This window comes from Capricornis sumatraensis, chromosome 18 (assembly GCF_032405125.1).
Source record: "Capricornis sumatraensis isolate serow.1 chromosome 18, serow.2, whole genome shotgun sequence".
NCBI classification, from domain to species: domain Eukaryota; kingdom Metazoa; phylum Chordata; class Mammalia; order Artiodactyla; family Bovidae; genus Capricornis; species Capricornis sumatraensis.
This window is the reverse complement of record NC_091086.1, coordinates 67,020,975-67,165,153: the sequence shown is the minus strand read 5'-3', so window position 1 is coordinate 67,165,153 and position 144,179 is coordinate 67,020,975.

The window sequence follows — 144,179 nt, the reverse complement described above, 5'->3', positions numbered from 1 at the left end:
AAACATGTCAGATCATAAAACTTCTCCATCAATACCAATCACAAAGAAGAAAATACTTTAAGACACTCTCTGAATCACAATTAAATATCCTTAAATAAGAAATTACAGGTGTGATAAATCTCTTATTCAGAAATGTTTAAAAGGTTAAAAAAAAAAACTCAGAAAATAAAAGAACAAAATCAAGTTAAAGTTTGAAAGACATTAGATAAGCATTAAATGAAGAAAATAATTGAAGAAAAAACATTTAATAACTGAAGAGAAATTTAAAGAAAAATAAAAAATACTATTTTGAACTGATGTACTAAATGGCCAGAGGGAAATCAGATTTGGCTAAAGTGTAATAAAGACATTGAAAAAATGAATAAAATAAGTTTTTAAAAGTAATTTAAAATGGATCATAAAAGAAATGATCTATTTAGAAGATAGGAAAAAATCCATTATATTTTTAAAGTAATTATGAAGAAAAAAAATACTACATAAAATATACAGCACATGCATGCATGCTGTCACTTCAGTCATGCCCAGCTCTTTGCAACTTCATGGACTCAAGCCTGCCTGGCACCTCTGTCCATGGGATGTCCAGGTAAGAATACTGGAGTGGGTTGCCATGCCCTCCCCCAGGGGATCTTTCCAACCCAGGGACTGAGCCTGTGTCTCCTGCATCACAGGCAAATTATTTACCACTGAACCACTGGGGAAGCCCATGATGTATGATACTATAATCCGAAATATTTCTGAAAATAAAAGGAGACTTTAAATTATTTTTAAAGTGACCATCATATGCCATGAAAAATTAACCTGGAGTTTTCAAAATTAAGACATATTCTGATAAGATAATGATGTTAATAACAAATGAAAATAAATTCTCAATGCCTTAGACAAAAGGACCCAGTGAGCTACCCAAAAAGGAAAGTCAAGTTGGCATTGGATTCAAATAAATCTACAAATCATGAGAGACTTCAGCATTTTCAATAAAATAAAAGAAAGTGTGAAGAAAGACTTTATATCCAGCCAAGCTGTAATTCAAAATTCAAGGCTATAGAAACATTTTTAACATGCAAAAATTCAGAGAAAATGATATTCATGAAAAATACCAAAGAATACCAAAGAATCTTCTAGTAAATTGGTTCATTTAAGAAGCAAAGGGTGAAAATTTCCAAAAGAATGAATGGAGAGAAGTTAATGTATCTAACTGTATATCTCATACTAAAATGTGGATTCATGTATAGAAAAACTATATGTAACAACATAGAAATACTGTAATGTAAAGCCTGTGATCAGTAGGGTAAACAAAAGGAGAAAGTGATATAAGCTTATTCATTGTCCCATTGTTAATAAGTGAGAGTCAGGTAAATCGCTTAAAACTGAAACCCAATTAGTTGCCTAAATAAGGAAAAACAGGATTAAAGACATTTTAATCATTTTAGTATGAATATAGAAACCAGCAGAGCAGAATGCAAACATCCCTAAAGACTCAAAATAAAGCAATTAACTAAGTAAATTAGGGTCTGCAGGAAACACACACACACACACACACACACACACACACACACCTGGACACAACCTATTTTGATAAAGTAAGAATAATCAAACCATTTATATAAATAAATACTGATGAGATTCATTCGAGCATTAAAAAAACAGAAATTTCAAATTAGCCTATAAAATACAATTCCAACCATGGGGCTTCCCTGATAGCTCAGTTGGTAAAGAATCCGCCTGCAATGCAGGAGACCCCTGTTTAATTCCTGGGTTGGGAAGATCTGCTGGAGAAGCGACAGGCTACCCACTCCAGTATTCTTGGGCTTCTCTTGGGGCTCAGCTGATAAAGAGTCTGCCTGCAATGCAGGAGACCTGCATTTGATCCCTGGGTTGGGAAGATCCCCTGGAGAAGGGAAAGGCTACCCACTCCAGTATTCTGGCCTGGAGAACTCTATGGACTGCATAGTCCGTGGGGTTGCAAAGAGTTGGACACAACTGAGTGCCTTTCACTAGCATATATATACTAACCCTAAAATGAAGGAAACAGAAAGGTTAGAAATTAAGGGCATGGAAAAAGAAAAATATAGGCATAATAAGAAATAGGGGTTATAATTCTCATATGAGAAAAAATTCAGAACTCAGACTGACAACTATTAAACTTGACTATAGGCTATCTGTCTTCACTAATCAGCCTTACCCAAAGGAAAAGGAGACTGTCTCTTGAATCTTCTTGATAGAAGTTAGCTTTGCAGCTTGGAGAGGCTCTTACCTGTTCACACAGAGACTGGGAGATAGGAGCCAGGTATTCCTTGATTATTACATTTCAAAGGAATGGCTTCCAGGTCCTTGGGAAAGATAGAGCATTTATACCTCCACGGGGAAGAGTAAAACTTTTTACAATGGCAGCTTTTCTGAATTAGTACTAAAAAAAGGGAAATCTGGCCTAGAGAGGGAAAATACCTAAGTTTAGTCAAGGGAAGGAAAGTTAAGGGCTTCTCTAAAAGCTTAACAGTTAAAAAAACAGAAAAAGAAAAAAAACCTCCTGAAATGCAAGAGACACAAGACACAAGAGGCATAGCTTCAATCTCTGGGTCTGGGTCGGGAAGATCCCCTGGAAGAGGAAATAGCAATCCACTCCAGTATTCTTGCCTGGGAATTCCCACGTACAGAGGAGGCTGGACGGCTACAGTTCATGGGGTGGAAAAGAGTCAGACAGTGACTGAACAACAAAAGCAAAGTTAATGCCCTCTTCTTGGTTATCGTTTATATCAGCATCAAATTAACTAAGATAAAGAAGGTAAAACACGACCCAAGGAACTTGAAGACACTATTTTGTCTGCTCTCAGCGGGAAATATTCTAAGCACAAATATAAAAGTAATCTTGAATTATTCTTGGTTTGTTATTGGTACTGTTATTACTGAAAGGTATGCATGGGGGTTCTTTCTGGGTGCTCTCCCTCTCAAAAGCCAGTAAGCGAGCCAGGTTAGTGGAAAGGAAAGTTTGCTTTATTTCAGATGCTGGCAGCTGGAGGGGATTTATTATACTTGATGGCTGTATTTTGGTTATTTAAGAAGATGACCTTGTTTTTAGATATATATTGAAATGTTTATTTGTGAAACAACATGATTCTCAACATTTCAAATTCATTGTGAATGAGAAGTAAGAGAGCAAGAACACATATTTGGCTGTGTTAATGCTAACAATTAGGTAAACTAGATAAATGTTGTTTATTGTACTATACTTTCATTGTTCTGTAAGATTGAAATTTTCCAAAGCTATAAGTAGAGGAAATTAGTCCCACCCCAAAATAAGTCATAAAATGCATTCTTGACCAAGCTGATGAGATAATTATTTTTTAAAGTAAAATGACAAAAAAAAAAAAGTTCATGCAGAGGCCGGTATTCAAAGTCTGGCAAAACATAAAAATAACAAAGAATAAATTATAGTCTTTGAGTTGCAAAATAGGCTATTGAAATTCCAAGGTGAGACAGTAGTCTTAAATAAAAAGGATTTGTCTTGCTGGAGAGAATGTTTTGATTTTGGAAATCTTGGCCTTGAGTTTTCCTAAGACTTGATCCATAAATGCTGTATCCCAAAGCACAAGTGTCATATTTCAGATTACTCGATTTTATTAATGCTTAGATAAAAAATAGTAATATAGGTGTACCTTTATTTATAAATTGTATGCATATAGTTCTGTAGTAATATATTGTAAACCTTAGAAATTTCATACAAAAAATACAATAGGAAAGATGGTAAAAAAAAAAAAAAAAAGATACAGAAGTTCAAATGTGGATCAATTCAAGTGGCCCCTTGGGGATCTACCCTTCTGAGACCTGTAACAGGAATGTTAGCTTTTCGATACTATGCAACAGTGAAGGATTTTGGTTTACAGCTCCAAAGAAGAAAAAAATTAAATGACGTGTGAAAGATTAGAGAACTGGAAGAAGCAGCACTAGATTTAATTACAGATGGAAGTTTCTGAAAAGTGACTCATATTCCTCAAGACAGAACTTTAACATGTTGGAACTGAGGAAGAGATGCTGGATAATATTGGCAGAATCCAAGAATGCCTGGTCTTGTGCCTCTCTGCCAAAGGTGTAGCCAAATGGCATCAGTGGATCTTCCAGAAGCTGCAAGTCCCAACCTGAGCCAGAGGATAGAGTAAACATGACCAAGTAAACTGCATGGCAGCACCCACTTAGTGCTCCAAGTGCATGAATGAAACTAACGGCAGAATCATTGGGTCCAATGATTGTAGCCAACAGACTGAGATATGAGGACAGAGGCTCCCAGAGGAAGATAAAGATATGAGAGTAATGAGCTGACTGAATTATAATTTTCAATGGAAAGAGTTTAATCTTGAAATGAATTAGGAAAAAAATTTAGTTACCAAGTTTTCCTGGAATTATACAGACCATTTTTTTCTGTTAGCAGGCAGAATGGAATCCAAAGGCAAAATAAATTGTAAAAAAGTTACATTTTAGATGATTAAAATTGGGATGTAAAAATCCCCATCTGCTACCTCAAGAAAATTAAATTTTTCTTTACTCCTATCCCCAGAAATAATCAACAGTAATTTTATGAGAATGTTTTTCCACTGGTTTTAATAATAAAAACAAATGTCTATAAAGAGTTGAGGAAAACCAAAAAAAAAAATAAATAAAAAAAAAAAATAAAAAAATAAAAAAAAAAAAAAAAAAAAAAAAAACAAATGTCTAGAGTTTGATAAATATTTATTGAGTGCTTGTATGTTCTTGATCCTGTTCTAGGTGTTGTGAATGCTATATAACAGAATAAGGGGGGAAAATGCATGTTCTCTGTTTTAGCAGATAATTACGAATGCTTCAAGATTAGTACATTAATTCAGGTCAATGGTTAAATATGTTTTGGAAAATGAAGGGCAGTACAAACTTTAAAAATCATGTGACTTCATCCTAATCAGTTTCTTGTTACTACTGGGACTCTGCTGCTTTCCCTGAAATATTATAGGGAAATATAGGTACATCTCAACTCCATAGACAAAGGAGCCTGGAGGGCTACAGTCCATGGTGTTGCCAAGAGTCGGACATGACTGAGTGAATAAGCACATTAAAAACAAAACAAAACAAAAAAATTTCTGGGATGTTCATGTCCTGCTCCTATCAGCAGATAACAGTGATAGGCGGTAGTAGAGTTCTGGCCTGAAATAGGTAAGCCATTCCTAGGTTGAGTCCAGACAGTGACTTTTTCAATGAAATACCAAGGACATTATTGCCATGGTTAACTATAGACTTGGGATATCTGAGTTTGCTAAAGTTTCATTTTTATTTAAAAGTTTGAAAACTTAATTTTAAACATATTGCTTTAAATTTTCATTCTGATTTTCCTGATGGTTGAATATATTTAAAAAAATCACAGGATAAAATAATTAGATGTAAATAATTCTTCACATTCAGCATTAGCAAAAAATTTTAAATAGAGTATTTTTTGAGAATTCCATAAAATTTCTAATTTCTGCAAAATGAATTTGAAGAATTAAAATAAAATATATTTAAAAAAAGATTACCTTGATTATCCAAAGAAAGCAATTAATTTAAAACTGTATAAATGGTCCATCTTGAATATTTCATAAAAGCCTTCTGTAAAACAAGATACTATGAAAAAGGAGAAACAGGCCAGATGTAAATAAAATATCTGTATTTTCTAATGGAGGAATTATGTTCTCTAGTAACTATATCAAGTTTTAAATGTTGGTCAGGTTCAGTCAGAAGTTTCCCTCTGGCTATTAACAACCTTTGGAAACCTGTTAAATGAATTTAAAGAAATTTTAGTATTGTGTTGATTCAAGTTTCTCTCAAATTTGTATATCCTATTCTTTGTTGCTCCTAATTTATTTTAAGGCTTCCCTGGTGGCTCACACAGTAAAGAATCTGTCTGCAAAGCAAGAGACTTGGATGCAATCCATGGGTTGGGACGATCCACTGGAGAAGGAAAATGGCACCACACTCCAGTATTCTTGCCTGGAGAATTCTATGGGGTGTTAATGGTAATTTCTAATTGTTTTTCTTGGTAAACAATTCCTTTTTGTTCACAAAACACTGTTTGATCATAATTTGAAGCTCTCAACTTATTGATTTATTAATTCATATTTTTATTAAGTTATATTTAGCAAACACTCAAGGTGGTTTTCTCCTGTTTCTTGGGTTCACTTCTTTCACTTTGGGTTATATCAGCCATTTGCAATTTGTGTTCCCTTTAAAAATGTGTACACATGCATGTATGCATATTTGTTTGCAAGCATGTATTTATTGTAAGGTTATGTCCTTTATTACTATCATTTCTTTTTGTCTTGATCATGATTTACTTTGAGCAGCTCCTTAGACCTGCTTTTTTGTTCTGGTATATTCTGGTCTAGTATGAATGAATCTCACTTAATAACTTTCCACCTTATTTCTCTTTTATTAATTCACTCAGTTATTCATTAAAGAGCAAAAATTTGAGCACATACTGTGCTCTGTGTGCCAGGAACTGTGCTTAATTCCAGAGAATCAGCAGTGACAAAAGTAGACAAAGTCCTTGTAGTTGCAAAGCTTACCTTTACTGGAGAGACAAGTTAATATGGTTTTTCCAGTAGTCATGTATGCATGTGAGAGTTGGACCATGAAGAAGGGTGAGTGCTGAAGAATTAATGCTTTTGAATTGTGACACTGGAGAAGACTCTTGAGAGTCCCTTGGACTGCAAGGAGACCAAACCAATTCTAAAGGAAATCAATCCTGAATATTCATTGGAAGGACTGATGCTGAAGCTGAAGCTCCAATAATTTGGTTGCCTTATGTGAAGAGGCAACTTATTGGAAAAGAACCTGATGCTGGGAAAGACTGAAGGCAAAAGGAGAAGGGAGCAGAAGAGGAAGAGATAGTTAATAGCTTCACTGACTCAATGGTTATGAATCTGAGGAAACTCTGACAGTGGATGATAGAGGAGCCTGGAGTGCTGCAGTCCATGGGGTCACAAAAGGTGGGGCACAACTTAGCAAATGAACAATAAGAGTTTATATAGGTACTAGATAGTAAAAAGACCAGGGTGGGGGAAGTAAAGAAATAAAATGACTTTGAAAGTGGAATGAGTGTTGAAAGTTTAGAGAAGATAGATAAGGACACCATTATTGACATTATGACTTTTGAGTGATGCTTTTGTAGGGTTCATTTTTGGCTGTGCTCAGAAGTTCAGTTTGTAATTTTACCTCTGAGTTATAAGGATAGGCTGGAAATGACTTCCCAGTTGCAGTGAGAGGGCTTAGCTAGGTTAGGACTGTCCTTTCTGGGGCAGTGGGCCTGGGTTCTGTTTTGGGGGGGTCTTACTAATTACTCCGTCTAGTCAAGGCTATGGTTTTTCCAGTAGTCATGTATGGATGTTAGAGTTGTACTATAAAGAAAGCTGAGCACAGAAAAATTGATGCTTTTGGACTGTGGTGTTGGAGAAGACTCTTGAGAGTCCCTTGAAATGCAAGGAGATCCAACCAGTCCATCCTAAAGGAGATCAGTCCTGGGTGTTCATTGGAAGGACTCATGTTGAAGCTGAAACTCCAATACTTTGGGCACCTGATGTGAAGAACCAACTCATTTGAAAAGACCCTGATGCTGAAAAAGATTGAAAGCAGGAGGAGAAGGGGAAAACAGAGGATGAGATGGTTGGGTGGCATCACCAACTCAATGGACATGAGTTTGAGTAAACTCTGGGAGTTGGTGATGGACAGGGAAGCCTGGTGTAGTTCATGGGTTCGCAAACAGTCGAACACGACTGAGTGACTGAACTGAATAATTAATCTGCCTGAAGGCCAACCAGCCAGCAGTTTATCTCGGGTATGTAAATTGATCTAACTTTCTTATCTTATTTAGCATAGAATTCTTGAAAATGGTCTTGGTTTAGAAGCTCTATTCCTGGTCAATTATAAATTAACCCCCCACCTGCCTTCCCCATGGTGGTTTGTTTTTTGTTCTTGTTCTTTCTTAGTGATTTCTTTTATATTTAAATCTTTCATCCATCTGGGATTTAGTCTTGTATAAGTGTACAGAACTGAAAGTAAGTGATTTTCTCCACTATATTTAAATAAAGAAAATAAAAATTTCTGCATTGCAAAGAAAATCTAAAAACAAATGACCAAATAAAATACATGTTTTCAACAATATTAGAGACACATGGCTCTTTTAACTCAGGTAGATGATTTCTACATATTAACACAAAGAGAATACAAAAGAAATAAATTAACATATAGAGAAACAGGCATCCATCAATAGACAATACATAAACAGGGAGATATTTATTTCAATTAAATATGTAAAAAGATGCTTTGACTCACATGCTTGAAGAAAAATGCCAATTAAAACTACAATGAGAGAGCATTTGTTTTTATTAATCAGATAATTGTTGCTTTTTTTTTTTTTTTTTTAGTGGCTAAGTTGTGTGTGACTATTTTGTGACCCCATGGACTGTAGCCTGCCAGGCTCCTCTGTCCATGGGATTTCCCATACAAGAATACTGTAGTGGGTTGTGATTTCCTCCTCCAGGTGAGTCTTCCAGACCCCCTTCCAGACCTTCCAGGGATCGAACTCATGTATCCTGCATTGGGAGGTAGATTCTTTACCACTGAACCAGGGAAGCCCCCATTATCAGATTGGTCTGTTGGTGAGGGCATGGAGTAAAAGCACTCACATATTTGATAGAATTCTAAATTGTTCTATCAGTGATGGCAGAAGGACTCTGAAGTGCCCCTCAAGATGCTTGCCTATCTGGCCCAAGGGTAATCCCCTGGGATGTGGCTTTCTTCTAAGCAAATGAATACAACAGAGGATGCAAGATATGCATGACTGTATTATAGGATTGCATGATATAAGACGTAATACCCATCTTCCTGAGAAGACTCTGGCTTGCTTGTTTTGATGACACAAGTGGCCATGTTGGGGAAATCACAATGTAAAGAGCTGGGTTTGACTTCTGGGAGCTGAGATCAGTTGACAAGAAAGGGAGGTCCTCTATCGTAAGGTGCAAGATATTGAATTCTACCAACAACCTGAGTATCTCTGAAGAGGATTCTTCCTCAGCTGAGAATTCAGATGAGATCCTATCTCCAGCTGACATATATATTGTAGTCTTATATGTACTCAACTAGTTCAGTTCAGTCACTCACTTCGATCCGACTCTTTGCAACCTGATGGACTGCAGCACACCAGGCTTCCCTGTTCATCACTAACTTTCAGAGTTTACTCAAACTCATGTCCATTGAGTCAGTGATGCCATCCAATCATCTCATCCTGTCGTCTCCTTCTCATCCTGCTTTCAATCTTTCCTAGCATCAGGGTCTTTTCCAGTGAGTTAGTTCTTTGTATCAGGTGGCCAAAGTACTGGAGTTTCAGCTTCAGCATCAGTCCTTCCAATGAATACCCAGGACTGATCTCTTTAGGATGGACTGGTTGGGTCTCCTTGTAGTCCAAAGGACTCTCAAGAGTCTTCTCCAACACCACAGTTCAAAAGCACCGCTTCTTCAGTGCTCAGCTTTCTTTATTCTCACATCCATACATGACTACTGGAAAAACCATAGCCTTGTCTAGATGAACATTTGTTGGCAAAGTAATGTCTCTGCTTTTTAATATCTGTCTAGGTTGGTCACAGCTTTTCTTCCCGGGAGCAAGTGTATTTTAAATTCATGGCTGCTGTCACCATCTGCAGTGATTTTGAAGCCCAAGAAATAGTCTCTCACTGTTTCTATTGTTCCCCATCTATTTCCCATGAAGTGATGGGACCAGATGCCATGATCTTAGTTTTCAGAATGTGGAGTTTTAAGCCAAGTTTTTACTCCTCTCTTTCACTTTCATCAGGAAGCTCTTAAGTTTTTCTTCACTTTCTACCATAAGGGAGATGTCATCTGCATATCTAAGGTTATTATATTTCTCCTGGCAATCTTGATTCCAGCTTGTGCTTCATCCAGCCTGGCATTTCCCATGATGTAGTCTGCATATAAGTTAAATAAGCAAGGTGACAATATGCAGCCTTGATTCGTATTGTCAATACGCAGCCTCAACTAAGCCATACCTAAACTTCAGTTCAGATCAGTTCATTCACTCAGTCATGTCCGACTCTTTGCGGCCCCATGAATCACAGCATGCCAGGCCTCCCTGTTCATCACCAAGTCCTGGAGTTCACTCAGACTCACGTCCATCGAGTCTGTGATGCCATCCAGCCATCTCAACCTCGGTCGTCCCCTTCTCCTCCTGCCCCCAATCCCTCCCAGCATCAGAGTCTTTTCCAATGAGTCAACTCTTCTCATGAGGTGGCCAAAGTACTGGAGTTTCAGCTTTAGCATCATTCCTTCCAAAGAAATCCCAGGGTTGATCTCCTTCAGAATGGACTGGTTGGATCTTCTTGCAGTCCAAGGGACTCTCAAGAGTCTTCTCCAACACCACAGTTCAAAAGCATCAATTCTTCAGCGCTCAGCCTTCTTCACAGTCCAACTCTCACATCCATACATGACCACAGGAAAAACCATAGCCTTGACTAGACGGACCTTAGTCGGCAAAGTAATGTCTCTGCTTTTGAATATGCTATCTAGGTTGGTCATAACTTTTCTTCCAAGATGTAAGCGCCTTTTAATTCATGGATGCAATAAGCATCTGCAGTGATTTGGGAGCCCCCAAAAATAAAGTCTGACACTGTTTCCACTGTTTCACCATCTATGTCCCATGAACTGATGGGACTGGATGCCATGATCTTCGGTTTCTGGATTTTGAGCTTTAGGCCAACTTTTTTGCTCTCCTCTTTCACTTTCATCAAGAGGCTTTTTAGCCCCTCTTCACTTTTTGCCATAAGGGTGGTGTCATTTGCACAGCTGAGATTATTGATATTTCTCCCGGCAATCTTGATTCCAGCTTGTGTTTCTTCCAGTCCAGCGTTTCTCACGATGTACTCTGCATAAAACTTAAATAAGCAGGCTGACAATATACAGCCTTGACGTACTCCTTTTCCTATTTGGAACCAGTCTGTTGTTCCATGTCCAGTTCTAACTGTGCTTCCTGACCTGCATACAGGTTTCTCAAGAGGCAGGGCAGGTGGTCTGGTATTCCCATCTCTTTCAGAATTTTCCACAGTTTATTGTGATCCACACAGTCAAAGGCTTTGGCATAGTCAATAAAGCAGAAATAGATGTTTCTCTGGAACTCTCTTGCTTTTTCCATGATCCAGCGGATGTTGGCAATTCTGATCTCTGATTCCTCTGCCTTTTCTAAAACCAGCTTGAACATCAGGGAGTTTGCGGTTCATGTATTGCTGAAGTCTGGCTTGGAGAATTTTGAGCATTACTTTACTGGCATGTGAGATGAGTGCAATTATGCAGTAGTCTGAACATTCTTGGCATTGCCTTTCTTTGGGATTGGAATGAAAACTGACCTTTTCCAGTCCTGTGGCCACTGCTGAGTTTTCCAAATTTGCTGGCATATGGAGTGCAGCACTTTCACAGCATCATCTTTCAAGATTTGAAACAGCTCAATTGGAATTCCATCACCTCCACTAGCTTTGTTTGTAGTTATGCTTTCTAAGGCCCGCTTGACTTCACATTCCAAGATGTCTGGTTCTAGATTAGTGATCACATCATCATGACTATCTGGGTCATGAAGATCTTTTTTGTACAGTTCTTCTGTGTATTCTTGCCACCTCTTCTTAATATCTTCTGCTTCTGTTAGGTCCATACCATTTCTGTCCTTTATCGAGCCCATCTTTGCATGAAATGTTCCCTTGATATCTCTAATTTTCTTGAAGAGATCTCTAGTCTTTCCCAATCTGTTGTTTTCCTCTATTTCTTTACATTGATCACTGAAGAAGGCTTTCTTATCTCTTCTTGCTATTCTTTGGAACTCTGCATTCAGATGCCTATATCTTTCCTTTTCTCCTTTGCTTTTCACCTCTCTTATCTTCACAGCTATTTGTAAGGCCTCCCCAGACAGCCATTTTGCTTTTTTCCATTTCTTTTCCATGGGGATTGTCTTGATCCCTGTCTCCTGTACAATGTCACGAACCTCATTCCATAGTTCATCAGGCACTCTATGTATCAGATCTAGGCCCTTAAATCTATTTCTCACTTCCACTGTATAATCATAAGTGATTTGATTTAGGTAATACCTGAATGGTCTAGTGGTTTTCCCTACTTTCTTCAACTTGAGTCTGAATTTGGTAATAAGGAGTTCACGATCTGAGCCACAGTCAGCTCCTGGTCTTACTTTTGTTGACTGTATAGAGCTTCTCCATCTTTGGCTGCATAGAATATAATCAATCTGATTTTGGTGTTGACCATCTGGTGATGTCCATATGTAGAGTCTTCTCTTGTGTTGTTGGAAGAGGGTGTTTTCTATGACCAGTGCATTTTCTTGGCAAAACTCTATTAGTCTTTGCCCTTCTTCATTCTGCATTCCAAGGCCAAATTTGCCTGTTACTCCAGGTGTTTCTTGACTTCCTACTTTTGCATTCCAGTCCCCTATAATGAAAAGGACATCTTTTTTGGGTGTTAGTTCTACAAGGTCTTGTATGTCTTCATAAAGCCATTCAACTTCAGCTTCTTCTGCATTACTGGTTGGGGCATAGACTTGGATAACTCTGATGTTGAATGGTTTACCTTGGAGACGAACAGAGATCATTCTGTCATTTTTGAGGTTGCATCCAAGTACTGCATTTCAGACTCTTTTGTTGACCATGATGGCTACTCCATTTCTTCTGAGGGACTCCTGTCCATAGTAGTAGATATAATGGTCATCTGAGTTAAACTCACCCATTCCAGTCCATTTTAGTTCACTGATTCTTAGAATGTTGACGTTCACCCTTGCCATCTCCTGTTTGACCACTTCCAACTTGCCTTGATTCATGGACCTGACATTCCAGGTTCCTATGCAATATTGCTCTTTACAGAATTGGACCTTGCTTCTATCACCAGTCACATCCACAACTGCATATTGTTTTTGCTTTGACTCCATCCCTTTGTTCTTTCTGGAGTTATTTTTCCTCTGATCTCCAGTAGCACATTGGGCACCTAATGACCTGGGGAGTTCTTCTTTGGTATCCTATCATTTTGCCTTTTCATACTGTTCATGGGGTTCTCAAGGCAAGAAAAATGAAGTGGCTTGCCATTCCCTTCTCCAGTGGACCAAACTTCACTACGATAGATACTGTGAGAAAGTAAATGTAGTTTGTTAAGTCTATAAATTTGCACTTGTTATTCAGGTAGGCAGTGTTAGATAAATGATAGAGCATCTGTGCACGTGGGGCTGGAATGGCATCTCTTCCATGGGTTCAGTTAGTGGTCTACAATGGCAATTACCTCCCATTGAAGGAGAACTTGTGCTCCTGGACCGTGGCAGACACGGCGGCTCAGATCACGAAGTGCAAGTTTGAACAAGGTTGTGTGGCGGAGTTCCTCAAGAACTACCTGGAGGCAGGTGCATGGAGTGGCTCTGCAGATACCTGGAGAATGCGAAGGACACACAGCATCATGCAGACCCTCCAGTCCATGGGACTGCAAAGAGTCAGACACGCCTGAGCAACTAACACTACTACCATGCACTATTAATAAATCGTTTGATCCATTACTTAAATGATTTATGTCTCAGTTTTGACATATATATATATATATATATATACACAAAGGTACATATACAACAATAATCCATTATAGCAAGTTTTAATCACATCAGAGGAATGGAAAAAAATCTACAAGCCTGTCAATAAATGTCTAATCAAAAACTGGCAGATTATGGTATAATCACTAAAGAACATTTTAGCCAAGGGAGAGAGAATATATATATTAAAAAAAAAAAGCAAGATGATTCTTCAGTGGAAATCAGGCTTCAGAATATTGTATATAAGTATGCTAGCATTTGTAAATTGTCAAAAGAACATACCAAACTAAATTTGTAAATGTATAGATTATCTCTAGGGAATACATTGAGTTGGAAAAATTGGTTGCTGGTTCAGATTGACATAAAGACTGGAGGGGCCTGGGTCAGGAAGATCCCCTGGAGGGAGGCATGGCAATACTCCAGTATTCTTGTGGGGAGAATTCCATGAACAGAGGAACCTGGTGGGCTATAGTCCATAGGATTGCAAAGAGTTGTACAGGACTGAAGCACCTTAGGACAGCATAGCACCAAGACTGGAATAGAGGGTTGAGAAAATATTTTATTATCCATTTTATTTCATATCTTTTGGGTTTTTAATTATGTGTATGTATTCATGAAGCCAGACTCTATGATTACAGGAATAGTAAAATTCTCTGATGGTTAAAACATACTTGAGAGTTTTGATGTTGTTTTCTTCACTTTTTATGTTCTTGCTGCATTATTCATTTATTCAAAAAATAAATATTTGAGTGCTTGCAAGACATTCTGCTACTTACTAGAGCTTTAGGTTCTGAGAGGAATTCATAGATGAATAAGATAAGGTCCCTGGTCTCAATACTTTATAATCTAGCAAAGGAGATCAAAGAAGGAAAACTCCAGCTAACAAGGTACTATGTGGTCAGAAACATAAATGAAGCCCATGGGAAGGTTTGTATACTCTTACAGAAAGTTTTGTCCTTTGGGGGATGTTTAGGATAAAGGAGAATGCATTTAATCTGACGCTGAAATGTAGATAAAATTTTAGGTGCATCTAAATGAAACAGGAGGGAAGAGAGCAGGGTACAACCCTTAAAGGAATGACATAACCATAGGACATGATAAAGACTGGTTAGTGCCAACTGGGACTAAGATGGTGGAAGATTCAACTTCTAGTAGACCTTGAGCTTCATTATATGTTTACTATAATACATTAGCATGAGAAATGACACACTCACAAACCCCATGGCAGTTCTGAGGCTGACTAAAAAAGTAAAAGAGTGGGTGCTGCTCCAGTTCCTAGAAATCTCTGCCCCTTCTCCAAAATAATTGGAATAATCCTCCAACTCAATAGCTTATGAAAGTGCCCAGCCCATAAAAACTAACCACCCCATATTTCAAAGCTCTTGTCTTCTGATATAGCCTACACTCTGTCTGTGGATTGTGTTTCTTCCAAGTACTCTTGACTTCTGAGATGGCCAGGGTGTTTCTCTCTAAATAACATTTTCCAGCACCACATGTTAAACAGATTGTCTTTTCTCCATTGTATATTCTTGCCTCCTTTGTCAAAGATACGGTGTCCATGGGTGTGTGGATTTATTTCTGGGCTTTCTATTTTGTTCCATTGATCTATATTTCTGTCTTTGTGCCAGTACCATACTGTCTTGATGACTGTGGCATTGTAGTAGATAGAGCCTGAAGTCAGGCAGGTTGATTCCTCCAGTTTCATTCTTCTTTCTCAAGATTGCTTTGGCTATTCGAGGTTTTTTGTATTTCCATACAAATTGTGAAATTATTTGTTCTAGCTCTGTGAAAAATACTGTTGGTCGCTTGATAGGGATTGCATTGAATCTATAGATTGCTTTGAGTAGTATACTCATTTTCACTATATTAATTCTTCCAATCCCAGAATGTGGTATATTTCTCCATCTATTAGTGTTCTCTTTGATTTCTTTCACCAGTGTTTTATAGTTTTATATATATATAGGTTTTTAGTTTCTTTAGGTAGATATATTCCTAAGTATTTTATTCTTTTCATTGTAATGGTGAATGGAATTGTTTTCTTAATTTCTCTTTCTATTTTCTCATTATTAGTGCATAGGAATGCAAGGGATTTCTCTGTGTTGATTTTATATCCTGCAACTTTACTATATTCATTGATTAGCTCTAGTAATTTTCTGGTGGAGTCTTTAGGGTTTTCTATGTAGAGGATCATGTCATCTGCAAACCACTTGTAAAAGAATGAAACTAGAACACTATCTAACACCATACACAAAAATAAACTCAAAATGGATTAAAGATCTAAATGTAAGACCAGAAACTATAAAACTCCTAGAGGAGAACATAGGCAAAACACTCTCTGACATAAATCACAGCAGAATCTTCCATGACCCATCTCCCAGAATATTGGAAATAAAAGCAAAATTAAACAAATAGGACCTAATTAAAATTAAAAGCTTCTGCACAACAAAGGAAACTATAAGCAAGGTGAAAAGACAGCCTTCCGAATGGGAGAAAATAATAGCAAATGAAGCAACTGACAAAGAACTAATCTCAAAAATATTCAAGCAACTCCTGTAACTCAATTCCAGAAAAATAAATCACACAATCAAAAAATGGGCCAAAGAACTAAATAGACATTTCTCCAAAGAAGACATACGGATGGCTAACAAACACATGAAAAGATGTTCAACATCACTCATTATCAGAGAAATGCAAACCGAAACCACAATGAGGTACCATTTCACACCAGTCGGAATGGCTGTGATCCAAAAGTCTACAAGCAATAAATACTGGAGAGGGCATGGAGAAAAGGGAACCCTCTTACACTGTTGGTGGGATTGCAAACTAGTATAGCCACTATGGAGGACAGTATGGAGATTCCTTTAAAAATTGGAAATAGAACTGCCTTATGACCCAGCAATCCCACTGCTGGTCATACACGCCGAGGAAACCAGAATTGAAAGAGACACGTGTACCCCAATGTTCATCGCAGCACTGTTTATAATAGCCAGGACATGGAAGCAACCTAGATGTCCATCAGCAGATGAATGGACAAGAAAGCTGTGGTACATATGCACAATGGAGTATTACTCAGCCTTTAAAAAGAATACATTTGAATCAGTTCTCATGAGATAGATGAAACTGGAGCCTATTATAGAGAGTGAAGTAAGCCAGAAAGAAAAACACCAATACGATAAACTAACGCATACATATGGAATTTAGAAAGATGGTAACGATAACCCTGTATGCGAGACAGCAAAAGAGACACAGATGTATAAAACAGTCTTTTGGACTCTGAGGGAGAGGGAGAGGGTGGGATGATTTGCGAGAATGGCACTGAAACATGTATAATATCATATAAGAAACGAATCACCAGTCCAGGTTCAATGCAGGACACAGGATGCTTGGGGCTGGTGCACTGGGATGACCCAGAGGGATGGTATGGGGAGGGAGGTGGGAGGGGGGTTCAGGATGGGGAACATGTGTATACCCGTTGTGGATTCATGTTGATGTATGGCAAAACTAATACAATATTGTAAAGTAATTAGCCTCCAATTACAATAAATGAATTTAAATTTTTAAAAAAATGAGACCTAAAAAAATAAATAAAAATAAATAACATTTCTTACCTAATACTTTATCTCTGAATTCTTTCTCTATGAAGCAAGAACCTCAAATTCACCAGAAACATATGAAGGCATTTCAAACATATGGCACAGGTGAGTCAAACCATGGATCTGTGGAAAACTGTTAGATGTTTCCAGAAAGTAGGCACATATGCTTTCTGTTAGAAGGTAGCATTCCTGAAGGAATATAGTGAAAGAATAGTATAAGTACAAATAGGAGAGTTTTAGTAATGCATGTGGAGTTCCTTGAAAGAAAGAAACTTTATTTAATAATAAACTATGAGCATTGTAAAATTTCTGCAGAGTAATAGAACCATCAGCATTGTGATTCAGGGATATTATTCTGACAGTGATATAGAGATGGTTTAAGGGTGAGATCAATTTTGGTTGCCTTGAATTGAGGATTTTGCTGTTAAGTTTGAGTTACATTTGCAGCAGTTGTGCAGAAACATAAGTGAAAGTAAAAATCACTCAGTCATGTCCAACTCTTTTCAACCCCATGGACTATATAGTCCCTGGAATTCTCCAGGCCAGAATACTGGAGTGGGTGGCCTTTTCCTTCTCCAGGGGATCTTCCCAACCCAGGAATCAAACCCAGGTCTCCCACATTGCAGGCAGATTCTTTACCAGCTGAGCCACCGGGGAAGCCCAAGAATACTAGAGTGGGTAGCCTATCCCTTCTCCAGCTGCTGCTGCTTCTGCTAAGTTGCTTCAGTCGTGTTTGACTCTGTGTGACCCCATAGACGGAAGCCCACCACTCCTCTGTCCCTGGGATTCTCCAGGCAAGAACATTGGAGTGGGTTGCCATTTCCTTCTCCAATACATGAAAGTGAAAAGTGAAAGTGAATTCGCTCAGTCGTGTCCGACTCTTCACGACCCCACGGACTGCAGCCTACCAGGCTCCTCCATCCGCGGGATTTTCCAGGCAAGAGTACTGGAGTGGGGGCCATTGCCTTCAGTTCTTCCCAACCCAGGAATCGAACTGGGGTCTGTTGCATTGCAGGTGAATTCTTAACCATCTGAGCTATGAGGGAAACATCAAGGGGAAACTTAACAGAATATTAGATTACTACAGCTGAAGGTTTTGGCCCGAGGGGAAAAAAAAGGATTGAAAAAGAAAAAAAAGATGGAGGCATATTTGTGAAAACTCATTTGAGGAACAAAATGAGTCATAAAGTCATATTTCTTTGGGGAGAAATTCCCTGGTGGCTCAGGTGGTAAATAATCTGCTGGCAATGCAAGAACCCCATGTTCGATTCCTGGATCAGGAAGATCCCTTGAAGATAGACTTGGCAAAACACTCCATCATTCTTGCCTGGAGAATCCTATGGACAAGAGGAGCCTGGTTGGCTATAGTCCATAGGGTTACAAAGAGTTGGACATGGCTGAGCAACTTACACTACTATAGCATTAAAAGGGTATGAAAAATTCACAAAGAAACAAGCACATATCATAAAGAATTACTATTTTGTGGTCTGTTTAAATTTTAATTTAAAACTGAAATACATATGTGAACACATAAATAATTTCATGTATTTTTAATGAGTTATAATGAACTAGTAAGGTAATTACACTCATTTAATTTTTTAAAAAACAAACAATTTTTTCATAGAACAATGAAAATATCTAATATGGACCTCAAATTTTCTTATTTGAAAATTATTGTTTTGACACAAAGTTTACAATGTATAAATTGATTTCTCTTTAGGGGTCTGTAAACAAAATTAATTTTTAATTCAAATCTTAAGAATACATGGTGGCCCCACAGAAATTTTCTCACACCATTGATTTTTCTAATTTTTGCTTAAAACACAAGTATGATATAAATTACTTGAATATTTATTAATTATATAAGGGGAAAATGAACTAAAGGAATGTCAGTTGTTAGCAATTTTAGAGCTTCTTTTAATAGTGAAGATTAAAAAAAGAGACGATTAAAAAAAAATTCCTCAGCCATCTCGGTTAACATTCAAAAGAGATTAAGGTTGAACTTTCAATGAATTTGGTACATTCATTTGCATGTCAAGTTTTCACAGTATGCAGTGAGTTTCTTTTCAACAAAAGATAAGCTGTACTTCAACCTCTATTACTATTATCAGTGTGTCCTATCACACTTACCAAGGCTTTCTTTCAAGGGAAAATGCCACTGTACTTCAGTTTCTCTTTAGAAATTATTTCTGGCTTCCTTGTTAGCTCAGCTGGTAAAGAATCCACTTGCAATGCAGGAGACCCTGGTTTGACTCCTGGCATGGAAGATCTCCTGGAGGAGGGAAAGGCTACCCACTCCAGTATCCTGGCCTGAAGAATTTCATGGACCAAGTCCATGGGGTCACAAAGAGTCAGACACGACTGAGCAACTTTCACTTTCTGGTCCAGTCAGCTCTGCACACTGTATGAATTATTATTATGTGAAAGAAATTCTAGGAAGCTTTTATTTAGCAAAAGGGAGTATGCTGCTGCTGCTGCTGAGTCTCTTCAGTCATGTCCGACTCTGTGCGACCCCATGGACTGCAGCCCACCAGGCTCCTCCGTCCATGGGATTTGCCAGGCAAGAGAACTGGAGTAGGGTGCCATTGCCTTCTCCCAAAAGAGAGTATAGACAGCATCTATTAGTACCAGTACTCTAATGGATGTTAGAAATACAGTATTGGGAAGAAAGACAGTTCCTTCTTCAAATAATTCACTGTGTCCTTTGATGGTGGTGGTGGTTTCACTGCTAAGTTGTGGTCAACTCTTGTGACAACATTGACTGTAGGCCACCAGGCTCCTCTGTCTATGGGATTCTCCAGGCAAGAATACTGGAGTGGGTTGTCATTTCCTTCTCCATGTGTACTTTGGTAGACAGACTTTATTTTTTCAGATAGGTACTAATAAGTTAAGGGCTATGAGAATTAAAAAGCAATCTGTCTCAGTTAAGAATACCAGGAATGAATTGAGGAATGCTAAAGGAGGAGAAGGGGATGGATGACAGAGGATGAGATGGTTAGATGGCATCACTGACTCAATGGACATGAATTTGAGCAACCTCCAAGAGTTGGTGATGGACAAGGAAGCCTGGCATGCTGCAGTCCATGGGGTTGCAAAGAGTTGGACACAACTGAGCAACTGAACTGAACTGAATTGAAAGTAAGACAAACCCTGACCTCAACAATAACATCTACTGTTAGAAAGACTTCTGAAATGAGTTGTTTATATAAATGTTAGTGTCATTTAGGGAGATAGAAAATACATGAGACAAAATTTATTGGAAAGTGTTGCATGGAAAATTAGCTTAGTAGTCTCCCAAGTATGCTATTAAGCAAGCTGTTCTAGAGATCATGAAACAGCAATGTTAGTAGACTAGATTAAGATGCTAACATTACATGCTTTATTTAATTCCCAGGAAGAAAATATACAGAGATCAAATACCCCATAACAAATTTTTGATGAATGCCAAGTTTTACTGTCAAATGAAGAAAAAAAAAAAAGGGTTACAGAATCAATAGGAAAACAAGGTAACTTGTTGTACCAAGATTAAAAGAAAAAACAGAAGGCGGCCAACCTAAACACAAAGAAAGTGGGCAAAGAAAGTGGATGATGAAGAGGCTTGAACAGTGTGCACTGGTTTCATTGTCATGAGGCCCATGTTTATGTTTAGTTAGAACTAGTTTAGCAAAATGACAAGGCAGAGGAGACATAATTAATACATTTGATAAATAAATGGATGATGACAAAGTGGATCACCTCTCCGACTCAACGGACATGAGTTTGAGCAAACTCCAGCAGGTGGTGAAGGACAGGGAAGCCTGGCAGACTGAAGTTCATGGGGTTGCCAAAGTCAGACAAGACTTAGCTACTAAACAACAGCAGTACACAATAATGAAATATGTTCAAAACAGAAGTACCTAGAGGAGTGTGCAGGATTCATAAAGCTGTTTTCTGTGTGGGTGGTTTTTTGTTTTGTTTTTTGACATGAGACATGAGACACTAGGACAGATTTAAATTTCCTGTTGTTACTCAGTCGTGTCTGACACTTTGTAACTGCACAGACTGTGGCACACCAGGCTTCCTGGTCCTTCACTATTTCCCTGAGTGTGCTCAAACTCATGCCAACTGAGTTGGTGATGCCATCCAACCATCTCATCCTCTGTTGCCCCCTTCTCCTCTTGCCCTCAATCTTTCCCAGCACCAAGGACTTTTCAAAGGAGTCAGTTCTTTGCATCAGGTGGCCAAAGTATTGGAGTTTCAGCTTCAGCATCAGTCCTTCCAATGAATATTCAAGGTTGATTTCATTTGGGATTGACTGGTTTGATCTCCTTGGTGTCCAAGTGACTCTCAAGAGTCTTCTCCAGCAATACAATTCAAAAGCATTAATTCTTCAAAGATCAACTTTCTTCATGGTCCAACTCTCACATCCGTACCTGGCTACTGGGAAAAAAACAGTTTTGACTATGGACCTTTGTCAGCAAAGTGATATCTCTGCTTTTTAACATGTTGTTTGGGTTTGTCATAGTTTTCCTTCCAAGGAGCAAGCATCTTTTAATTTCATGACTGTAGTTACCATTTGCAGTGATTTTGGAGCGCAAGAAAATAAAATTTGTCATTTTCCACTTTTCCCCCTCCTATTTGCCATGCAGTTATGGGACCAGATGTTATGATCTTAATTTCTTCAATGTTGAGTTTTAGGCCACCTCTTTTACTCTACTCTTTCATCCTCATCATGAGGCTTCTTAGTCCTTCTTTGTTTTCTGCCATTAGAGTGGTATTATCTGTATATCTGAGGTTGTTGATATTTCTCTCAGCAATCTTGATTCCCTGATGGCTCAGCAGGTAAAGAATCTGCCTGCTCTACAGGAGACACAGCTTCAATCCCTGGGTCAGGAACATGCCCTGGAGAAGGAAATGGCAATCCACTCCAGTATTCTTGCCTGGGAAGTCTCATGGAAGGCTACAGTCCAAAGTATAGCAAGCAGTCAGACATGATTGAGCCACTGAGCACAATCACTCAGGGTATGGGCACAATCACTCAGGAAACATAGGGCACAGTTGTTGTCCTTTTAATATATGCACATAATCCTATTCCATTATCATAGGGAATGAGGAATGGAGTGAGGAAGAAATAGTGGAGGGCTAACGTATTTCAGGGTTTTTTATATTTAGTGATGGGAAGGTGGGAGAGTCTGGTGACATATGATTTTTTTGGGAGTAGAATACCAAAGGTTTTGTGTACTTGCCTATGAATGTGGGTATTGGTGGTGAGGGTCTCACTCAGGATAGTGATCACACATTTAGGTATTATTACTCATTCTGTGATTGCCTGTTTTTTTTTTTTTCATTTTCATAGACAAACTGGTTAGGTGTAAGCCCATACTAGATTTCTGGCTTTCCTATAATAGGAATATAGTCAGAAAACATGAATGAAGACATATGAGTGAAATTTAGATTATCCTCAACAGAATGATTAAAATGTCAGCTTTGGAATCTAAATTAGATAGAGGCTGAAATAAGATTCGGGTTGATAGATTTGGAAAAATTGAATTGATTAATTGGCTGGTGATCTTAAAAATTTCAAATCCAAAATAGCTTCAGACAATGACAAATTGCAGAAAGTAATTTTAAAATAGGCACTGAATTTTAAAGTAGAAAGTCTTTAGAGACTAGGATGACACAAAACTGAGAAGGCAGGGTGCTCATGGGTTATTCAGGATTGCACACAAGACATGGTAAGCTTTGTGGTAGAGACTGATATTTTGAAAGTGAAGAAAACAACGTTGATTTTTTTGGAATAGCTTATGAGGTCAGTATGTACTATACTTTTAATATGTCATTCTTTTTGATATACTGATATTGTGCTATTTCATAATTAGATGTTGGTTTGTAATTGGTCTATAATTTATTTTTTGTTTATTTTTGGAATTATTAGATTTATATTTTGCTTCACAAAATGTATTGAGGAGTTTCCCTCCTCTTTCTAATGATTTTGCGTAAATTCGTCTTATTCCTACTGCCAACTAAGGAATGTTGCTCTCCAGTTGGCTCTACAGGGGATGTGTCACCAATTACTGTCATTTTTGACCTTGATCACATCCTGAAAGGAGTTCAAGGTGGCGATCAGGAATGAGACACTCTGTTCTCTGGGAAAAGTGGCAAATAAGCCTTAGGATAATTAGATATTTTCAGTAGAAAATTTTATGAATCTGATTTCTTACATCTTTTCATACTTGGAAAAGCACTAAAAATCATTAACAGAGACATCTGTTTCTCATGACTGGCAGCAACCTTCTACAGAGAAGTGTGCTTGATTGCTTCAGTGAAATTTCACATATACTGACCCCACTCCAGCCTCTTTGGAACAGTTCCTCAGAGCTATCTGAGAGACTGTCTATGGCACTAAAGTCCTCAGGAAGCCCCAAATAAAACTGACAATGTTCTCATGTTGTGCATTTTTATTTTATTCTACATTTCCTTGAATGGCTGATAGAACTCACAACTGAAATTAATTACATGTGTCTGGAGTTTCATTTGTAAGAAGGTTTTAAAAAAATAAAATTCAGTTAAAAATGTAAAACTATTTTGATTTTCTGTTCCATCTTCTGTCCGTTGTAGTTTGCTGTATTTTTAAGCATCCTTATCCATTTCATCCAACTTGTTCAATTTATTATGATAAAGTCATTTATTGTTATCCTTTCCATGTCTATAGTGATAACCTTTTTTATTCCTAATAATTCTCTTTCTCTCTTGATTAGTCCAGCTAGAAATTTTACAGATTTTGATGGTTTTTTCAAAGGATCTGTTTTGTTTTTTAAAATTTCTCTAATTTTTATTTTCTATTTTGTTGATTCCTGACCTTATTATTATTATGTTCAATTTTGTTTTGTTTTGCTTTCCTTTTCTGCCTTCTTAAGATGAGAATTTAGGTCACTTATTCTAGACTTTCAATTCTAAGTACTTAAAGTGATCAATTTCCTAATAATAACAATAATTTTAGTTGAATTCAACAACTTCAACTATATGTTGTATTTGAATTTCTATTCAATTTGCAACTTTTCTAATCCTCCTTGTTATGTGTCCTCAGAATAATATATTATTTAGAAGTAGATTTTTGAATTTCCAAATATTTGAGACTTTTCTAAATTGTCTAAATTTCTAAATTGTCTAATTTGAGACCTTTCCAAATGTACATAAGAAAAGAAAGCATATTCTAATTTTGGAAGGTACAGTATTCCATAAATATTTCTCCCACATCCCTTTTTTAACATTCAAAAAGATTAACACATGCACAGTGATAACTCACAGTAAGGTTGTTTTTTTCCCCCTAGGAGTAGACATCAAGATTTTATCCAGAGATTGTGAAAGAAGTATCAGAGATTTTTTTGCTTAGCACATATGTATCTAAATTTTACCACTGAAACTGAACAATTATTTACCTTCAAACTCTCTTTTAATAGGTATAATTTATTCTTTTTTTTTTTTTTTGTCAGAAAAGTGTATAGTTAAAACTGCTATTAAAGTCCTAAAAATATCAAAGTTCAAGTTAACTCCCTTGGTCGTTCTTATCTTCCATTTGTCTTTCTTGTAACCACAACACATTCACCAAGGAGAACACACCAAGAATGAAAAAGGAGCAAATCATGAACAAAGTCTGCTAAACTCCATGAGATTGATATTCATGACATGTTCAAAGAGTTGTTTTCTTTATTTTATTGTCAAATCTCAGTTTTACAAACTATATTTTTATTTCCCATCATCATGAGATTGTGTGTATCCTGAAGCTTTCTAGACATTTTTTTCTGTTAAATAAAGGTAAAATATAATCTATTTTATATTCACACTGAGTCAAATAATATAATTCAAATCATACACTGAATTTAGATGATGAAAATAATTTAGTCATTCTAATCTCTATAAGATAGAAGTTTTCACTCTGAGTTGGGCTCTGTATGTATTATAGAGGAAAAAGGTTATCAGATAACCACAAATTAAAATCACATTCTGGCAGAGCATTCTAATCTTTGAATAGCATCATGTTTCTTCCTGAAATGGTTTTTAGTGTTGTCATTGAATTTGCATGTCTATACTATTGAAATAGCCTCCTTATGATTTAGAGGAATAATAGCTTGCTCTGGATAAAATTTTTACTTAATGTTTCATTTGAATCTTTTAGCTTATCATAACACTCAATAAAATGTATTTTTTTCTGATTTGCAACTGATAGAAAAATACAGTAAGCACAAGCATCTCACATACAGATATGGAAAAACTTGAATCTCACAGAGAATGTCCTATGCATACTGATAAGTAGGAAATTATGAAAACTCCTTGGAAATTTCAGCTCTAACTGTTCATGCAATCAGAAAATTCTAGATAAGAATGCCCTATGAGCAAATTATTTATATTTATTTTCAGGTGAAGTTAATTTAAAAATACATTTACAAAAGGAGTAACTATTTTAGCAGAATTTTTGTCTTGAAAAAGAGACACATTCAAACACACCAGTAAAATGTAGATTTAAAATCTGAATAATAAATAGTGTATCTAGATGGAAATCATGTATTTAAGCCCATAGATTAAATAGAAATCAAGTAAATGATGAAGCAAAAGCTAGAGCACATCCCAGTTGATATTTTCTAGAATTTTTGTTTTGGCTTAATTTAACCCCTGTCTTGGTTACCACTGGTCATGCAAGACATGGTTACCTTCATATCCTCAGTTTATGAGTCATCAGCAGACATACCGGGATCCATCCAGTCTGTCCTCAGAATTTAATTCACTTCAATCAAAATCTGTCCAAATTCACTTTAGTGGGATGACATTCTCTGATAACTCTTTCTAAAATATCAACCTGCCCCTCACTTATTTCACTTTATGTTTCACGAGAGCACTTGTCACCACCTTGGATGGTAGGTATGGGTTTGCCCATTTAGTCCTCCTTGTCTCCCCACACTGGAATGTAAGCACAGGTTTTTGCTTGGTTCTGTTCTGTCTCAGCACCTCAGGACCTGTCTAGATGCTCAATAAATATTGGTTTTATGAATGAATTCATTTGTGGTTGAGGGAAGGTTGCAATTCTATTCTCACCCAGAGTGTAGCTTCATTCAACTAGAGGGTGACCTACAATTCAACTTTTCCGAATTAGTAATGCATTCTTCACTTCCTGGCAGCGCTCTCAAGCTTCCATCCTCCCACCCCTCCTGCTCTAGCAGGATTCCTACATTCAGGTCTGGCTCTTAGCTGCCCTAGGCTCTTATTTCTGGTGATCCCATAAGGAGCAGCATCTTCTTTTTCTTGATAAGATTCTTCTGTTTCAAAGCCATTTCTACTGCAAATCCACTGGGATTTCACTGTGTCATCTAGTCGCATCTCTCCAGTGAATTCAGACTTCCTTCCTCCCAACTTTTCTGCAAGTTGTTACGAGGGCCTTGTGGCCTTGCCATTTTTCGACTTGGACTTTCTTGCCAGTGTCTCCTCCATGGTTCACTGTTTACTCTGCTCTTGTGTCAAATTTTTAGAGTACTTCTGGCTTGTGTCTATGCCTCTCCACTGAAGTAATTATCTGTAACTTATGCCTTACTGTGGGATAATGGGCCATAGTTTCAAAGTATTTGTATGTATGTTTTTCTATTTAGTTAAAAATAATACATTTCATTAACTGGAAAGTGACTCTTGTTATTTTTAATGACAATCCCCTTTGCAGTTATGTTCTCAGAAAATGCATCTATCGATGCTTTCAAATTGTGGTGCTGATGAAGACCCTTCAGAATCCCTGGACTGTGAGGAGATCAAATCAGTTAATTCTAATGGAAATCAATCCTAAATATTCATTGGAAGGCCTGATACTGAAGCTGAAGGTTCAATAATTTGGGTACCTAATGCCAAGAACAGACTCATTGGAAAGAGCCTGATGCTAGGAAAGATGGAAGGCAACAGGAGAAGGGTGCAGCAGAGAATGAGATGGTTAGATAGCATCACTGACTCAAGGGACATGAATTTGAGCAAATTCCAAGAGACAGCAGAGGACAGAGCAGACTGGCATGCTGCAGTCCATGGGGCTGCAAAGATTTGGACATGACTAAGCAACTGAACAACAATAATAATATAATCTATTTTTGAATCTAATAGAAAACATTTTTCCTCTTTCTGTGATCTCAGGGAAAAATCTCTTCTCAAAGGTGACAGATTCACTTTGCTTATATACATGTTCAGTCACTTCAGTTGTGTCTGACTCTTTGTGACACCATGGACTATAGTCTGCCAGGCTCCTCTGTTCATGGAATTCTCCAGGCAAGAATACTTGAATGGATTGTCATGCCCTCCTCCAGGGGATCTTCCTGATGCAGGGTTTGAACCTGAGTCTCCCATGTCTCCTGCACTGCAGTGGGATTCTTTGCCCCTGAGCCACCAGGGAAGACCTGATAAAATCACCTTAAATTCCCCCAAACCTCCCAAAGATTATCTTCTCAAATACCACATGCAAGTCTCCCCAGTTATGGTTCCTATAGCTCCTGAAATGGTCAATCATATTCTATCCCTAATTTAATTTAACCTACATCACTTATGCTGCATAATGAATGGGCAAATTCTAATAATTAGAATTAATGGAAAAAAAAAAAAATGTGGGCTTCCCTGGTGGATCAGAGGTTAAAGTGTCTGCCTGCAATGTGGGAGACCTGGGTTCGATCCCTGGGTCAGGAAGATCCCCTGGAGAAGGAAATGGCAACCCACTCTAGTATTCTTGCCTGGAGAATCCCATGGACAGAGGAGCTTGGTGGGCTGCAGTCAATGGGGTCAATTAAACACATACTGTATCCTCAATAAATTACGTGCTTTTTGTGTCTATAAAGAACTTTACAAAGGTTGTTTACTCTCATTAAAATATGTGAGCAATAATAATTTCATTGATGAGATAACTAGGTATAAAGGCATTAAGAAATTTCAAAGGGCAAGCAGTCCTTAAGTGGTTAATTGAATCTAATTGCTCTTCTCCACTATGCTAATGAAACTTCTTTGCCCTGCTCCTGAAGTTCATTTAATCAGAGCAGATCTGAATGCCTTGCCCTTGTGTGCTCACATTCTAATGAGTTGCCCTAAGAAAGTCAGAAGAGAGGATGTATGTAAACAGGCCTTTGATCTGCTTCTCCACTGGAAAAAGAAAAGGTGTTGAAACACTTGCTTAAGTTTACCTTGCCCTTTGTGAAAGATTTAGGTGGAGCAAAGTAGGTCTTCCCATGTGGTGCTGTTGGTAAAGAATCTCCCTGCCAATACAGAAGTTGCAAGAAACATGGGTGTGAGCCCTGGGTCAGGAAGATCCCCTAGAGAAGGCGATAGCAACCCACTCCAGTATTCTTGCCTGGGAAATCCCATGGGCAGAGAAGCCTGGTGGGCTACAGTCCATGGATTCCCAAAGAGACAGACACAACTAAGCACGTGCATGCACGTGCACACACACACACACACACACACACACATACACACGTGGGGAGTAAAGCTAGTCTAATCACTTTTCTTGTAAGTATTGGTTCCACTCATCTCCAAGTGTTCTAAATGGATACCCTTGTCGTCTAGATTCAGTTGGAACATCATTAAATGCTCTGCATAAATCTAAAGAACATGAAAACTTCAAACTGAACTTGTGAGAAAGGAAAGCACTCATTCTGAATATTTGCTACCCGAGAGCAGACTTTCTGCAAAATCTTGCTTTTCTTTTTTGTCTTGGCTAAACATCATTGTACCATAGCAAGAAAAGTATTAGCTAAGTCAATATTTTGAATGCTATTACAGGGAAAAGTTTATCAATAAATATATGTATTTTTTTTCTTTCTCAGATATCATAAATTTGGGTTCAGTTCAGTTCAGTCAATCAGTTGGGTCTGACTCTGCTATCCCATGGACTGCAGCATGCCAGGTTTGCCGGTCCATCACCAACTCGTGAAGCTTGTTCAAATTCATGTCCATAGAGACCATGATGCCATCCAGCCATCTCATCCTCTGTTGCCCCCTTCTCCTTCTGCCTTCAATCTTTCCCAGCATCAGGGTCTTTTCCAAGGAGTCAGTTCTTCGCCTCAGGTGGCCAAAATATTGGAGTTTCAGCTTGACCATCAGTCCTTTCAATGAATATTCAGGACTGATTCCCTTTAGGGTGGACTGGTTTGATCTACTTTCAGTCCAAGGGACTCTCAAACGTTTTCTCCAGCACCACAGTTCAAAAGCATCAATTCTTTGGCCCTCAGCTTTTTTTCTGGTCCAACTCTCCCATCCATATATGACTACTGGAAAACCATATCTTTGACTAGATGGACCCTTTTCAGCAAAGTGATTTCTCTGCTTTTTAGTATGCTGTATAGGTAGGTCATAGCTTTTCTTCCAAGGAGCAAGAATCCTCTAATTTCATGGCTGCAGTCACCATCTGCAGTGACTGTCTGTCATATTAGTCTCACTATTTCCATTGTTTCCCCATCTATTTGCCATGAAGTGATGGGACAGGAAGGCACTAAAATTGATCATTTATAAACAGAATCATCAATGAGACATTAATACAACAAAATATTTTAAATACAGTAAGGTCCAAAAATAAGGGCTGCTACCTTATGAATAGGTTAAACTAGTAGTTTGTTTAAAATGAAAGCGAAAAATCTCTACTTAAGATTTTGTTTGTTTGTTTACTCTACAGGTTTTAAGTTACTCTCCAACAACTCCAGCAATCATTTTTCAGGAGTCTGACTAATTTACTTCTTTATAACCTACATATTAATAATTATTTTATTAATGTAATCAATCTGTTAAATTAACTCATTTGTTCTGTTTTTAGACTATTTTATATAAGTTTACACAAGAATCATTTTACCTCATTTGATTTGTAATTAAAGAGTTTTCTCATAAATTCATCAGATAATTGTTAATTATTGCAATGTGCCCAGTTTTATATCTAATTCTTAGAATGCAAAGAATAGTAAGAAAATATGCATAAACTCAAAAGGCTTGAATTGTAGTGGGGGAGAGAGATGAAAATGAGCATGCACAATAAACTGTCAAGGGTGCATATTGGATTGATCATGAAGGGATAGGTTGCCCACTCCAGTATTCTTGGGCTTTCCTGGTGGCTCAGTTGGTAAAGAATTGGACACGATTCAGCAACTCAGCACGTGGTAAACTCTCTTTTAAGTTGAATGTATTTGACTTACATTTATTTGTGTCCTCATTAAATCAATCCATTAGAAAAGGAATACACTTGGGTCTTGCATAATTGTAACTGGAGGAACTGACTGTCTTTACTTGAGGGCTATTCTTCAGTATTTTATTGTAGAGTCTCAGCTTGTGTAACTATCCAGAAATTTGTTTCAGTTGTGTACCAGCTGTTTGCATATAACATGAAACAAACATGTCCCCCAAAGACTGAAGCACTCTGTATGGGAGGATAACGGGTTATTTCACCTTTATTTTACCTTTGTTTGTACGCATTTTCTCATGCTTTTACAATTAACATTTACGAGATAGACCAGAAGAAAAAAAATATGAGGACAATGAATTGAATCAGTTCTCTGTGCCGGTTTTTTTGTATTCTGATTTAGTGTCTTCCAGGAGATGGGCTACAGCCATTCTATTTATTTATTTATATTAATTTTTTGGCAATATTTTTAATTTAGGGGCTTCCTTGGTGACTCAGATAGTAAAAGAGTTTGCCTGCAATACAGCAGACCCAGTTTGATCCCTGGGTTGGGAAGATCCCCTGGAGATGGGAATGGCTACCCACTCCAGTATTCTTGCCTGAAGAAGTCCATGGACAGAGGATCCTGGTGGGCTACAGTTCACAGGATTGCAAACAGTTGGACACAACTAAGTGATTAACACGTTCACTTTCACTTTTATAATGGATTTAAAATGTTTCAGAGGTACAGTAAAGTGATTCAGTTATATACATATGTATATATTGTTATTATTCTTTTTCAGATTCTTTTCCATTATAAGTTGTTACAAGATAGTGAATATAGTTCCCTGAGCTATATAGTAGGTCTTTGTTGTTTTATCTCTTTTATGTGTAGTACTGTGTATCTGTTAATCATCCTCTTTTTAACACAAAGTGGTATTAAAATCAGTAGCCAAGCTAATGCATGGGAATAGCAGTCTTCCCCTCCACACTTATTCTCTTCGACCCCGGGGACTGCTCACATTCTCCTGGACCCTGCCGCCCCTCCCCCGCCCACACCCCCCAGCAACCTTATACCCAATCACATAAACCAATCCAGGATGTTAAGTGTCATCAGTAGCCACCACACTAGAGACGCTGAGGAAAAGCAATGATTAGGGAGCACTTTCCTACCCCTCCCTGGGTGCTGTCACATTCTGGACGAACGCTCATGCAGAGTAGTGATCTGACCTCTCTATGACTCTGGGTGTGCCATGCAGGCCCTGGCATATTAAAAAGGAATCAAGCATTTTAAATGATACTAAAGATAGAATATTTTAAGAGTTTGCTCATCTATAGAAATATTTAATTGCTCTTACAAGAAGGCAAGTGAAATTAGAAGCCAACTGAAAGTGAAATAAAAGTGAGAATCCCTGTGGGGTAAAAACTAATGTAGATGTGAAGTTAATGCATTTGGTTTTCCTTTTGGTTTTAATTATATTCATCTAGTCTTTATCCTCTATTAGGACCCAACATTTCTTTTCAAGTGAGGATAAAATCCCAGGTTTAAAAAGAAACATTGATTTTATTAGATATTAAAGTTTTGCATTTCGTTAGTGACACTGTGATTTTTTTTTTTTTTTTCTGAAAAATAGTAAGCCATTTTTTGGTAAGGCACATGGAATGCTTTTTAACTACATTCATTAGGAACCTCTTTCTAGAGAGACAAATTATGTCTTTTTTTCTAAGCCTAGTCTTATTTAAAGTTTTGCTTTCATCACTTTGTGCTCATGGATGGTTTTCTGGGAATAAAATTTCAACTAAGTGCTGATGTCATTTGAAGTATCTCAAGGATCCTATCTGAGATTTTAGTAAATGCTGAGCAGGAAGTTCCCAGATTGGGGGAAAATGGCAAGATCATTATCTGTAGCAAGCATTTGGTCCTCTGGTTCTTCCTATTTCATTATTAAATTAAATATGGGTTCATGGATGTCATGCTTTTACATTAAAGTGTTACATGCTTTCTCATCTCTTACCCATATGAGGTTCATATGTTCTTAATTCAAATTTTAGTTTCAAATTTATATCATTACTATATTAGCTAATGAAAGCATACAGATAATATGGAACAATGGATAATCCCCTTAATATAATCTTGGCTACCCCATGTGATAAATTTAAGTCTCTGGTATATTATTTCATTCTCTTTATGCCCATTTATGGGCTTTCCTGGTGGCTCGGATGAAACAGGATCTCCCTGCAGTGTGGGAGACCTGGGTTCTATCCCTGTGTTGGAAAGATCCTTTGGAGAAGGACATGGCAACCCACTCCAGTATTCTTGCTTGGAGAATCTCCATGGACAGTGGCGCCTAGAGGGCTACAGTCCATTGGGTCGCAAAGAATCAGACTGAGCGACTAAGAGAATAGCACATGCCCATGTATAGGTGAAAGAAGTGGTATCTAGTGAAATTAATTAATTTGCAATCTTGCATAGCTAGTTTATGGGAGAGATAAAAATACAGTTCACATAAGTCTGAATTTGAGCATATTTATTTCACTTTCACTCTGTAGGAGCTATTTAAATGATAAACCAAACTCAAATTTTTATCCACATAATATTCTTGAAATATAAAACATTTCAAAGACAACAATGAACTCTCAGTTAAAAAGGGAAAGAAATATTTTGGGATTTGAAATCAGTAATAGACATTAAAAGAAAAAGCATTTCCACATTTTAAATCTTTGTCTCCCTTTTTTTTATGCCCTGTATGGAGTGTTATTTGTTTTCTGTGTGAAAATGAACAACTCCCATAGCCCTTAATAAACGAAAAACTACATGCATACATATCTATATATATGTGTGTGTGTGTATGTGTGTGTGTGTGTGTGTGTGTGTGTGTGTGTATGGGTGTGTTTGCAAGCAGACACAGCATGAACACACATATAAGCATACACCACACAGAAATCCACATATTGTCTCTACAAACTTGGTGGGCCGGGCCTCTACTTCTGCCTAGCAAACCAATGATAGTGAGGATAGAGGGTTGAGTATAGTAGCTTTTTCTTAAACACAAAGTTTATTAATTTTGCTTATGAATCTTCCATCTGTCCAGGGCTCAGTAGAGCTGGCTTACTTCTGCTCTGTATGACATTGGTCGGGGTGGCTCTGCTGGGGATAGGTGGCTTTCTAGACAGCTGGTGATTCACTGTTGAACTGGGACAACCAGGTCAGTCATGGCTGGAGACTGAAGGGTGCAGCTTCTTTCCTTGTGGACCTCTCTGCGTGAGCATCTTCTTGGCTGCTTGTGCTTCTTTGCAGCCTAGTGACTTAGGTACAAGTTTGTACATCCTGGGCCTCACAGGTAGCCCTAGTGGTTAAGAACTCACCTGCCAATAAAGGAGACTTAGGAGACCTGGGTTCAATCTGTGGGTTGGGAAGATCCCCTGGAGAAGGGAATGGCAACCCATGCCATTATTCTTGCCTGGAGAATCCCATGGACAGAGGAGTCTGATGGGCTACAGTCCATGGGATCCCATAGTGTTGGGCATGACTGAAGTGTCTTAGCATGCATGCATGTGTACATCCCAGGAAAGTTAGACAGAAAACTTTTTATCAAGCTTAAGAACCATCCTCAGATGGGCTAGATTACACTGTAGATTTTGGAACACCCAGATTCTAAGGGAGAACATACAGGCCCCACTTCTCAATAGGATGCGGGACACTGGTTGGGTGGTAGCAGGCATATGCAAGTAAAATTAAATAAGAGCTTTCGCCACTCATTCTGACTGAGCTTTAAATAAGGAAATAAAAGCAGTCGTTGCCACAGACAATCTAAAAGTGACTTTACGTTCAACTCTAGCCCTCTGCTGTAAAATCATGCTCTCCCTGAATGCACATCTAGAGGGTATATATTTTAATGCATCTAGTTGTAAGTTGCAAGTCTTTATGTTCCCAACAGCACACATGTTTTAAAGGAATATGGATGGTGGATGGCAAGAATTTTATTTCTCCAAATGTTACTTAAAATTATCATTTTTTTCTCTTCAAGACAGCACTGAACTGATTTCATACTGATTTCATTATGTTCTCCTCAGCACCCGACACACTGCTTTGCACACCTGGACAGTTAATAATGTGATTTGATGATGAATTCTTATTGTAAACCCTTCATGGGATTCAAAACTTTCACTGTATGATTTAGGTTACGGCATTTGACCAAAGTCTTTTTTTCCCTTTTTATTCATTTAATAAATATTTATAGAGGATTCTCAAGGTCACAGTTTTTAATTATAGGCTTTGAGAATAGAATAGAAGGAATCTAATAAATACCTAATCTTTTTTTTTTTTTTTCCTTTTGGAAATTATATAAGGTCCAGGTCAGATGATACAATTTAAATCTATTTATTCAACCTAGGTATATACAAGGCTGTGCATAAAGGCCATACCCTTGTCCTTTGAGAGAAGGGGCAGTATTTTTAGGTCACTTTGGAATGTAAGACAATTACCCAAATGGTCAATTCAACAAGCACTCTGCACAAATAACCAGAGGCCTCCAATGAAGAGACTTTCCCTCCATCTCAGGGATTCTCTTGTATTTCTCTGATCATAGTTATGTTTTATGTCTGCATTTTAAAATTCTGAAATATTTATTAAGCAAATAAAGTTATTGTGATCCTCTGGACAATTTTAATTGTTCTTTCCTTTAAATTGCGTCTATTTAAAATGGATTTGGGCAGCAAACTGAAACTAAGATACTTATGAGAGAAGTTTATATGTATTTAAAAAAATGCTTTTGTCACTCTTTTAAATTTATGTTTCTAATACCACTTAGAGACCAGCCCTTATGAGGCCAGTAGTAGTGGTGTGACGGTTTAAATTATTCACTCTTTGGGGACTTCCCTGGGGGCCAGTGGTTAAGACTTTGTGCCTACACTGCAAGGGTGCATCAGTTCCATCCCTGGTCGGGGAACTAAAATCCCATATGCCACTCAGCCTAAATGAATAAATAAACTCTTTTAAATTATTCTTTTTTCAGTGAATGCGTTTCTAGGCCCCATCTTTGATTCTACATAAAGTGTGAACCTGAAAGCAATCAGGTTGCATTTCTTTGGCTATAAATTGAATATTTTCATTTCACGGTCTCACTCAAACACTCTCTTTTTCTCCTCCTGAAGTCAGTGATACATTTTAAATTCCTAATGAAACTGAAGTGTTGACCTTAGTCTTTCTCCTCATCTTCTTTCATTTCCAAGAAGAAGGGTTTGTCACAGGTCTACCCAAAGTTGTGGTCCCATCAGAGCTGGACACATACGCCCTCTCCTCCTTGTAGGCAGAGGCTTGTTCTCTAGGCCTCAGGTGGTTGCTATGGAAAGGGCTTTCAGACTCAGTGCTACTAAGTGGATGGCCATTTATTTTTACCTCAGCTGATATGCTAATATGTCTATTCTTCCTGTGTATGTGTGCCTTGTCACTCAGTCATAGCTGATTGTTTCCAACCCTGTGGACTGTAGCCGGCCAGGCTCCTCTGTCCGTGGGACTCTCCAGGCAAGAACGCTGGAGCAGATTGTCATTTCCTCCTCCAGGGGATCTTCCCCACCCAGGGGTCAAACCCACAGCTCCTGTGTCTCCTGCATCTGCAGGCAATTCTTTACCACTAGTACCACCAGGGAAGCCCATTCTTCTAGTAAGCCTATTCTTTTTCTTCAGCAACTAAAGAGTGTTACTAAACTATATTTTGTTGTTTGTTTTCATTTTGTATTCATGTATTGCTCTAAAAGGATTTTATTGTGTGTATCAGAGCAGAACAGGGGCTGTTTTGGTGCAATTCTGTATCCTCTGTTACATGTGCAATTGCTTTTTTATGGGCTCTATGTCTTTTCGTGGGAGAGCATTTATACAACTTGAGATTAATATTCCTTTTCCTGGGTTGAAATGAGTTTTTTCCTTAATTCAAATATACTTCTTTTTATTGCAACTCACTTGAATTGCTCTTCAGACACAAGAAAGTTTCAAATTTGTTTGATTTTGTAAAGATCCACTTCAACCTGAAATGATAGGATGAGAGCCTGGATTTTATAGTTTAATTAATTTGTTCATAAACTGTGTTAGTTACTGAAACTTGTGTTGCTGTTCTATGTTGAATTGTGTACTGCTATAGTAAACAACTTACACGGATTGACAATGTCTCCTGCCTTTGATGGAAACAAGGTCATTGGAGAAATCAACCAGGTTAGTGAAGTGAAGTTGCTCAGTCGTGCCCTACTCTTTGTGACCCCATGGATAGTAGCCTGCACCAAGCTCCTCCATCCGTGGGATTTTCAAGGCAAGAGTACTGGAGTGGGTTGCCATTTCCTTCTCCAGGGGATCTTCCCGACCCAGGGATCGAACCTGGGTCTCCCACATCGTAGACAGACGCTTAACCATCTGAGCCACCAGCTCAGACCTAGACGGTCAACCAGGTTAAAGTTATTAGAGTCATAATTAAATTTGGGGAAAATTGGTGTACTGACATTTAATACATGAATAATACAGCTCCTTGCAATGTTTATCCATTGTACTTAATAAATTATCATAATACTAAAAGTCACCTGTGGAGCAGAATTTGTTCATCTCTTTCTTTCTTTTCTGGGTCCATCTGTCCCTGTACTTTCCCTAACCATTACAATGGATTCCAGGTTTCAGCCTTTCTTACTGTCTGGCAGCAATCACACAGTGTGAACATCCACATGCATTTCTTACAGTCAACACTGCCTGGTTTGAAATAATTGGCAATAAATATACCAGACATCTAAATTACTTCTTAATGGTTTAGAATTGAAAAGGAAGCTCTATTGACTCATTGACCTTGTATAACTCCCGGAGATCTTCAGAATAAGATATTTGAAAACCATTAATTCACTGTTACCAGGTAACATCAGACAAAGCAAGCCATGTATCCCTTGAGGATCTGACCTAAAATTGAAGATTATATTTAGAATCCTATTCTTCAAAGAGTAATTAATGTGTCAGAGTGTAAACTGATATTTGTTTTCACACAAGCTGTTTTTCTTAAACTGTTTAATGCTTCCTTATAAATAGTTATAACGGAGATTATGCTAAGCAGTTTTTGTGCCTGTATAAACTCTGTGTAAATACTTACTGGATTAATTTTTCAATTTCTAACTTTTAAACAACATTACATTTTTTTACTACGTTTTTGAAGGTATACACTAGTGGATTGTATCAGGGTTATCATGAGGTGTGAATTTGGAGGAACTGTTCTAATTTGCTCTTAAAGAGTGATTAGTCAATCAAACAATGTTTTAGCATTTTATGGTTTCATCATTTATCTCTAACTTAAAATTAGAATAGAAACTGCAAAAACAGAAAAATTGTGTTTGATAGTTTTTTTTTTTTCTCATAACATGACATTTTTTAACATTGTAAGTTTTTCTAAGAACATTTATTTGGTAGAATAAGACCACATGTTAATGACTGAATAACAGATTTTATGCTTTCTATATTTTTTTTTTTGCATTAACATCTCAAATCACAGTATGAGACTACGTATTAAAATGAGTTGTAAAAAGAAGTGGCACTTGTTTTAGGGGAGATGTTGCAACATCTTAGAAGTCATGCCAGTCTTTATCCTGATTTGGGAGTTGTCTTTTCAATTGGGGTTGATTCATACTCAAAATGATGACAAATACTAGCATGATATATAATATTTGCCTTTTGACTAAGTAATTAAGTTATTTGCCTTAAAGTAATTAAGTTGGTTTTATTTAGAGTTGTAAACATTGGACATAATAATAATATATATTTCAATTTAATATTCTGAAGTAAATGCAAGGGATCTAAGTCAAAACAAATATTTCTGATAAGAGATTTTCTGGCTAGCAAAGCAGAAAACAAAAGAAATTGCTAGAATACTTCATTTCACTTCCCGAGACCACCCCCAGATCATTGTTTATTCCAATCAAAGTTGGATATGAGTCAAAAATGTCCTAACACTTACTCATTGCTTCTCAGAAAAATGCCCAAATTAAAGACAATGAAAAGTGAGAAAAAGGAGTGTAAACAAGGCAGACGAAATATTCCCAAGAGGAAGATTTTACTAAGACAGGCATAAGGAACTGAGAGAAATGTTTCTCCATCATCTTAGTGAAATGACAAACAACATATTTGTTCCTAAAACAAAAACACAAAAGATACGATTCAGATGTAAAAGTTTAAAAATATTATTACAGGAGATAGAAATTGGGAGATAAAAATTGGGCACCAATTTAAAAGGGAAGGGAGTAGTAAAATCTTGATGGAATGAAACAACTTTAGAAACAACAACATAACCAGGACAGAGGACAGAATCAGAGATATGGCAACAAAGGAGATCAAACTGTGTCTTCAGAGAGAGCCAGGCTATGACACAGTTGTGGAGAGCATCATGAATGAACCAATGGTAATACTAAACTCCAGAGCATTAAAAAGAGAAAAAAAAAGTTATCAAGTAGAAGTTGTTGTTTAGTTGCTAGGTCACTTCCGACCCTTCTGCAGCCCCATGGATTGCAGCCCACCAGGCTCCTCTGTCCATGGGATTCTCAAGGCAAAACTACTGGAGTGGGTTGTAATTTCCTTCTGTGGTATGTTTTCCTGACCCAAGGATCCAACCTGTATCTCCTGTATTGGCAGTTGGGTTCTTTACAGCTGAGCCCCCAGGGAAGCCCCATCAAGTAAATATTCAAACCAGTTATGGACAGAAACTTTCTTGAAGTAAAGAAAGACTGGCATCTGAAGATGAAAAGTCACATCATTGGGTGTGCGTGGGTGAGTAGGGGAAAGAAAGATGAAAATTCTGAAACAGACCTATCAACAAAAAGCCAGATACTGCTTAGATTAGAAGGAACCAAATATTGAGGAAAACATGAACATGGCTCAGAGTTTTCTGAAATAACTTTTAACTATAAAAGAGTAGAGAAGTTTCTACAAATGTCTGAGGAAAATATGTCCAAAGAGTTTTTTGCTTAACACAAGTATTCTTCAAATATAAAGTCAAAAGATTGAGTCTCTCAATTTTACAAGATTTCAGAGGACACTTGACAATGAATATTGAATCTAGAAATAAAATAATGTAAATGACTAGAAATATTTAAATATTTTAATGTAGAGAACTAAAATAAATAATTGTAAGATGCATTTTTATATAATAACAGGTAAATGCTATATGTAATGACAGTAAAATAAAAAGATAAAGTTTTGAAATTAGGAAACAGCAAAAGAAATATAAATGCAAACATTTCTCCATTTATCACAACAGGGGGATGATCACCAAATAGTGCTTAAAATTAAAGTCAGAAAAGATTGTGACCTCCATGTTTTTCATAATACTTTTTCTTAGCTCCAGAAAAATCTCCTGATAATTGATGTTAGATTTCATTTGCATTCAGTTCAGTTCAGTCACTCAATTGTATCTGACTCTTTGTGACCCCATGGACTGTAGCTCACCAGGCTTCCCTGACCATCACCAACACCTGGAACTTGCTCAAACTCATGTCCATTGAGTTGGTGATTCCATCCAACCATCGTATCCTCTGTTGTCCCCTTTTTCTTCTGTCTTCTGTTAGGTAAAGACAACCAGGACACCAAAAGAGTGTCTAACGGGCTTTTTAATGGCGAAGCGCTTCCGGGCGGGGTTCCAGACCCGAACGAGGCAGGTCGAGGAAGTCCGTGCCCAGACCGTGTTGGGGGTGGTTTTTATACATTCGTTGTAAAGGATGGTCAGGCTAGATGGACAGGGGTTCAGATAGGTCGCCAGGCCCAGGCGTCGTGGGCTGACAGGTCCTTCTACGTGGCTGGGGTGGGGTGACTTTAGCTGGTGAAGTGTGCTGTCATTGGTCCCCGGGATCTGGGAAGCTCCTACTGTTAGGGACTTCCCCTGCAGGCAGGAGAGAGAGGAGGGGCGGCCCATCATAGCCCCGGGGGTCTGGCCTTACACCTTCAATCTTTCCCAGCATCAGGGTCTTTTCCAATGAGTCAGTTCTTTGCACTAGGTGGCCAAAGTATTGGAGTTTCAGCTTCAGCGTCAGTTCTTCCAATGAATATTCAGGACTGATTTCCTTTGGGATGGACTGGTTGGATCTTCTTGCAGTCCAAAGGACTCTCAAGAGTCTTCGCCAACACCGCAGTTCAGAAACATCAATTCTTTGGTGCTAAGCTTTCTTTATAGTCCAACTCTCACATCCATACATGACTACTGGAAAAACCATATCTTTGACTAGATGGGCCTTCGTTGGCAAAGCAGTATCTCTGCTTTTTAATATGCTGTCTAGCTTGGTCATAGCTTTTCTTCCAAGGAGCAAGCATCTTTTAATTTCATGGCTGCAGTCACCATCTGCAATGATTTTGGAGCCTAAGAAAATAGAATCTGCTGCTGTTTCCATTGCTTTCCCATCTATCTGCCATAAAGTGATGGGACCAGATGTCATGATCTTAGTTTTTTGAATGTTGAGTTTTAAGCCAATTTTTTCACTATCTTCTTTCACTTTGATCAAGAGGCTCTTTAGTTCTTCTTCGGTTTCTGCCATAAGGGTAGTGTCATCTGCATATCTGAGATTCTTGATATTTCTCCTGGCAATCTTGATTGCAGCTTGTGCTTCATCCAGCCCAGCATTTCTCATGATGTACTCTACATATAAGTTAAATAATCAGTGTAACAATATACATCCTTGACATACACCTTTCCCAATTTGGAACCAGTCCATCGTTCCATGTCTGGTACAAACTGCTGCTTTTCTCAGGAGTCAGGTAATGTGGTCTGGTATTCTCATCTCTTGAAGTATTTTCCACAGTTTTTGTGATCCACACAGTCAAAGGTTTTGGCATAGTCAATAAAGCAGAAGCAGATTTTTTTTCTGGAACTTTCTTGCCTCTCTTATGATCCAATGGGTGTTGGCACTTAGATCTCTGTTTTCTCTGCCTTTTCTAAATCCATCTTGAACATCTGGAATTTCTCAGTTCACGTAGTGTTGAATCCTGGCTTGGAGAATTTTAAGCATTACTTTGCTAGTGTGTGAGATGGGTGCAATTGTGTGGTAGTTTGAACATTCATTGGTGTTACCTTTCTTTGGGATTGGAAAGAAAACTGACCTTTTCCAGTCCTGTTAACACTACCGAGTTTTTCAACTTTGCTGACATACCGAACGCAGCACTTTCACAGCATCATCTTTTAAGATTCGAGATAGCTCAGCTGGAATTCCATCACTTCTACTAGCTTTGTTCATAGTGATGCTTCTTAAGGCCCACTTGACTTCACATTCCAACATGTCTGGCTCTAAGTGATTGATCATACACACCATCATGGTTATCTGGGTCATGAATATCATTTTTGTATAATTCTTCTGTGTATTCTTGCCACCTCTTCTTAATATCTTCTGCTTCTGTTAGATTCATACAATTTCTGTTCTTTATTGTGTCCATATTTGCATGAAATGTTCCCCTGGTATCTCTAATTTTCCTGAGGAGATCTCTAGTCTTTCCTATTCTATTGTTCTCCTCTATTTCTTTGCGTTGATCACTAAGGAAGGCTTTCTTATCTCTCCTTGCTACTCTTTGGAACTCTGCATTCAGGTGGGTATATTTTTCCTTTTCTCCTTTATTAGCTTTTCTTCTTTTCTCAGCTATTTGTAAAGCCTTGTCAGACAACCACTTTGCATCTTTGCATTTGTTTTTCTTGGGGATGGTCTTGATTCCTGTACAACGTCATGAACCTCCTTCCATAGTTCTTCAGGTACTCTATCTATCAGATCTAGTCCGTTGAATCTATTTGTCATTTCCATTGTATAATTGTCATGGATTTGACTTAGGTTGCTGTCATGGGCTTCCCTGGTGGTTCAGACAGTAAAGCGTCTGTCTACAATGTGGGAGACCCGAGTTCGAGCCCTGGGTTGGGAAGATCCCCCAGAGAAGGAAATAGCAATCCACTCCAGTACTATTGCCTGGAAAATCCCATGGGCAGAGGAGCCTGGTAGGCTACAGTCCATGGGGTCACCGAGTCAGACACAACTGAGCAACTTCACTCACTGACTTAGGTCATACCTGAACAGTCTAGTGGTTTTCCCTACTTTCTTCAATTGAAGTCTGAATTTTGCAGTAAGGCATTCATGATCTGAGCCACAGTTAGCTCCTGGTCTTGTTTTTTTTTTTTTTGACTGTATAGAGCTTCTCCATCTTCAGCTGCAAGGAATATAATCAATCTGATTTCTCTGTTGACTATCTGGTGACTTCCATGTGTAGAGTTGTCTCTTCTGTTGAAAGTGTGCTTTTGCTGTGACCAGTGTTAATAGCAAATGACCAGTGTTATATACTAATGTTAATTGTAAGGTGTACCCCTGTTTTATGCAGTCCTAATGAAGAAAAATAAATGATACAAATACACTATGCATGCATGCTCAGTAACTCAGTTGTATCTAACTCTTTGCAACCCCATGGACTATAACCTTCCAGGTTCCTCTAGCAATGAGATTTTCCAGGAAAGAATATTGGAGTGGGTTGCCATTTCTTTTTCTATGGTATCTTTCTGACCCAGGGATCAAATCCCCGTCTCCAGTGCTTTCTGCATTGGCAGGTGGATTCTTTACCACTGAGTCACTGGGGAAGCCCCAGAGAAACTATGCATAGTATTAAAACTTCCTCAACTGTAAGAGTCATTGTGATTTCAGAGTTTAGAATGTGGAAACAAGTATCTTTAGCTGAAACAACATGGTGTGTCCTCTGGTGAAGAGGCATTTATCTGAACTTCAAAAATTCCTGTTAGTTTTAATATCTGCTTTTTATATTTCAGTAATTTTAAGTTTAAGATCTTTATTAAAAATAACTTTATATAATGCTATTTTGCATTTATTCATATATTCCTACATGTTAAAAGTGTGCATATATTCTCTCTCTCCTTCTCCTTCTATCTCTATATCTACCCAGACATTCATCCACTCATTTCCTTATATATATTTTCATCCATAGAATCACTTATCTAAATGTCTCCATCACATAGTAACTAAGGTTAATTCACGTGGTTGAATTTAATGCATATATATGTGTGCTTATGCGTATAAGAATTCATTTCTTGGTTAGTCTCTCCTTTGAAATTTTTGTAATAGACGTCTATCAAATTTTCAAAGAAATCATTATTCTTAGAAAACTTGCTTTCTGTCCAGGAATAACCATAAAAAAAGTGGCTTGCAATTTTTCTTAGGAGACCTTGTTGTATTACCAGCCAAAAGAAGAGATTTGTTCTGATTTGAGTAGGTGTGACTCTGCATATCTAGTTTGGTGTCTGGGCAATTGCCTTATGAGTTTTTTTGTTCTTGTTGTTTTTTGCCTCATGACATCTTTGAGAATTCAAATACATACATACATATATATACACACACAATTTTTTCTTTCACTGTCCTACATTTGGAAAATTACTGTGAAACAATTTTTGGAAAGCTGCAAAGAAGTAGCTGAATGTAAAGTATAGAGATTGGGGCTGCAAAGTGCTGGTGGATATTTTTTCTGGTTTATTTCTTGCTAATAGATTGCATTGCTCAGTCATATGGAAGATCATCAGGGTCTCTGTCTCAGGCTAATCAGTTTACTGCTGCAGAGGAATACTTGTCATATGATTGTTATCACTGATAGTTGACTTATGATGTATTTCTTCTACAAGTAATAATTAAATTTTGATTACACTTTAATATGCTAATGTGCTGACTTATTGGAAAAGACCCATGATGCTGGGAAAGATTGAGGGCATGAGGAGAAGTAGGTAACAGAGGATGAGATGGTTGAATGGCATCACAAATTCAATGGACATGAGTTTGTGAAAACTGGGAGATAGTGAAAGACAGGTAAGCCTGGAGTCCTGCAGTCCTTGGAGTCACAAAGAGTTGGACACAACTTAGTGACTGAAAGTGAAAAACAATATAAATAATCCTTTTTCCCATTTAATTGCCTTATAATTTGAGCCAAACCAAGAAAGTCATGAAGGAGAAGCATAAAATTCTAGTATTGCCCCTTATTCAAAGGGTGTTACTAGGGAATTTATTTAATATCTCAAGACCTTAATTATTTTCATCTACAAAGAATTATTTTTTGTGACAAATAAATGATAAAATGTATGAAAACATCACCAACATGTAACTTCAAATATATACATATTTAACAAGTACTATTTATATTATAGGGTTTCCCCTGGTGGCTCAGATGGTAATGAATATGCTTGCCATGCAGGAGAAACAGATTCGATCTCTGGGTCAGAAAGATCCCCTGGAGAAGGAAATGGCAATGCACTCCAGTATTCTTGCCTGGAGAATTCCAAGGGCAGAGGAGACTGTGGGGCTATAGTCCATGTGGTCACAAAGTCATGACTGAGTAACACATACACACACACACATACACACATATGTCATCTATATATTTATTATATATAATATATATATTTCTATCTAAATGTGTCAAGAGCAAGATAATATTCTTCATTAACCACAGTAGCTCTAGGGACAAGTAAAGAGGGAAGAACCATAAAATTACCCCAGGACCATTGATAGAAGCAATGGACTACAATGGAGTTCCCACCGTGAAAAAGATGGAGTTGTGGAAAGTGCAGGGATTGCCCCCAGCTGGGAACTAGACCACATACCCACTGTCTTTGGGACATAGTTCCATCAGCCCTGTGGTGTCTATAGCTTCCAAGTTGCCAATTTGGAACTTGCTCAGAACTGTGGGAATTTAGGTGATATGGGAAATGTAATTATAAAACAACCAGAGGATAAATAGCATCTTCAAAGTTATCTTCAAATACAAATGCAAAATTTCTCCTTCATATTTGTTGGTATACAGAAAACTAATAATATGTAACACAGACAATAAGCACAACAAATTTAATCCAGAAATGAATGTAAACAACTGAAAGGATAAGAGAAAATTGAAATTAGTATATTATCATTTACAAAGAGATAATGGAAAAATGTTATCTAAAACTAAACAATATCTATGCAGCTAAACCAGAGTAATTGCATAGTAAATCTAGGCAATAATAAATGGCAAGAAAAATGAAACAAAACCGATAAGTACAGCTCTGAAACATCATTTTTGTTCACAAATCTGCCCATGAGTAATAAAAACAAAGTTCTTTGCTCCTGTTGTTTAGTTACTGCTGTGTCCAATTCTTTTGTGTCCCCATGGACTGTAGTCCACCAGGCTCCTCTGGCTATGGGATTCCCCAGCCAAGAACACTGGAGCGGGTTGCCGTTTCCTTCTCCAACGCATGTATGCATGCTAAGTCGCTTCAGTCATGTCCGATTCTATGCAACCCCATGGACAGCAGCCCACCAGGCTCCTCTGTCCACAGGATTCTCCAGGCAAGAATACTAGAGAGGGTTGCCGTTTCCTTCTCCAGCGTACCTATTGACTATGGTATTATTGTATTAACATGGTAATCTCATGGCGGGTGATAGAGAGGAGATCTGGCAGCAAATTCTGGATCTTCATTTAAATAACATATGAGTTTGGGAAATTTAGTTAATCCCTACTACTTCAATTTCTTCATTTAAAAACTATTTAGAAATAGCAACTCAGTAGTGAACACTGAAGACTAATCAACTAATGAAGATAGTTTCATACTGAGTCCATAACGTTAATTTTAATTACTGATTACATGTTTAGCCTTGAAATAAGCTTCCTAAATTCATTATTTAGTGAGTATTAATTATTTTGATGAACAATGAACTCAATGTGCTGTGGCTTTGTTGGTTTGTTTTACTCATAACTAAGACATTCTTTTCCCTCATGAAAGAAAATAAAATAATTTAATGCCAGATTGAAGGTCCTTGACTCACTATTGCAGGTAAACTAGTATATCTCAAGGGTTTCACAGATCATTCTTGACTATCCAACAAAATTATGGAGGCTGAAGCTTCTGAAGCTTGTTTAAGCAATTGTACAGCGTTTTTTCTTTTTTAAAAAAATTTTTGTAGTTGTTGCTTTGTTTTCACATTGTACTCCTAACTCATAGCAGAGCTATTGATGAAAAAGTTGTGTAATCATGTTTATTTAATTAACAAATAAAACCCAAAGGAATTATTGTATCAAATCCTTTCATAATCTTTAAAATGCTGATTTCTTTTTATTATTTCCAGCTGCATTTGAATTTCACACATTTCTTGGGCATAAAAATAGATAGAATGCTGTTCTTGGAAACCTCTACTCTCCAGACCATTCTTGTGACATTCTAAAATTTGCAGAATATTTTTTTTCATTGTTAGCTGATTTGGCTAGTTCTTTATATGAAGTTTTTCAAAACTGAAATGAATATTTTTGTGGAATATTCAAGCCATGCATTTCTGGAGAATGTATCACTGTTTATTTGCTTCAAATATTTTTTTATATAAAATAATTTGCATCATTCATACTTTAAAGGACTGTTATACAGTGGTCATGTATGGATGTTAAGAGTTGGACTGTGAAGAAAGCTGAGCGCTGAAGAATTGATGCTTTTGAACTGTGGTGTTGGAGAAGACTCTTGAGAGTCCCTTGGACTACAAGGAGATCCAGCCAGTCCATTCTGAAGGTGATCAGCCCTGGGATTTCTTTGGAGGGAATGATGCTGAAGGTGAAACTCCAGTACTTTGGCCACCTCATGCGAAGAGTTGACTCATTGGAAAAGACTCTGAGGCTGGGAGGGGTTGGGGGCAGGAGGAGAAGGGGACGACCGAGGATCAGATGGATGGATGGTATCACTGACTCGATGGACGTGAGTCTAAGTGAACTCCGGGAGTTGGTGATGGACAGCGAGTCCTGGCGTGCTGCAATTCATGGGGTCGCAAAGAGTCGGACACGACTGAGTGACTGAACTAACTAACTAAATACTGTAGTTTTAGTTTTTTTCACATATAAATATTCAAGTTACTGAACCTATTAATACAAAGATATTTAAAACCAAGTGGGAAGCTTTAATTTTCATCTTTACAACATTTTTCTGTAACTGACTGCCAAAGGGCTGCTTTGGATTTATTTTGAATTGTGAATTACCATTTTGATCTCAATGGTCTTTAAAATCATGATTAGCAAGAAGATAAGTGTTAGAAATTTTACATGTATATATAAATATTACAATGTTAGAAGTATATATATACATACACGTATGTGGTTCATTTTTATTTTATGCTTATGTATGTACATTAATTTGGTAGAGCTGATGTAACAAAGTAAGGTACAGTTGGTAGCTTAAAACAATAGACATTTATTTTCTCATAGTTCTAAAGCCTAGACATCTGAAATCAAGGTGTCAGTAGAGCCATGCTTTCTCTATTAAGTTTCCAGGTGAGGAGCTTCCTTGCCTCTTCCAGCATTTGGTGTTTGCAAACTTTCCTTGACATTCCTTGGGTTGTAGATATTAGGTTGGCCACAAAATTTATTCATGGTTTTCTGTAATAGCTGAAAAATCCAGATGAACTTTATGGCCAGCCTAATACATCACTCCAGTCACATGTTCATCTTCTCCTTGTGTGTCTTCATATCATTTTCCCTCTGTGCCTCTCTATCTCTTTGTCTCAAACTTTCTTTTTTATTATATAAGGACACCATATTGGATTAGGGCCTGCAGTAAAGGCCTCCTAGTAACTAGATGACCTAGGCAAGGAGGCTAATTACAAATAATGTCACAGCTTGAAGTCCTGGAACTTTTCCCTTCAAGATAAGTTTGTGGGGTGACATAATTAAACCAAAATAGTGTGTTTATTGAATGAATTTACCTTTGAGTAGCTCTAGTTTTCTCCCTTTTCTAAATGAAATAAGGAATCAGGATAATTATCATCTTCTAAGCAAATTTAATGGTCAAGGAAATTTTCAAGTGGACTAAAATCTTGAAAACATGACTTCATTCACATTTCTTTTAAAGATAGGCCATAGTATTCCTCTCATGAGATTCCTCTTTAAAATACAAACTGAGCACAAAATTCATTCTAGATCACATTTTTGGTGATTGGTTCAGCAGATCAAATTATGCAGACTCCATAGAGAAGGAAAATTTTTATGCTTCAATTTTTATCACAAGTTGAAAAGAGTTGATTCCTTAGGGTGACATTGACATTATGTTAATGCAGGCAACTATAAACTTCTCAGAATAGTATATTCAAAGGACAACATCTGGCATCTAGAGGTCTGAATCCCAAGGGAGGAACAATGCTGCAGGGGGCACAGCATAGCACTATTTATATTAAAATGGAAAGAATGGAAAGACAAAATTGTCTTTGTCACAAAAACATATATCTTCAATCTAATCATGATAAAAGCATCAGACAAATGCATTTTGAGGAACATTCTACAAAACACCTGACCAGTCCTCATAAATATCTTTAAATGACTCCTTGACGTCATTGGAACAAAGACTTTGAGAAAACACTGTCTTCAAGAGGGGCTTGGGAGACATGAAAATCAATGCAATGTAGTATCTTGGATGGGATCCTAGGACAGAAAAAGAACATGAGGGAAAACACCAGGGACATTTTAAAACTTTGTTGATAATAACAGATCGATATTGTGACAAATACACCACAGTAGTGCAAGCTGCTAATACAGAGGAAACCAAGTGGTATGAACTCTCTGAATGATATATATAGCTTTTCCACAAGTGGAAAGAATTCCAAGATAAAAAGCTTATTTTACTAAAAACTGGAAGATGAAACTAACATTTGGCAAACTTGGTCTCCTGTTCAATAAGGGGTTACTGTATTGGGTGAAGGAATCAATACTGTCTTATCAAGAAAAAGTGGGGCTGCCTACTCTACAGTGAAAGGAGGGAGGCATATGTCCAGAACATAAACTATCCTTTGGGATAGCCCCATGTCTTAGATGACAATCAATGGGAAACTGCAGAAATATACAAGAGCCAGGACTGGACTGTTAATAGCTCAGAACCTTCAGAAAGCAAGATGATTTGGGATCACCCCATCAGACAAAGAACTACACCAAGATACTGGCAAATGGGGAAGAAAATAATGTGCAGATTGTGAAGGAGTTCATCTTCTGGCATCATGTATTTGTGCCTTTTCATACTGTCCATGGTGTTCTCCATGCACTGGTCCTTCTCCAGTGGACCACATTTGTGAGAACTCTTCACTATGACCCAGCTGTCTTGCGTGGCCCTGCATGGTATGGGTCATAGGTTCCTTGAGTTATGCAAGCCCTTCGCTATGACAAGACTGATCCCATGATGCTGGGAAAGATTGAAGGCAAAATGAGAAGGGGGCAGCAGAGAATAAGATGGTTAGATAGCATCACCAACTCAATGGACATGAATTTGAACAAACTCCAGGAGAGAGCAGAGGACAGAAGAGGCTGGCATGGTACAGTCCTCGGGGTCTCAAAGAGTCGGACACAACTTAGTGACTGAACAACAGCAACAATAACAACAATGAATGAGTAAAGTTGTAAAAGTATGACCATAAGATCAACTGTGGAAAAGAGGATTGTAATGAATGAAATGAAGTTGCTCAGTCGTGTCTGACACTTTGCAACCCCGTGGACTGTAGCCTACCAGGCTCCTCCGTCCATGGGATTCTCCAGGCAAGAATACTGAAATGGGTTGCCATTTCCTTCTCCAGGGGGGATCTTCCTGATCCAGTGATCCAGGGATCGAACCCGGGTCTCCCGCATTTCAGGCAGACGCTTTAACCTCTCAGCCACCAAGGAAGCTGTAATAGTTAGGAGTATTTCTTTCCTATTTTGGTATTTATGTAGTACTGTATAATTACAGCACTACTGTACAATTTTGCCCCTTCTTCCATTTTTTTAATGTCATCTCACCTAGAAGTATTAGTAGCTATTCTTATATTTTAGTATTTAGGCTGAAGTATATTAAGGAGGGCTCTGACTCAGCTAAAAGAGGAGTGAACTTCACCCAAATGTGGATAATGTAACTGTGTATCCTCTTGGGGAGCAATTAGAATGTTCTCAGTGTATGAGAAAAAGCAGAAACATTACGGGTGAAATGAGATATTTACTTTAAAATTTAGGATGGTTAAAAGAGACATGCATGCAAGCTAAGTCTCTTCAGTCATGTCTGACTCTGTGCCACCCCATGGACTATAACCCTCTAGGTTCCTCTGTCCGTGGGATTCTCCAGGAAAGAATACTGGAGTGGGGTGCTATGCCTTTCTCCAAAACAGATATAGATGCCAAGGTAAATATAAGTGGCAAGATAAAAGGTGGACTGGTGGCACTGGACTGTGTGACTTAGCTATGAGATGCACTGGGTTAGAGAAAGGTATGCAGGATATTGAAGGCAAGATCCGAACGTGTGCCTTTAGACCTTACAGACCTTCTGGCCTTTTTGGCCCCATTTTGCCTTCAGACAGTTAAGTCCTCATGTGTTAAGATCGCCATGGGAGGTGGAAGCACTGTCCCTCCCAGGCTTCCTCTCTGATCTTCTGGCTCAGGAGCTCAGCCAGCTTTTTTCCTTCAGGTTCTCCCCACCCTGGGCCAGATACCCTTGGGAAGGTCATCGGAATCTTCTATAGGTCATTTCACAGTCAAGATGGGAGGCAGTGAGATTGACACTGTTTCTCATTTGCTCTTGAGGGTTTTAGTTTGTCCTCATGGGTTTAAATTTGTTTCTGTGCATATGTCTGCTGCATTTCCAGCTCTTTTTCTGGATTCATGACACTGCCCCCAGGCTCATCATCATAGCTAGATGCTTTCCAAAGACTTTGTGAGCTCTCACAAAGGACTGTGTAAGGACTGATCACCACAGTCAATGACCTACCTCATGTCATTCCTGGTGCATGCATGTGTGCTAAGTCATTTCAGTCATGTCTGACTCTTTGCAACTCTATGGACTGCAGCCCGCCAGGCTCCTCTGTCCATGGGATTCTCTAGGCAAGAATACTGGAGTGGGTTGCCATGCCCTCCTCCAGGGGATCTTCTGACCCCGGGATCCAATGCATGTCTCTTACATCTCCTGTACTGGTAGGTGGGTTCTCATTCATGGTAGTTCTGCTTATCTGGTCAAACCCTTAGTAATATGAAACACACAAAGGAAAGCTGTGGAGGTAGATGAACATGAATGGGAAGCCAGAGGGCAAACATTAGTGTCACAAATCAGACAGAATTTGGAGAAGTAGTTGGATTCTCCTTCCCCACCCCCAACACTGCTTGAGGAAGCAGAGAATAGCAGGTGTATTCGCACAAGAAATAAAGCAACCAGCAGCCACTATAAAGGCAAGATGTCCTAGGAAGACGGTAGCACTTCGAGGACGTTAGGAACCCAAGAAGAGTATCAAGATGCCAACTCAGCCCACTAGGCAGCATGGCCTTCCCCAATTAGCCCGCTCAATTACAAGAAACAAGGTTCTGTAATCAATCACATCTGTACGCAAAGACAAATGAACACAGATTATCAAATTAAAGGAAAAGTAGAAAAATCAACCCTTACTAATTACTTGAAGGAAAGCAGTAACATGAATGAGCCATCAACCTTAACCAACAGAATAATTCATTAACACTGGACTATGCAGGAGCAAGCCTTAAGCATTTAAACACTGAAAACAAATGTGTTTAGATACACTGGACATAATTTAATTCCCACAAAGGATATTGTTATAAACTAGGGGAAAACATACTTTAAAACTTAAAGCCTTAATATAACAAATGAAAAATGAGAAAACATAGTAAGAGGCTGAGAAGCAGAAGGAAGAGAGCTCAGTTATTTACAAGTGAATATGAGTCAGATGAATAATGACATTTTCAACATATACATTGAATGTGGGGTGGCAAAACAATATCTTAAATATACTGGGGGACAGTTAACTTGAAATTTGATTCCTCTGTTCAGGTATACTAGAATTTGTGGGAAAAGACAAATAAAACCATTTTTTTTTGGTGCTCAAAGTCTCAGAAATATTTATCAACTAAAGGATATCTCTAAAATAATTATTTAGGAATAAATAATTTTAAGGAAATCTAGGCTAAAAGAAGTTGCAATTCAAAATACAGCAGTAAATTTTAAGTATTTGTCTAAATAACCCTTGCCATAATTAAAAAAATCTGAATACAGAATCCAGAAGATCTTAAAACAGAAATCTTGATCAGGGAGAAAAGTAAAAATATGCTAAAGGATCTCTTCTTATTCATAGATAAAATGGAGATACTGTTTAGCGCCAGTCTGTAGTGGAGAAATTTGAGATGAATGGAACCAAAAGAATTGTTCAAATCATCAAAAGAAATGAGGAGAAGGTAAAATAGCAAGTGGGGAACTAGAAAACATGAAATGCAATGAGTGAGATGCAACCAGGAAAATGAGTCTAATGAAGGATGAAGTGGAGAGCATCTCGGTGGTTCAAACAATTCAGCAAACAGCCTGTGCAACAGGCTATTTACAAGAAATGGTACTCAAAGTAGAAAAAATAGAAAGTCTAAAAATACTGGGAATGAAATGCTTTTTGCACAAAAAATTAAACCACGTATTGTAACACTGATATCAGGTGAAATTCAAAGAAAAAGGTTTGCAAGGGTTCAGAGGATGCACCTTCATCCTCATCATTCATTACGGTGCCAAAGCTCTGATGAATTAAGGAGGCATTCATTAGGTCTGTGAAGTGCGTCTGAAGTTTGGATGGTACTGTTGTTATTATTAGAAGGTGGCCAAGAACAAGACCAACCCAGTGCATAGTGAAAACAGGAACTTTCAACTCAAACGATTCTGGGGAAACCTGTCTTCAGAGAAGAGTCCCATTTCAGTCAAGGTAAGAGTGGAACAACTCTTTACAAATCCCATGATGATAGAGGTGAGTTTGCAGATAATCAGGGAAGAGATGATTTTGAAGTAAAGCACTCCAGAGTGTGGGAAGAAATGAGGATAAAGAATATAAAGCAGAATGGGGCATGAATCATGGAGGGGACAGTCATCTGAGGGGTATGCCCTGGGATGTAGATGTGCTTGCCCCAGAGAAATCAGCTGTGAAAAGGGAAGCCCTTCCCTTTTCCTCCCAGTAGTTAAGCATCTGTCACAGAGGTGGCAGTTGACAGACTGTCTTTAGGGAAGGCCATCAAGACAAGATGGCCCTTTCTTAGGGTTTTGAGTTGACCTTCTAGTTTTGGTGGCTGGCACTCTCAAAAGGAGGAGCCTCTGCCACTAAGGCTGCCCCCTCTCAAAATTTGCTTCAACCGTGTTCTTGTTACTTGTCACTTTATAGCAGCATCCTTTCCCTGCACAAATGCTTGGAAATGTAAAGAATTATGAGATTCCACTATGAAACATCAATATTGGTGAAATAAACGTTCAAAAGGAAGAAATGAAAATGCAAAAAGTTGGAGATGTATTCCTTATGGACGGAAGTAAGTCATGTATGTACCTACAGACACTCATACACACTCATCTATGCTGATACGCTTGGAAGTATCCTTACAACATCTTCTGAGAGTGCAGAAGTGGCTAGAAACAAGCATGGCTATGTGCATGGAGGTGGAAAGAAGGAGTTGAGAGATGTGAGGGTTCCCCTTCAGGGCCATCCTAACAGCTTCTCCTCTAGTATTTCAGACTCTGGATACAGACTACAGGATGGGAATCCTGGGTCTAGCATTGACTAACTCTGTGATACTTGTATGCAAAATGAGCATAATTCATACAGTCACAGTGAGAATTAGCTGAGCCAATCTAAGCTGTGTGTCTAGCTTTGCATTTGGCTCAGTGAATGTTCAGTAACGTATTATTCTAATCAGTCTTCTTTTTTCCCTATTGGATTGTTTGGCAGAAGAGGAAAGTAAAAGGAAAAAATATATATATATATGTACAAAATATGAGACCTGGCAAAACTGAACTTTAGTAGGAACTTAAACAAATGGTGATATATATGTAGGGGGTTGGGTAGAGATACAGGTTGACCTATACACAGGCATGTCTGCTAGCTGATTCGGGCATATAGAGTCTCATGGAAAGCTTTTCATCAGAGGAACACATTTATTTATAACTTCTCCTCTTGTCAGATATTAAAATATAGACTATTATACCATCCGGAATATATCTGTTTGACTCCTCCTTCTCTTTCTCCTCCGACTACTAAAGATTTCAAAAGAAATCAAAGTCTCAAAAGTTTTATTTTATGTGGAGAAAAATCAACCTTCAAAAAGTCTATCTTGCACCACAATAAAGGTGTTTTTAAAAAGTCTAGTTTGGGAAGCAAGGTTTTAAATATTTTGCTTATAAAGATGCTGCTGAATAGCCAGATTTATTTTTCTTACTAGAGGCAAAATAATACACTTGGTTATTTTTCTATTGGAGGTTGTGGCAGTATGCATTTGCACCAGCAGTGGAGGGAGCTTCATTGTTCTACAGCCTTGCCAGGTCTAGGCATAGTGAATGCATTTTCCCTTCAATCATTCTGGAGGGTGTGTAATGATAACACATGTATAGATTACCTTTACACCTTTTTGTTTTTGTTTAGTTGCCCAGTCGTGTCCGACTCTTGCATGCCATGGACTGTAGCCCATCAGGCTCCTGTGTCTATGGGATTCTCCAGGCAAAAATACTGTTCAGTTCAGTCACTCAGTCATATCTGACTCTTTGCAACCCCATGGACAGCAGCACGCCAGGCTTCCCTGTTTATCACCAACTCCCGGAGCCTCATGTCCATCACATCAGTGATGCCATCCAACCATCTCATCCTCTGTCATCCTCTTCTTCTTTTGGCTTCAATCTTTCCCAGCATCAGGGTCTTTTCCAATGAGTCGGTTCTTTGCATCAGGTGGCCAAAGAATCGGAGTTTCAGCTTCAACATCAATCCTTCCAGTGAATATTCAGGACTGATTTCCTTTAGGACTGGCTGGTTGGATCTCCTTGCAGTTCAAAGGACTATCAAGTGTCTTCTCCAACACCACAGTTCAAAAGCATCCATTTTTCAGTGCTCAGCTTTCTTTATAGTCCAACTCTCACATCCATACATGACCCCTGGAAAAACCATAGCTTTGACTAGACAGACCTTTGTTGGTAAAGTAATGTCTCTGCTTTTTAATATGCTGTCTAGGTTGGTCATAGCTTTTCTTCCAAGGAGCAAGAGTCTTTTAATTTCTTGGCTGCAGTCACCATCTGCAATGATTTTGGAGCCACACCACCACCACCCCCCCAAAAAGAGAAATCTCTCACTGTTTCCCCCTTCTATTTCCCATGAAGTGATGGGACCGGATGCCATAATCTTAGTTTTCTGAATGCTGAGCTTTAAGCCAAGTTTTTCCCTCTCCTCTTTCACTTTCATCAAGAGGCTCTTTAACTCTTCTTCACTTTCTGCCATAGAGGTGGTGTCATCTGCATATCTGAGGTTATTGATATTTCTCCCGGCAATCTTGATTCCTGCTTGTCATTCATCCAGCCTGGCATTGTTGCCATTTCCTTCTCCATTTCAACTTTACCTATACTCACTTTAGGACATTTCGTTGACTTAGTGATCTTTGGTGCACTGTCTGTACAAGTTTCTTGCTGTTCTCAGTTTTCATTATGATTTCTTCTTGGAAAAAAATGGATTATTATGACCTGTATTTCTGAATTCTTCAACCTATGAGATTTTTTTCTAACTACTCTTATTATTACTTATTTCTAGCTTAACTGATGGTGATATTCATATGAACATAGTTAATCTGATTCCAATCTTTTAAATTTGGTGACATTTTAGTTGAAAATCTAATAAAAATGATAATTATTTAACAACTGTTTTTTATGCACTGACTAGAAATTCCAGTGGATAAGCTGAGCTTACTGTTCTTATAAAGATCCTTTAACCATGTTCATGTGTTTCTTTCTGAGCCTTATATTATGTCCCATTGACCTATTTGTCTATCATCTTCCTAATATCATTCTGGCTTAATTAATGCAACCTTGTATTATGTCTTGAATTTGATAAGTGTGAATACTCTGGATTTTTTTCTTCTTCAGTATCATGTTGATAACTCTGGGTTTATTATTTTTCTACATAAAATTTAGGATTTTTTATTGATATCTACAAAATAGCTTGCAAGGATTTTTACTGAGATACATTTATTATTTTGTAATGACATGTATTAGCCCTGATAATTTTCTTTATTCTAAGCCAACTTTGTAATTAATATAGCTACTCTAGTTTCTTTTGCTTAGTGTTGGCATGGGAAATCTTTCTCCACTACTTTTGCTTTATCTATCTGTTTCTTTACATATAAAGTCTGTTTCTTGAGACTTGATAGAGTTGAGTCTTGATTTTATAGCCACTTCTACAATTTCTGTGTTTTAACTGATATATCTAGGTCTTTAATTTAAAGTACTTACTGATATCATTGGATTTAGTGCCTCTATGTTTATAACTGTTTCTATTCACTACATTGATTCTATTTTCTTTTTAAATATGTTCCAGCTTTCTTACTTTTTTGGTATTATTTGGGTATTTTGTTTGATTCCATATTCTTTCCTCTCTTACCACATCAGCTATACTTCTTCTAATTTTTTAAGTAGTTATTCTAGATTTTGCAAAATACATGTACAACTAAGTCAACTTTTAAGTACTGATAGTACAATATCAGTTCATGAGTAGTGCAGGTAACAAAATATTTCCATTTCATTACTCCTGTCCCTCATAATATGATTGTTATTCATTTCACTTATTTATCTATAGATCAATTAAGATAATAAAATATAATATTTCATTTTACTTATTTTTCTCTTTCCTGATGTTCTTTATATAGGTTAAGTTTCTGACTATATCATTTTACTTCTCTCTGAAGAAGACACTCTTGCAAGGGAGGTCTATTGGTGACAAATTTTTTGGTGACTATATTTTTTGAAGCTAAGTAAATATAATGCAAATTATCTTAACAGAGGTAATGGAACACTTGGGCTTCCCAGGTGGCTCAGTGGCAAAGGATCTGCTTGCCAATGCAGGAAATGCAGGAGCCTTGTGTCCTATCTCTGGGTGAGGAAGATTCCATGGAGAAGGACATGGCAACCTACTCCAATATTCCTCTCTGGAAAGTACCATAGACAGAAGAACCTGACGGGCTGCAGTCCATGGGGCCCCAAAGAGTTGGGCACAACTGAGTGAGCCTGCACACACACAATGGAGCACTTAGAAGCCAGATGAAGTCTTGTGGTTTCAACAGAGCAGGAAAAAAAGAAAAACAGGGGCTCTCTAGAACCCCTGGGCTGGACGGATGAAAAGAATCAGCCAACTGAGTGTAGAATCTGGAGCCAGAGCAGCCTGTCGAGCAGGAGTTGAATCCAGGGAGCAGATATTGCCAATGAGAGAGATAAGGTTTGGGATGGAGAACAAGGGGAAGAGATGTGCCACTTCCTTCCTCTGCCTACTCTGCTGTCTTCCCTGGTCCACCTTCAGTGGAAGAGATTGACAGAAGACCAGGATAACATGCCCCTTCAGCAGCCAGACACCTGTTTTGCAAAGCAGTATAGGCAAAGAATGAAGAATACAGCTAAGGACAAAAGACTCAGAGGCATTTATGTATTATATTTGTTAATATCTTAGAAACACTCATTCAAGAAAAAATAAATTATTTGTCATCATACTGTGCCAAATACTAAAATGACAGGTACTGGGAAACAAAAGCACTAGGAAATTAGGTAAATGATTCTAAGGGTCAATTCAGTACAGTCACTCAGTCCTGTCTGACTCTGTGACCCATGGTCTGCAGCATGCCAGGCCCCTCTGCCCATGCAATTTTCCAGGCAAGAAGACTGGAGTGGGTTGCCATTTCCTTCTCCAGAAACACTGCCCCTTCCTTATCTCTTCTGTTTCTGTTAGCATTCACATCACAACTACTAGCCAAACGAGACAATCTTCTTCCCAAATTATATCTGGAATATCTTCATTTATCACTTTTCCTGCTAAAAAAACTTGAATGCAAACCGTTGTTATCTTTTGCCTTTAATATTATGGGAGCTTCCTATTCTTCTGTTGGGCCTCTCACTCTAAAATCCTCAAAATAACAAGAGTAAACTTTTGAAAATATAAGATAGGTCAGGAACATGACTATTCAATAGATTTCCCAAATTTAAGTAAAATTCAGGTGATATTATAAGACATTCACAAATGTGTATAACTCAGTCCCTGATTTCTTTTGCAAACTCATTTCATACCACCTGGGAATCCCCACTGAACCAGTGGTAAAGAATCTGCTTGCAGTGCAGGAGACAGAGGTTTGATCCCTGGATGGGGAAGGTACCCTGAAGGATGTGGCAACCTGCTCCAGTATTCTTGCCTGGGAAATCCCATGGACAGAGGAGCCTGGTGGGCTACAGTCCATGGAGTTGCAAAGAGTCGGAGACCACTGAGCGTGCACATACGCACACACACACTATTCTTTGTCTGAGGTCTGTTTATTTACTTATCGTTTCATAGTTATTAGTTTATTTGCTTGTCAAAAATAAGTCATCTCTACTAGACTGACTACAAGACAGAGGAGAAAAAGAACTATCATTGCTTTGCTGATTTTTGGATATCCTTGTCTATTCAGTCTTTAGTAGTAGGCTTGCAATACATATTTGTGTGTGTATAGATGAATTAGTATAGAAAAATAAGTTATGCTTTGAAACTATTCTTCATATAGTTCCTTTATGTTAAACTCCCAAGAATTACCGAGGGATATTTAATTCTGATGTAGTTGATTGAACCATGGATGGTTGCAGCTTGATATCAGGAGATTCTCAAAGGATTTTCAAGCATGGCATATGTTTGAAAAAAAAAAAAAAAGACTATCAAGACATTTTCCCTAGCAAAACACAATTCCCCAACAAAAATGATCAGGCATTACCTCATGAGATAGTTTGAAATTTAGCATGAAATCATCTATGAAGTATTCTGATTAGATAACTGACCACTGCAGGACCAAGGAAAGAAAATAGTAGTCTACAGAGAGATAGTGTCATACCACTGAATCCTTTCATAGATAGTAAGGTTAGACACAAAAGGAAAGCCTAGAAAATAGCTCAGAGAAATGTCACAGGCTGTAGGACTCCAAAGCTTGATGCAATCTTGGATGTGCTATTTGGCTGGCCTTGATAGGAAAGACTTCTTTCAGTGTTTCTGTTCTGATCACGTCAGCAACCTTCATTCTCCTCAATGCATTGTCTGTTGGTGGCCAGCACATTAAGACCCTTATCAGCAAATACACCAAGGGACCTTGATGTTTTTTTAATTGAAGTATATTTTATTTACACTAATATGTTAGTTACAGTCTGACACAAAATTGCAGATCATATCATACAATATACAATATAAATTTTCTAAGTAGTTAATAAGCAAACACAAAGAGATATAGGATATATAACAGATCATCAGCTATAGGGTTCTTTAAATGTAGATATTTATTGGAATTTCAAGGCAAGTTTAGTTATGGAAATATTAATGATTTACAACCTGGTCTTTTTTGGATTTTCCTGTACTTTCACACTTATAATTCAATAAATTCCAGCATTTCTCTGCCTCCAAATCTAGTTTCCTGACTACACTCATCTGCATGAAATAATTGTGCCAGTACTCTTAACAGCCACTCTGTACTAGTGATACAGGGCTACTTTTTTTTTTTTTTTCCTCCTGTACCTTTTTCCTCCCGTACCTCCTATGTCAGAACTCAAGGAGGGTGACCACTTTTCAGGGTATGTTCTATAAAATTCTTTTTTTTTTTTTTTTGTTAAGGAGACACAGATATATAGAACAGTTTTTTGGACTCTGTGGGATAGGGTGAGGGTGGGATGATTTGGGAGAATGGCATTGAAACATGTATAATATCATATATGAAACAAATAGCCAGTCCAAAAAAATAATAAAATGAAATAATAAACCCTTTCCTAGGGAAAAAAAAAATGAATTAACAGCCAAAAGAATTGGAGCTAAATATTTGTAAATTATATGTGAAATGAATCTTATAGCTGCTCACAAGACTAGTAGATGACCCAAGAGTGCTTAGTACCAAAAAAAAGGCTCCATTTTTATAGTGTAACCAATAGTTAATTCTCATGTATGTTTGTAGTCTATGAAATATGTATAATGCACAGAAATATCTATTAAAATGCATATATATTCATATACATTACACATGTATCCATTTTTATAAACACAAATTATTACCTTATATAAAAAAGCTTTTGAATGTTAAAATGTTCTCAAAACTTAAAAAATTATGGACAACTTTTAAGAATATTCCAAATAATAAGTTGATATTTATATTATAATTATGTATTTATATATATAATATATTCATACTAATAAAAATCATACCTTTAATACAGTTTAAGGCATATATTCAAATATAAACATTGAGTGATTGGAGTCATGGAATAAATATATATGAATTTACAATCCTAAATTCATTGGAGTTTATCTTCAATTCTCATAAAATATATATATGAATCTTAGAGTCACAGTGATGAACTAAACCCAGACAATGTTCTTGCAGATTTCAAGGAAATACACTTAATGTAGGAACATGCATTAGGCCTTCAACAAAATGCACTGTGATTTTTACATATCAAGAAAAAACTCTTAATATCATGGACTTGTGACACATGACTCCATAATTGCTACATATACAGGTTGGTGCTGTTATTTAGTCTCTCAGCCATGTCTGACTCTTCCGTGATCCCATGGTCTACATAGCCCTCCAGGCTTCTCTGTCCATAGGATTTCCCATGCAAGAATACTGGAGTAGGTTGCCATTTCCTTCTCCAATACACACAAGAGATACATACAATTTTTACTGATTTTATGGACCGTGTATGTGTTTACTGAACTTTGATTTTGGAGACTCTGTGAAAATATTTATTGCATTGAGTTTGATGGTGAAAAGTCAAGAGAAATGCTTGGCTCTGTAGTATCAAGATTAAAGTTTTAAGTACTCAATGTGCAACCAAACAAACAAGTGAAAACCGAGTGTTTAGACTGTGTGCTGTAGTATGGGCTCTAGAAAAGATGAAACTTCAACCTTTTTTGTATCTTTCGTCTTCAACACTATGCAGACTAATTATCACATAAATTTTGAAAGAAATCCCTATGGTCCTCCTAAACATAGTTCTGGGTTTTCAATAGAGAAGCATTTGTGAAGGTTCTCAACTCTAAATATGTCTAATTAGCTTTCCTTGTGCATTGAGACAAATTTCTTTCAAGATTCAAAGCTAAAGTTAGAAACAATTTTAAATGATATCAGAATCTGGTTTGATAGCACTTTGATTTTAAATATAAAATGAAATGTTTGAGAAACTATAGGCAAATTGTCATGTTAAATTATAGGCATTTGTCAAAGTTTCAGCCCTTTTAAAACACTTTATTGCAAGTTATTGAAATGATAACAGATCACTCTGAGTTTTCATATCTTTTAAATTTTATATTACTTTTAAATTTTATATTACTGACATTAAAATATTACATTATTTCAGCATTTTAATATGATATACATGAATAAATACATATATATTATAGCTGAGACCATATATAGAGCAATAGCTACAAAAAAATTTATTTTTGATTTTGCTTTAAAATCAAACTTGGGACTTCCCCAGGGTCCAGCAGTTAAGACTCTGTACTCCCAATGCAAGGTTTGATCTCTGGTCAGGGAACTAGGATCCTGTATGCCACACTGGGTGGTCAGAAAAAAAATTAAGAAAAATAAAAATAAAATTAAACTTTACTCTTGATGTTGAAAGAATGCTGTTTCTGTACTTAGTATCATTTATTCAAATCAGAAAAATCTCCTTAACATATTTTATACTTCTGGTAATTTTACAAAAACAATTTTTACTGGGGATATAGTTTCATAAAAAATTCTTCTTTCTCTGAAGTCCTAACTTAACTGGACCACATGCAATTTTCTTTACTAACAGCTCTATGATAAAGAAACTTTGGAAACAACTTCAGTTCACTTCAGTTGTTCAGCCGTGTTCGACTCTTTGTGACCCCATGAACCACAACACGCAAGGCCTCCTTGTCCATCACCAATTCCCAGAGTTCACTTAAACTCACATCTATAGAGTCAATGATGCCATCCAGCCATTTCATCCTTGTCATACCCTTCTACTCCTGCCCCAAATCCCTCCCAGCATCAGGGTCTTTTCCAATGAGTCAACTCTTCTCATGAGGTGGCCAAAGTATTGGAGTTTCAGCTTCAGCATCAGTCCTTCCAAAGAACACCCAGGACTGATCTCCTTTAGGATGGACCGGTTGGATCTCCTTGCAGTCCAAGGGACTCTCAAGAGTCTTCTCCAAAACCACACTTCAAAAGCATCAGTTCTTCAGTGCTCAGCTTTCTTCACAGTCCAACTCTCACATCCATACATGACCACTGGAAAAACCATAGCCTTGACTAGACGGACCTTTGACTTCACATTCTAGGATGTCTGGCTCTAGGTGCAAACCATCATGCTTATCTGGGTCGTGAATCTCTCTTTTGTATGGTTCTTCTGTATATTCTTGCCACCTCTTCTTAATATCTTCTGCTTCTGTTAGGTCCAGACCATTTCTGTCCTTTATCGAGCCCATCTTTGCATGAAATGTTCCCTTGGTATCTCTAATTTTCTTGAAGAGATCTCTAGTCTTTCCCATTCTGTTGTTTTCCTCTATTTCTTTTCATTGATCCCTGAGGAAGGCTTTCTTATCTCTCCTTGCTATTTTTTGGAACTCTGCATTCAGATGCTTATATCTTTCCTTTTCTCCTTTGCTTTTTGCTTCTCTTCTTTCACAGCTATTTGTAAGGCCTCCTCAGATGGCCATTTTGCTTTTTTGCATTTCTTTTCCATGGGGATGGTCTTGATCCCTGTCTACTGTACAAGGTCGCGAATCTCCATCCATAGTTCATCAGGCACTCTAACAGATCTAGGCCCTTAAATCTATTTCTCACTTCCACTGTATAGTCATAAGGGATTTGACTTAGGTCATATCTAAATGGTCTAGTGGTTTTCCCCACTTTCTTCAATTTAAGTCTGAATTTGGCAATAAGGTGTTCATGATCTGAGCCACAGTCAGGTTCTGGTCTTGTTTTTGCTGGAAAATTCATCAATGGCTTATTTTAATATAGCCAATAATTATATAACTCATGTCAGGCACTGTGCCAATTACTTTCTAAATTTCTCTGATAAGTTTCTTGTACATTTAACCCGATTTTGGTGTCTTATTTTTGGCTGATCCAAACAAACAGAGACAGTATACAGATCCAGGTGGCCCAGAATGTTACCGATGACTGATGTGATGTTAGTGGAGCTTCCGTCTTAAGCTATGAAATGTCTATGGCTGTATACCCATGTTTTGGATTTCTTGAACAAGATAAACCATTCTTTAAAAAGAGTGGTATTTTTTATCCTTTCTCCCTGTGATAACGATTTCTTCACTGGGGAAATAAACTGTAATTAGCAGAGCGCATTTCCACACGACTTGGGCATTCTACCAGTGATTTATAAATTATACATCATATGCCTTGAGATTTATGTTGTGATACTTTGTGCTTGTCATCTCAGATGTAAAACAAAGAAGCAGGAAGCCAGAATATATGGCAAAGGTAAAAACAGCCTCCAGGTTTTCTGCAGTTAGTTTGTGAAGACTTCCAACACTAGGGGGCAGCAGGCGGCTGCGACCGGTGCACTAAGCGCAGGCGGCTGCGACTTGCACACTAAGCGCCGCCAAGAGGAGCTGCCCCACGTCCGAGGTCAGGGGCAGAAGCCAGGAGGACCCTATACCAGAAGGGCGGCGGCCAAGAGGAATTACCCCACGTCTGAGGTCAGGGGCAGTGGCTGAGAGCGCCAGAATGCAACGCGGAGAGGAGCTACCCTGTGTCCGAGGCCAGGGGCGGCGGCTGGGAGGAGCCACCCAACTTCCAACCAGCGGTGGTTGCGTGGGTGCAGGAGGGCGTACAGGAGCCATCTCACATTGAAGGTCAGGAAGGGCGGCAGTGAGGAGATACCCCTCATCCAAGGTAAGGAGCAGAGGCTGAGCTTTGCTAGAGCAGCTGTGAAGAGATACCTCATGCCCAAGGTAAGAGAAGCCCAAGTAAGATGGTAGGTGTTGCAAGAGGGCATCAGAGGGCAGACACACTGAAACCATACTCACAGAAAACTAGTCAGTCTAATCACACTAGGACCACAGTCTTATCTAACTCAATGAAACTAAGACATGCCCACCGGGCAACTGAAGACGGGCAGGTCATGGTAGAGAGGTCTGACAGAATGTGGTCCACTGGAGAAGGGAATGGCAAGCCACTTCATTTTTCTTGCCTTGAGAACCCCATGAACACTATGAAAAGGCAAAATGATAAGATACTGAAAGAGGTACTCCCCAGGTCAGTAGGTGCCCAATATGCTACTGGAGGTCAGTGGAGAAATAACTCCAGAAAGAATGAAGGGATGGAGCCAAAGCAAAAACAATACCCAGCTGTGGATGTGACTGGTGATAGAAGCAAGATCCAATGCTGTAAAGAGCAATATTGCATAGGAACCTGGAATGTCAGGTCCGTGAATCAAGGCAAATTGGAAGTGGTCAAACAGGAGATGGCAAGAGTGAACGTCGACATCCTAGGAATCAGCGAACTAAAATGGACTGGGATGGGTGAATTCAACTCAGATGACCATTATATCTACTACTGTGGGCAGGAATCCCTCAGAAGAAATGAAGTAGCCATCATCGTCAACAAAAGAGTCCGAAATGCAGTACTTGGATGCAATCTCAGAAACGACAGAATGATCTCTGTTCATCTCCAAGGCAAACCATTCAATATCACCGTAATCCAACTCCATGCCCCAACCAGTAATGCTGAAGAAGCTGAAGTTGAATAGTTCTATGAAGACCTACAAGACCTTTTAGAAGTAACACCCCCCAAAAATGTGCTTTTCATTATAGGGGACTGGAATGCAAAAGTAGGAAGTCAAGAAACACCTGGATTAACAGGCAAATTTGGCCTTGGAATGTGGAATGAAGCAGGGCAAAGACTAATAGAGTTTTGCCAAGAAAATGCACTAGTCGTAGAAAACACCCTCTTCCAGCAATACAAGAGAAGACTCAATACATAGACATCACCAGATGGTCAACACCGAAATCAGATTCATTATATTCTTTGCAGCCAAAGATGGAGAAGCTCTATACAGTCAACAAAAACAAGACTAGGAGCTGACTGTGGCTCAGATCATGAACTCCTTATTACCAAATTCAGACTTAAGTTGAAGAAAGTAGGGAAAACCACTAGACCATTCAGGTATGACCTAAATAAAATCCTTTATGATTATACAGTGGAAGTGAGAAATAGATTTAAGGGCCTAGATCTGATAGATAGAGTGCCTGATGAACTATGGATTGAGGTTCGTGACATCGTACAGGAGACAGGAATCAAGAGCATCTGCAAGAAAAAGAAATGCAAACAAGCAAAATGGCTGTCTGGGGAGGCCTTACAAAGAGCTGTGAAAAGAAGAGAAGCAAAAAGCAAAGGAGAAAAGGAGAGATATAAGCATCTGAATGCAGAGTTCCAAATAATAGCAAGGAGAGATAAGAAAGCCTTCTTCAGCGATCAATGCAAAGAAATAGAGGAAAACAACAGAATGGGAAAGACTAGAGATCTCTTCAAAAAAATTAGAGATACCAAGGGAACATTTCATGCAAAGATGGTCTTGACAAGTTCAGTTCAGTTCAGTCACTCAGTCGTGTCCGACTCTTTGTGACCCCATGAATCGCAGCATGCCAGGCCTCCCTATCCATCACCAACTCCTGGAGTTCACTCAAATCCGTGTCCATCGAGTCAGTGATGCCATCCAGCCAGTGATGCCATCCAGCCATCTCATCCTCTGTCGTCCCCTTCTCCTCCTGCCCCCAATCCCTCCCACCATCAGAGTCTTTTCCAATGAGTCAACTCTTCACATAAGGTGGCCAAAGTACTGGAGTTTCACCTTCAGCATCATTCCCTCCAAAGAAATCCCAGGGCTGATCTCCTTCAGAATGGACTGGTTGGATCTCCTTGCAGTCCAACGGACTCTCAAGAGTCTTCTCCAATACCACAGTTCAAAAGCTTCAATTCTTCGGTGCTCAGCTTTCTTCACAGTCCAACTCTCACATCCATACATGACCACTGGAAAAACCATAGCCTTGACTAGACGGACCTTTGTTGGCAAAGTAATGTCTCTGGTTTTCAATATGCTATCTAGATTGGTCATAAGTTTCCTTCCAAGGAGTAAGCATCTTTTTTTTTTTTTTTAATATAAACATTTATTGTAATTGGAGGTTAATTACTTTACAATATTGTGTTGGTTTTTGCCATACATCAACATGAATCCACAATAGGTATACACGTGTTACCCATCCTGAACCCCCCTCCCTCCTCCCTCCCCTTACCATTGATTTCATGGCTGTAGTCACCATCTGCAGTAATTTTGGAGCCCCCCCAAAATAAAGTGTGACACTGTTTCCACTGTTTCCCCATCTATTTCCCATGAAGTGATGGGACCAGATGTCATGATCTTCGTTTTCTGAATGTGAGCTTTAAGCCAACTTTTTCACTCTCCTCTGGTGGTGTTATCTGTTTTAAATAGTTTGGCTTACCTCAAGCTAATGGCTTCCCTGATGGCTCAGAGTTTAAAGCATCTGCCCGCAATGCAGGAGACCTGGGTTCGATCCCTGGATGGGGAAGATCTCCTGGTGAAGAAAATGGCAACCCACTCCAGCATTCTTGCCTGGAGAATATCATGGACAAGGGAGCCTGGTGGGCTACAGAGGAACCTGGTGGGCTACAGTCCACAGGTTCACAAAGAGTCAGACACAACTGAGCAACTTCACTTTCACCTTCAAGCTAAGGACAGAATTTTGTCATTTCTAGCAAGAAATGATCGAGTGGATATTATGCTAAGGGAAATAACTCAGAGAGAGCAAGATAAACACCGTATGATCTCAAACGAACAAAACAAACAAAATGAAAGTAGACTCATAAATACAGACAACAAATGGAAGTTTGCCAGAGGAGAGGAAACAGCGTGTGAAATAGGTGAGTGGGATCAAGTAGTACAAACCTCCAACTATGAAATAAGTAAGTCACGGAAATGAAACATACAGCATAAGGAATATGGACGATAATATGCAATAATATATAACTTTATATGGGAGCAGATAGTTATTAGACTTATGTTGATCATAGTTTTTAGACTTATCATGCTTATCATGCATACAAATGTCAAATCACTATGTTGTACACCTGGAACTAACATAATATTGTACTTTAACTATATTTCAATCAAAGAAAAAGGGATTTCACCCACAGATGACCCAAAAAACTATTTTATAATATTTAGTTTAATTATTATTAAAATCTGTTTTCCAAAACTTTTTAAAAGTTTGAAAAAATTAAAAGTACTCTTGTGAATGGTTCTATCATTTTAAATTATGGTGTTTTAGTTGTTAATTTAAAAATAATTTATTAATTGATTTGAAATTTTGAAAGAGGGAATTTTCTTCTAACTTTGACAGATTTCTTTTTTTAAAAAATCACCTTTTCTTTAATCGTGATTACAAAATTCAGTTATATGACATTTAAAAAGGGCAAGAAGGTTAGGATGGAGGGCAAATCTTATTTCATGGGATGAAAGGATGGGAAACTTTGTAAATATTTAAAATGTTTGGTATTTTAACTGTGACAGTAAATGCATACTATGAGTTTTCAAAATCTTTCAAATGAACACTAGAATAACATGGATTTTATTGTTACTGTTGTTCAGTATCTCAGCCGCGTTTGACTCTTTGTGACCCCATGGACTACAGCATGCCATGTTTTCATGTCCTTCACTTATTTCCATCAAGTTGGAGATTCCATCCAACTATCTCATCCTCTGTCTTTCCTTTCTCCTCCCACCTTCAGTCTTTCCCAGCATTGGGTTCTTTTCCAATGAGTCAGTTCTTCTTATCAGGTGGCCAAAGGATTGGAGTTTTAGCTTCAGCATCAGTCCTTCCAATAAATATTCAGTGTTGATTTCCTTTAGGATTGATTGGTTTGATCTCCTTGCAGTCCAAAGGACTCTCAAGAGTCTTCTCCAACACCACAGTTCAAAAGCAGCTATGCTTCAGCACTCAACTTTCTATGTAATGTCCAGAGTTTTTAACTATATTTGAATGAATAGAAGCATATGTCTATTGAATCTTCCTAGAACTGTTCTAAACTTTCATTTTGTACAATAAGTAAACATACAGTTTTAAAAAAAGTATATTGAGAAAGAGAAACAAATTAGGCAAAAATAATTTTTTTTAAAGTAATACAAACAAATCCTCAGGCGTTCCAGATATTGGAGTTTTCATATATGTACTTTTAATATAATTATAAAGTATTGTACATAAAAGCAAAAAGACTATAGAAGAATACTTGAACAAATGGATAGCTATAAAAAAGAAAAAACTGAATACATGGGGACTGGCAAATAACCAATATTTATTTAAATATGAAAAAGTAGAATTAATATAAAAAAGGAGAGATAAAAGTATCTGAATAAAATTCAATCAAGACTGAAACAAATACAGATACCCATGTGCACACACAAACATATTGATAAGTTAACGCTATGAAGAACTGTATCCAAAAAACTGAATTAGGAAAATGGAAAATTTTATGGAATATTATATTTAAAAATTACTCATGTTATCCAAATTAAAGACTAAAAATGATTAGATCACTAAACATTATGCAAATTTGATTGCTTCTCAGTCTCATCATTTTTAAGACATAAGTGAAGTAGCTCAGTTGTGTCTGACTCTTTGCGACCCTATGAACTGTAGGCCTACCAGGCTCCCCCGTCCATGGGATTTTCCAGGCAAAGGTACTGGAGTGGGTTGCCATTTAACTGAAACTTTAAAAATATATTTATCACTGTATCAAAGAAACTCTTCTGGAAATTAGGAAAAGCAATAAGTCTAATTCAGTCCCTAAGCTAGTTATGTCAAAAATTTTAAAATTCAATTAAATTTAAATTAATTAAAATTCAATTCAATTCAATTGAACTAAAATTCAATTAAAATAAATACTATGAGGTAACATCATTTTTCCTCATATATCAAACATTTTTCAGTAAAATTTGAGCAAACCAAATAAGGCACTTGTAAAACATTATGAGTATTATGGCTTATTTTACCCTTGCAAGTATGCTAAATGTTAGTTGATAATAACGTTATTAGACTAAAGAAGCAAAATCAAATGATCAATTCTATTGATCCAAAAAAGACATTTCCTGAATTAATGTTAAAAAAAAATAGCCAACTAGTAACGGAATTAAACTTCATTAAATTGGTAAATGTTATCTGTCAAAATCTTACAACAAATAATGATGTGTTGTTGTTGTTCAGTTGTCAAGTTGTGTCTTTCTCTTTATGACCTCGTGGACTGTAGCACACCAGGCTTCTCTGTCCTCCACAATCTCCCAGAGCTTGCTCAAATTTATGTCCATGGAGACAGTGTTGCTATCTAATTATCTCATCCTCTGTCACGCCCTTCTTTTGCCTTCAGTCTTTTCCAGCATCAAGGGCTTTTCCAATGAGTTGGCCCTTTGCATTAGATGGCCAAAGTATTGGAGCCTCAGCTTCAGCATCAGTCCTTCCAATGAATATTCAGGACTGATTTCCTTTAGGATTGACTAGTTTGATCATGCAGTCCAAGAAACTCTACAGCACCACAATTTGAAAGCATTAGTTCTTTGGTTCTCAGCCTTGTTTATGGTACAAACTTCACATCCATACATGACTACTGGAAAAGCCATAGCTTTGGCTATAAAGATTTTTGTTGGCAAAATGATGTCTCTGCTTTTTAATACTCTGTTTAGGTTTGTCATAGCTTTCCTTCCAAGGAGCAAGTGTCTTTGAATTTCATGGATGCAGTCACCATCTGCAGTGATTTTGGAGCCCAAGAAAATAAAGTCTGTCACTGTGTTCACTTTTTCCCCATCTAATAGCCATGAAGTGATGCGACCAGATGCCATGATCTTTATTTCTTTGAATGTTGAGTTTCACGTCAGCTTTTTCACTCTCCTCTTTCATCCTCATCATGAAGCTCTTTAGTTCCTCTTCACTTTCTGCCATTAGAGTGGTATCATCTGCATATTTGAGGTTATTGATATTTCTCTCAGCAATCTCGATTCCAGCTTGTGCTTCATCCAGTCTGGCATTTCACATGATGTACTCTGCATATAAGTTAAGTGAGCAAGGTGACAATATGCAGCCTTGACATACTCCTTTCCCAATTTGGAACCAGTCTGTTGTTCCATGTTGAGTTCTAACTGTTGCTTCCTGACCTGCATACAGGTTTCTCAGGAGGCAGGTAAGGTGGTCTGGTATTCCCATGTCTTTAAGAATTTTTCACAATTTGTAGTGATCCACAGAGTCAAATGCTTTAGTGTAGTCAATGAAACACAGGTAGATGTTTTTTGGATTAAACTGTAAGTTTGCAGTTTTCTTTGTTGACAATTTTATATATATATGTATGTCAACAAACAAATATAAAAGTAGGGAAAGAGGATATATAAGTGCCCATTTTGAAATATACTGTCCTCTGAGCACACATGAAAAAATATATTAATTCAACAGGTAATTATTATGCCTTATGTTACAGAAGGCACCACCATAAGTTTTCATCCAAAAGCACTTCTCTGTGAACTGTGACATCAAAAATATGGAATAGCTTAATGTGTTTCTTAATATGTTTTGAAACTTGCGATGATGTAAGTTGACAAATTCCATTTAGCCTTTTTAGTAAAAAGGAACCTTTTGTATGAGTGTTTTCATCATCCCTGAATTCATGCTACAGGTCAGTCAACACTCTGCACCACTTACTGTCAATATTGGGGTCAACTGTAGATAGCTTATCTAAGAAGACTATGGATTATTTCTGGTCCTCAAAATATTTGTTTATAGTTTAAACTAGACAGGCAAATAGAAATTAGAAGCGAAATATTACAAATTATAGAGCAATTTGGTATTACCATAAGAATCTATGTTATTTTACCAAAGTATCTTGCTGTACAGATTAGAAAAAGTTAAAAAAGAAAGTGTTTCACCAACAGTATCTTATGCAGCATCATCTAGCTAATAGAACTACTAAAATTAAGCTAGAATATATGAAAAATTGCCAGTTTAGTACTTTAATATGCTTTATAAGCTAGCTATTCAATAAATACTCATTATGACTGACAGTCTCATATCACATGTGGCAAAATTAAGTGCTTTGAGCATCCCATTTTTGCAAATAAAGAAAAACTAGATAACCACTAGTCAAGTAAGAATTCCTAAAGGGTATTGGAGATAGGCTTATGTAATATCTAAACATCCTTTCAATTCATTCTATACACCAAAATATCCAATCTAGGCAATATTTTCATTGTTTTTCTTACATTTCTTTTCAAATGATAAAATTTCCTTTTCTTATTGCTTAGATTCATGTACATGGTGACTGCATATTTAAGCTTTAGTGATTGCATTCAGGCTTTTTTTTCCTCCCCCCAAGTAAGGGTATTTGTGGTTTAACAACATTTCTGTGATTTCTCAACGTAGTGACCCAACTGTTTTCGCTTTTTCACTGAGAATGCTCTCCAGTAAAATTGTGAGGTTAGCTTGATTTGTAATAGGCGCTTGTTCACTGGGAATAATAGGCTTGGTCAGGGAACCAATTATTTCACCCTTTCCTCTTTCTAATTGCCAGACAGCAGAAATTCTTAACCTCTAATAAGAAAGTATGCATTCAACCAGTGTTTGTTGGGAATAATTTACAATAGATTTGACTTCTGGTTTATTGTTTTCCAGAGGCTTATATCTTCTCATTGCATTCATCTAATTTTATTCTAAATTATTATTGCTGCTTCAAGCTTGAATGTATTCTTGTTTGTCATACTGTTTTGTAGATGCATACGGCTCTTGCCCTCCATACCAGGAACAAGAATGAAACACATAATCGGTATAGTGCTCTGTATTGCCCCAATAGGATTTCTTTCCTGATTAAAAATTAAAGGTGGCAATAAGATCTTTAAGTTTTATTCTAAGTGAAAATGTATTTCTGTATTGGATCCCTGTCATAGTGAGTAAGTATGGTCATTAATGATTAAAAATGAACTATTTTATAGTAATTGAAATAGCAGTAAGGTTTAGAGGACTAACCTCATGTCATATGTTCTAGGGGAGTCAAGTATGCAAAGCTTCTTGATGTGGACTTATAATGATATGTTTGTGTATCTGTGAGTTAGTCAAGGTAAGTTGATGGTCTTCCATGGTGTTCACAGAACTGTGGAAGGTACACGAGAGACAATGAATCATGAAAGGTATCACCTAACACTCTTAATTAGTAAAATGAAAACTGTGCTATGTTGTGCTAAGTTGCTTTAGTCGTGTCAGCTTCTTTGTGAATCTATGGACTGTAACCCGCCAGGCTAATCTATCCATGGGATTCTCCAGGCTAGAATACTGGAATGGATTGCCATGCCCTTCTCCAGGGGATCTTCCTGACCCACGGATGGAACCTGTGTCCCTTATGTCTCCAGCATTGGTAGGCAGGTTCTTTATCACTAGCACCAACTGGGAAGTCCCAAAATGAAAACTATTTGTATGCAAATGAAAATGAATTTTGCAGGGAGTTGACTATCTCTGTGCAAAGAAAATGCATATCAGAGTTTGTAGAAGAGAGAAATTACGGTGAAGATGGTTGGCAGTTTTGTAGATGACAAGGCTTGAAAGAGAGAGAAAAGTTTATAAAGTTAGGAATTTTTAGTTAAATAAAACTTTGGGGATAATTCTATCAAAAAAAAGAATGCCTAACTTATAATGGATAATGGTAAGTAGACTTGGTGGTGTGTTTATATAATAAAGATGCCTGAAGATTCCATCTTTGATTAATACCTACATCACCTAAATAGACTCATTCTGTTTCTGTATGTGTACACTGTCCCTCAGTCATCCCTGACTCTTTGTGACCCTATGGACAGTAGCCTGTTAGGCTCCTCTATCCATAGAATTTTCCAGGCAATAATACTAGAATGAATTGCCATTTCCTACTCCAGGGGATCTTCCTAACCCAGGGATCTAACTCACTTCTGTTGATATGTACAAATAAACTATGACAGTGAAAGGTGTCAAATTTAGCCTTGTTGTTTAATAATTTGACTTCTACTTTTGCTTGTAAAATTAATCAGGATATTAAAAGCAACTGTAATTTATTTAGTTTTTACCTGAATCTTGCAGCAATGTCTTATTTATTCCTCACCAAATTTTCAAGTTTGACATTATTTCCATTACACTCTTTCCTTTCTCTTGGATATTTTGTTTAGGTGGGAAAGTAATTAGTTCTGTTAAATGTATGAAAAAAGGTCATTGGAAGTAACTTTTAAATCTTTTTGTAAAATGTTATTTTTTAAACCCCATATATGGGGTGGAAGGAGATTGTCAAAGAAAAGTCTGACAGGAATATCTTTGAACAAATCCAGATAATTTTTCTCCCATGTATCTTTGATGTGGAGAATCTCAGCATCATTGAGACATAATGGTTTATAGAAAGTAGTTTAGAAAATCCATTAACATCTATCATTAGAAAACCCATTATTAACTATCATTAGATCTTAGGTCACTTTTTAGGAGTTTGTTTTTCATCTATAATAATGTTATAATTTTCCTCTCAGCAGAGGAAAAGTTACTCACCAATTTAGTATGGACTGCCCAGCTGGAGCCAGTGGTAAAGAACCCATCTGCCAAAGCTGAAGACGTAAGAAAGGTGGGTTTGATCCTTTGGTCAGGAAGATCCCCTGGAGGAGGGTGTGGCAGTCCACTCCAGTATTCTTGCCTGGAGAATCCCATGGACAGAGGAGCCTGGTGGGCCACAGTTCTTAGGGTCTCGAAGAGTCAGACACGACTGAAGTGATTTAGCACACACACATTATATGTTGTATTATTATATCCCCCAAATCATTGTGAATGATGACTGCCACTTTGAAGTTAAAGATGCTTGCTCCTTGGAAGTAAAGCTATGACAAACCTAGACAGTGTATTAAAAAGCAGAGACATCACTTTGCCAACAAAAGTCCATATAGTCTAAGCTATGGTTTTCCTAGTAGTCGTGTATGGATGTGAGAGTTGGACCAAAAGGAAGGTGAGCACTGAACAACTGATGCTTTTGAACTGTGGTGCTGGAGGAGATTCTCGAGAGTCCCTTGGACAGCCATGAGATCTAACCAGCCAATCCTAAAGGAAATTAACCCTGAGTATTCATTAGAAGGACTGATGCTGAAGTTGAAGCACCAATCCTTTGGTCACCTGATGCGAAGAACTGACTCATTGAAACAGATCCTGATGCTGGGAAAGATTGAGGGCATGTGGAGAAAGGAGGGGGACAGAGGATGAGATGGTTGGGTGTCATCACTGACACAATAGACATGAGCTTGAGCAAATTCTGGGAGATAGTGAAGAACAAGGAAGCCTGGGGTGCTGCAGTCCATTGTGTTACAAAAAAGTAGGATATGACTTAGCAGCTGAACAACAGCAACATTATATGTTGATAAATAGGTATGGCAGAATCTCTTTTCATTTAAAGTTAGCAGAATAGTACTAGTTTAAAAAACTTTGGTCATAAATTACGTATGCACAGTATCTTGATGATTATATAACATGAACTCGTGAACTTACATTCGTAAAAAATTGTTAAACTCCTAGATTTCCTACGCTTTTGTTCTATTTTTAAAGTATAAGAATATTTGTTTGGAATCTTTTCAAGGATAAAACCAGATAAGAAATTTATGAGTTTTCAAATATGTGGAATATATTGAAACATGCACATACATATAAAATGAAAAATAGCACTACATCTAAAGAAGGGCTCTCATAATTTTGGTTTTTTGAGTCAAGTGCAATGAACTGGCCAAGTCTCTTGAGTTATGATGTTGACACTTTTACCACAAAGAGCTGTTATTTGCTCTGAAATCACAAATTATATTTTAATTTCCTAATTGAAAACATCTTATTTTGCAAAGGCTTAGCTATTTTCTGGATTTCTTCTGTAAATTTCTATAATACAAAGCCATATAGCCCATGTCTAAATGTTATAACTAGATGGAGTATGCCTAGTACTTTTATATACATTGTATGGTATTTAATTTAATTATTAAAAAATTCAGCAATGTAATTTTCCTTTGATTCTATTTTCATGTTTTTACATGAGATATATTGTTAAAATAAACATAGCATGTGCAGATTTTATTGCATGCCATCTTTTGAATGGCTTTAGGGTGACTGTTTGTACAAAACTGAAGTCTTGTGATTCCAGTTTGCAACTCAGATAGACAAGTCAGGAATCAAAGAATGAGCACCACTTGTAGGTTGTGATTATATGCTGTAAATAGCACAATAATCAGGCTAATGAAAGTAAATAAGGGCATGGAGACGGCAAATGTTTCATTTGTTTTGGAAGTCTTTATATGGGCTTTTGACAGCAGATTAGCCTACCGTGTAATTCTTGGGTAGTATTTACCATGTTTTACTTTTCTTCTCTATATATTCACTTAATGAAATCAAGGAATTCTCTAAGTATAATTCTGAAAGGCTAAGAGAATCCAAACTTGAATTTAAAGTTTGCTACAGATCCCAGAAAGGAAGAGAAATGTAAATGAGTAATCGTAGAAGTGAGAATTTCCCATATCTGTATAATATAATGCATGATTTGCCAAGCATTTATTTTCTAGTTTTGTAGAAGAGCCAAGAATACTTGTTGAATTCTCATCCACTCCTCCACCTTGTGCCCTTCTTGAATTTTCTCCCTGAACATAATTGAAGAATTTAGTTTTTAGTATGTTTTGAAAATGGTCACATTGGAATTCTGATTAATGTGGGCAAGGTATCAAAGTGAATCATATTTTTCCAAAGAGCAACTTCTGCTGTTAGGAATTTAGTTCCTCTGAAAACTGTCATTTCATTTTGTGATGATAATTTAGAAATACAGCATTTTAAAAGTAGTCTTCCTTACTGACAGACACATACAGCTCCAAGAACATTTATTTATCAGGGACATGACCACAATTTAATTAATAGAATTGCAGTTCTCTCTCTCTCTCTCTTTTTTTTTCCCCCACGAATTTAGTAGTATTTCTTTGGATATTTACAGGCTTAACCTTACTCTGCAATATTTTAAATTCATTTTGGGCTATGGTAAACTTAGGGAAAAATAAACAGAGGCCCAGCAACATTGGTTCAACTCAAGTTTCTACCACCTATTAACTGTATAACTTTCGGAAAGCCATTTACCTTCTCAAAGTAAATGTGAAGCCCTTTATCAAATGAAATTAAAATAACTTTTCACTGACTCTCATGACTGTAAACTGGGCCATAATACCCGATAATTCCTGTACAATTCTGCTCAAGCCTGTAAGCTATATTGCAAATTTAAGATAATTTTAGTTCCAGGGAGTACATATGAAGTTTATAGGATGCATGAGAAGAGAAATATAACCAAAGTCACAATTCTTGCTATAAGGTAATGTGTTTTGTTTGTTAGAATTTACTAATACAAAATGTAATCTCGACAAATTTCTAGATGTTTTAGTGGATTAAACATGAAACAAGCACATTTGTGTACACACACAAACACTCACATACACACATGATAATGGCATGAGGCAATGTACATTCCAGTTACAGGTGAGAGATGGGTACTCACATATACCAATTCCGTATATTTAAATGTGGTATATCCAAACAATGGCTTGAGATTTCAAGATAGAGGCAATTTCTGTGGGTAGTAGAGTGCCTCAGGCAATGTGAGAGAGATCTTCAAGCAACCCTCAGAGTGGTTTAGGTTTGCAAATCAGTTTGGGCCTCTATATACTTACTCCTCATCTCACCAGTCTGCTCCTTGCCTGCTGATTTCCAAGCTCTCCATTCCAAGGTTACTGTTGCCTGGAGCATCTTGTCATTCAGTTGCTAAGTCATGTCCGACTCTTTGTGACCCACAGACTGCAGCATGCCAGGCTCCTCTGTCCTTCACTACCTCCCAGACTTTGCTCAAATTCACGTCCACTGAGTCAGTGATGCTATCTAATCATCTCATCCTCTGTCTTCAATCTTTCCCAGCACCGGGGGCTTTTCCAGTGAGTTGTCTCTTTGGATCAGGTGGCCAAAGTTCTGGAGTTTCAACTTCAGCATCAGTCCTTCCAATGAATATTCAGGTTTAATTTCCTTTAGAACAGTCTGGCTTGATCTCCTTGCTGTCCAGGGACTACCACAATTTGAAAGCTTCAATTCTTCGGCATTGGAGCATTTCTTTCTGCCTAAAATACTCTTTCTCAAGAAGGCTCCTTGACTCACTACCTTGCTTAAGTCAGGCCTCCTTTCATGTGTCCCTCGTGCATAGGGATGCTCTCAACTTTCCAGCAAGAAACAGCTATCTGTCCTGAGACAACCTACTGTCTGCCCTTCCCCACTCTTTGATTTCATAGCACTGATCTCTCATTTACTATGTACCATGCAGTTTAGCAAAGGATTTGCAATATAGGTGATATGATCTGCCCACCCAGGTACTGAGAAATAGAGATGTCAAGTAAATTGTCAGCAGGGCATAGCTGTTTTTGGAACCAGGATTGGAGCCCTTTAAGACATATTCCTGAATTTTTTACTTTATCCACCTTTCCTAGCTGAAATCAATGAGCATGTAGGCCTGACTTGACCTACTTTCATACACATGCAGACATTTCTAATTGCATGTGATATTTAAGTGAGAAAAATCACTTCTGAACTAATATTTGTAATTCTTTAAAACTCATGTTTGGGGAGAGCAGTTCAGATTTTTATCTCACATTTTCTGTTCCTCCTTATACTGACTGGCTTCCGTGTGGCTCAGCAGTAAAGTATCTGCCTGCAATACAGGAGGCACAAGAGATGTGAGTTTGATCCCTGGGTCAGGAAGATCCACTGGAGAAGGAAATGGCAACCCACTCCAGTATTCCTGACTAGGAAATCCCATGCACAGAGGAGTCTGGCAGGCTACAGTCCACATGGTTGCAAGAGCAGGACACGACTTAAGTGACTTCACCACCACAACCATATTGACTTGCTGACATCTCATTTATCATAGTCAGTAGAAAAGTGCAGTGGTTAAAAGATGGACTGCAGAGTCAGAAGCCAGGATATAAAGCCCTGATGTTCTTCTTGGGGTGAGCACCTTGGGGAATTCACTTACTCCCTGGATCTGTTTCATCTGTAGGAGAATAGCAATTTACTTGATGTTTGTGAAGATATGGTAAGTTAACATATGTAAACACTTAGAACAGGTCAGATAGTGCAAGGACGATATATGCGTTAATTTAACAAGACAATTGTATTGTTTTGTACCATATGTACTTGAAGTACTTTTAAATTATTTTTGTTTTATAATAATTTTAGATTTACATAAAAGTGGCAAAGATAGTGAAGAGACCTTCTGTATACCAATTACCGTGTGCCTTTAGCATTCAGTTCAGTTCAGTCACTCAGTCACGTCTGACTCTGTGACCCCATGGGTTGCAGCACGCCAGGCTTCCCTGTCCATCACCAACTCCTGAAGTTTACTCAAACTCATGCCCATCAAGTCAGTGATACCATCCAACTATTTCATCCTCTGTCATCCCCTTCCCCTCCTGCCTTTAATCTTTCCCAGCATCAGGGTCTTTTCCAATGAGTCAGCTTTTTGCATCAGGTGCCCAAAGTATTGGTGTTAATATCTAAGTGTTAATACCTCACATAACCTTGGTCCTTAAAAAAGTAGGTTCCTGATTGCTAGGGAGTAGGGGCTATCTGAAGGTTTATGGGGCTTCCCTGGTGGCTCAGATGGCAAAGAATCCACATGCAATACAGGACATCAGAGTTCAATTCCTGGGTCAGGTGTGATTCCTGGTTGGGTTTGACCCTTGGGTCAGGAAAATCCCCTAGAGAAGGAAATGGCTTACCCATTATAGCTTTCTAGCCTGGAGAATTCCATGGACATAGGAGTCTGGTTGGCTATATTCTATGCGGTCATAAAGAGGTGGAAACAACTGAGTGACTTAACACTTTCATGTCACTTCAAGGGGTTGATAACTTCAATATTTATTTTGAGATAATGAAAATAGTCTAATATTGACTATGAGGTTGCTTGCCCATATATGTGAATATACTAAAATTTTTAAATTAAATTCAGTGGGTGAATTGCATCTCAATAACAGTTTAAAAAGTAAAAATTTCCTCAAAAAATGACTTTAAGTATTGACATATATAATCAGGACAGGTTAATCATATCTTGGAATTAGATAAGCCACAGAATTATTGCATCAGAGAAACTGAACACGCAGATGTAAAGTAAGTAACAGAGGAAATATCTCAAAAATAAGGATAGTTGTAGCTGTTCACAGTTTAGGAAAGTGATTTAAGTAACATCCCCCAACAGTATGACACAGTATCACAACATGAGCAAAAGGGAATATGAGATGGTGGGCTTTCTGAACCTCAACCACCAGACAGGCGATGTCAGCCATATGCCTGTCATAGCCTGGGGTTCAGGGAGCAAACTGTCTCCAGGCAAGCAAGGAGAAGAAAAGGGGAAGAAAGAGGGGTCTATTTTAAAGGAAAGATTTTGTTTAGCAGTGGATTAGAATGAAAAATGAAAAGCTGATCCTCAGGCTAAAATGGAGTTATATATGCAGGTTTTTTTTCAGGTGAGAAGAGCCCTAACATTTACTGTGAACTTACTTTGTTTAGACATGGGCTGACAGAAGAAAAGAGAAGAGAAAGGTCAAGCGTAGCTATTTTGGGTTTCAGAAAATTGCCATCACAAATCTGGTATTGAAAAAGGAAGGAAGTCAATGAATTAACAATGTGAAATCCTCTTGTTATAATTAGATGTAAACTAGTTAAGATTTACTGGCGGTTAGGAGAAGGGTCAATGGGGACAAAGAGAGCAGTCAGACTGACTTGCTTACACGCCCACTTGAAATATTCAGAATGTATTACTTTATCACGTTACTTTCAAGTCATTCAAAAAATCATTTATTTCTGGTTATGTTCTTTTTTAGGTTCCTGAATCCAACTCCAGTGTGTGTGTATGTGTGAGTATGCATGCTTCCCTACATCACCAGCACTTCTCACCCACCAGCTTGGTGTCCTACAATCCAATTCAATTCTGATTCTCTACCCAGAGATAGTCTCAGATTCAATTAAAGGGTTCAGAGCAAAAGATTGGTTGAAGTTCAGTCCTACAAGACTTCGCCCTTCCCCTCCCCGCTTCAAATGCCAATTTCAAGCTTAGGTTGTTACCTATACTTCTGACCAATTGTCTGTGAGTCAGAATTTCTGCTAATCACCTCCTTGGGTTTGATTAATTTGCTAGAGCAGCTCATAGAACTCAGAGAAACATTCTTCTGTTGACTAAAATAAGATGCATAAAGTAAGAGTTGTGAGTTAAGTTTTATTTGGGGCAAAGTGAAGACTGCAGCCTGGGAGACAGCACCTCAGAGAGTTCCAACAAATTGCTCCAAAGAGATAGTGGGGGAAGGCCAATACATGCGATTTTGATGAAGGGGGAGTTCAATGCAATCAAGCACTTACTTTACAAGAGGTTTTCTTTTAGTCACAAGGAGCTGAGTCCCTTGGACTTCAAGGAGATCAAATTAGTCAAACTTTAAGGAAATCGATCTTGAATATTCATTGGAAGGACTGTTGCTGAAGCTGATGCTCTAATACTTTAGCTACCTGATCTGAAGAGAAAAGACCCTGATGCTGGGAAATACTGAAGGCAGAAGGAGAAGGGGACAGCAGAGGATGAAATGGTTGCATGGCATCACTGACTCAATGGACATGAGTTTGAGCATGCTCAGGGAGATGGTGAGGGACAGGGAAGCCTGGTGGTCTGTAGTCCAGTCCATGGGGTCACAAAGAGTTGGACACAGCTGAGTGACTGAACAGCAACAACAATGGAGAGTTGACATCAAACACCATGAAGGGATTTAGTGTTTTTCTAGGCGTAAACAGGTGGTGCTAGTAGTAAAGAACCTGCCTGCTAATGCAGGAAACATGAGACATGGGTTTGATTGCTAGGTTGCGGAGATCCCCTGGAGTTGGAAATGACAACCCACTCCGTTATTCTTGCCTGGAGAATCCCATGGACTGAGGAACGTGGCCAGTTATAAGATCATAGCATGCAAAGAGTCAGACACAACTGCAGCGACTTAGCACACAGGCACATACCAGATTTAAGTAGATGCAAGGATTGGGTTCATGACATCAATTTCTAAAAATATCTTAACTACCTGAAGATCTGTTCTACCAGTTGTCCTGGAGCACAGAGTGCCTCACTCTCCACTCTGAACTTATTCATGGCAACTTGAAGGTCAACAACTGCAGTAGAACAGGATTCAGTCTCCACAGAAAGAATGAAAGAAAGAAAGTGAAGTGGCTCTGTCATGTCCGACTGTTTGTACCCCATGGTCTGTAGCCTGCCAGGCTCCTCCGCCAATGGGATTTTCCAGGCAAGAATACTGGAGCAGGTTGCCATTTCCTTCTCCAGGGAATGATCCTGACCCAGGGATTGAACCTGGGTCTCCCGTGCTGCAACCAGACTCTTTACCAACTGAGCTACCAGGGAAAAACTAATCTCCACAGAGGCAGATGACAAATATCCTTGGCTGATCATATTCAGTCCTTTTGGGCTTTTATGAAGGCTTCATTGCAGAAACATAATTTATTAAATCATTGACCACTGGCAATTGATTCACCCTCCAGTCCCTCTGCCTTCCCGGGAGGGCAGGGTGTGGTACTAACTTCTGGTCTCAAGGTTGGATCTCTTGGCAACCAGTTCCCATCCTTAAGTGTGGTCCCAAAGTTACCTCATTAACTTAAGAAAAGAAAATTTTATGGCTCTCCTCACCTAGGAAATTTCAAGAGTTTTAAAAGCTCTGTGCCAGAAGCAGGGATGAAAATCAAATAGGTACTTCTTACTATAAATTATATAGCAAATAATCTCATTATTAAAGTGGTATTTTTAAAGCAGTTATAGCTATGTCATTTTTATACCATTAAAATTTTATTGATGACAGTTCAGTTCAGTCACTCAGTAATGTCCAGTTCTTTGCAACCCCATGGACTGCAACACTCCAGGCTTCCCTGTCTATCACCAACTCCTGGAGCTTGCTCAAACTCATGTCCATTGAGTTAGTGATGCCATCCAACCATCTCATCCTCTGTCGTCCTTTTCTCCTCCTGTCTTCAGTCTTTCCCAGCATCAGGGTCTTTTCCAATGAGTCAGTTCTGCACATCAGGTGGTCAAAGTTTTGGAGCTTCAGCTTTAGCATCAGTTCTTCCAATGAATATTCAGGACTGATTTCCTTTAGGATTGACTGGCTTTTTATCTCATTGCTGTCCAAGGGACTCTCAAGAGTCTTTTCCAACACCATAGTTCAAAAACATCAATTTTTCAATGCTCAGCCTTCTTCATGGTCCAAATCTCACATCAATTCATGATTACTGGGACAAAGCGTAGTTTTGAGTATATGAATCTTTATGGGTACAGTAACGTCTCTGCTTTTTAATAGGCTGTCTAGGTTTGTCATATATGTTCTTCCAAGGAGCAAGTGATACTAATGATAATAGTTATCATCAAACATGTAAAAATGGTTAAATAATTCTGAAAACTAAATTTCTGAGTCACATCTTTGCTAGAAGGAATATACTTCATATAATTGGTGGATCTTCTTATAGAAAAATAGGAAAACATTAGTGATAGGATAAAATTTGATATAGAATTAAAAGAGCAATTCTGATATATTTTAATTTATTTTTTATTGAAGTATAGTTGATTTGCAATATTATTGATATAGTAGCTTCAGGTGTACAACATTGTGATTCAAAATTTCTATAGGCTATATTCCATTTATAGTTATTAAATATTACACATATTGCCTGTGCTGTGCAATATAGCATTATAGCTTATTTATTTTATACAGACTAGCTTGTACCTCTAAACTCCTATCCCGATCTTGCTCCTCCCACCTTTCCTTTCTCCACTGGTAACCATTAGTTTGTTCTTTATATCAGTGAGTTTGTTTCTTTTTTGTTATGGTCACTAGTTTGTTTTATTTTTTAGATTTCACTTATAAGTGATAACATACAATATGTGTCATTCTCTGATTTATTTCACTTAGCATAACACCATCCAGGGTATTATTTAATTCTTTTACAAGTTGGAATATCATCGGGTATTGGACACAAGTCTTTGAAACTCATCGGGTGCTGGACACAAGTCTTTAAATGTAGCATTTTTCACAGAAAGAGAGAAAACCAAATAGATCCTCAGGAATGAAATACTACCACTTTAATAGTTACTTAGCAGGGCGCTTTTGTATCTTCCAAGGACCAGTTTATATACAAACAAACCCATGAATTTGCCATCTGGATTTTTAGTATTTCCCTCCCTCATTTGAGGGGTTCCCAGGTGGCTCAGTGGTAAAGAATCTGTTTGCCAATGCAGGAGATGCAGGAGACATGGGTTCAGTCCCTGGGTGGGGAAGATTCCCTGGACTAGGAAATGGCTGCTGCTGCTGCTGCTAAGTCTCTTCAGTTGTGTCCGACTCTGTGTGATACCCCATAGAGGGCAGCCCACCAGGCTCCCCCGTCCCTGGGATTCTCCAGGCAAGAACACTGGAGTGTTCTTCTTCCTGGAGAAGGAAATGGCAACCCACTCCAGTGTTCTTGCCTGGAGAATCCTATGGATAGAGGAGCCTGGCGGGCTATAGTCCATAGGATCTCAAAGAGTTGGACACGACTGATTGACTGAGCACGCATGCCTGCCTCATTTGAGGCAATTTTCTCTTGAGAAATTTCATTTTTAGTGTTAGAATTCTTACCTAAACTCAATAATATTATAAAAATTAATAGGAAGATCTAAAATATCAAAGTTTGTTTCATTTCAACAGCTTTCATATCCCAGAGTGTCATATATATAAAACATACACTACTTTCTGTGTACACAGTAAGATGATAATGCTTGTATTCTGATATAGTAAAAGATTTTTTAGACATTTTACTTTTTGATACCTAAACTATCTTGGCTGTTTCACTAATTTGCTGGGTGACATAAGATAACTAACTTAATGTTAATTATGGGTTAAGGCTTTCTTTCTATGCTTGTCAGCTGTAAACAGTGTAATTATAAAATGTCTAGGTATAGTGAAAAGGAAAAACAGAAACTCATCGGTATAATTTGAGGAAAGTAAATTCTTCAGGGTTACTTTAAGTTGCGGTGTGAAAATAGAGAAATATACAGACACAGGACACATGATACATATGTGAAATATGTACATCTAAAATATTATTGTGTTGTGTAAATGTATTTGAAACCCGTGTTCTGTAAATAAAAACAATGATTGCTTTTACCATATATCCTACAGTACATGGTGTAGGCTACTTAAGTGAAAAATGATACATCTGAAGCCAGTTATGGTTCTATCCTGTAACTTTTGCATACAGGGCTTTCCTAGTGGTTCAGTGGTAAAGAATCGCTTGTCAATGAAGGAGACGTGGGTTTGATCCCTGATTTAGGAAAATCCTCTGGAAAAGGAAATGGCAACCCGCTCCAGTATTCTTGCCTGAGAAATCCCATGGACAGAGCAGTCTGGTGGGCTACAGTTCCTGGGGTTGCAAAGAGTCAGACGTGACTTAGTGACTACACAATATATTTTACACATGGCGAGTTTGAAAATAACATAAGATGATTTGAGTTTTATCCTTTCTTGTATTGTTTATGATACTTACTTTACTTTATCTCGCTCAGTTGTGTCCGACTCTTTGTGACCCGTGGACTGTAGGCCACCAAGCTCCTCTGTCCATGGGATTCTCGGGGCATTGGTGATATAGTATTATTTGTCATGCTTCTAATTTTAAAGAGAAAAAAAATATTTCGATTCTTTAAAACTTGGCTTCATACTAAAAGTTATATTTGATAAAATTTTTCTGGTGACAACTGTGCCAGAGTATTAGACTTGATCTCTGTTATCTGTCCCATCTCCATTTACATATGTTCCTTTACAGATATTAACACAATGTTTGCAGCAGCATTTTCCATGGTTCAGATGCTCAAAGGAGCCCAGAGGGAATAACTGTGTTGTGGACACAACCGCACTTCTACTCAGGCTGTGTGTCTGGACTTCCTGGAAGCAGAGAGGGGTGCAGGAATTTGAGTGCTCATGGTGAGTGAGGAAGTACTCTTCAGGAAAATCTGTGAGAAAGGGGGTGAAACATGATGGGGACTTAATCAAGGACATACTCTTAGGAAAAGTCAAGTCATGGCTTTATCAATAGGAAAAGGCTTTGGATCATATACCTCATCATCATGTTTTCCCTTTGAAGTCGCGTGCCTGGCTGTGACTAAAGGGGTGAGATTGCTTTCTGAGTAGGGTGGCTTATTTCATGTGAAGGCAGGTTTCTATGTAGTGTCAAGGAATAAGAGTCCAATATTTCTAGCAAGGGACTTCCCTGAGACCTCAGCTTTTAAAGAATCTGCCTGCAATGCAGGAGGCCCCAATTCGGTTCCTGGGTCGGGAAGATCCTCTGGAGAAGGGATAGGCTACCCACTCCAGTATTCTTGGGCTTCCCTGGTGGCTCAGCAGGTAAATACTAGGAAGCAATGAATAAGTGGGCTGAGATCTGGGTGGGACACCACAATGTCCTCTCCAGAAGTTAATAAGAGAATTATTGGTGGAAGCAATACTGGTCTTCTTCACAACATGATGGTCTCTGGGTAGTTGCAGCTGGCTTCTTTTAAGGGAAATAGAAGTTCCATAGCTCTTAAGTTTAGGTCTTATATTGGTAGTGTTTATTAATCAAATAAAGTCACAAGACCAGGCTTGATGTGAGATAAGTGGCTTTCTTATCAGAGGCAGGAGAGATAATTGACTGACACTATTTAGTATACTATCTGAAATGTTAAGCATAGTCCTTATTGGAACATTTTGGTGGAGAAGGCAATGGTAATCCACTCCAGTAATCTTGCCTGGAAAATCCCATGGAAGGAGGGGCCTGGTAGGCTACAGTCCATGGGGTCACTGAGTTGGACAGGACTGAGCGGCTTCACTTTCACTTTTCACTTTCATGCATTGGAGAAGAAAATGGAAACCCACTCCAGTGTTCTTGCCTGGAGAATCCCAGGGATGGGGAAGCCTGGTGGGCTGCTGTCTATGGGGTTGCACAGAGTCAGACACAACTGAAGTGACTTAGCAGCAGCAGCAGAAACATTTTGACAGGTAACCTTTTCCTTTATTTTTTTCCAGGTGAAAAAGCAACCACACAATAGACTGAATTGTCCCAGAGAGTTTTACCCACAAATGATATTAGCTTCTTTTCCAATTGTGAATACTGGGCAGATCCCATTGAGGCAGGAAGTAGATGGGTCCCCCAAGGGTAAAGCAGTTGGAAATTCATCCACTGTGAACTATTCTCCAAGTCAAGAATAGCAAGACAACTAAGAACGGAGGCTGGGCCCTAACCTGACTAGTTATTTCTCCTTCTCGAAGTCAGGAGACCTCTCTGACTACACAAGTGTAGAAGGGCTCCTTGGAGGTCAAAACAGGAGTAATGCTAAGACACCTTCAGTGAAAGCCATACCCATAGACATCTTCAGTGAAAGCCATCTAGGCTAAGAGATGTGTGCATGCCCATGGGAGGATCCTTCGATATACCAAAGATGGATTCTGAGCCAGGCAAATCAGAATGATTGGCTAAATGAAAATGGAAAGAAATGTCTCATAAAAGTAATTCAAACTGCCACCAGGGCGCGACCCAGCAAGTTTGTCTCTGAGTCTGCTGGTGTGTCTATCCACATATACTGTACTCTTTGTTCCTCATAATAAATACTTTACTGTTATCACTACTTTCCTTATTTGTGGGAATTCTTCTTCTGCAAAGCTGAAAGGCCAGGTCCTGGTCACTGACCATTGGCCTAGTGGCTAGGATTTGGTGCTCTTACAGCGGCGACCTGACCTCACTCTCTGGTGGGGGATCTGAAACCCTGCTTCAAGTCACTGCAGTCCAAGGCCTCCTGACATCTCCATCAGCTGAATCAAAGGGATTCCCCACCTCCCTCCATAGGGCTGGGTAGGATAATTCCTCATGCAGAAGAGGCATGATCGCTTGATTCTTCAACATACTATACAGATTCTTATAATGTTTAGTTTCCTTTTGGGACAAAGAGACTTCACTCCTCCCCCTGACTGTCTTTTTCCTTAAGAAAACGTGTCAGGGTAAAGAGCTAGACATATTGGGGGTGTGTCAGTAAGCAAACACTTTTAGACATGAATGGAATGGAGGCTGAACATGGCTAGGCTAGAATAAATGAACACCCATTTAACCTATGAAAACTATCACGTGGGAAGATCAACATTACTGTTTCTATTTCAGCTTTGGGGATCCTTTTCTTCAACGGCCACATCACATTACTTTCTAGTTTGGATTTGGGGTATACTTTTTACTAACTCAAGCTCATTTCATATAACAGGAACATTTTTTAAAAGAAGTACACCTTAATTGGAGTCTTTTCCATTCAATTTTCATAATAACATCTCTTTTATTTTCCCCATTTTCATATAAGAATGAAAGGTTTTTTTTTTTAATTAAGCAGTAAATCTGACTGTTAAGTATTTATATAGGTAGGTTGACTCAATTTCTCATTTTCCAGTAGATACTCTTCTTTTAACATTTTTATGTATTTATTTGGCTGTACCAAGTCTTAGTTTTGGCATGTGGAATCTTTTTGTTGCAAAAGGTAGGATCTAGTTCTCTGACTAGTAGTAGAACCCAGGTTTCCTGCATTGGGTATGCAAAGTCTCAGCCACTGGACCAGCAGGGAAGTCCCATTTAGTAGATGACCTTTGTTAGCATTGTATTAATAATCCTAATCTGAACCCATAGGATCAAACTATTAGTCAATTCCTCATTTGTTGTTTCTCACAGTAGTCTGTCAATCCTTGGGAAATCTCCCTGAGAAGGTCATAATAGATAGGAGAATTAAAAAAAAAAAAAATATATATATATATATATATTTATATATATATATATATATATATATATATATATATGTCTTATATATATATAAGAGCTTTCATTTTGTCTGTGAATAGATCTAAGTTTAACCTATGGACTGAAGAAGAGGTGAAGATTATACTAGCCTGTTTCCATTCTTTCTTAACAAGCATTACATTCCTTGACCTCTGGCCTCCGGGCTCACCAGCCGATATTCTAATGATTCACAAGGGGAAGACTGTAGCTGCCGTGAAAAAAAAAAAAAAAAGTTGCTCAAATTTCCCATTGTAGAAAGCATGATCACTTAATAATCCCAGCTGCTGCTTCTGTGAATTAACTACTGCATTCTGACCACTGCCATGCTTCCAGTACAGCTCTAGGTAATGCTTGATTACGGTCATGGTACAGAACTAGGCAGGGACCACAGGAGACGTGGGCTTGATACCTGGGTCAGGAAGATCCCTCTGGAGGAGGAAACAGCAGCCCATTCCAGTATTCTTGCCTGGAAAATTCCATGGGCAGAGCAGTCTGGTGGGCTGCAGTTAGGGGGTTGCACGACGAGTTTGACATGCCTGAGCACTCATGCACGTGGCACTGTAATGGAGGAAGGAGTGGTCTTCTCCCTACGGGCACGCTTGGCTCAAGGTCTCGCCAACAGCCTGCGCAAATCTTTCTCGCTGTTGTTCTGCAACCATACACTCTTCTACCCAAGCCTCCTCCGTCCCCTTTATTTTTCCTAGGTATTAACTTTCATTGCAGTCTGAAGGCTCTCCTCACCTCTTCGTACTCTAATATTTCTCTTGCACATTTAATACTACCTTGGAGAAAAGTTCTCAGCCCCAAAATAAAGCTATGAGATGGAGTTGTTTCCTTTTTTTTAATGATGTAGAATGAAAGTAAGAACCCAGAATCAATATTTTGACAGTGTTGAATCTAGAACCAAACCCAATGAACCCACACATCTCAGTGCCTTAACAAAATCAGCATTTTCTTGTCTAATAAGGGACTTTTTGGTTGGGTCAATAACCTCAGATATGCAGATGACACCACCCTTATGGCAGAAAGTGAAGAGGAGCCTCTTGATGAAAGTGAAAGAAGAGAGTGAAAAAGTTCGCTTAAAGCTCAACATTCAGAAAACAAAGATCATGGCATCCAGTCCCATCACTTCATGGGAAATAGATGGGGAAACAGTAGAAACAGTGTCAGACTTTGTTTTGGGGGGCTCCAAAATCACTGCAGATGGTGACTGCAGCCATGAAAATAAAAGACGCTTACTCCTTGGAAGAAAAGTTATGACCAACCTAGATAGTATATGCAATAGCAGAGACATTACTTTGCCGACTAAGGTCCATCTAGTCAAGGCTATGGTTTTTCCTGTGGTCATGTATGGATGTGAGAGTTGGACTCTGAAGAAGGCTGAGCGCCAAAGAATTGATGCTTTTGAACTGTGGTGTTGGAGAAGACTCTTGAGAGTCCCTTTGACTGCAAGGAGATCCAACCAGTCCATTCTGAAGGAGATCAGCTCTGGTATTTCTTTGGAAGGAATGATGCTAAAGCTGAAACTCCAGTACTTTGGCCACCTCATGTGAAGAGTTGACTCATTGGAAAAGACTCTGATGCTGGGAGAGATTGGGGGCAGGAGGAGAAGGGGACGACCGAGGATGAGATGGCTGGATGGCGTCACTGACTTGGTGGACGTGAGTCTGAGTGAACTCTGGGAGATGGTGATGGACAGGGATGCCTGGCGTGCTGCGATTCATGGGGTTGCAAAGAGTTGGGCACGACTGAGCGACTGAACTGAACTGAACTGATATGTTCGGAATATTGATCCAGAAATCAAGCCTCCTCTGTCTGATGGGTCAGTCAGTAAAGAATCCACCTGCAATGCAGGAGACCTGGGTTCAGTCCCTGGGTTGGGAAGATCCCCTGAAGAAGGGAACAGCTGCCCACTCCAGTTTTCTTGCCTTGAGAATTCTATAGACAGAGGAGCCTGACAGGCTACAGTCCACGGGGTCACAAAGAGTTGGACACTACTGAGCGACTCTTACTCATTCACTCACTCTGTCTTTGTACTTCTTCATATTATTTAATGGAACCATCAGTTCAGTTCAGTTATTCAGTTCTGTCCAACTCTTTGCGACCACATGGACTGAAGCACGCCTGGCTTCCCTGTCCATCACCAATTCCTGGAGCTTGCTTAAACTCATGTCCATTGAGTCAGTGATGCCATCAAACCATCTCATTCTCTGTTGTTCTCTTCTCTTCTCACCTTCAATCTTTTCCAGCATCAGGATCTTTTCCAGTGAATCAGTTCTTCACGTCAGGTGGCCAAAGTATTGGAACTTCAGCCTTGACACTTCTATTTTGTTACATCAAGCAACTGTCCCTATTTTTGCGTCTGTTCTTGGATATCATATCTATTCCTAAGGATGATAAACATGGCAAATTTTACGTGGGAGATTCTCATGTGATAAGCGTGCCTGTAGTTCACATAGTTTCTATCTTTGTTTATTGGCCTGGGATCAATTATTTACCCAATTATAGCTACAAAAGAAGTTAAGAAATATAGTATATCTCATAGGAAGGATAAGAAAGTTTGGTTGATCAGGCATCAGCTGTGATAGTCAGTCTAGTAACAAGACTATTCTGTTCTTTTTCCCCCTCCCAGTGGTTATACCTAATTCCTCTATCTAATCACAGACCAAACACTGTGAAGGATGCAAGTCCTCTGCATCAGTTGGAGATACAGTACATCCAAGTCTGTGTGTGTGTTTGTGTGTGTGTGTGTGTGTGTGTGTGTGTGTATGCTCAGTTGTGTTCGACTCTTTGTGACCCCATGAACTGTAGCTGCCAGGCCACTGTCCATGTGATTTTCCAGCCAAGATTACTAGAGTGGGTTGCCATTTTTTTCCTCCAGGGGGTCTTCCCAATCCAGGGATTGAAGCCTCGTCTCTTGTATTTCCACTGGCACACAGTTTCTTTACCAATGAGCCACCTTGGAAGCCCATGCTCAAGTCTAGTGACCTACAAACTAAAGAGTTAAGTTCTGTGACCTTTCCCATCTTTATCCATCCTTATTAACCCAACATGGAATGCTAAACCAGAGACAGTGAAATAGAACTAAAAATTTTTATTTCTTGTATTCCCGGGCCAAACTGTTTTTCTCTCAACTTAATGGCAGCTACCTTGAGGCTATTAGAAATAATGGCACTAAGTGAGAAGGCCACACTCATAAATATGCCACAAGTTGAATATTAATAAGACTTTATCACTCATAGTTGCTTGTATCTTATTCTATACTTTTGAAATATAGAGGCAATCAGTTTTTCCAACACTCCAAAGCCCTAACTTACAATTTTTTTAAAATATAAATTTATTTATTTTAATTGGAGGTTAATTACTTTACAATATTGTATTGGTTTTGCCATACATCAACATGAATCTGCCACAGGTATACACGTGTTCCCCATCCTGAATGCCTCTCCCTCCTCCCTCCCTGCCATCCCTCTGGGTCATCTCAGTGCACCAGCCCCAAGCATCCAACATGGACTGGCGATTCGTTTCATATATGATCTTATACATGTTTCAATGCCATTCTCCCAAATTATCCCACCTTCTCCCTCTCCTAACTTACTATTTTTTTCATTTTCATACCTTCATACAAATAGACTGATTCTTTTCTGAGTTTACCTTTTCTTGGAACCCCTTGCTAAAAGCAGACCGTGAAAGCTGAAACACATTATTATTTTGAATCTCTGCAGCCCTTTCACCTATATTTAGACATAAGGGTCTGCCTTCCATAGTCACTTATTTTAATAAAAATTTTTATGCTTCTGCATAACATTCTCCCTCATATTTCCATCTATCCATATCTTTTAAATTACCCTTCTAGTGTAATTTGATAAAGTCTCTTAAGCAGGGACCAAGAGATTTGTTAGAAATTTCAGCATATTGCCAGTCTTATAAATTTCCCTGTAAAAACATGATTTATTATTGTTGTTGTTTAGTTACTAAGTTGTGTCAAACTCTTTTGCTACTCTGTGAACTGTAGCCCATCAGGCTGCTCTGCCCATGGAATTCTCCAGGCAAGAATTCTGGAGTGGGTAGCCATTCCCTTCTCCAGGGGATCTTCTCAACCCAAGAATCAAACTGAGGTCTCCTGCATTGCAGTCAGATTCTTTACCACTGAGCCACCTGAGAAGCCCTGAAATATGATTTACCATTACCTTTTCTGAATACCTGATTTATTCCCATTCCAATAATCACTGGAAGGATACAGAGGAACCTGCAACTTTACAAAGGGGAGCCATAGCTTTCTAAATGGGGATTTGTTTTCCAGTCCTTACAGTCTGAGAATCAAGTATAGGCAGTGTCCTTTGGACATCTGAGAGAGGCTGAAACATCTCTGCTCACTGTCCTGCAGGATGTCAGGAAATGTTGGCATCCCATTTTGTGCTGGTCTCAGCCTACTGATAGTGATGCCTGGGGCCTGGAAATGCATTCCCCTGAGGCCCACTCCCCTGCTTAGAGCAGATATTATGGCTGGACTGGCCTTTGTGGCTCCTGTTGTGAAAGCAAAATGCCCTCCGCCATAATCGATGAGCCTTATTTATATAATCGTAACATGAACTTAAGAGAAACAGAGGATAAAAAAGTGAATTTCTTTATTTTTTCTCTAATATATGCCCTCCCCACCCCACATCTTGCCTATACAAGAGTGCAATGTAATATACAGGCTGTTTTCTTCTGTCACTGGGGTGGTAGTAGTTTAGTCGCTCAGTTGTGTCTGGCTCTTTATGACCCTATGGACTGCTGCCCTTAGGCTTCTCTGCACGTGAGATTCTCCAGGCAAGAATACTGGAGTGGGTTGCTGTTTCCTTTTCAAGGAATCTTCCTGACCCGGGGATCAAACCTGAGTCTCTTGCATTGCAGGTGGATTCTTTACTGCTGAGCCACCAGGGAAGTCCAGGTAAGAAAATTAGTATGAAATAATAGTAATTTCCCTGTCTTCTTCTAACTGGATGCAGACACCCCTACAGATCTCTGACCTCATGGAGTCTCCCAGTACAAAGCATAGAGAGAAAGGCTTCTGCCCTTTCTGGGAGTTCTCCCGTGGCAAGTGGTGCTGCTCCATAGACTCCCTGACCTTTGGGTCTCTGGGCATAAATTGCTTGTTTTGAACTACATTATCTATTTTTCTCTTTAAACATATCCAAAACATTCATATTTTCATTGCATGGTTAGGGAATAAGTAAGCAATGTGTACTCAGTGTCCAAATTAAATCCCCAAACATAAGGCGATTTTCAAGTACAGGGAAAACAAGAGGTTGTACAAGAAAGGAGATGTTATTTATGATACATTCCTCAGCTGTGCAATCAGTCAGTTCAGTTCAATCACTCAGTCGCGTCCAACTCTCTGCCACCCCATTGACTGCAGCACACCAGGCTTCACTGTCCATCACCAACTCCCAGAGCATGCTCAAATTCATGTTCATCAAGTAGGCGATGCCATCCAACCATCTCATCCTCTGTCATCCCCTTCTCCTCCTACCTTCAATCTTTGCCAGCATCACTTTTCCAGTGAGCCAGTTCTTCGCATCAGATGGCCAACATCATTGTTTTCACTTTGGCTCAGCCTCTTCATTCTTTCTGGAGCTATTTCTCCACCCTTCTCCAAAAGTATATTGGGCACCTACTGACCTAGAGAGTTCATGTTTCAGTGTCATATCTTTTTGCCTTTTCATACTGCTCATGGAGTTCTCAGAGCAAGAACACTGAAGTGGTTTGCCATTCCCTTCTCCAGTGGACCATGTTTTGTCAGAACTCTCCACTATGACATGTCCATCTTGGGTGGCCCTACACGGCATGGCATAGTATGCACACACACACACACACACACACACACACAATAGCATAGATTCTGAATTCTGAGTCAATGAAAATGAGCAGAAGGAAAATGTCTCTGTGTGTGTGAGTATGTGTGAGGGAGCAAAGTCTCTACCCACAAATTGGAAAGTAAGGCTTCTGAAATTCCTAGCCCTTTGGGTATTCATTGATATAAAACCTTAAATCCTGTAAGTAAACTATGAAGGGTTATCATCAAAGAACATATAGTCAAAAGCAAGTCAATAAAATTTAAATAGTCAAAAAATAATATTGTCACTCTTATTTGTTAAAGTTGATGCAAGATAAAGGCCTTAAGTTGTCGTCATAATAAAAAAAAAATGTTTTTTTTTCACTGATAAACATTACGAGTAGTTTTTGTGTTACAGAAAAAGACAAATATGAACCAAGTTAGAAGTTAGACTTTCATTACTGTATACCGATGATCATCCATGCTGTTCCAGAGGAGGCAATGGCAGCCCACTGCAGTGTTCTTGCCTGGAGAATCCCAGGGACAGAGGAGCCTGGTGGGCTGCCGTCTATGGGGTCGCACAGAGTCGGACACGACTGAAGCGACTTAGTAGCAGCAGCAGCAGCAGCAGTCCATGCTGTTCAGTCTCTGATTTGAATGAACTATAAATATGACATTTATGAAAGCTAAAATCTGGATTTAAGCTTGAAATATAGCTTTCTTGTCTACATATTTTAATAGTTTTGGATATTAGGTTTTTCTCTGTCCCCTTTCCACATAAACTCTAGAGTCATTTACTTTGTTTATCTATAATCAAGAGGGAAAACCTTACAATTCAAATAGGAATTAAATCCTTTTTTTTAGCATCTTTACTCAGAAAGAGCTGATTAGTTTTTAAAGAAAAGAATTCAGAAAATATCTCTAGGAATTTTAATTTATGATAAAATGATGCTGAAGAAGGTACACATGACTGGAATAAGTTTCCTTTTGGAAAGTAAAAAAGTGATAATCTGAGTAATCAGTGGAGGAAAAGCAACACTAATGGAGAAAAGGCTGTATTTTACAAAATGTGAGACTAAGAGACTGTAAAATGAAATTGATTCCCAGTTTATATTGAACATTAAACACATAAAGTAGAAAATCATTCTGGCATACTGATTTTTTGCTTCCTATGGGGGTTCCTGTGTGCCTGTGTACTCAATCGTGTCCAACTCTTTGCAATCTCATGGACTGTAGCCAGCCAGGCCCCTCTGTCCATGGAATTTCCTAATCCAGGGACTCTTCACAGCTCAGGGATCACAGCTGCATCTCTTGTATCTCCTGCATTGGCAGGTGGATTCTTTACTACTGGCACCACCCAGGAGGGCTTCATTGGTGGTTCAGATGGTAAAGAATCTGCCTTCAATGAAGGAGACCCAGATTCGATCGCTGGGTTGGGAAGATTTCCTGGAGAAGGGAATGGCTACCTACTCCTGTATTCTGGAGAACTCCATGGACAGAGAAGCCTGGCAGTCTAGTCAGTGGGGATGAAAAGAGTCATACACAACTGAATGAATCTCTCTCCACTCAGAAAGTCAATATTGGGCATTGAAATCATAAAGTAGAAAATTATCCTAACATACTATTTACTGTTTCTTATGGAGCTTTGGGATTTTGTTTATTTAATACATCAGGTAGAACAAATTGAATTTCCAATCTGAATTGAGAAGTATGAAAAAAAGATCATTTCTTAGTATTTGAAACAACTTTAGTCTCCATTTGTCTAGCAAGTGTTAAGAAAGGATAAAAATAAATGAATTTTTCCTCTTATTAAATCCCTGAAGATTCATTATAATTGATTATTTATATGTACCAAACCACCTTATTTCTGCCATTGAAGATGCTGTTTTAATGTAGTGTGAAAGTGACCTGGATTATTAAATTACACAGTTTAAATAATTCTAGGTTTTTAAGACTTGTGACATTATACTGATTTTCCTATGCCTCATTTTATCTTTCTGCTCCATCTTCAACTAAACTCACATCCACATACACACACAGGTGGACGTGTACACACACAGTCTTCAGATAAATTCACATCCACTTACACACATGCATGCATATGCACATACCCAAACCAGTCTGTTGTTCCATGTCCAGTTCTAACCGTTGCTTCCTGACCTGCATACACATCTCTCAAGAGGCAGGTCAGGTGGTTTGGTATTCCCATCTCTTTCAGAATTTTCCACCGTTTATTGTGATCCACACAATCAAAGGCTTTGTCATAGTCAATAAAGCAGATATAGATGTTTTTCTGGAACTCTCTTGCTTTTTCCATGATCCAGTGAATGTTGGCAATTTGATCTCTAGTTCCTCTGCCTTTTCTAAAACCAGCTTGAACATCAGGAAGTTCATGGTTCACATATTGCTGAAGGCTGTATATTGTCACCCTGCTTATTTAACTTATATGCAGAGTACATCATGAGAAATGCTGGACTGGAAGAAACACAAGCTGGAATCAAGATTGCCGGGAGAAATATCAATAACCTCAGATATGCAGATGACACCACCCTTATGGCAGATAGTGCAGAGGAACTAAAAAGCCTCTTGATGAAAGTGAAAGTGGAGAGTGAAAAGTTGGCTTAAAGCTCAACATTCAGAAAACAAAGATCATGGCATCCAGTCCCATCACTTCATGGGAAATAGATGAGGAAACAGTGGAAACAGTGTCAGAATTTATTTTTTTAGGCTCCAAAATCACTGCAGATGGTGATTGCAGCCATGAAATTAAAAGATGCTTACTCCTTGGAAGAAAAGTTATGACCAACCTAGATAGCATATTCAAAAGCAGAGACATTACTTTGCCGACTAAGGTCTGTATAGTCGAGGCTATCGTTTTTCCTGTGGTCATGTATGGCTGTGAGAGTTGGACTGTGAAGAAGGTTGAAGGCTGAAAAATTGATGCTTTTGAACTGCGGTGTTGGAGAAGACTCTTGAGAGTCCCTTTGACTGCAAGGAGATCCAAGCAGTCCATTCTGAAGGAGATCAACCCTGGGATTTCTTTGGAAGGAATGGTGCTAAAGCTGAAACTCCAGTACTTTGGCCACCTCATGTGAAGAGTTGACTCATTGGAAAAGACTCTGATGTTGGGAGGGATTGGGGGCAGGAAGAGAAGGGGACGACAGAGGATGAGATGGCTGGATGGTATCACTGACTTGATGGACATGAGTCTGAGTGAACTCCGGGAGTTGGTGATGGACAGGGAGGCCTGGTGTGCTGAGATTCATGGGGTTCACAAAGAGTTGGACACGACTGAGCAACTGAACTGAACTGAACTGAACTGAAACACTTTGTTGAGCTGGGGAAAAACAACAACACTGGATTCATTAGATAGTTTTGAGAATATAATACCTTGTTCTTTGGTATTGTTTTAAGTCTATTCAAGTTTAGATATTGTCTTCTGGGTCAGAATAATAATCAATAACTTCATTGCAATGACATAGAGAAATTTAAATTGTATAAAGTTAAAGTATATCTACTACCTTTAAAATTTTTAAACGTACTACTCTTGTTTTAAAATAAGCTGATTAAGAAAATATATTAAAATCGACATTTCTTTTTATTGTTAATGACAAAAATGTAAATAAAGCCCATATGTACTGAGAGAGAGGGGTGGGCAGATCAGCATCCTTGCTGCTGCTGCTGCTGCTACATCGCTTCAGTTGTGTCTGACTCTGTGCGACCCCAGAGATGGCAGCCCATCAGGCTCCCTTGTCCCTGGGATTCTCCAAGCCCACACTGGAGTGGGCTGCCATTTCCTTCTCCAATACATGAAAGTGAAAAGTGAAATTGAAGTCGCTCAGTCGTGTCCGACTCTTAGTGACCCCATGGACTGCAGCCTATCAGGCTCCTCCGTCCATGGGATTTTCCGGGCAAGAATACTGGAGTGGGGTGCCATTGCCTTCTCCGTAGCATCCTTGACACTGTGTCTATTATATGGTTAATATTCTCAATAAACTAATCAAATGTAAAAATATTTTGAAAGAGCTTTAGCTGTAAATGCCCGCATAATGGGTCAGCTTCTTCAGAAGAAGACTTTTCATGAAAGCAAAGTGCTGCAAAGTTTCAAGATGACAGCTGTCAACACGATGAAAGACCAAGATCTCTTCATCTATGTAAGAGCCTCTGTTGTCTGATTTTAGTTCTAAATTGTGCACAGATGATAAAAACTCATATTTTTCTCAACCAGGATAATGAGTTATTTTTCTTTAGAAATTACATGTTGAAAAAGGAGAAATAAGAGACACTTGTTTTATTTTTTAAAAATCGAACATCATAGAGGATAGTATCATATATGCTAGCATTTCTTAGATTTTATAATGGACATAATAGGATCCAAGGTACCGATAATGAAAAAGACATATGGCAAATTGAGAAATCATTGCCCTCCTCACAAGTATTAAATAGGTTTTTAAAAATCTCCATTATGATAATTATTAGTGTTGTAAACATTGCTTAAGACAAATCTTTTTCTTTTTCTAAATTTAGATTCATAGATGAAAATAATCTTCAGCTGTTATTTTAATTCTTAATATCTAGACCTGTGACATGTAATTGTTGTTATTTATGTTTTATTGGTTTTAGATTTCTTACTCTTAATTTATGAAAGAACACAAAATAGATTGAACAGTTAAGCTATTGCCTTTTTGTAGATCTAAACATTTGATAAGAAAGTCACTAATATTCAAACCAATACAGCTTAAAATCAGGATGGAGTGATGATATGTACATACTTCAATATTGGTACTCTATCAATTTAAAATAAAATGTTTGATTTCTTATGAAATATCTGTTTCATTAAAACCAATGAGCCAACATCCACAGTGTTTGACCAGTAAAATAAAGTATATAGAAAAATATATTGTCTTCAAAATATTATATAGAGATTTTAATATATGGTCAGCCTGTTTTAAAAGTCTTCTTCAATAGTCACATGAATCCAAACAAAAATTATGGAATGACTTCTGTCAACAAGTCATTATTCTCAATCTTACATTCCTTGTGTTATTTTATAACATAGTTCAATAATGATGTACAGTGAGAGCAATTTTGGTATGGAATTGCATATAGGTCACTTTGCAAGAGTACATTATGCCCTTCTTGTTTTTTTAATAATCAATGAAATGCTGCTGAAATTCTACAATGAAATGGAATTTAAAAGACTTTAAAGAATAGTCTAATGACTCAAAATGACTATTCTAATAATCCTACTTTTTAGATTTATGCTGCTAATGAGATTTTTTAAAATGTAGAGCATTTTTATAGATATTTTCTTTTTAAATTCTATATGTTTTCTATATTTGTATGTATATCAATATTTATGTTCATATCTATCTACATGTCTATATATTTGAACATTATGTGTGGAAGCTCTATGTATCATTAGCTATGATAACTGCTGATACTGATAAGTCAATGCACTTATCCTTGAGGAACTATATCATTCACTCATATGCTTTATCTCCTTATCTTTTCCTTTTCAGTATTTTGTTTCATATTTCCTTGCAAGGTCTTAACTATAAACGTAAGAGAAAGGAAAGTAAGAATTTAACTTATCAGTGACTGTGTACCTCTTTTGTCAAAATTTGAAGTGGAGAGACCAGTATATTATCACTCTAATTTTTGGACATATTTAAAATATTTTTATCTGTTTTTTTAAATTTAAATTTATTTATTTTAATTGGAGGCTAATTACTTCACAATATTGTATTGGTTTTGCCAAACATCAACATGAATCCTCCATGGGTATACACATGTTCCCCATCCGGAACCCCCCTCCCACCTCCCTCCCCGTATCATCCCTCTGGGAATTCTATTTGATTAGCTTGATAGTCCATATCCTCTTGCTATATGTCACATAACAGGGCATGAACTATCAGATTGTTGGGATTTTGCCTCCAAGAACTGTAGCATGATTTCTCACTTTTTGAACTGAGAAGCTATGGAGACACCTGTGTTACTTGATACTGTTCTCTCCCAAGATTTGTATTTTTTAGTGGCATTGGAAGTGCCTCCTATTTTCCAATAAGACAAAGCTATTGCCATCATGGCATACAACATGGTAATATCCCTGAAATTTACTGACAACTGGATATTGAAAGGCATGTCCCCTGCCTTCTCTTGATGAACATTTTCTTAATTATCCATTTTCCATTTTACTTGTTTTAACTTTCTCTTTGTTGTCTAAATCAAATATTACTTATGAAGTTCATTATCTATACTTTCACTTGGAGACAGTCATATCTCCTTTATAAGAGAAATATCTCTTCTTTTACAGAGCTCAGTGAAGGAGTCCATTTATTCAAGCAGTTGTGAATTATCTAAGCCCAGAAAGGACTTTTACTGTGTCTGTGACTCCTTCCTTCAGGTTTTCTACCCAATCCTGATCTTCTTCTAGTAATCTAAAGGGAGACGGGACACATATTTACAGAGCAATTTCTCAAAAATTATGGGGAGTGGTGACCCAATTCAGGCATAAAATGTCAAGGCATTCTTTTCTTTAATATGACCCAATTACACTTTTGACCTTGGAAAAGATGGTCCCGATTTTACCTTTGGAGAAGAGAGTAAAATTTCAGGCAGAATTTTTAGTTTCTTATAGAAATAGATCTGCTGCCAAAAATAGTGTCATATCAGAAAATGGCTGTGCTAGGCATCGTAGCCTATATTTACTAATGAAAGAAGAGAGAAGATATGAAATTAGGTGTCCTACTCTGGTTATATGATTACGTGTTTGAAAATGCCTTCTTTACGTCTAATCGCTTATTTGAGCAAAGACTAGCTTCATCTCTGGGTTTATTTACTGAAAACTCAAACAGATTTCGATTTTATAAAAATAATGTTTTTATGTATATGACAGTTAAAGTTATCTATTCAAATGATGATTGCAATTTTCCTCCAATGTGGTAATGAGATGAGTTATCGACTTTGAATAGATTCTTCAGGATAATAAAGTAGAATGATATTCCAGAGACTAAACTAATACTTTGAAGTTTGATTTTTACTGCTTAACCATGAAAACAAGGGTGATATAAGGCATTAGGATGTGCAAACATATTGGAAGTGAAATTTGCCTTGTTAACAATGAGCAAGCATCTCCATGTAACTATTAGACTCTTTTTTGTGTGATTCATCTGTTTTACTGTACAAGATATTGTCTAACATTTTTCTTCTGACTTGCTTTTTAGTTTGCTTGTTCTCTTTAGTTTTTCTACTCTAGTTTCAAACCTATCAATTTCTTGAGCTTCTAATTTCAGACTTTGCATTAAGCACTTTGAGAGTTCCCATTTTATTCTGTATGGCCTCAAATTTTCCATGGAAATTCTTCCTGTTATCTAATTTCTCAAAAGTATTAAGCCCTGTTTTTTAAGGTCCCTCCTGAGAATTCCAGTACTTGAACCTGCTCTTAGTCTGTTTACATTGCCTCTTTTCCCCGTCATTTCTCAACCCATTTAGTCTGCTATTTCTTCCTTATGCATTGACCATTATGATGAAGAATTTCAGAAGTGATTTGATGCTTTGTATGATGTTCCATTCTGAAGAAAGAATTTATATTTGCTTAATTATGCTATTACACAGAGGCATATCTCCTAATCCAATCAAAGATTTGGCAGGTCCAGGAAGAATAATTTAATTTTGCTTTCTCTACTTTTAGTATATGGCCCTTTGCTGTTTCCAAATAATACCATGAAATATGAACTGATTCACCATTCTAAACTTATCCCCTTGTCCCTGTGAGACTGCCAAAAACTTGAGGTGACAATTAGTTAGTGTTAGTTGCTTAGTCATGTCCGACTCTCTATGACCCCATGAACAGTAGCCCACCAGGCTTCTCTGTCCATGGAATTCTCCAGGCAAGAATACTGGAGGGGGTAGCCATACTCCAGGGGATCTTCTAGATCCAGGGATAGTACCAGGGTCTCCTGCATTGCAGGTGGATTCTTTACCATCTGAGCCACCAGGGGAAGCCTTTTGAGGTGAGTAAGTGATATCGAATACTAGGCTTACTCTGCTGGACTCCTCTCTTTTCTGAGATCTTGGCCTTTCAAGCCCTTTGTGTCTTGCAAGCTTATAAATGTCTTCAAATAGATGTGTGTGCTCTCATTGTGTGTGTGTGTGTGTGTGTGTGTGTGTGTGTGTGTACATTTGCACATGTATGTGTATTTTCTGTATTTTGGCCACCTTTTCTACTCTTTCTCTTTCATAAGTTTGGTTTGAAATAAACTAGCCTACATATTTAGGAAGAATATATTCCTTATGAGAAATTAAGCTGCATTAAAGCCAGTATGCCTGGAATTGAGGATAAACCTCAGAGAATTGATATGCAGCTATACAGGATAATTGTCTATAACATCCTCAAATCAGGCTATTTTTCTCCACATTAAGGATATGAACAGAGACTATTTTCTCCTTGTCACAGATACTGAAGCAGAGTTTCTGAAATAATGCAACAAATTTTCATGTACAATATCTGAGAGAGGGAAAAAACACAGTTTTCTCATCTATCTTGTGATTTCACCAGTATTATTACTTAGCGCTATATTAAAGTAGAGAATGACCCTATGTGGTGTGACATAAAACTACATTTCTCTAAATACACTTTATGGCTAGGTAGGAATTACTGAAGACTTTAGGTTGAAGACTAAACTTTGTGATAGGGACTCTGTTTTCTCCACTGCTAAATATTGGAACTTTGGTTAACTCTTCTTCAATGTATATTGATTTGCAAAAGAGATTAGATGGGAGGGAAAAAGCACAGGGATGTAATTAGGAGCAGCTTTGTGAGTGGGGAAGATTATTGGATGCTACACAGAGATACTCGGCCCCAGTTTCTAAGACAGAGGTTCAGGAACCTGGTTTCTGGAAGTGCCTGGAAATGAACTCAGGGCAGGAGCTGAGAGAGGGCAATATCTAAGCACAGTAGTGATGATAGCTTAAAATCCCTGCCAGCTTTAATTGCAGTCTTCTCCACCTGCAATGTAGGAGACACAGGAGAGGTGTGTTCCATCCCTGGGTCTCAGGAAGATTCCTTGAAGAAGGAAACAGCAACTTGCTGCAGTGTTCTTGTCTGAGAAATTCCATGGAGAGAGGAACCTGGCGGGCTACACTCCATGGGATCGCAAAGAGTCAGACACAACTAAGCGACTAACACACAGAAAATCAGGATCTCACATCCCCTGCAAGTATGTGCATCCCATGTGTTGGGAGAAATACCTGCTGCTTCTGACCTGGGGTCTCAGCAGTGGACAGTCCTGGGGGAGAAGCGGCTGGCTGCTCTAGGAGACATGACTCTCCCTGCCGTACAACCTTGTGTAGAAACCTTTCTCTGATGTGTTGAGGCCCTAGTATGTCCCAGGAATCATCTGGAGCTGCCACAAGTGAGGTGTCTTAAAGTTGAGGATCTCTATGAAAATCCACATTCAATTCCACACGGATGAATTCATAAGGAAAATGCTAGGATATAGGTAGAAACCAACATGGGCAGTACATAGATATACACATTGGATATCAGTATATTCTCTATTTCCACATGTGATCCAATACTTACTAAAATTAAACTAAAAAGAGACAAAATGGACAAACTGATGATTGTGCATGCATGCTAAGCTGCTTCAGTTGTGTCCGCCTCTTTGCGACCGCATGGACTGTAGCCCACTAGGCTCCTCTGTTCATGGGATTCTCCAAGAAAGAATACTGGAGTAGGTTGTTATTTTCTCCTCTAGGGATTAATGATAATAGTAATACTAAAATATACATATTTTTATTTTGTCATTAAATAATAAATCAATTTATTTATCAGTTAATATCAATAACATCACAGTAGAGAGGTGTTCTGAAATAAAACAATAATAATTTATGAAGCTATAGCTGACTGTTCAATAAAAAATGACAGGTTTAATAAAAAAAATCAAATTTAATTATTATATCAGCATTGTTAATAAAAAGAAAAAAATGCATTGCAGTAAGTGCATATAACAATTTAAAAAATTACTCAGTTGATATAAAATCAGGTTTTCCATTTGTATTTTTTAAATCTTCAAATGTATCATTAAAATATATTAGAAATATTATTTTATGACTTCCTTTAATAAATATTTATTTAGGGAGTACCTATTTTGTATGCTAAGCACAAAGGATATATGAGTGAATAAAACTGATAAAAACCTGCCTGAATTAAGTTTGTGAAGCTTACATTCTCATGTGCAGAGGCTGTAAACACACACACACTTTATAGAATTAACAATCTCATTTTCTAAAAGTGCTCAGTAGGTTACATGAAATTGTATGTCCCTTTAAATGAAGCAAGGATAGACAAGGAAAGGAGATGGATAGAAGGGATGCACTGCAATTGACAAGGGAATGAACTTAGTTATGTTGCCTGAACTCTTTAAATTCATGGCCAAGTTACCTTCATGCTACTCAGCAAACATGCCTCTTTCCTTCATGGTCCCATTTTCTGTTTCTATTTCATTCCTTCTCTTTTCAAAAAGGTCCAACATCTTTTTACCCTACTCTCACACTTATCTGCTCTTTAATGATTGCTTCTTCACTAAGTAAATTAATCAGAAAGTAAAATTTATAGACTCAGACAATCCCTTTCCAATCACATCTGCATTCACATATGACATCTTCCTGCTTGATACCCTAAATCTGTGTTTTCCAATCCAATAGCCACAAGCCGCACATGGCCATAGAACATATAAGAAGAGAGGCTAGTTCAAATTGTGAAATACTGTGAATGCAAAATCCACATTGGATTTCAAATAGAGTAGGAAAGATTTAGAGTAGAATATCACACTTAATTTGTTATACTGATTAAATGTTGAAATAATATTTTGGATATATTGGGCTGGCTGCTACTGCTAAGTCTGCTAAGTTGCTTCAGTCGTGTCCGACTGTGTGTGACCCCATAGATGGCAGCCCACCAGGCTCCTCCGTCCCTGAGATTCTCCAGGCAAGAACACTGGAGTGGGTTGCCATGTCCTTCTATATTAGGTTAAATAATATTTAAAGAATTTCACCTGCCTTTTGTAACTTTTTAAAGTGTGGTTATTGGCAAATCTAAAATCTCTTATACTGCTGACATAATTCTGTTAGGAAGACCTGCTCTAGAAGAACTTGGCCTTCTGTCTGAAGCAGATGGCTCTCCTTTCACAAAGAACACGTATATGTGAGATCATCACACCAGCTTGTCTCCCATACCTTCCAGTCTATATTGCCAGTTTATTTTCCCTGATCTCTAGAATCATTTTTTTAATTAAGTTTTACTAGAATATAGTTGATTTACAATGTTGTGTTAGTTGCAGATGTACTGCAAACTGAATCAGTTTTATATACATATGTTATATATGTGTATATATCAGTTATATATGCATATATATAAATTATATATCAGTATATACATATTTATATATATATATGTAAAGAATGATACATTTATTTTTTCTTTATTCTATAATATATAGCATCATTTTCAGTAGCATGGGCCTATGGTGCTACTCTCCCATCTTTTAAAAGATGCTCACAGAATCCCTCTTCCCCTGACAATTACTGTCCCATTTCTCATGTCTCCTTCTCAATAAAGTTTTTCCAGAAGGTCCTATAGGCTCAGTTTTCGTCTTCTCCTTTGTGCGTGCTCTATTACCACTCCCATTTTCCAACAACAGCAACAAACATCAAGGACAACAAGCTGCTTTTCTGATATGGCCATGATCGGCTTCCTTACAGTAAAAATCCAGTGATTAATTTCAAGCCTGCGCCTTCCTTATCCAGGCAGAGCTGATTCTCTCTCCTCTACAGAATTCCTTGCCTAGTTTGCGGAACACTCGAGCCACCCAGCTTCCCTCCATCCTCTCACTTTACTTCTTCTCAGTCTGCTTCTGGAGTATCTTTTTCCTTAAAGTACTTATGTTGATGGGCACTGACTTAGTCTTCCTTTTACGTTTATTTTCTTGGTGATCTTATACAGCCTTAGGAACTTTCAGTTTTGATCTCCCACCAAATCTTTATAGGAACTGGGGATTGATATATATGATAGCGTATTAGCTTCTTCTTTTTTGTTTCCAGTCAGCCTATCAAATTTGGCATCTCCAAACCTGATATTCTGACCTCCTCGACTCCAAACCTGTTCCAATTGCTGCTTTCCTCACCTCAGCTCTCTTCCTGCTGTTCAGACTTAAAACTATGGAAGAGGAGGCATTTTTAAAAAATCCTCTTTCTTTCTCATTCTTTACCTTCAGTCAGGCAACAAACCTGGTTGTCTTCAATTTCAAACCACCATAAACACTCCAGCCACTTCTCACCACCTGCCCTGCCATCACCAGGAATGTACCATTCTTCTCTCCGCCCCCCGCCCCCACGTGCACACGTGCTCAGTAGCTTCAGTCTTGTCTGACTCTCTGCGACCCTGAGGCTCCTCTGTTTACGGGATTCTCCAGGCAAGAATGGGTTACCCTCCTCCAGGATATCTTCTCCACCCAGAGATCGAACCCACGACTCATATCTCTTGCATTGGCAGGAGGGTTCTTTACCACTAGCACCACCTCTGAACTGTACTCACTGGTAAAACCTCTGCTCATGCTGTGTGTTCTCCGCCGGGAGGCAGGAGTCATTCTTTTTATTTATTTATTTTATTTTTTACTTTACAATATTGTATTGGTTTTTGAACACAGGTTAGATTGTGTTGTTCTTCTACTTGAAACCCTGCAGTGGTTCTCTGTTACATTGATATGAATCCAGTGAGCTTGCAATGATATGCCTCCAAAACCCTACCTAATTCTCTTCCCCACCATCAGCCCTCTCCTATCATTTTGCCCTGTACTAATTTTCTACTAACCACTAATTTTCTACTAACAGTCTGCTGAAGCCACACTGGTCTCTTTTCTGATCCTTGAAAAGAAATCAGGCACATCCCTGCTTTAAAAGTTGGCACTGTTTGTTAGCTCTGTTTGCAAAGTTTGTTCTCCAGGTTATAATGTAAGATAGTGTTTTTACCTACTTCACATCTTTGTTCAAATGCCACCTTCCTGATGTGGCCACCGGGCAAACGAGTGAGTCCCCTTGCCCATGTCTATGTCCATGCGTTTCTGATCAACTGTTGTCTCACTGAGATATGGAAAACCTGATCTTTCTAAATCCGGTCATGTGCATTAAAGCATTTAGGTTAAGTGATCATTAGCTCATCCCCTACTCCTCTGCTTCCAGCAACAAGATTTCTTTTTGCTTGATGGCCAACTTTCTCCCAGAAAGCTAGAGCAGATAATGAATATTTACAGTCATGAAGCTTCTTTGAACTTTTCAGGGAATAACCTGAGGAGCAGAAGAAAAGAGGAAAAGAAAAATTGGGGATTCCATTGGTAATGACATATGAAGAGAAAATGAAGTTTGATTACACTATAGAGAGGCTTCTATTGGATTTTGTATTTTCTTCCTTGCCTGAAATGCCCAGAGCAAAGTTTGTGTTTTCCTGGTGGACAGCTCACTATTCAGGGAGGTACAGGCACTCCTAGATGGAGACTCTGGCTGAAATCAGCAAGGTTTTAATTTCCTGCTTTTTTAAAGGAAAGAGCATAGTGGTGAATATACAGATTCTCACTGTTCAGCATTTTGCTATTTAAAAAAAAAATCAATTTTATTCCCCACAGGTTAAAGTGACTTTAAAAAAATGAAGAGAAAGCCCAGATTAGAAAGCATCATTCACTGCGTTAGCAAAAGGAGCATTAAAGCATTTTGTGTTTCATGAGTGGAGATGTCCAAAACCTGTAAATAACACAGCCTGCTTTATCCCTTTCTTTCTATTGCTTTGGTGTTAATTAAAATATTCTGCCTCTTGTACCTTATATTGTAGGGTTTTTTCAGGTCATATTCCATCTCTTTCTAAGTCTATACTTAGAGTGAATTAAGAACCATGCAGTGGTTTTCTTGAACCAATGCCAAGGTGAAAGTAACTTTTATATAATACCTTTAAATTCAACTGGACTATAATGGCATGTTCTGGGGTCCAAAATATCTTATCATCAAAGACTGAATCAAAAGGCATGTTTTTCAAAATTCTCTAAATCTAAACACAGGAAGCTGTATTGGTTTTGCCATACATTGACATGAATCCACCACGGGTGTACATGCGATCCCAAACATGAACCCCCCTCCCACTATAAAGTAAAATAAAGTAAAAATAAAAAGTTAAAAAAATACAAATTAAAAAAAATAAAATAAACACAGTAAGCTGATTTTTGTGGAGGTGGGGTGGTATTTACTATTAATATTTTTAAACGTTTGCTATATCAATTCATCCTATACTGGAAAGATTTTTAAAAGCCATAAAATGGTAAAATTAGCTTCATCTATGTAATTTGACCATACTTACTGGTGATCTGAACTTTTTCAAAGTGGTGCATTCTCCACCTTCAATCTCATTTGTGCATTCTTTATATATCTTCTATATTTAAAAATGATGTTTTGAAGATCAATGTGAATGTGGAGAATAAGTTTTGGGACAAACCAGCCATAGTATGTATTCTTTTTTCTTGTATTGTTAAATGGAGTAGGGCTTAACCATAATAATTTATATTGCTGGGTTATTTCAGTTGATAGCCGTAGCATCTTTGCCATGAGTTGTCTTTAAATCTATATTACAATGCTTCTGTTACAGATAATTGTAATGAAAATAAATTGTAGTCCAAAACCATTAAAAAAAAAATAGTCTACTTTAGGAATGCCTTTGTAGTGTGAAACCAAAAATAATTTACTTAATTGCATTTATTTCAGTCTAAATGGAGTTGTTTGTTATTAAGGGGAACACATTTATCTATATTTACCCAAGTTCTCAGAACAAGTAGTAGAAGCTTATTCCACATTATTGAAAAAAAAAAATAAGCAGGCATTTATTATTCTGTATTTTTGTTACATTCATTCTTTTAGCAGGTTGCAGGTACTTTGTAAACAAGAGTAGACAGTTTAAAAAAGATAAAATGAAAAAAAATGTATTTGTAGGAAAGAGTCTCAGCAGCATCTGCTTATATAGGTCTCAGGATGGACATGAGGTACTACAGTTTCTCATGTACCTTATGGTATCTTCCTACAAATGTAGATTAAAACAGGTTTGACATACAGTGAAATATTGGATATTTAGTAAGAAATGCATAGCTTAATGATACAAACCTATTCTAGACAGTTTTATCTTTTTATAATGATATTATTTAAAATAGAAAGTTAATAACAGCCATTTAGAAATTATAGGATATATAATTCAAGGTTTATGAATTTCATCACTCACATTTCATCTATTTGAAAATGCAGTGTATTTTATGTAAATGTATATTATGGTGGGGTAATTTAAGTGGTTTTAGAACACTGATGTAGAGAACATTATGCAAAATGCTGGTCTGGATGAATCACAAGCTGGAATCAAGACTGCCAGGAGAAATATCAACTGATGATGCCACTTTAATGGTAGCAAGTGAAGAGGAACTAAACTGCCTCTTGATGACAGTGAAAGAGGAGAATGAAAAAGTTGGCTTAAAACTCAACACTCAAATAACTAAGATAATGGCATCCAATTCTATTAATTCATGGCAAATAGAAGAGGAAAAAGTGGAAGCAGTGACAGACTTTATCTTCTTGGGCTTCAAAATCACTGTGGATGGTGTTTATAGCCATGGAATTAAAAGGCACTTGCTCCTTGGAAGGAAAGCTGTGACAAACTTAGACAGCATATTAAAAACCAGAGACATCACTTTGTTGACAAAGGTCTGTGTTGACAAAGGTCTGTATAGTCAAAGCTATTTCCGGTAGTCACGTATAGAAGTGAGAGTTGGACCATAAAGATGGCTGAAGCATTGATGCTTTTGAACTGTGGTGTTGGAGAAGACTCTTGAAATACCTTGGACTGCAAGGAGATCAATCCAGTCAATACTAAAGGAAATTAACCTTGAAAATTCATTGGAAGGACTGATGCTGATGCTGAAGCTGAAGCTCTAATACTTTGGCCACCTGATGCGAAGAGCTGACTCATTGGAAAAGACCTCGATGCTGGGAAAGATTGAAGGCAGGAGAAGGGGATGACAGAGGATGAGATGGTGGATGGCATCACTGACTCAGTGGACATGACTTTAAGCAAGCTCTGGGAGATGTTGAAGGACAAGGAAGCCTGGTGTTCTGTGGTCCATGGTGTAACAAAGAGTTGGACAGGACTGAGCAACTGAACAAACAAAAAATTGCAGACATCAATAAAATATCCCTGAATATGTTGGCTTGTATATTATCAGCTAGAGTTCAGCATATATAAAAGGTCACATGCAGTGACATGTACAAGTAAATACTGAATGTACTTTGAATTATAGCTATTTTAATATTCCTGAATAATAGTTATATCTCTGGGTCTGGTAATGCTGCTAGCTTTATCTTTTGAAAACAGATTGGTTTTCTCTTGCTTTTTTTGCTTATTCCATGGTTTTTGGTTGAAAGCCAGACACTCTCTGTAAAAGAATAATGAAGGAAGTGAAAATAACACCCTGAAACTGGTCTACCTCTTCATCTGTTAAGGAAGTAGTGTGAGAAATTGAGTTGATCTCATTAGTAGCTGAACTGGGTTTGGATTTTGTTTTTGTCTCAGTCACTGACAGTGCTCCACAGACTTCAAAGTTCCCCTGGAACAGGTTGCTGTTCCCTTGAACTTAGTGTCAAGTCTGAGTGCTTAGATCCTTTTTTTTTTTTTTTTTTTTTATTTTGGTCCTGAGTTCCTGCTTCTTCCCCAAACTTCATCAGTTTCTGAACACTTGTACCAACATGATAACATTCTTGCTGCTTCCTCAGCAGGAGGCTGCCCATGATCTCTACTGAATAGGTCCTTGATTGGAGGTCCAGTTCTATTGTCTGAGCCTAAAACTCTATACCTGGGCCTCAAGAATGGCACTTTCTCAGCATTCCCCCTCCTGACCCCATTCCTCTGTGTGACATATACATTATACCCTGTACCTATGAGAGCTCTTCGGAATGAGTTTTTTACCACTTCTCCAGCAGAAGGAGAATTTTGTTTTGCATTATCTCAGTATGCTGTGCCCAAGAGTTCTCTACCTTCCATCAGAAGCAATGAATTTGTTGAAAATAACAATATGAGTTTTACATATGACCAAAGTAAAGTTTTAAAAGCTGAACAGAGATTATTAAAATCTTTGTTTCTTAAGAACATATTTAAATACTATAATTATAATTTGTGACATTGGCTCTTAAATTATGAGAAATATAACACTGAATGAAAGATGTGTTTTGCTGTGCTTAGTCACTCAGTATTGTCCAACTCTGTAGCCCACCAGGCTCCTCTGTCCATGGGGATTCTCCAGGCTAGACTACTGGAGTGGGTTGCTATGCCCTCCTCCAGGGGATCTTCCCAACTCAGCGACTGAACCCAGGTCTTCTACATTGCAGGCTGATTCTTTACTGTCTGAGCCACAAGGGGTTTGTAATAAATGTGTCTAGAGTCCAACAAGTGCTGTAAATATTTATTTTAACAGTCTTCTGGAATCAAAAATTCCTGTACTAACTGTGATTTTTGAATACTTTTGGCCCTTCATATTTTCAGGTTCTGTATCTGCAGATTCAACCAACCCCAGATCAAAAATATTTGGAAAAATGTTTAACGTTTCAAAAAACAAAACTTGAATTTGTCACACACCAGCGACTAATTACATAGCACTTACAATGTATAGCAACTCCATGGCTCTGATGGTAAAGAATCCACCTGCAATGTGGGAGACCTGGGTTCGATCCCTGCATTGGGAAGATCACCTGGAGAAGAGCATGGTAACCCACTCCAGCATTCTTGCCTGGAAAACCCCCATGGACAGAGGAGCATGATGAGCTACAGTCCATGGGGTTGCAAAGTCAGACATGACTCAGTGACTAAGCACACACACGTGGCATTTACTCATAGTAGGCATTATATATATTCTAGAGATTAGGCATGTGGGAGGGTATGTATACGTTGCACACAAATACTATGCATTTTGTATACGAGACTTGGGCACCCACTGATTTTGGTATCTGTGGGATGGAGTCTTGGAACCAGTCCCTCTCAAATACTGAGAGATGACTATAATATTAAGAAAATATTTGCAGTGATGACTTACTTCCCCAAGCAGGTGGCAGCTATCTGCCAAAACTAACAGGTCTTCTAGTTGTTCATTGCTTTTAGTCTTCAAAATTTATGGGGAGAAAAAAGGTTATCTCACTAACTGATCTGTAGAGGCATACATTCCTCCGAGATCTTGTAGATTTGGTTCCAGACCACTACAACAAAGTGAATATCAAAACAAACGAAGTCACAGATTTTTTTTCATTACCAGGGTATATAAAACTATACTGCTGCTGCTGCTAAGTCGCTTCAGTTGTGTCCGACTATACTGTAGTCTGTCAAATGTGCAATATCATTTTGCCTAAACAAAGATACATCACTTGTTTAATATTATTTCATTGCTAAAAAATGCTAATCATTATCTAGGACTTCAGCAAGTAATAGTAGAAACATCAAAGATCACTGATCACAGATTACCATAACAAATATAATGACAATGAAATAGTTTGATCATTGAGAGAATCATTGAAATACGGCACAGAGACAAAAAGTGAACAAATGTTGGGTACAAGGCAGCAACAGACTTTGCCACAAATCTTTAATTTGTAAAAACTGCAGCATCTGCAAGGAGCAAAAAGAGAAGTTCTATAAAGCAAGGTATGCCTCTGTAAGATAAATATATATACACACGCACACTTGTGTTTAGAAAGGCAATAACAGTGACCCTATGTGCACAATAGCAAAAGAGACACAGATGTAAAGAACAGACTTTTGAACTATGGGGGATAAGAGGAGCAGAATGGTATGAGAAAATAGCAAAGAAACATGTACATTACCATATTAAAATAGATGACCAGTGCAAACAGGGCACTTGAAGATGGTGCTCTGGGACAACCCAGAGGGATGGAGTGGGGAGGGACGCGGAATGGGTTTTCAAGATGGGGGACACATATACACCATGGCTGATTCATGTTAATGTATGCCATAACCCACCACAATATTGTAAAGCAATTAGCCTCCAATTAAAATAAATAAGTTAATTTTTTTAGAAAAGAAATCAGTTTTAGGAAATTTTAAAGGTATAATGGATCCAGCCAACCTGATAATGCTGGTATACATCTTTTCTTTCCATATTCAAGTAAAATAAATTGTGGACATTAGTAACTCATCAAATGAATCATGGCATTATGAAATGTAATAGTGCTTGACTGTCTGAAGTACAGTCTTCATTGACTCACTATGGCACTTTCTTCACTAATTGGTGTCTGCCAGGTTCTTCCCAAATTCTATAGCAAAGTGGTTTCATCTGCATCATAGAATAGGAAACAGTGAATTTCCCATTCTGTGTCCAGTACTGTGCCAAGATTCAGAATCTATGTATTTTTTACACCAAACACCAGGAATTTTTTCTCTGATGTTCCAGGTGGATGACTTAAAAAAGGTAGAGAAGATATAGAAAAACTTTCTCAATGATTTTGTAGTTAGAAATTTAAATACAGAATTGTCTGTAGTTCAAGCTGTAGTCTATCTTAGTATAATTATTTTATTTAAAAAAAAAAAAAACGGACTCATCTTAAAAATAAAGACTTTTTTTTTTTTTGCAGAGCAGTTTTAGGGTCAGCAAAATTGAGGGGAAGATCAATATTTCCATATATCAACCTCTACACCTACAGCCTCTCCCATTATCAATAATCCTGAGAGGTACATTTGCTGAAATCAATGAACCTACTTTATAAACATGCAAAGTCCATAATTTGCTTTGTGGTTCACTCTTGGCACTGTCTATAATTCCTTTTTGAATAACATGACATCAGTTATGCTTCTGGTTTTATTTGTGTTGTGTGTTCAGAATGGCAATCTGAGTTGAGAAACAGCCTCCAGCTTGAGAGTAGGGGTCTTGGCCACCTGATTGACAGGTGGCGAATACCTGAGCAGACTCTCTGAGTTAGGAGACCCCAAATGGGGAGGGGCTTCTTGTCCCATTTCAAGTAACTGTCAGGCACACGGCCATCCCTGAATACTGAAAGGCTCTCAGGGTTATTAACTGCCAAGCCTCTGAATCATGTGAAAGGAGAGCTCAGTATAAAGCAGTGTCCAGAAGCTAAACTAAGAGCCGGGTTTCCAGGAAGCTAAAATGTTCTCAGCCACATTCCAGCTCTTTCCATAAGACTAACCACTCTGATTACTGACATCTCTGTAGAAGTGTCTTGTCAGTAATAGCTAGGAGAAACCCTTCAGTGTTGGGAATTTTGCTTACTTAATTCACATGCCATTAAGAATTCCACAACACTGAAAACAGTTTATCTCAAAAAGTTTCAAAACCATTTTTAAAAATGAGGATTTGCCAATGTTTTATGTTGCTTAAAAGAAATAATTTCTCAGTGTTAACAATGTAGTGTTCACATCTGAGATTGTCTAAAACCTCAGTGCCACCCAGATCTTTGCTGTCTCTTGGGCACCTTACCCAACCTTTTGGAACCATAATTAGTTTCAAAATTGTTCTTTGTTCTAGTGGCACTGTAAATGGTTAAACCAAAGTTATTTTAGTTATAAATGCATAAAACCGAACAAAGCAAGCAATAACTTAGATTCTTGTAAAACATCCACTATTTGTAAAGCAACTACTAAACAGGTAAAATCTGGGGAAAAAATAATACAACAGACATATCAGGTTCTTCAAATGCTTTCTATAAATAGAAACATTATGTTCAAACTTCAGAAATATATATACCAAAAGTCATTGGGTATATTATTTTATTGTTGGATGTTAACTTGCATGTGGATATTATGCATTTATTTCCTGCTAGACACAACTGATGTCTCAGTAAAGACAAGTTACTTCTCACTTACTTCCACAAGCTAGCTAGATTTTCACTGAACTTTCAGCTTAACTGTCAGATATGGTTGCTGCTGCTGCTGCTAAGTTGCTTCAGTCGTGTCAGACTCTGTGCAACCCCATAGATGGCAGCCCACCAGGCTCCCCCGTCCCTGGGATTCTCCAGGCAAGAACACTGGAGTGGGTTGCCGTTTTCTTCTCCAATGCATGAAAGTGAAAAGTGAAAGAGAAGTCTCTCAGTCGTGTCCAACTCTTCGTGACCCCATGGACTGCAGCCTACCAGGCTCCTCCGTCCATGGGATTTTCCAGGACCATAAAAAAGCAATGAAATCTATAAATATCGTATGCAAAAAGGGACTTATATTTTCCCTTTGTAAAATTAACTAAGCCTTTTTTACTATGTGTTACCTCTGCTTACAGGAAATGTGTCCTGATTAAGAAGCTCCAAAATAAAAACTTTACCTTGTCATGTTTAATGCGAGAGCCAGGTATTAATTTTATATGTAAATGATTTATGGCTTAAAGTTATGCAAGTATAGTGATTAGTCAATTCTTAACAACCAAGGTTGTTTTTGCCCATGAAAGTTAGACTGTGGGGTGGGGGTGCTGGGGGCGATGGGATGAATTGGGAGATTGGGACTGACATATATACACTATGATGTAAAATATATAGCTGGTGGGAACCTGCTATATAGCACAGGTCACTGAGTGCTGCACTTTGTGGTGACCTAGAGGAATAGAATGGGGAGAGGGGAGCTCTGAGAGAAGGGATATATGTATATGTACAGATGACTTGCTTCCTTGATTATGTACAGATGTTCCTTGGTTATGTTCATTAATAGGTACAGGTGATTTGCTTCCTTGGGCTTCCCTCATAGCTCAAATAGTAAAGAATTTGCCTGCGATGCAGGAGACCTGGGTTTGAGTCCTGGGTCAGGAAGATCCCCTGGAGAAGGAAATGACAACCCATTCCAGTATTCTTATCTGGAAAATCCCATGGACAGAGGAGCCTGGCAGGCTACAGACCATGAGATCACAAGAGTCGGACATGACTTAGTGACTAAACCACCACCACAGCAGAAACTAACACAACTTTGCAACTACAGCCCAATTAAAAAAAAAAAAAAAGTTTCTCTACACAATAACATTATCAGTTGAAGCTATAAAAAAAAAATCTGTTGCATTCATACAAGAAAGAAAGTTCTCTCTTTTCTTGAGAAGCTAAGATTTCAAGTCTCTCTTTTTTCTTTTTTTTTTTCCAATTGCATCAGTGGGAATTGACTGATTGTATTCTAGAGTAAAAACAGTTTGAGACAACAGTAACTGAAAAAAATCTTCAGTTAACTCTACAGGATAACCCAGATTTCAAAATCAAGTTCAGTTCTTTGGGTGAGATGGGCTGAGAAATGGAAGAAATAATTGGTTAAACTGAATTTTGTTTATATATGTTGTCCAAGGCTCTATCTTTAAAGCTAAATGAGTACTTTCAGTAAATTTAAAAGTTATGTCTACTGAGAAGATACTTCTAATTCTAAACATAAACAATCTTTTCAACTTGCAACAGCTTGTTTAAATGGTGTCTTTAGATGAGTAGTGTTGATTTAATTGTCAACAGCCTTTCCTACTTTTGCTCTAGGATATTGGTTCCTATGGACAAGAACTGTGCAAAATAACTATTCCCATATTCCCCAAATAATTATTCCTAGATCAGGGCCAGTTTTTGTCCTAAATGTCATCAGGATAGAAACTTTTTTCTTTTACTCACTAGGTAATTCTTTACAAAATTTTCCAGTTGGAAGTTAAATATATTTCTATGCCATGTGTATATGTACTAAGAAAACATAAATAATGTTAATTGGTAAATAATTAAATAATTATACTCAGGTAAGGAAAGATGATAAAAGCCTCAACAATTACACTTTTGTTGTTGTTGTTGCTTCCTTATTATATCACAGCTGATCAGAACACTCTTTTTTTTTTCTAGTTGTAAGGCATTAGGTTTTAATCCACTACCTAAATCAATTTAAAAGTGAATCCTTCATGGCTGTCAGTCAAGGATCATTCTCAATTCCTTGAGGCCACCTGTGTTCCTTTCAATGTTCCCCCACGTCCCCGTGTCTCATCCATCTTCAAAGCAGCAATGTAGTCTAGTACTTCTCATAATTTGAAATTCTCTAACTTTACTTTCTCTAACTTCTTTTGCCAACTGGAGAAAGCTTTACAATTTTTCTTTCTGTTTTGTTATTTAAATACAGTTGCCCTAAAAATTTATATTACTTTCAAGTGTAGAGCAATGATTCACTGTTTCAATGTTTATAAATTATACTCCGTTTAAACATATTACATAATAACACAGCCCCTACTCATCTCTGCACTGGTAACCACTAGTTTGTTCTCTCTATATATATGTCTAAGAGTGGAACTGCAGGCTTATTTATAGAATTTGCCAATTTTTGCTTTTACTGTTTTAAAAGTGACTGTACTAATTTTCACTACCACTGCTAAGTATTTGAGTTCTCATAGTTCTTAATACTAACTTACAAAATTTTGCCTATCAGAGAGTTAAAACATCTTCAGTTCAGTCAGTTCAGTCACTCAGTCATGTCCGACTCTTTGTGACCCCATGGACTGCAGCATGCCAGGCCTCCCTGTCAGTCACCAGCTCCCAGAGTTTACCCAAACTCATGTCCATTGAGTCGGTGATGCCATCCAACCATCTCATCCAGCCAGGCCTCCCTGTCCGTCACCAGCTCCCAGAGTTTACCCAAACTCATGTCCATTGAGTCGGTGATGCCATCCAGCCATCTCATCCTCTGTCATATCCTTCTTCTCCTGTCCACAATCTTTCCCAGCATCAGGGTGTTTTCAAATGAGTCAGCCAAAGTATTGGAGTTTCAGCTTCAGCATCAGTCCTTCCAATGAACACCCAGGACTGATCTTCTTTGGGATGGACTGGTTGGAACTTCTTGCAGCCTAAGGAACTCTCAAGAGTCTTCTCCAACACCACAGTTCAAAAGCATCAGTTCTTTGGACCTCAGCTTTCTTTATAGTCCAACTCTCACAACCACACATGAATACTGGAAAAACCATAGCTTTGACTAGACAAACATTTGTTGGCAAAGTAATGTGTCTACTTTTTAATATGTTGTCTAGGTTGGTCATAACTTTCCTTCCAATGAGTAAGTGTCTTTTTATATTATGACTTCAGTCACCATCTGCAGTGATTTTGGAGCCCAAAACATAAAGGCTGTCACTGTCTCCACAGTTTCCCATTCTATCTGCCATGCAGTGATGGGACCAGTGATGAATTTCACTCAGATGACCGTTATATCTACTACTGTGGGCAGGAATCCCTTAGAAGAAATGGAGTAGCCATCATGGTCAACAAAAGAGTCCGAAATGCAGTACTTGGATGCAATCTCAAAAGTGACAGAATGATCTCTGTTCATTTCCAAGGCAAATCATTCAATATCAGTTATCCAAGTATATGCCCCAACCAGTAACGCTGAATAAGCTGAAGTTGAACAGTTCTATGAAGACCTACAAGACCTTTCAGAACTAACACCCAAAAAAAGATGTCCTTTTCATTATAGGGGACTGGAATGCAAAAGTAGGAAGTCAAGGAACACCTGGAGTAACCAGCAACTTTGGCCTGGGAATACAGAATGAAGCAGGGAAAAGGCTAATATAGTTTTGCCAAGAGAACACACAGGTCATAGCAAACACCCTCTTCCAACAACACAAGAGAAGACTCTACACATGGACATCACTAGATGGTCAACACCAAAATCAGATTGATTATATTCTTTGCAGCCAAAGATGGAGAAGATCTATACAGTCAGCAAAAACAACACCAGGAGCTGACTGTGGCTCAGATTATGAGCTCCTTATTGCCAAATTCAGACTTGAAGAAAGCAGGGAAAACCACTAGACCATTCAGGTATGACCTAAATTATATCCCTTATGAATATACAGTGGAAGTGAGAAATAGATTTAAGGGCCTAGATCTGATAGAGTGCCTGATGAACTATGGACTGAAGTACCTGACATTGTACAGAAGACAGGGATCAAGACCATCTCCATGGAAAAGAAATGCAAAAAAAGCAAAATGGCTATCTGGGGAGGCCTCACAAATAGCTGTGAAAAGAAGACAAGCAAAAAGCAAAGGAGAAAAGAAAAGATATAAGCATCTGAATGCAGAGTTCCAAACAATAGCAAGAAGAAATAAGAAAGCTGCCCTCAGCGATCAATGCAAAGAAATAGAGGAAAACAACAGAATGGGAAAGACTAGAGATCTCGTCAAGGAAATTAGAGATACCAAGGGGACATTTCATGCAAACATGGGCTTGATAAAGGACAGAAATGGTATTGACCTAACAGAAGCAGAAGATATTAAGAAGAGGTGGCAAGAATACACAGAAGAACTATACAAAAAAGATCTTCACGACCCAGATAAGCACGAAGGTGTGATCACTCCCACTCAAAAAAGAGCCAGACCTCCTGGAATGTGAAGTCAGGTGGGTTTCACAAGAAGCATCACTACAAACAAAGCTAGTGGAGGTGATGGAATTCCAGTTGAGCTATTTCAAATTCTCAAAGATGATGGTGTGAAAGTGATGCACTCAATATGTCAGCAAATTTGGAAAACTCAGCAGTGGCCACAGGACTGGAAAAGGTCAGTTTTCATTCCAATCCCAAAGAAAGGCAATGCCAAAGAACGTACAAACTACCGAACAATTGCACTCATCTCACGCACTAGTAAAGTAATGCTCAAAATTCTCAAAGCCAGGCTTCAGCAACACGTGAACTCTGAATGTCCAGATGCTCAAGCTGGTTTTAGAAAAGGCAGAGGAACCAGAGATCAAATTGCCAACCTCCATCGGATCATGGAAAAAGCAAGAGAGTTCCAGAAAAACATCTATTTCTGCTTTATTGACTATGCCAAAGCCTTTGACTGTGTGGATCACAATAAACTGTGGAAAATTCTGACAGAGATGGGAATATCAGACCACCTGACCTGCCTCTTGAGAAATCTGTATGCAGGTCAAGAAGCAACAGTTAGAACTGGACATGAAACAACAGACTGGTTCCAAAGAGGAAAAGGAGTACGTCAAGGCTGTATATTGTCACCCTGCTTATTTAACTTGTATGCAGAGTACATCATGAGAAACGCTGGGCTGGATGAAGCACAAGCTGGAATCAAAATTGCTGGGAGAATTATCAATAAATTCAGATACGCAGATGACATCACCCTTATGGCAGAAAATGAAGAGGAACTCAAAAGCCTCTTGATGAATTTAAAAGAGGAGAATGAAAAAGTTGGCTTAAAGATCAACAGTCAGAAAACTAAGATCATGGAACCTGGTCCAATCGGTTCATGGCAGATAGATGGAGAAACAGTGAAAACAGCGACTGACTATTTTTTGGGCTCCAAAATCACTGCAGATGTTGATTGCAGCCGTGAAATTAAAAGACGCTTACTCCTTGGAAGGAAAGTCATGACCAACCTGGATAGCATATTGACAAGCAGAGGTTTTGCTTTGCAAACAAAGGTCCGTCTAATCAAGGCTATGGTTTTTCCAGTGGTCATGTATGGATGTGAGATTTGGACTGTGAAGAAAGCTGAGCCCCGAAGAATTAATGGTTTTGAACTGTGGTTTTGGAGAAGAATCGTGAGAGTCCCTTGGACTGTAAGGAGATCCAACCAGTCCATTCTAAAGGAGATCAGCCCTGGGTGTTCGTTGGGAGGACTGATTATAAAGGTGAAACTCCAGTACTTTGGCCACCTCATGGAAAGAGTTGACTCATTGGAAGACTCTGATGCTGAAAGGGATTGGGAGCAGGAGGAAAAGGGGACGACAGAGGATGAGATGGCTGGATGGAATCAAGGACTCGATGGATGTGAGTTTGAGTGAAATCTGGGAGTTGGTGATGGACAGGGAGGCCTGACGTGCTGTGATTCATGGGGTTCCAAAGAGTCGGACACGTCTTAGCGACTGAACTGAACTGAACTGAACTGATGGGACCAGATGCCATGACCTTAGTTTTCTGAATGTTGAGCTTTAAGCCAACTTTTTCACTCTCCTCTTTCATCAAGAGACTCTTTAGTTCCTCTTCACTTTCTGCCCTAAGGGTGGTGTCATCTGCATATATGAGGTTATTGATATTTCTCCCGGCAATGTTGATTCCAGCTTGGGCTTCATCCAGCCCAGTGTTTCTCACTTCCACTGTATAATCATAAGTGATTTGATTTAGGTCATACCTGAATGGTCTAGCGGTTTTCCCTACTTTCTTCAATTTGAGTCTGAATTTGGTAATAAGGAGTTCATGATCTGAGCCACAGTCAGCTCCTGGTCATTTTTGTTGACTGTATAGAGCTTCTCCATCTTTGGCTGCAAAGAATATAATGAATCTGATTTCGGTGTTGACCATCTGGTGATGTCCATGTGTAGAGTCTTCTCTTGTGTTGTTGGAAGAGGGTGTTTTCTATGACCAGTGCATTTTCTTGGCAAAACTCTATTTGTCTTTGCCCTGCTTCATTCCACATTCCAAGGCCAAATTTGCCTGTTACTCCAGGCTTTTCTTGACTTCCTACTTTTGCATTCCAGTCCCCTATAATGAAAAGGACATCTTTTTTGGGTGTTAGTTTTAAAAGGTCTTGTAGGACTTCATAACACCGATCAACTTCAGTTTCTTCAGTGTTACTGGTTGGGGCATAGACTTGGATTACTGTGATATTGAATGGTTTGCCTTGGAGACGAACAGAGATCATTCTGTCATTTTTGAGATTGCATCCAAGTACTGCATTTCGGACTCTTTTGTTGACCATGATGGCTACTCCATTTCTTCTGAGGGATTCCTGCCCGCAGTAGCAGATGTAATGGTCATCTGAGTTAAATTCACCCATTCCAGTCCATTTTAGTTCACTGATTCCTAGAATGTCGACATTCACCCTTGCCATCTCCTGTTTGACCACTTCCAACTTGCCTTGATTCATGGACCTGAAATTCCAGGTTCCTATGCAATATTGCTCTTTACAGCATTGGCTCTTGCTTCTATCACTGGTCACATTCACAACTGGGTATTGTTTTTGCTTTGGCTTCATCCCTTCATTCTTTGTGGAGTTATTTCTCCACTGATCTCCAGTAGCATAGTGGGCACCTAATGACCTTGGGAGTTCTTTTGGTATCCTATCATTTTGCTTTTTCATACTGTTCATGGGGTTCTCAAGGCAAGAATACTGAAGTGGCTTGCCGTCTCTTCTCCAGTGGACCACTTTCTGTCAGACCTCTCCACCATGACCTGCCCATCTTGGAGATATAAGCATCTGAATGCAGAGTTCCAAAGAATAGCAAGAAGAAATAAGAAAGCCTTCTTCAGTGATCAATGTGAAGAAATAGAGGAAAACAACAGAATGGGAAAGACTAGAGATCTCTTCAAGAAAATTAGAGATACCAAGGGAAAATTTCATGCAAACATGGGCTCAATAAAGGACAGAAATGGCATGGACCTAACAGAAGCAGAAGATATTAAGAAGAGGTGGCAAGAATACACGGAAGAACTGTACAAAAAAGATCTTCACGACCCAGATAATCATGATGATGTGATCACTAATCTAGAGCCAGACATTTTAAAATGTGAAGTCAAGTGGGGTTAGAAAGCATCACTACGAACAAAGCTAGTGGAGGTGATGGAATTCCAGCTGAGCTGTTTCAAATCCTGAAAGATGATGCTGTGAAAGTGCTGCACTCAATATGTCAACAAATTTGGAAAACTCAGCAGTGGCCACAGGACTGGAAAAGGTCAGTTTTCATTCCAATCCCAAAGAAAGGCAATGCTAAAGAATGTGCAAACTACCGCACAATTGCACTCATCTCACACACTAGTAAAGTAATGCTCAAAATTCTCCAAGCCAGGCTTCAGCAACACGTGAGCCATGAACTTCCAGATGTTCAAACCAGTTTTAGAAAAGGCAGAGGAACCACAGAGCAAATTGCCAACACCCACTGGATCATGGAAAAAGCAAGAGAGTTCCAGAAAAACATCTATTTCTGCTTTATTGACTATGCCAAAGCCTTTGACTCTGTGGATCACAATAAACTGTGGAAAATTCTGAAAGAGATGGGAATACCAGACCACCTGATCTACCTTTTGAGAAACCTGTATGCAGGTCAGGAAACAACAGTTAGAACTGGACATGGAACAACAGACTGGTTCCAAATAGGGAAAGGAGTACGTCAAGGCTGTATATTGTCACCCTGCTTATTTAACATATGCAGAGTACATCATGAGAAATGCTGGGCTGGATGAAGCACAAGCTGGAATCAAGATTGCCAGGAGAAATACCAATAACCTCAGACATGCAGATGACACCACCCTTATGGCAGAAAGTGAAGAGGAGCTAAAAAGCCTCTTGATGAAAGTGAAAGAGGAGAGCAAAAAAGTCGGCTTAGAGCTCATCATTCAGAAAATGAAGATCATGGCATCTGGTCCCATCACTTCATGGAAAATAGATGGGGAAACAGTGGAAACAGTGTCAGATTTTATTTTTTTGGGCTCCAGAATCACTGCAGATGGTGACTGCAGCCATGAAATTAAAAGACACTTACTCCTTGGAAGAAAAGTTATGACCAACCTAGATAGTATATTCAAAAGCAGAGACACTATTTTGCTGACTAAAGTCTGTCTAGTCATGGCTATGGTTTTTCCAGTAGTCATGTACGGATGTGAGAGTTGGACTGTGAAGAAGGCTGAATGCCGACGAATTGATGCTTTTGAACTGTGGTGTTGGAGAAGACTCTTGAGAGTCCCTTGGACTGCAAGGAGGTCCAACCAGTCCATTCTGAAGGAGATCAACCCTGGGATTTCTTTGGAAGGCATGATGCTAAAGCTGAAGCTCCAGTACTTTGGCCACCTCATGTGAAGAGCTGACTCATTGGAAAAGACTCTGATGCTGGGAGGGATTGGGGGCAGGAGAAGATGGGACGACTGAGGATGAGATGGCTTGATGGCATCACAGACTCTATGGACGTGAGTCTGAGTGAGTTCCAGGAGATGGTGATGGAAAGGGAGACCTGGCGTGCTGCGATTCATGGGGTCGCAAAGAGTCGGACTCCACTGAGTGACTGAACTGAACTGAAGTGAGTGTTTCTCATGATGTACTTTGCATATGTTAAATAAGCAGGGTGACAATATACAGCCTTGACGTACTCCTTTCCCTATTTGGAACCAGTCTGTTGTTCCATGTCCAGTTCTAACTGTTGTTTCCTGACCTGCATACAGGTTTCTCAAAAGGTAGATCAGGTGGTCTGGTATTCCCATCTCTTTCAGAATTTTCCACAGTTTATTGTGATCCACAGAGTCAAAGGCTTTGGCATAGTCAATAAAGCAGAAATAGATGTTTTTCTGGAACTCTCTTGCTTTTTCCATGATCCAGTGGGTGTTGGCAATTTGCTCTGTGGTTCCTCTGCCTTTTCTAAAACTGGCTTGAACACCTGGAAGTTCATGGCTCACGTGTTGCTGAAGCCTGGCTTGGAGAATTTTGAGCATTACTTTACTAGTGTGTGAGATGAGTGCAATTGTGCGGTAGTTTGCACATTCTTTGGCATTGCCTTTCTTTGGGATTGGAATGAAAACTGACCTTTTCCAGTCCTGTGGCCACTGCTGAGTTTTCCAAATTTGTTGACATATTGAGTGCAGCACTTTCACAGCATCATCTTTCAGGATTTGAAACAGCTCCACTGGAATTCCATCATCTCCACTAGCTTTGTTCATAATGATGCTTTCTAACCCCACTTGACTTCACATTCTAGGATGTCTGGCTCTAGGTTAGTGATCACACCATCATGATTATCTGGGTTGTGCAGATCTTTTTTGTACAGTTCTTCTGTGCATTCTTGCCACCTCTTCTTAATATCTTCTGCTTCTGTTAGGTCCAGACCATTTCTGTCCTTTATCGAGCCCATGTTTGCATGAAATGTCCCCTTGGTATCTCTAATTTTCTTGAAGAGATCTCTAGTCTTTCCCATTCTGTTGTTTCCTCTACACCATGGTTACCCTCTTATTTCTATGCATCTGTGGTAAGGAACGCTCTCCCTGCTTGATTCTGAGGAGCAAACTGTTTATCCTGAGGAATAAATTGTGAGACATTTAGCCTCTTTTTAAAGCATTAAATATAGCTTTGTGTTGACTCTTGTTGAATTTCTTGTCTTGAGTATCAATCAGTTTGATGTGATAGATATTGTTTGTTTTTTAACTGAACTGTATGTTTTTAACTAAACATATTATTTTTGTTTAATTTGAGGCTAAAGTATTGATACCTTCGTAGGATTGTTAAATAACATATGACCCCCAGATTAGTCAGCTGCTGTCTAATAGGAAAAAGGAAGGAAGGTACAACAAATTCAAACAAATAATAAATACCTGACAATTTATGCTCAAATTTCCTTTCACAATTAAGATGTTCTTGTAAAGTAGATATCAAATTCCATTTATAGATGATACTTATATCAACTTTATGAGATTAACGCGTGAAGTCATTTAAACCAAATACAATGTGTTTTGATCAAGAGATTATATTTATAAAGCATGATTTTTCAGACTTCCCAGGTGGCTCAGACGGTAAAGCATCTGCCTATAGTGCGGGAGACCTGAGTTCAATCCCTAGGTCAGGAAGATCTCCTGGAGAAGGCAGTGGCAACCCACTCCAGTATTCTTGCCTGGAAAATCCCATGGATGGAGGAGCCTGGTAGGCTACAGTCCCTGGGGTCGCTAAAAGTCGGACACGACTGAGTGATTCCACTTTCACTTTCATGCTTTTTCAATCCTTTGACGAAAATTAACCAAAAGTTAGGTTTTGTATTAGTAAACTAATACTTGGGACATGTGTGGGTGTAAACATTTGTCAGCAAAAACACAAACAGTAACTGTATTTAATAGAAGATTAAAATCTATGTTTTTGTGACTTTCAAAAAGAGAGCAATCATTACTTTTTGAATCAATAATCAGTTATGAAGAAAGATTCAATTAATATTTTATCCCACTTTAGACTGATCTGAACAGAGAGAATAAAGGGATAGTGAAAGTAAAAAGAAATAAATAAGAGAGAATAGGAGCAAGGAAGATTAGAATGGAGAATGGTAAAAGAAACAGATGAGAGGATATGTGGAGTACTTGCTAAGAGCAAGGATTTGGGGCTGGACTTCCCAGCTTCATATACCAGGCTTGCTACCACCTTCTGTATCCCTTTGGTTTAGTAACTTAATTTGCACATACTTCATACATAAAATGGGAATAATATTTAACTGATATTTCATAGTTGTGAGATTTTAAGATAATATAGTAAGTGCTGTGCAAATATTATTAACATAGTGCTATTCTCTATATTTGCTGTTGGGAAGATTACATAAGTTAACATGTATCAGACACCTAGGTAGGGTCACCACTAGCATATAGCACCTTACGTATAAAGTAGAGGAAGATGCTCTCTCTTAGTTGAGGCACCAGGTATAGCACTTGGCTGGCAAAGAAGCAGCTGGATTTATAGTGACTAAATGCTACTCACAAGGCACTATATGATGGGTCCAAACTATATAACCTCATGCTGCTGCTGCTGCTGCTAAGTCATTTCTGTCATGTCCAACTCTGTTCCCCCAATAGATAGCAGCCCACCAGGCTCCCCTGTTCCTGGGATTCTCCAGGGAAGAACACTGGAGTGGGTTGCCATTTCCTTCTCCAATGCATGAAAGTGAAAAGTGAAAGTGAAGTTGCTCGGTCCTGTTCGACTCTTTGCGACCCCATGAATTGCAGCACCCCAGGCCTCCCTGTCCATCACCAACTCCCAGAGTCCACCCAGACCCATGTCCATTGTGTCCGTGATGCCATCCAACCATCTCATGCTCTGTCGTCCCCTTCTCCTCCTGCCCTCAATATTTCCCAATATAAGGGTCTTTTGAAATGAGTCAGTTCTCCACATCAGGTGGCCAAAGTATTGGAGTTTCAGCTTCAACATCAGTCCTTCCAATGAACATCCAGGACTGATTTCCTTTAGGATGGACTTGTTGGATCTTCTTGCAGGCCAAAGGACTTTCACGAGTCTTCTCCAACACAACAGTTCAAAAGCACCAATTCTTTGGTGCTTAGCTTTCTTTGTAGTCCAACTCTCACATCCATACATGACCACTGGAAAAACCATAGCCTTGATTATATGGACCTTAGTCGGCAAAGTAATGTCTCTGCTTTTGAATATGCTGTCTAGGTTGGTCATAACTTGCCTTCCAAGGAGCAAGCGTCTTTTAATTTCATGGCTGAAATCACCATCTGCAGTGATTTTGGAGCCCAGAAAAATAAAGTCAGCCACTGTTTCCACTGTTTCTCCAGCTATCTGCCATGAACTGATGGGACCAGATGCCATGATCTTCGTTTTCTAAACATTGAGCTTTAAGCCAACTTTTTCACTCTCTTCTTTTGCTTTCATCAAGAGGCTTTTTAGCTCCTCTTCACTTTCTGCCATAAGGGTGGTGTCATCTGCATATCTGAGGTTATTGATATTTCTCCCAGCAATCTTGATTCCAGCTTGTGCTTCATCCAGCCCAGCATTTCTCATGATGTACTCTGCAGATAAGTTAAAAAAAGTAAGGTGACAATATACAGCCTTGACGTACTCATTTTCGAATTTGGAAACAGTCTGTTGTTCCATAGCACTAGTCATAGCAAACACCCTCTTCAAACAACACAGGAGAAGAGTCTACACATGGACATTACCAGATGGTCAACACCGAAATCAGATTGATTATATCCTTTGTAGCCAAAGATGGAGAAGCTCTATACTGTCAGCAAAAAGTCCTTATTGCCTAATTCAGACTTAAATTGAAGAAAGTGGGGAAAACCACTAGACCATTCAGGTGTGACCTAAATCAAATCCCTTATGATTATACAGTGGAAGTAAGAAATAGATTTAAGGGACTAGATCTGGTAGACAGAGTGCCCAATGAACTATGGACGGAGGTCGTGACATTGTTCAGGAGACAGGGAGCAAGACCATCCCCAAGAAAAAGAAATGCAAAAAAGCAAAATGGCTGTCTGGGGAGGCCTTACAAATAGTTGTGAAAAGAAGACAGGCAAAAAGCAAAGGAGAAAAGAAAAGGTATACCCATTTGAATGCAGAGTTCCAAAGAATAGCAAGGAGAGATAAGAAAGCCTTCCTCAGTGATCAATGCAAAGAAATAGAGGAAAACAATAGATTGTGAAAGACTAGAGACATCTTCAACAAAATTAGAAATACCAAGGGAACATTTCATGCAAAGATAGGCTCGATAAAGGGCAGAAATGGTATTGACCTAACAGAAGCAGAAGATATTAAGAAGAGGTGGCAAGAATACACAAAAGAACTGTACAAAAAAGATCTGCATGACCCAGATAATCACAAAGGTGTGATCACTCCCACTCCCCTAGAGCCGGACCTCCTGGAATGTGAAGTCAGGTGGGCTTCACAAGAAGCATCACTACAAACAAAGCTAGTGGAGGTGATGGAATTCCAGTTGAGCTATTTCAAATTCTCAAAGATGATGGTGTGAAAGTGATGCACTCAATATGTCAACAAATTTGGAAAACTCAGCAGTGGCCACAGGACTGGAAAAGGTCAGTTTTCATTCAATCCCAAAGAAATGCAATGTCACAGAATGCTCAAACTACTGCACAATTGCACTCATCTCACACACTAGTAAAGTAATGCTCAAAATTCTCCAAGCCAGGGTTCCATAATATGTGGACCGTGAACTTCCTGATGTTCAAGATGGTTTTAGAAAAGGCAGAGGAACTAGAGATCAAATTGCCAACATCCACTGGATCATCAAAAAAGCAAGAGAGTTCCAGACAAACATCTATTTCTGCTTTATTGACTATGCCAAAGCCTTTGACTGTGTGAATCAAATAAACTGTGGAAAATTCTGAAAGAGATGGGAATACCAGACAACCTGACCTGTCTCTTGAGAAATCTGTATGCATGTCAGTTATCGGTAGAGACAAGCTGAACTACAGATCAGAAAATCTCCAATCCTATCTATTTAATAATGTCAGTTCAGTTCAGTTCAGTTCAGTGGCTCAGTCATGTCCAACTCTTTGTGACCCCATGGACTGCAGCACACCAGTCTTCCATGTCTATCACCAACTCCTGTGGCCTGCTGAAACTCTTGCCCATTGAGTTGGTGATGCCATCCAACCATTTCATCCTCTGTCATCCCTTTCTCTTCCTGCCTTCACTTTCCAGCATCAAGGTATTTTTCAATGAATCAGTTCTTCTCATGAACTGTCCAAAGTATTGGAGTTTCAGCTTTAGCATCAGTCCTTCCAATGAATATTCAGGACTGATTTCCTTAGGATTGACTGGTTTGATCTCCTTATAGTCCAGGGAACTCAAGAGTCTTCTCTAACACTGCAGTTCAAAAGCATTGATTCTTCAGCGCTCACGTTTCTTATGGTCAGACTCACATCCATACATGACTACTGGAAAAACCATAGCTTTTGCTAGATGGACATTGTAGGAAAAGTAATGTCTCTGCTTTTTAACATGCTGTCTAGGTTGGTCATAGATTTTCTTCCAAGGAGCACACCCCTTTTAATTTCATGGCTGCCGTCACCATCTGCAGTGATTTTGGAGCCCAAGGAAATAAATTCTCTCACTGTTTTCATTGTTCCCCCATCTATTTGGCATGAAGTGATTGGACTGGATGCCAATGTCTTAATTTTCTGAATGCTGAGTTTTAAGCCAGCTTTCTCACTCTCCTCTTTCAATTTCATCAAGTGACTTTAGTTCCTCTTTGCTTTCTGCGATAAGTCTGATGTCATCTGCATATCTGAGGTTATTGATATTTTTCTTGGTAATCTTGACTCCAGATTGTGGTTTATCCAGCTGGCATTTCGCATGATTCATTCTGCATATAAGTTAAATAAGCAGGGTGACAATAAACAGCCTTGATGTACACCTTTACCAATTTGGAACCGGTCCATTGTACTATATCTGGTTCTAACTGTTGCTTCTTGACCTGCATACAGATTTCTCAGGAGGCAGGTAGGGTGGTCTGGTATTCCCACCTCTTTAAGCATTTTCACAGATTTTCTTGATCCACACAAAGCCTTTGGCATATTCCATAAAGCAGAAGTAGATGTTTTTCTGGAACTCCCTTGCTTTTTTGATTATCCAGTGGTTGTTGGCAATTTGGTCTCTTGCTCCTCTGCCTTTTCTAAACCCAGCTTGAACATCTGGAAGTTCTTGGTTCACTTACTGTTGAAACCTCGCTTGGAGAATTTTCAACATTACCTTGCTAGTGTGTGAGATGAGTGCAATTGTGTGGTAGTTTGATCATTCTTTGACATTGGTTTTCTTTGGATTCGAATGAGAACTGACCTTTTCCAGTCCTGTGGCCACTACTAAGTTTTCCAGATTTGCTGGCATATTGAGTGCAGCACTTTCACAGCATCATCTGTTAGGATTTGAAATAGTTCTACTGGAATCCATCCACTCTACTAGCTTTGTTTGCAGTGATGCTTCCTAAGGCCCACCTGACTTTGCACTCCAGGACGTCTGGTTCTAGGTGAGTGAGCACACCTTTGTTGTTACCTGGCTCATTATGATCTTTTAAATATAGATCTTCTGTGTATTCTTGCCACTTCTTAATTTCTTCTGCTTCTGTTAGGTCCATACCATTTCCCTTCTTTATTGGGCCCATCTTTCCATGAAAAGTTCCCTTGCACTGGAGAAAAGAATGCTTACCTTGACAAAGTTATTTTACTTTGGCAGTAGAAGAAATGCTGTCATATCAGAAAGATGTAATCGTTTTTTAATACTGAAGAGTGACTTCAGCACAACTCTTAAATTTTTTCTAGTGTTGCCAAGCTCAGAATTTAGATTATTCATTTATATCTTGATTAAAATACATAAGAAGAAATAGGGAACAAATGAAGACTTTGGAATTTATCTCAGTGAAGAATTTATCTGAAAATAAAATCTATTGCCAGAAAGATAAAGAGTGACTTTGCTGCTAGCTTCATTCATTTGTTATTATGTACCAAGCATTGCATTTAACAAAATTGTTTTATTGAATTATTTGGAAGCCTAGTATAACATTAGCTTCTAGAGGCAAGTCCCATAGCTTCTGTCATGAACCTCTCAGGGACACTAATAGTATGTGGCTGTCCAATGTCAATTTCAGGGTCTGAGATTTGAGTTGCAGGAAAGTTTGTTTATCCTTATTGCTGGGGTTCAGTTTTTCAGAGCTTCCCTGGTAGCTCAGGTGGTAAAGAATTTGCCTGAAATGCGAGAGACCTGGGTTCAATCCCTGGGTTAGGAAGATCCCCTGGAGAAGACCACGGCAACCCACTCCAGTATTCTTGCCTGGAGAATCCCCATGGACCGAGGAGCCTGATGGACTACAGCCCTTGGGGTCACAGAGTTGGACAGACTGAACCTCTAAGCACACACACACACACACACACACACCTAAAGTGTAAGCTGTTTAGCAGGGCTCCCATGTGGATGGGTCTGAATTCCAACTTAGATCCTCCTCATCCTACAAGACCCTCAAGTTTGCTGCTCATACTCATTGTGTCTCAGATACCTTTATTCCAGAATTAAAAATCAATTCTCTTTGGATTGCCATTCACCAGATCTTGGGCTGGAAATGCTTCATAGCACTTTTTATACATTATCTCTTTATACATTATCTCTGGTGGTCAGTGTGAGAGCAGTTCTAAAATTTCTAGATCATTCTACTAAAGGAAGATGTTCCTCATTTTTAAGGTTTCTGCTTCTTAGACAGAATATCTTCTTCTTGGAATTTTAAAGTTTGTGGATAAGGGTCAGACCCTGACCCAAGTTTCGAATCCAGGTCTTCCGTACTGCAAGCAGATTCTTTACCTTTACCTTCTGGGCCACCAGGGAAGCCATGTCAAGCTTACATCAAATCAGGAAAGAAACCTAAACTACTGGTGAAATTTTTACTTATTATACTTGGACAGCCAACATTCTGATAATAATGACAAAATTAGAGTGATGTTAAAACGTGAAGAAAAACGACTAGTCCAGATAGTTTCACAACAAGAAAAAGATGGTCATCAGGAGAAAATGTTCATTCACGGATTGAGTTGGTCATTTACTCGGCAACTTTTTATTGAGTGACTCACCTCTGCTGTGTTCAGTTTTGAGGTGGGCCTTGAGATTCAGCAGATAACAAGGGTAATATGGACCCTTGCTTCTTAGGTGGTTTAAACTCCCAGCATGTAGAGAAATGTGTGTAGTTCATTTTCATGAGTATTAAAGAGTCAGCAATGATGGAGCTTCAACTTTTAAATTTAAATAGGCCTTAGAGATCATTTAGTCAAATTTCCTCATCTTTCTGAATAGGAAAAAGTTACAGAATGAGCTCTGTTCACTTTCCCAAGGTCTCGTAGGTTGTTAGTGGATGAACAGAGAGCACATTGGTTTCTTCCAGCTCTCAAAAGGGTTGTTTTTGTTATATCGCAATGGCCTCTTTAATCAACTGCGTACATTGGACATCTTTATGAATACATTTTAGACTTTGAAACTTGTGATGCAGGCTCTGAGTTCATAGATATAATGTCTTGAAATGCCATTTTTATCCATGTAACTTAAAGTGCCATTTTTGTTCATGTGACTTCCCTGGTGGCTCAGACAGTAAAGAATCCGCCTGCAATGTGAGAGACCCAGGTTTGATCCCTGGGTCAGGAAGATCCCCTGGAGGAAGGCATGGCAACCCAATCCAATATTCTTGCCTGGAAAATTCCATAGATAGAAGAGCCTGGCAGGCTACAGTGCATGGTGTCACAAAGAGTCAGACATGACTAACACACACACAACTTAAAAAACTAACAAAACTTTTAAAAAGTTTAGCCAAGTTGGTCCACGATGTTCAATGTAGTGCGAAGTGAAAGTCACTCAGTTGTGTCTTTGTGACCCCATGGACTACAGAGTCCATCTCCAGGCCAGGATACTGGAGTGGGTAGCTGTTTCCTTCTCCAGAAGATCTTCCCAACCCAGGGATTGAACCCAGGTCTCCCATATTGCAGGCAGATTCTTTACCAGCTGAGCCACCAGGGAAGCCCAGGAATACTGGACTGGGTAGCCTATCCCTTCTCCAGGGAATCTTCCTGACTCAGGAAACCAGTGGGGTCTCCCGCATTGCAGGCGATTCTTTACCAGCTGAGTTACCAATGTAGTGTACTTATACACAATTAAACTTGAAAGTAACTATGTTAGGCATAAGTGAGTACCTGAATCGTAATATATATTAAATATTACATTTCAATCTATAGTAGGTTTTTTTTTTTTCCCAAAATTTATTTGGTTGGTTCTGCTAGCGCTTTCCATTGTTCTTTGTGTTTTATTTATTCAAACAAAATGTTAGCTTTATATGCATTTCCATAATTTTTTAGCAATTTATATTATTAAAAGAAAATTAAATAATTACCATAAAAAAACATGAAATTAAAATGTCATACATATGTATAGCATTAATTGTAAATCTATGACACTTTTCTCAACATTTTTTTTTTTTTTTTATAGAAGCACTAAATTCTGTTAGTACCTTCCTAGCTAAATTCTTGGGTTTCCCTGGTTGCTCAGTTGTAAAGAATCTGACTGCCAGTTCAGGAAATGCTGGTTTGACTCCTGGGTCAGGAAGATCCCCTGGAGGAAGAAATGGCAAGTAACTCCAGCTTTCTTGCCTGGAGAATCCCATGGACAGAGAAGCCTGGTGGGCTACAGTCCATAGGGTCTCAAAAGAGTTATATAGCACTTAGTGACTAAATAAAAACAGTTAAATTCTTATTATTTTTGCTTTTCTAAAAGTAAACAGCACATTTTTATGATCATTGTACAATATTTAAGTGCAACAAATTAGAAGTACCTTATCTATAATGTCAAAAGCCATTGCTCACCCTAATAACATTTGCAAAAGGTTAACATGTCAAACTGCCTTTTCATGCTACTCATGGGGTTCTCAAGGCAAGAATACTGAAGTGGTTTGCCATTCTCTTCCCCAGTGGACCACATTTTGTAAGAGGTCTTCACCATAACCTATCTGTCTTGGTTGGCCCTACACGGCATGGCTCATAATTTCATTGAGTTAGACAAGGCTGTGGTCCATGTGATCAGTTTGAAATTCCCATAAACCAGTTTTCCAATCCTTAATTGCTGTGAAGAAATTCCTAGTATTTTGATAGAAATTAACAGTAACTCAGAAGTCAGAGAAGAAACAAGTCTTACAATGACCAGAAGAGATATGTTAAATTCTTGGAACTGTAATAGCTCTAGCTATTCAGCAGTGGAATTATCTTTCTAGTACATATTTAAATGAGGAGTTTGAATGACCCGTGGATTTCTTTTTCAAGAAAAGGTTCACAGTTTGCTGAAATACAGGAAATATAATGGCCCACCTTCATTTCTATCAAGAGAATGTATAATTGCAGTATTTGGCCTGTATTCATATTCTAAGCAGCATAGTTTAAAAGGTAAGTGTCCAAAATTAGCTGGAAGAATTGGAGAAAGTCTAAATTTAACTAGCTTTTGTACCGACCGGGGCTATAGCTGCTAAGGACATTTTAAATAGTGAGAGAGGTAAATGTTCTTTGTATTGCAACCCCTAGTGAATCTGAGTAAGTGACATTATTATAATAATAAAAATAAAGGAAAGTCTATGTTTCCCCTAATTCAACTGACAGGCAGAGCAAAATGAAAGAAATAGAAATTAGGATTTTAGCTCAAAATGTAAAATTTATGTGGGCAGAAATAACAAATTATTTATATTTTGGTTTTGTAAACATCAATGAATAATCCATTCTTTGCTCATATCCTCATGACCTTCACTTATTTTGGAAAAAAAGATTTGTTTTTTCTAATGATTTTACTATTGAAACAATAAAGGAAAATATTGCAATGTCATCAAGTTTGATGAAAAGAAATTTGAACAATGCATTATTGAGAATTCTCACTTTCTAAATCTTTCACAAACCCCTTGAGACTTCTAGCATCTTCATCTCTTTCTGTTTGTTCTCTTTTGGCAGATCCAGAAACCTGTGAGCAATTCTTACAGAAACTTTTTTTTTTCCCCGTAGACACATCAAAGTGACAAATTTTTAATGATCCCTTAGCTAGAAAGAGCCAGATACTTACTTCTGCCAGTTGTGAAACTATAAAAAGAAAGCAGGGGATATTTTATTTCTTTCCTTAATTGCCTTCCCAAGTTCCCAAGGTAAGCAAAAGAAATTACATACCAAAAAAAAAAAAAAAAAAAAGAGAGAGAGAGAGAGAATTGTTGAAAGTTGTTTGCTGTGGTACAGAGATTTTTCATTTTCTAAATATATATGTAGATGACACCACCCTTATGGCAGAAAGTGAAGAGGAGCTAAAAAGCCTCTTGATGAAAGTGAAAGAGGAGAGTGAAAAAGTTGGCTTAAAGCTAAACTTTCAAAAAATGAAGATCATGGCATCTGGTCCCATCACTTCATGGGAAATAGATGGGGAAACAGTAGAAACAGTGGCAGACTTTATTTTTTGGGGCTCCAAAATCACTGCAGATGGTGACTGCAGCCATAAAATTAAAAGACACTTACTACTTGGAAGAAAAGTGATGACCAATCTAGATAGTATATTCAAAAGCAGAGACATTACTTTGCTGACTAAGGTCCGTCTAGTCAAGGCTATGGTTTTTCCTGTGGTCATGTATGGATGTGAGAGTTGGACTGTGAAGAAGGCTGAGCCCCGAAGAATTGATGCTTTTGAATTGTGGTGTTGGAGAAGACTCTTGAGAGTCCTTTGGACTGCAAGGAGATCCAACCAGTCCATTCTGAAGGAGATCAACCCTGGGATTTCTTTGGAAGGAATGATGCTAAAGCTGAAGCTCCAGTACTTTGGCCACCTCATGCAAAGAGTTGACTCATTGGAAAAGACTCTGAGGCTGGGAGGGATTCAGGGCAGGAGGAGAAGGGGACAACAGAGGATGAGATGGCTGGATGGCACCACGGACTCTATGGACGTGAGTCTGAGTGAACTCCGGGAGTTGGTGATGGACAGGGAGGCCTGGCGTGCTGCGATTCATGGGGTTGCAGAGAGTCGGACACGACTGAGCGACTGAACTGAACTGAACTGAAATATATTTGTAAAAATATTATACCACATATAATATGGTATATAATATAATGTGGTAACAAGGAATACAGCAATGAAAAAAAAATTTAACTACACTAAGTGGAAGATAGTATGGTAGAGTTGAAAAAGCATGATGGTTTCCTGAATCCTGAGGGATTCTTAGCTTTTGGAATGTTTGCTTTTCTTCTTTTCAGAGGAAGCGTTGTAAAGTCAGTCAAGCTAGTTTGTGTAAGGTTCTGCTAGTTTTCATTGGGCATTTTCTTTTTCCTTTTTTTTGACAAAGCAGGCCATTTTGACTGATTTTCTTCCTTAACTGTTTATAATACTAATTTCTTGACACTAAAAAAAAAAAAAAAAGAAAAGAAAAAAGTGGTTGTGTGTTTTTTATTTTAGATTCTATTTCCTGTAGACTATGGCTTTTTTGCATCCTTCAGTGTAATGGAGGCTGGAGCTGTACTGAGTTCACACCCCAGCTCTAATGGAATTTCACCATTCTACTTGTTGCTTTTCTTCCCCTGGCAAATCAGGCCATTTGCTCCATAAGGGAAAGCTTTCTGGGTATTTACTCATTCTCTCCCTGGGCTATGGGCACTTGCTACATCATGGCCGGTGGACACTTTCTTCAGGGCCAAGTTTTGAGAGATTTCTGGCATTTCTGCAGGAAACATCTGCAGAAATGTTATTGTGTCTATCGCATCTACTTGCTTCTCATTCTTATGGTAGCCCATATTTCAGCTTCCAGCAACTTGGCAGAATTTCCAGTCTAATCCTCCTATTGGCTTACATGGGATCCTGTGGCTTCTGCCCAGGAAATAAGTTCTTGGCTCCAATATCTCACTGCAGGTGCTAGAGTGAAGGTGGTTGGTTCCAAGACCTTGGGGTTTATGAAAAATCATTATTTTTCAGTTTGTTCATGTTTTTCTTATTGTTTTGGTGAAATGATGACTATCTCTTTACATATCTAAGCTGCAACTGGAATTCTGAACATTTTTTACCTTTTAATTTATAAAATCACTTGCTAGGTAAGTTCCTTGATATGTTATGTACTATAATTCACAAAACAGACACAATCCAAGCCTTCATGTGGCATAGGGAAAAAAAAATAGATTGAATAGATTCAGAGATCTGTACTTACACACATATAACATAGTACATATATTAAAGATACATTGTATATTTCAAATATTAAAATATTTTAGAGTCCTGTAAATTTTTGAATAATAGAAAGTAGATGTGAAATTTTGCAGCCCTGAATCCTTAAATAAAAAGTTCTAAAACAAAAAGTATAGCTTAGTTCAGAATGCTTGAAGAAAAAATTAGATTGTTGATGACAACATAGGCAGACAATTTTTTAAGCATTAATCAGCATTTCTATAAAACCCTGTCATCAAAGAAAATAATTGCATCTAATTTTTGCTTAAAATTCACTAAACAATATTTTCCTTAGAAGCTTTGGCAACTTTTCAAAAGTCATTGATGACTCAGAGATTATTTAAAAGCTCACTAATTTTCACTGTGCTATTTTGGTTATCTCTGAATTCTAAATGATTCTAGAAACTACTATCTTTCTTTATATATATTTAAATTTACCAAGAAAAAAGCATTTCCTAAATAGATCTGTTTTTTCCTTGAAAATAATTTTACAGAGATTTATCAGTTCAAATGGTGAGTTCCGGCTATCTGAGTCACATTACGTACCCTAGTCTTGTGCCTCCATAATTTTATTAACATACTTTGATACTGTCAATAATCTACTCCTGCCAAAGGTCAGGAATCACTTTAACAAAAAGTGCACATCACATGCACTCACAAATGAATCAAAACATAATACTTTTCCATGAGGGAGAAAATGGTTTCTTTAAAGTCAAGTGCAATAAAACAGTGCTTAAAATTTAAATCTCCCGTGAAATGCATGATGATTCTCTACTTTGGGTGATGTTATGGGGTGAACTGTGCCCCTACCTCATTCATATGTTGAAATATTAATCCCTAGGCAACCCACTCCAGTACTCTTGCCTGGAAAATCCCATGGATGGAGGAGCCTAGTTGGCTGCAGTCAGTGGGGTCGCTAAGAGTCGGATACGACTGAGCGACTTCACTTTCGCTTTTCACATTCATGCATTGGAGAAGGAAATGGCAACCCACTCCAGTGTTCTTGCCTGGAGAATCCCAGGGACGAGGGAGCCTGGTGGGCTGCCGTTTATGGGGTCGCACAGAGTGGGACATGACTGAAGTGACTTAGCAGCAGCAGCAGCAGCAGTAGCTTTCTATATGACTCTATTTGGAGTTCTGACCTTTAAAATGGTAATTAAAGTTATAAGATGGGCTTCCTTGGAGGCTCAGAGTTAAAGAATCCACCTGCAATGCAGGAGCCGTGGGTTTGATCCCTGGGTCAGGAAGAGCCCCTGGAGAAGGAAATGGCAACCAATTCCAGTATTCTTGCCCAGGAAATCCCACGGACAGAGGAATCTGGCAGGCTACAGTCCAGGGATCTCAAAGAGTCAGACATAACTTAGTGACTACATCACTATCACAAAGATCATTAGGGTGGGCCCTAATCCAATGTGATTTATCTCCTTATAAAAGAGATTAGGACACAAATACATGTAGTGGAAAGACCATGTGAAGACAGATAAACAATGCCATGAAGAGAGACACCAGAATGCACCCGGCCCCACCTATGTCTTAATCTTGGATTTTTAGTCTACCGGAACAGTGAGAAAATAAAGTTCTGTTCTTTAAGCCATCAAGTCTATAGTACTCTATAATGGCAGCCTTAGTGAACTAACAGAGATATTTGCAGATAACTAGTCGAATTATAACGCAGACTATGAATGAGGTCCATCTAAATCCCATAGGAAACAATCATCAGTTCCATTAATTTTATGAAGGTAGTTAAGCACAAACCAAAGAACAGGAATAATAAAGTGTCCTTACAAATCCGTAAACAGGAAATCTGAACGAAACGAAGGAAATCATAACTTGTTGATCAGTGAAGTTCAAAAGCTATCATCTTTTTCTTTCACTTCCTTTTTTTTTTTTTTTGTAATGTAATTAATTGATTTCTTTTTGCCTATGCTAGGTCTTCCTTGTTGAAAGAGCTTTTCTCTAGCGGTGGCGAGCGGGTACTACATTCTAGTTGCCGTGCGTGGGTTTCTCATGGCGGTGGCTTCTCTTGCCGTGGAGTACAGGCTCTAAGGCACGCAGGCTTCAGTAGCTGTTGGCTGCCAGGCTCTAGAGCACAAGTTTGTGGTGCTCAGGCTTCGTTGCTCTGCTGTATGTGGGATCTTCCCAAACCAGGAATCTAAGCTGTGTCTCCTGCTTTGGGAGGTGGATTCTTGACCCCGTCCCCACCAGGGAAACCCTTTCTTTCACTTTCAAAATTTGTATAGTCTTGGTGTTGACATTTAGTGAGCTAAGTCAGTTTAGTTGATTATTACTTATCAGGGAGACTAGTCTGTTTAGAAGGGCAGTGGAGATAAGTGTGTGGACAATGAAATTTCATAATTCTGTATGTTTATATGTTGCCACCTAATGATGTTACACTATTTCACTGGAGTCTAGATATGGCCCCCAGTTTCCTTCTAAACATAGTATTCCACATTGCCAACAGCTATTGGTCAGATTCACGTCATTCAGTCACCAGGAGATGATTATTTGCATACTACGTGCCCAACAATGCTATAGGCACCAGGGAAGTAGCAGGTGGAAAGGAGACAAGCAGGTGGCATGCAAGCCATTCATTTTTCTGTGCCATGAGGATGCTCGGAGAGAAGGTAGCTGGCACTTTGATGTAATTATAAACACACTGATAATTGATCTTAGGGTGCAGGTTTATGTAAAACTATTCTCAGTATGTTGTTTTTGGTTTAGCATTGCTGTAGCAAACCAACAGAATCTGTGGGACATGGATTCCTGGGAAATTTGCTGGCAAGTCTCAGTTCAGTTCAGTTCAGTCACTCAGTCGTGTCTGACTCTTTGCGACCCCATGAATCTCAGCACGCCAGGCCTCCCTGTCCATCACCATCTCCCGGAGTTCACTCAGACTCACATCCATCGAGTCTGTGATGCCATCCAGCCATCTCATCCTCGGTCGTCCCCTTCTCCTCCTGCCCCGAATCCCTCCCAGCTGCACAGTCTTTTCCAATGAGTCAACTCTTTGCATGAGGTGGCCAAAGTACTGGAGCTTCAGCTTTAGCATCATTCCTTCCAAAGAAATCCCAGGGTTGATCTCCTTCAGAATGGACTGGTTAGATCTCCCTGCAGTCCAAGGGACTCTCAAGAGTCTTCTCCAACACCACAGTTCAAAAGCATCAATTCTTCGGTGTTCAGCCTTTTTCACAGTCCAACTCTCACATCCTTATATGACCACAGGAAAAACCATAGCCTTGACTAGATGGACCTTAGTCGGCAAAGTAATGTCTCTGCTTTTGAATATGCTGTCTAGATTGGTCATCACTTTTCTTCCAAGGAGTAAGCGTCTTTTAATTTCTTGGCTGCAGTCACCATCTGCAGTGATTTTGGAGCCCCCCAAAATAAAGTCTGACACTGTTTCTACTGTTTCCCCATCTATTTCCCATGAAGTGATGGGACCGGATGTCATGATCTTTGTTTTCTGAATGTTGAGCTTTAAGCCAGCTTTTTCGCTCTCCTCTTTTACTTTCATCAAGAGGCTTTTTAGCTCCTCTTCACTTTCTGCCATAAGGGTGGCAGGTCTAACTAAGTATAAAACAAAGAGTAGTTTTAGTAGTGTTTTCATTTTTTGTTTGTTTGTTTGCTTGCTTGCTTTTTTGGTCCACCCCATGGCATGTGGGGATATTTCCCTAACCAGGGATTGAACCCATGTCCCCTACACCCCTGCACTGGAAGCACAGAGTCTTAACCACTGGACCACCAGGGAAATTCCACAGACATGCTTTATAACCTAACATGCTGTCCAGTGTGTAAAGTGGGACAGGGAGCCCACGTCCAACAGCAAAATCCTGGAGAATCGCACTCTGTGTCCCAGGTTTCTAAACTTTGCTTGTGTTTCTTGATTTTGTATCTTTGAAATGATGCGTGTGCCTTGAGACTGGACACAACTTCCAATGTATAAGTATGATTTGATAGCCTATGCTCTGTGTTAGCGCAGTGGTGTACAAAACAATAACTCCTACACTGATAGAGAATATACTTTGGTGATAAAATCAAGCAAGTTGGTCATTTCTGAGTAATAGTGTGGAGCTGATGAATGGTCACCCTCATGGACATGCATGTGAAATGCGTAACAGTTATTTCTTACTGTATAATTCTGCAAATCTGAATGCTGTCTTTTGAGCTATAATTATCATTTGTGTTCAAGCTCAGTCACTCAGTCATGCCCAACTCTTTGTGACACCATGGACTGTAGCCTGCTAGGCTGTTTTATCCATAGAATTTCCTAGGCAAGAATACTGGAGTGGGTTGCCATTTTATTCTTCAGGGGATCTTCCCAACCTAAGGATGGAACCTGTGTCTCCTACACTGGTAGGCGGTTTCTTTACTGCTGAGTCACAGAAGAACTCTCTCCAGAGGTTTAGGTCTCAATAATTCCTTGTCAAAGCCAGAATTTTAGTGGAGGATATTATGTTTTTATTGTTTCAAGCAAGTTACCACACATTTATCAGTTGAAGATAATGCTCATTCATTAAAACTATAGGTCAGAAACTTGGGCAGGCTTTATTCCATTCTCTGCTCAGGTTTTCACAAGGTTAAAATCAAGGTCTTGACCAGGCTGTGTCTATCATCTGAAGATAACTTTCGTTTTCCAGGCACATGTGGTTGTGGAAGAATGCGGTTCCTTGATATTGTGTCTTGAAGTATTGCTTCCTTGCTGGATGGCAGCTGGTGGCAGAGCTCAGCTCAAAAAGGTTTACCACATTTCTTACAGTATATGGACTGTCTATCTTCAGAGATAGCAACGGCCAACCTCCCTTGTGTTGAATATCTCTCTTGCTGTAAATATCTTTTACCAGGAAGAACTGACTTCCTGGTAAATGATCACCTGATTAGGCCAGACTCACCAAGAATAATCTCTTATTTAAAATTCAGTTTGCTTAGAACTTTAAACAAATCTGCAAAATGCCTTTATAGCAGTACCTGGGTTAGTGTTTGATTGAATACCTGGAGTAATGCCTATCCCAGGAACTGAAATCTTGGGAGCCATCTCAGAATTTTGTCTATCAAAAAGAGACTTGCCAAGGAAGTGGATTCAGTTTTCTTTGTGATTTGCTTCCCTCAAAATCCAATCTTGAAGTTGATTTCCACCATAGTCACTCTTCCAGACATAAGAAAGGGATTTCTTTTAATACAGCTTGTAATAACTATACTGGGTTGAGTAGTGTCTGTCCAAAGTTCATGTTCACCTGGAACCTCAGAACATGACCTAATTTGGAAAGAGGGTCTTTGAAGATATAATTAATTAAGATGAAATAATTTTGGAATAAAATGGATCTTTATTCATTGAAATATTGATGAATACATGAATATGCATCCTTATTTATGTATCCTTATGTGAAGAGAAAAACAGAGAATCTAGGGAAATGCAATACAAAATCTATGTTGAGTTTTGAAAGAGAGTGTGGTTTCAAACCTACAGCATCTAGAACTGCGAGAATATTAATTTTTATTATTTTAAGCCATTCAGTTTGTGGCACTTAGGAAAGTAAGACAGAGGTTTTCCTATTTTTATAATATGCCCTGAGTTTATAGTTATTTGACCAACACAGCTATTTTCTTCCATTAGCACTTCAAAGGTAGTAAGCACCAACAAACCAATATGACAGTCCTCATAATTAGCATTGTCCTTAGGGAAATATTGAATAAACCAGCATATCCTCTTCTCCCTATACTGCATCCCACGTCACCATGGTAGAAAAATGTTAACTGTATGCTACAGCATATCAGGGGATATCAACACTCGCTGGAAATCTAGGGAGGAGTTGATTGTTTCAGCTTGAGTTCAAGACAGGCTGGGGCAGAATCCCTTCTTCCCCTGGAGATTTCAGTCTTTTTCTCTTAAAACCTTCCTTCGATGGATTTTATGAGGCCCATCCACTTTATGAGGGTTAATCTGCTTTACTCAAAGTCCATTGATTTAAATTTGAATTTCATCTAAAATACAAATATCTGGGTATCATGCCCTATCCATGTTGACAACCAACAAAAACAGTTCTTTTTGCTACAAACTAGCAATTCATCCAATTCCAGAAACACATCTTTCTAGGCACGAAGTGTGTTACTGAAATAATAATAAATATAAATATTGTATTCCAGTCACATTAATAAGTAATTACTAAAAATTTCATATAAGATTTTTAGCATTTTTTTCAACTTTTAAGCTATATGTGATGAATCAGGAAAACAAAAAAAAATATATTAGTAATCTTGGAAGAGCTTTCATAGCTATTTATTTTAGTCCTCATTTTACAGATGAGGAAACTCTAGCAAAGAAAAAGATAACTATAATAGTAATCAGTTATTAAAAGCTGTTCAGCAAGACGTTCTTCCTGTGAAATCATTTTGTAACCTGACAATGAGCATAATGAGTATCAGTGACTCATTATGAGGTGAAATCTCTGGATGTGCTTGGTCGTACACTTGTGTTGTATTTATTATGATTCTTATTGCTGCTGCTGTGAGTGTGGAATGTAATTATGTATGGGTCATAAGAGATGTGTTAAACACTTTTTGATTGATTCTAATACATTGTTTAGGGAACTTTTCTTCTGTCAATTAAAAATCATGGAATTATAAAGTTTTCACAAATATTGTAAATCATAATTGATGGAAAGATTTTCTGATTCTGTCATATTAATTAAATCTAACTGCCTTCTATCTATTTTTATTGATTTCTATAACACCAAATTATCA